The sequence below is a fragment of the Hydractinia symbiolongicarpus genome, chromosome 2 (assembly GCF_029227915.1).
Source record: "Hydractinia symbiolongicarpus strain clone_291-10 chromosome 2, HSymV2.1, whole genome shotgun sequence".
In the NCBI taxonomy this organism is placed as follows: domain Eukaryota; kingdom Metazoa; phylum Cnidaria; class Hydrozoa; order Anthoathecata; family Hydractiniidae; genus Hydractinia; species Hydractinia symbiolongicarpus.
The window spans coordinates 19992167-20136345 of record NC_079876.1 but is presented as its reverse complement, the minus strand read 5'-3'; the positions used below and the strand labels follow the sequence as shown (position 1 = coordinate 20136345).

The 144179-nt window shown below is 34.9% G+C and overlaps 7 protein-coding genes across 8 annotated transcripts; 4 read left to right on the top strand and 3 right to left on the bottom strand.

The window, feature by feature from the left end:
- The first annotated feature begins 9855 nt into the window (after positions 1–9855).
- On the top strand, positions 9856–12848 carry LOC130630031 (uncharacterized). Its single transcript, XM_057443429.1, has 3 exons — positions 9856–10738; positions 10813–10929; positions 11010–12848. Exons 1-3 carry the CDS (start codon positions 10723–10725, stop codon positions 11204–11206), a joined length of 330 nt encoding a protein of 109 aa, XP_057299412.1. The 5' UTR covers positions 9856–10722; the 3' UTR covers positions 11207–12848.
- A 759-nt stretch (positions 12849–13607) lies between these two features.
- Positions 13608–20315, top strand: LOC130630028 (feline leukemia virus subgroup C receptor-related protein 2-like). Its single transcript, XM_057443427.1, has 3 exons — positions 13608–13779; positions 14261–17861; positions 18182–20315. Exon 2 carries the CDS (start codon positions 14458–14460, stop codon positions 15901–15903), a length of 1446 nt encoding a protein of 481 aa, XP_057299410.1. The 5' UTR covers positions 13608–13779; positions 14261–14457; the 3' UTR covers positions 15904–17861; positions 18182–20315.
- A 40297-nt stretch (positions 20316–60612) lies between these two features.
- Positions 60613–66464, top strand: LOC130630030 (uncharacterized). The gene is made up of 3 exons (XM_057443428.1): positions 60613–60737; positions 63170–64261; positions 64630–66464. Exons 1-3 carry the CDS (start codon positions 60710–60712, stop codon positions 64923–64925), a joined length of 1416 nt encoding a protein of 471 aa, XP_057299411.1. The 5' UTR covers positions 60613–60709; the 3' UTR covers positions 64926–66464.
- A 954-nt stretch (positions 66465–67418) lies between these two features.
- Positions 67419–96182, top strand: LOC130630026 (hippocampus abundant transcript 1 protein-like). 2 transcript variants are annotated; one of them, XM_057443425.1, is made up of 13 exons: positions 67419–67494; positions 85026–85143; positions 85217–85312; positions 85994–86056; positions 86129–86256; positions 91573–91687; positions 92269–92487; positions 92634–92747; positions 93059–93130; positions 93209–93321; positions 94239–94336; positions 94791–94972; positions 95085–96182. In XM_057443425.1, the coding sequence occupies exons 2-13, from the start codon at positions 85036–85038 to the stop codon at positions 95310–95312; spliced, it is 1536 nt and encodes a 511-aa protein (XP_057299408.1). In that variant the 5' UTR covers positions 67419–67494; positions 85026–85035; the 3' UTR covers positions 95313–96182. The 2 variants fall into 2 exon arrangements, with proteins under 2 accessions (XP_057299408.1, XP_057299407.1); XM_057443424.1 differs by lacking the exon at positions 67419–67494 and adding an exon at positions 82869–84663.
- Positions 96183–97115: 933 nt separating this feature from the next.
- LOC130630027 (uncharacterized) lies at positions 97116–106097 on the bottom strand. Its single transcript, XM_057443426.1, has 2 exons — positions 105731–106097; positions 97116–99713 (listed from the first exon to the last, which is right to left on the bottom strand). The coding sequence occupies exon 2, from the start codon at positions 99654–99656 to the stop codon at positions 98112–98114; it is 1545 nt and encodes a 514-aa protein (XP_057299409.1). The 5' UTR covers positions 99657–99713; positions 105731–106097; the 3' UTR covers positions 97116–98111.
- An 11734-nt stretch (positions 106098–117831) lies between these two features.
- Positions 117832–118629, bottom strand: LOC130629917 (tigger transposable element-derived protein 6-like). The gene has a single exon (XM_057443293.1). The coding sequence runs from the start codon at positions 118627–118629 to the stop codon at positions 117832–117834; it is 798 nt and encodes a 265-aa protein (XP_057299276.1).
- A 664-nt stretch (positions 118630–119293) lies between these two features.
- On the bottom strand, positions 119294–119667 carry LOC130629916 (major centromere autoantigen B-like). Its single transcript, XM_057443292.1, has 2 exons — positions 119353–119667; positions 119294–119302 (listed from the first exon to the last, which is right to left on the bottom strand). The coding sequence occupies exons 1-2, from the start codon at positions 119665–119667 to the stop codon at positions 119294–119296; spliced, it is 324 nt and encodes a 107-aa protein (XP_057299275.1).
- Positions 119668–144179: the final 24512 nt, after the last annotated feature.

Sequence of the window (144179 nt, the reverse complement as noted above, 5' to 3'; positions counted from 1 at the left end):
TCCCATGGCACATTAGATGGCATGTTTCAAAAGTACTTGACAGGTATCAGTATCCGCGGATCCGTGATTTCTAGAGGCATTGCTGTAAATACTGCAAAGGAATTATTGGCTCGCTACCCCAGATTACTTGAAGACATCAGCATAGAAATTTCCTACTAGGTTTAAAGCCTTTGTTAGAAGGAGAGCAACGACATCCAATAGAATTAGCAGATGGCGCATTCAAAGAAATAAAGTATCAGTATTTATACGGCATTGTTACAAAAGTTGCGAAGTGCAAGATCCCAGAGTCTTTGTTGATTAACATACAGATCAGACCCCAACGAATTATATCCCTGCAAGCCTATCAACACTCGCGAAAAGGAAGACAAAACAGGTAACTATTAAGGCAGTTCGGACAAAAGATCAATAACAACTACCTTTGCTATAATTTTCAGTGGTACCTTCTTGCCCATGTAACTTATTTACGGCGGTAAAACAAGTAAATCACTTCCAAATTACACGTTTCCCAGTAGGTTTTTTTTATATAAGTGCAAACACAACATATTACAGCAATAAAACGAGACCTAAATTCTCATCTAGAAAGTCTTGGTCTTTTATATCCAAAAGGTCCGTGAAAAAGAAAACCTTTCAGCCGATCAGAAAGCACTTGTAGTAATGGATGTGTTTTTAGGACAGAAAACAACAGCCGTATTAGGCAGCTTTAAAGAGCACAATATTGAGACTGTTTGCTTTCCTGCTACAACCTCTGGATTCTACAGGCAAAGAACTTTACACGCCGTGCCTTTAATTAATGGTATTACATGCAAACAATGAAACAACTTGATGGTGCAAAGCATTAAAAGATATCCACGTTCCATTGAAGTTAACCCTACGTCTCTTTATGCCCAATGGTTAGTATTCCTGTACAACCAGAGATATATATACGTAGGTTCTGGTGCAATTCTATAAACATCATCGCACACTTGTATACACTGATGAATACTCCACCTCCGCAGGCTCTCCGCAGCACCTTTTTAATCTATTGTCAAATATCCCCGCTTCCGACCCCCTCCGTAGCTCCCCCTTCTAAAAATATGGGAATTCCCGAAGATCCAACGACATTCAACTACATCATGCAGGACTTGAGTAGAGAGAGGGGACGTCCCGACTCAAAGCTGATGCTAGTTGGGATTGGTGTAATAAACAAATGTCCCAGATCATCTCAAGACCAAAGACATGGGCAATAAAGCTGTTGCGGAGGATCCGTATTTGCTCACTGGCATTCCAGATCATCTCAAGACCCAAGACATGTGCAACAAGGACATCGAGGCAAAAGCCTGTTTGCTGTGTGACATACCACATTGCTTCAGGACTCAAGACACGTACGTGCTATTAAGTCGAACTAGTAGCGAGCTTGATATTTCTGGTTTGGAGTCTCTGTGCATATTATGACAACTGCCCTGATAAGAAAAAACTAAAGAGGGGCAGACTGAGAGGGATATTGACGACCTGTTATATGCGGTTGATAAACTATTGGATAGGGTTCGTGATATAGGAAAATCTTGAACATTACCTGGGTTTTGACCCGCAGAATAAAGCGATGAAACAACATTGCGATGATTGTAAACGCATACTTGACGAGTAGATAGATAGTAGATAAAGGTGTGGTCGGAGATTGTATTGGATGGGTGAAATGCTTTAATGGTGCATTTAATGGCAGTTGCGTATGCCATTATTTAGGTCTGTCAATTACCCGATGCTAGTTGAACCTTGAAAATCACCAAATAAAAGAGGGATGCTAAAATTTGTAGACAAGACCGTCAAATCAAAAATTTTTACAGTGGCGTAACGCCATACAATATTAAAGGTGTAGGTGGTCCCTAGTTACCCACGCGGTGAAAAATCATTGACGTCACCCCATCGTTTCCAAGTTATTTGACCTTAAAATTTTAAGTGCACTGTAATGGCTTCATTAATTTAATATAAGATGTTGGCGTTAAAGTATTATTATTAACGTCGCGCCGTAACGTCAGAAAATTTAACATATTAGACATGCATTTTCTGGCAACATCAAAGGAAAATGAACACATCCACTTTGCCTGTTACAGACACACAGACACACACACACACACAGACACACTCTCCGTATTATTATAGAGATTGAGTATTTTTACACATTTGCCAAACTGGTGGCTAAATTGAAAAACAATGAAATATATTTCTCCTTTTTGTTATGGTCACAGGTCAATATGCACAAAATAATGAATCAAGAAAAAATTAAAGATCAAAATAGTAAAAAATATTGAACAACATGTGACGAATATATTTTATTATTTTATACTACTGAACAACAAATTGATATATACTTTGTGAGTAAAGGTAAAAGAAGAAAAGATTCGTAGTAAAGATGAAGCCACCATATTGCGCCGATTTGTTGTTAAATGTTTCCGGTCTGTAAATTTATTCAAATTTGACGCCTACGTTGTGGCAAAGAGACTCAAAACAAGAGAAGTTATTGTTGTTGGTCATTACAAATATTTCTTAAGTTCAAAGAAGTATAAACGAAGGTTATAAAATGCTGTTACTACTATAGTACGTATAATATTCTAAGTTATCTTAAGTCAAATATCTTATTTTTGATGTTTACTGATAAGTACATCTAAAACCTACTTTTTTTACCCCTAGAGCCATAAAAGAATGTAAAAATTTTGTTAGAAAGATATATAGATACTTGTTGTAAAATATAGTTATTTATTTGTTATCAAAGTAGTTATTATCTTTGTAGATTTTAGGATTCAGATATCAATATTTTTTTTTTCTCGCTTAAAATTTATTTTCTGACTGCCACAAAATAATTTTTAGTTCGCCTCTCCTTTAAGTTTCGCCGAGTTTGCGGATTTTTGCTTCAACCGCGAAAGTTTGTCCCCAATAAAAATTTGAATTTGGCGAACCACGAAAATTATATCCTCGCGAAATATAAAAAAACTAACAATGCGCGAATTTTTTTCGTTCGTATCCCCTTATGAATAAAACAGTAACTACAGATTCAAAATACAAATAACGTGTTAATCCTTTAATGGTAATAATGTCCTTTCTCTCCACATTACGTACTTCACACTTTTTTGTTAGTTCTGTGAACATTTAACAAATATCTCTTGTCTTTTGTACCGGATCTTGTGGCGATTGCATCTTGCGAGGAGCTAATTCGTTTGGCCTTTTAATAAAGACCCCATTATTATTTCGTTTTTTGACTCTGCACAACGATTTCTAAATATTGGTCAATGAGTAAAGGATTTCTTACAGTTCCAGGTAAGATGACCAAATCTTTACTTGCAATTTATAGACCTCTTGAACTAGAAGAGATCTTAGTGTGTTGTGATGAGTTTTGAAGTAATTTTAGCTCCTCGGTCTAGAAGAAACTTCTCGAGATTTCATGTGGAAAGTGAACAACAATGGTTCCATCAGTCGCATGTCTTTATGGCAAAAACATCGCATACATTGCCAAACTTGTATATACATTGTAACACTCCGGGGTCCATATTTTACAATAAGGGTAGTAGCCCCTAACAGCCACAAAAAATTCACCCACCTTTTCACTGTTTGCTTTTGCCATGTTTACTTTGTTTGAAAACCTCTATTTTTAAAATAGCTACTCACTAAGAAGGAACTATAAGTAAAACGTTCGATTTTCTTGTTATAAAGGACATCACGTACAACAATCAGTTGCGTGTAAATTTACTTTTGTATTTTGTGTAGCATTCTTTCCAAAAACATTTTATTTTATTTTAGATTTCGACTGCCCAACTCCTGATGAAACTGTTCTCGGAAATGTTAGCCATCAAGCTATCGAGAAGAGTATCCAGTTGTCTTCCAAAAAATGAGAGACGTATGCAAAGTATGCACCAAAAGATCGTTTCAAAATTGGAAAATACTCCGGCGAAAATGGTGCTGCTGCAGCAATTCGTAAGTTCAATGCACAATATTTAAAAATGAACGAACGCACAGTTAGAGGCTTTTAAAAGAAGCACGAATCTGAAATTGCAGAGGCCAAAAGAAAAGGGAATCTATATCACCCCGGATCGAAAAGGTACCACAACAAGGTAGACCACTTCCCATGGCACATTAGATGGCATGTTTCAAAAGTACTTGACAGGTATCAGTATCCGCGGATCCGTGATTTCTAGAGGCATTGCTGTAAATACTGCAAAGGAATTATTGGCTCGCTACCCCAGATTACTTGAAGACATCAGCATAGAAATTTCCTACTAGGTTTAAAGCCTTTGTTAGAAGGAGAGCAACGACATCCAATAGAATTAGCAGATGGCGCATTCAAAGAAATAAAGTATCAGTATTTATACGGCATTGTTACAAAAGTTGCGAAGTGCAAGATCCCAGAGTCTTTGTTGATTAACATACAGATCAGACCCCAACGAATTATATCCCTGCAAGCCTATCAACACTCGCGAAAAGGAAGACAAAACAGGTAACTATTAAGGCAGTTCGGACAAAAGATCAATAACAACTACCTTTGCTATAATTTTCAGTGGTACCTTCTTGCCCATGTAACTTATTTACGGCGGTAAAACAAGTAAATCACTTCCAAATTACACGTTTCCCAGTAGGTTTTTTTTATATAAGTGCAAACACAACATATTACAGCAATAAAACGAGACCTAAATTCTCATCTAGAAAGTCTTGGTCTTTTATATCCAAAAGGTCCGTGAAAAAGAAAACCTTTCAGCCGATCAGAAAGCACTTGTAGTAATGGATGTGTTTTTAGGACAGAAAACAACAGCCGTATTAGGCAGCTTTAAAGAGCACAATATTGAGACTGTTTGCTTTCCTGCTACAACCTCTGGATTCTACAGGCAAAGAACTTTACACGCCGTGCCTTTAATTAATGGTATTACATGCAAACAATGAAACAACTTGATGGTGCAAAGCATTAAAAGATATCCACGTTCCATTGAAGTTAACCCTACGTCTCTTTATGCCCAATGGTTAGTATTCCTGTACAACCAGAGATATATATACGTAGGTTCTGGTGCAATTCTATAAACATCATCGCACACTTGTATACACTGATGAATACTCCACCTCCGCAGGCTCTCCGCAGCACCTTTTTAATCTATTGTCAAATATCCCCGCTTCCGACCCCCTCCGTAGCTCCCCCTTCTAAAAATATGGGAATTCCCGAAGATCCAACGACATTCAACTACATCATGCAGGACTTGAGTAGAGAGAGGGGACGTCCCGACTCAAAGCTGATGCTAGTTGGGATTGGTGTAATAAACAAATGTCCCAGATCATCTCAAGACCAAAGACATGGGCAATAAAGCTGTTGCGGAGGATCCGTATTTGCTCACTGGCATTCCAGATCATCTCAAGACCCAAGACATGTGCAACAAGGACATCGAGGCAAAAGCCTGTTTGCTGTGTGACATACCACATTGCTTCAGGACTCAAGACACGTACGTGCTATTAAGTCGAACTAGTAGCGAGCTTGATATTTCTGGTTTGGAGTCTCTGTGCATATTATGACAACTGCCCTGATAAGAAAAAACTAAAGAGGGGCAGACTGAGAGGGATATTGACGACCTGTTATATGCGGTTGATAAACTATTGGATAGGGTTCGTGATATAGGAAAATCTTGAACATTACCTGGGTTTTGACCCGCAGAATAAAGCGATGAAACAACATTGCGATGATTGTAAACGCATACTTGACGAGTAGATAGATAGTAGATAAAGGTGTGGTCGGAGATTGTATTGGATGGGTGAAATGCTTTAATGGTGCATTTAATGGCAGTTGCGTATGCCATTATTTAGGTCTGTCAATTACCCGATGCTAGTTGAACCTTGAAAATCACCAAATAAAAGAGGGATGCTAAAATTTGTAGACAAGACCGTCAAATCAAAAATTTTTACAGTGGCGTAACGCCATACAATATTAAAGGTGTTGAAAACCTGGTCCTTAGCGACTCTATCCGTGCAAGGAAAGAACGAGAGATATTTTTTGTGTACTATATTCTATGGGCGGACAAGATATCTCCGCTGTTGATAAAGACTCCCAAACATACCTACTTCCATGATGTTTCCCAATATAGCGAGAGTATTGTGTTAGCCATATCGTTGTATCTTTGCGACTACCCCGAGTTTTTGGATAAGTACTCCCAGATTTAGACCAAGGTAGAGGCGCTGGAAGGACATCGTTTCACCAACATAAGTTTGAAGAAAGATCGGTACATTAACACTAAACTGAAAGAGTTGGAAAGGTAAATCATAACCAACTTTCGCAAGAAAAAGGTACCCAAGGGACCTTGTGGATGTACGCCAATCATCAAAGTGGGGAGCGTCTATAGACAAGGGCGTAACTACTATGTACAGGCATACTTGGAAAAGTGTAAGTGCAAGAAGATCCCAATGCATGGCGTTAGCTACCTTAGCTACTACGACAATGAAGATAGAGCTTCACCGAGTTGTAGTAGGGTTTTGTAGGTTGTATATTCCTACAAAAACAAAACATGAACATTCTGAGAAGAGAAGCGGCGATGTTAGGAATCAAAGGAAGATCGAAAATGTCAGAAGAGGAAATGGAGAGAGACATCTGAAAAGTTACGCAATGCAAACCACTGATCCGTACTACAAGCCTTGTGTAAGAGCAGCATGGCAGCAAAATCTCGAGATCCTGACTGAAGGGTTAAATCGTATAATTCATGACGGCGACTTACTAATCGATTGTGCTACTGGGGAATTGATTGTGCGGTATGGATTAGTATTTTAAGTATTTCCAATAGATTTTACCCTAAATGCAACTATCCGGGGCATATCCATGATATCAATTTGAGTAGGATACGCAATACGAGACAGGCGAGACACAGACATAGCCTCCAAAGAACATCTAGGTTATGACATTTTTACATTCACGAAGCATATACAAGCACAGTCTACTGATGGGATGCATTGAGAGAATAGAGCTCAGTGGGAATTCGACCACAAAGTTCCGCTCAAGTATTGGGAGAACAGCGAAACGAAGAGAAACAGGTAGCGAAACTGCGCTATACCAGTATGCAGCTTTTCATGGGCAAGTGATGCTAACGCTCAGTAATCCATGATCACAATACTGAACCTATGTACCATGTATGTTGAACTATTTCGCGAGTGCATCACGCTCTTTGATCTCATTGCGGAGGTACTATTCGATCTCTTTGATTTTTCTGTATACCTGACTTTCATCCTACAAAGTGTCATCCTCAGGCGCACTGGCTAGTATTGCCAGATATAATTTCATACTATCCATCTTTATTGTATAAGCACCTGTATAGTAAGTACCGTAAAAGCTACATTTTCATCATGATGGTACTCGTTGGTCAGCATAAACTCGAGCCTGTCTGTTTACCCCTTCAGCTGGAGATAGAGAGGTGTGTCAAAATTTCATATGAGAATGCACACAAACATCAAGACGTTCCGTGAAACCACCAACCCCACAGAAATAAATGGTTCTAGATATTGTAAAGGAGCCGCACACAGTGCATTTTCTGGGCCGATATCGTGTTGAAAAACCATGCGTCTTCCAGACCTTCTTGAAAACGAGTACAAGCAATACTTTCACAACACTTCAGAGCCTTGCTTTGGAATGACACCTTTATTTTCTTGATTAACCCTACGGATCAAACTTTTGATTGGATTGATAAACTGTAGGTGCTCCTAGGCCGTAAAAAGACACTCTTTATCGTCGGAAACTGCATAGCTGATGAGAACCCCATCCAAAGGAGGTCAGGTTCTCCAGTGACCGAAATAGTAGAGGTTCTTCCCACAGGCCCCCTTTAAAAGGGGAAAAACCGATTTACGACTTTGAAGCAGACAAAAAATGCCAGCCTTCACGTGAGACTCGAACATCAGAGTGGGTACAAAATTATAGAGTGACGTATAATAAATGTAATGCTTGCACTTATATTGGGTTTCGCCTTGCTCAGTGGCGGCATAAGCAGTGTAAGCACCGGAGCATGGTGGGAATAATTGGCTATTTGGACCAATTTTCTGGTCAGATAGCAACGAATTTAAATGGTGTGAGAAGTAAGTTCGTAGACTACCTACTTGGGATCAATTGCATATCTGCGGAAGCTCCGTTTTTATACCCAAGCTAGTTAAAAAAAAAATCGAGAGAAAGCTTTTGTTGGAAATCATCAATACAAAACTATAATATTTTGCATAGATCGTCTATACAAACCCCTAGTTGGGCCTTAAAAAACATCAAAAAAGATGTCTTTTTCACAACTTACCCTGTTCAACGCCGTACCTGCCGGAGCTATCGATAACAGCAAAAGCGAGGAAAAAAATATTTCTTCGTACCACGCTTTATCTCTACACCTTTGCCTTTCAGTAGCTTTGTAACATCAGACTTGAACTCGGTCTGTTATCACACTGAAAAGTCCTGGGATAGCGTAGAGGTCCTGCTTTGTAGACATCCTTGATCATCTCTGCAACATCTACAACTTTCTTCGTCCTTATAGGTCTTGCAATCTTTTATCTTAAAGTCACAACGATACCAGCCAAGATATCTTTGTACATGTTGCGTATAGTTTGTCGTGCGGCATGTATAGCAAGTCAAAATAATGCATTTCATTCGGCTTTGTTACGTTGAAATGAAGATAGTCGACCTTTTTCGGGCCGCGAACGTATCGAAACGAGAGTGACGCAAAATCCAGTGTGCGAGTTTCTTTTGCGATAGCTTACTTTCTTCAACGAGAAACTTGATGGTCTTTCGTCCAGTCCAGAGATGCTCTGGCTGGTAGTAGATCTTGCTAAGCTTCGCTGCTTCTTGCTCAGACACGGCATGTGCATTTGTCATGTCTTTATTACATGACAAAACGATGTAATTTTGTAATGAGCTATGCTCAGCTGTATTTGTAGGCTACGTATCCTAACAAGGTTAAGTACGGCCTAATGAAGGTGAGTTCATTGTTCTTTTGCTCCTCGGAAGGAACGTAGAAGAAGGAGAGTCTTGGAGCCTTCTTAATCGTAGCGAAGTAGTACTGTCTCATACTCTCCCTTGTCTGAGTAGGATCTATGCGGCCTTGAGTTTCCGTTCACGTTCTTCAGAACACCGTTCAAGTTTCGCCTGTCTATCTTTGATCCACTGTGCTTCATCAGCAGTCCATGCATTTTGCGTTCCTTACCATGGCCTGAGAGTTTACTGAACAGATAGTTGGTTCTTGAAAATGCAAGTGCATTGATTGCAGCTCCTGCGATGATGCCTCCGATCGTCGGCATTTATTGCTAGCGTAGACTTTTGCATTTCGTAAACCATGAAGACTGACAAAAAACATGCATGTGACACACTACCACTTTTTGGCACAATGGAAGCCGGAATCCACCCTTTATTGGCGTTCATCTCGCGAGTTGCTCTATCTGCCATCTTCGAAACAACGATCATCTTGTGATCGCTAGAATCTCTCTACCTGCTAGGGCATATCCGAAAGTAAGCCTTAGGTTGATAAGGGTCTCCTACAGCATATCAATTATTTAATCAACATTTAGCCATTGAAAACATGGTTAAATCGTCAGGCTTGCTGCACCAAGAAGCCGGCGTGTTTACGACAGGCTTCGATTAGTCTCTCTAATAGCCGTATTTTGTCTGTCTGTCCGCAAGAAAAGTGTTATGCAACGGGCACACACAATAGCGTGCAATGTAAAGATGGTCGACCCCATGTATTTTATAATGTTAACGACTGTCTGTTTTCCTGTCTGTTACGGAAACACGAAATGCGATATATAAAGGACGGACGACCCCGTGGATTGACTAGTCTCTATGGTAGGCACTATAACCAGGGATCAAGTCGGAGGTCTTATACAAAATAATTTTGGCGAGTTAACCTGATGGTCTCGATAGTCCAATAAGCGAGTAAAAATGTTTTGAACGCCCCGGGAAAATATCAAAACACTAAAGTCACATAAATAAAACACGTGGTTTTATTTTGAAAATTTCGTACGTTTTTAATTTCTGCTGATTTTAAAAACATTCTCTCGAAATTGGTGGTTAATTTAAAAAGGAAAGTACTGTGAATTAAAATGACATTTAACATGGGTAAGAAAACTTTTATATTTTGTTTTTATATTAAAGAAGCAAGAATTATTATAACATGAAAATATTGTCGCAAACTCAAAACATTTTTGGCGTGCACAAACGTGTTTAAATTTAGCTTATTCAAGAAAAGGAATTATTTCATCCAGCGAAGATGAGGACTTCGAAGATTCACCGCTTTTTAATTGAGCAGTTATGTAAGTAAGATTTCAATACCTTTTTGTAACTAAAAAATAGTAAGGTTGTAATAAATGTGCGGCAAATGAGTGCTTTAATATTAATGACCTGTAAAATAATGGAAACATTTTGTAAGGTGAAGGGAAAAAGATATAAATAAGTGTTTTTAGTTATGTTGTAACTTTATTTCATCATAGTGATAAAATTAAACAAACCTCTGAAAACCGAGAAAATAAAAGAGAAAAAAGAAAGAGAAAATATATTGAAAAAGCGAGTAAGTTTAAGAAATGCCTGATTATAATTTAAACTTATTTTCGTAAGTTTTATTGGTGTACTATTTTTTTATTTTAAACCTAGATGGGACTTTTATCTCAAGCAGCGAAGAGAGCGATGTCGGAGATGGCACCGAAGACGACATTCAAGACGACAAAAAAAGAGAGAAAGGTAGCAATGACGAGGAAAATAACGACACAGAAAATCAAATGTCAAGCTTGTCAGGTAAGACCATTCATGACTTCTGTTGAAGAATCAGTTAAAGCACGAAGTGATATATGTAATTTATTTAATTTTAGACAAGTGTGTTCGTGCGGATTCCTTGGAAGAAGCAAAAAGAATTATAGAAAAATACGAGATTGAAACTGGAACGAACTATTCGATTTACCATAAAAAAAGCGGTTTTTGTTCTCCAGGTTGGTTTACAAGTAATACTTATCTGTAATACTCTGAAGTGACAAATTTTGCGATTAATGTTGGACTTTAATGTGTTTAGATGTTGATATAAAAGGTCATAGGATCATGTTTGAGGACAAAAAGTCTGACAACCAACAATTTTTTTTTACTGGTACACCATTTCTCGTTATGGGTATGGAGGCGTTAGATTGCGTGCACGGAGCAGACAAAAGTAAAGTTCAAAACAATAAGAGGAAAGACGCAAGAAAGGCAAGCATGATTTATCCGCTTTCCTAAAAAAAAAGAAAAAGAAAGGAAAGATGATAATTCGCGCCTCTACTAATTTTTTAGAATGATGGTGATCACTCTTTCAGGAAGTCAAGATTTCTGACACAAAATACAAAAAAGATGGATTGTCCTGCCAAGATTATCATGCGTGATATTATCACATTTCTTGATTATAAGGTAGAAACTAATTTTCTGACAATCGCAGTCTAAACCGTTGATCAAATTTTGACTTTTGTCATACATATGGTTTAAAAAGTACCGCCTAGATTGATGCTAACACGGAGTGGAAGAGAAAAGTTTGCGTTAAAAGCTTAAAAAATAAATGGCAACAGAATAAGGTATACCCGAAGAAAACAAAGGCATCAGCATGCAGGGGTTTATTAAATGAAATTAAAAGCCTCACCTTTAACGTGTACGACGTTGATGTTCTTGATGTGTTGCACTACCAGCTAGTAATTGCGTTGAAAGGCCTACAGAAAGCATGTCCAAATGATAATGGTATCTTTTTGGAAATCAAACCACCAAAAACAGTTGTTAAAGTCGGTACTCTTGATTTGGATAACTTGCCTGTGTCGAAAAGCAAGAAATCTCGGTTCACAGGTAGAGTCGGGAGAGCAACTGAGAGTAGAAGGTTTTTCTCTCACTTAGTCGTCACACCAAAAATTGAGACGAAGACTAATGTTATAGAAGAGCAAGCACCTCTACTCGATGATGCAACCTATGACATTCCCTTTTCTTCAAACGAAGATACATCGATTTCACTGTCTCTTGTGCGTGGAAACGATGATGACGTGGTAGACAATAAAGAGAAAGATTCGTCAGATGAAGAAGTTATGATAACAAGAGTCATTGAAAATAATGGACAACCTCCGAAGAAAAAGAGGAAGTTGGTCAGTCGAAGAACATGGCATTATAAATAACCAGATGTTAACTGACGAATCTATTAACTTGGCACAGCAATATCTTGCAGCACAATTTCCCCAATACGATGGCTTCTTCGACACGTGTCTCGGTATCCCTAGACGTGAAGAATTAGTTGTGTCAAATAAGCCTTTTATACAAATCCTTCACACTGGTGCACTGCATTGGATTTGTGTAGGGAACACTAAAAATCATAACAATTCGTGTAATGTTTATGATAGCTTAAGTAGTGGTAACATCACACCCAGCGTTGCGTGCCAAATAGCATTATTCTGCCACACAGCAGATCCGGAGATAAGGGTAGAGATATGTTCCGTCCAGCAACAAAAAAATTCTGTGGATTGTGGACTATACGCCATTGCGTTTGCAACAACTCTTGCTTTGGGGGGTGATCCAACTAAAGTAGTTTACGATCGTAAAAGATTGCGTCCGCATCTACTTATGTGTTTGCATCAAGAAAAAATGCTTCCTTTTCCTGAAGAAAAAACATTAAGATCTTTAAGATGCGAAATCAAAATTTTAGCTATTGAGTTGTACTGCAGTTGTCGCATGCCCTACGACGAAGAAAACGCAGATGACATGGCCGAATGTTCGAAATGTTTACAGTGGTTTCATCAAAAATGCGAAAATATCCCACCAATAATTTTTAAATCAAGAAACAAAAAATATTTTTGTAAAGCTTGCGTTGAGGAAAAAAAAAGTCGAAAATAAAAATTAAGACGTAAAATCATTATCTCCTTTTTTATTTGTTACCCCTCTGAATTGGTAACGAGTGGTGGAGAGCTCTTTGAAGGTAAAGAACACAACGATGAAGTTCTTTGACGGATTTTGACGAGTAACTCGAAGAATTTAATTTATAAAAGATTCGCCTCCGACTTGATCCCTGGTTATAGTGCCTACCAGTCTCTATTTTAATAGCCTTATTTTGTCTGTCGGCTAAAAAGCAAGTCGTGGTAACCCCAAACGAAATTTTTAAGCTAAAAATGGAAAATATGAGTAATTTCATTCACCATAATGACATCGACATAAATATGTTAATAGAATAAAAATGTTATCGTTTACTCCTCTTCCCTTTTTCATAAGGAAAAAATTGTTTGGGCTGTGAGACAACTTAAATTGTCCTCAGCTTGTCAAGCGAGCTTGCGCCGAAATACGGTACGCCCATCTTCTTTTTATCTCATCCATCGTTGCCTCGTCTACCGTCCAGTGAGTAAGCTATTGGCGAAACGTGATTTGTGGTCCGCGCTCTTTTCACTGAACTCCCATACATCTTTGGGAATAAATTAATCATAAAATTATCATCAAACTGTTTCGTTTGTTGGGGGATTTTTTGTAGTTAAAAAGTTCACGAGTGTCCCCTGGAGACAGACATGAAGATTCCTGGTCCCCTAAACCTGAAAAAAATTAGCATATGTGGACTCACATACCCTATATAGCATAGTATTTGAAAGTACTCAACAAAATTCTAGGCATATGAAGCCATGACTGTGGCAGTTTAGATTTCGGTTTGAGGAAACTACAATCTGCCTGCTGATCTGCTGTGTGGTAATTGAAGTTTCGCAATAGGCGAAACATCTCTTGGTTTGTTATTGGTTCGATTTTGCCTAAATTCGTGAAAACTTATATAAAACTGAAATTTGCAATACCTGGCATGTCTTTAAGTAAGTGCATTAATTTGTGTGACAAAAGTTGTGTTGTGTGATTAATCCTACTGTAGCTATAGCTACTTTGCTCAAATGTAGGTTAGTGCATGGCCAATTGCATAAATTAATTCCAGGGTAATGTTATTTATTTATTTTGTGGCACTTTTGTAGCACTCAAAAATAAGGTAGGCTTTGTTGAAGAGAGGTCTTGTGGATTTCCTTTCATGGAAACATTTGAGGTTTCAAACTATTATATATCAACAAGTGTAGATTGATGCCTTCTGATTTATTTGAATTCATTTAAAGCTCTATAATAACAAAGCCTTTGTGTGACGAAATGGACTGAAAGCCTCCATCTTTTTTCCAGAGCCGAAAGAGCTTACCACTGAAAATGTAAACAAAGAAATATATGTACCTAGCTAATATAGATATATAGTGCCAGAGTGTATATGTTATCATATTGTTTTATTTTGATGAATGTTGCGTTTTCTGTTTTTAGAATGACGAAAGCTGATTTGGTGGTTTTATTAGAAGGTTCACTTAACTTCAGAGGTCTCCCATCATATGGTTATAAGTATATAATATATATAGTCTAAATACCAACAAAATGAATGTCAATTTCAAGTTCCACTAAAATATAATTTTAAAAATATTAGGCACTTCCTAGAGTTTTAGATTAAAACTTAATTGAACGTAATGCAAACATCCACAGCCTATGATGACAAGCGAATTTATACAGATATTTGCCCAAAGAAAAAAATCACTGATGTAAATCCCAGAGAAAATACACCTTGCACCATTTCTTCTTTTCGTCCTCAATCACATGTGGAAGAAAATGCTTTCCATTTATCAAACAGAAGATGGCTGATTTTAATGGCATACTGTTTACTAACATTATCTGCTGGCTCAAGTTGGCTATGTTTTCCTGCTGTGTCAAACATAATGAAAGTATATTATAATATTGGAATTCTTGCAGTGAATATGTTATCGATAATTTTCGGTATTGCAATAGTTATTTTTTCCTTACCATTTGCAACTTTCTTGGGTAAGTTTGGACTTGGAGCCACCCTAAAACTTGCAGCTTTTGCAAATGTAGCTGGAGCTTCTGTGAAATACTTTAGCACAAACAGTGATTATGGATATTGGTTTTTACTGATTGGTAATGCACTTGTTGCTATATCTGTTGCTGGATTTTTATTCTTACCTGGACAAATAGTTTCGACTTGGTTTTCCGAGAAAGAAATTGGCAAAACTACATCAGTATGTATTGCTTTTGATGCATTAGGACCTGGGTTGGGATTTTTACATGCTACCTACATGATTCGAAATAGTAACAACACCAATGTTATTGGGTCAAGCATTCAATCATTTCTATTGTCCCAGTTGGTTCCAGCTGTTTTTGTTTTCGGCTTTGTGTTAGTAACTGTGAAAAGCAAACCCAAACACCCTCCAAATTTATCAGCAAAAATTTTCAAAAATGAACATAACAAAATTCAAGATAATAATATTTATCGTTATCATCATTCCTTAAAGAGCGCCATTTTTATGTTGTTAAAGAATGTGGACTTCCATTTTGTCATACACTTACAAGGAATCACTGCATCAATAGAAGGCATTTTTGAAATTTTATTAAATGAAATGCTTATTGAGTTGTACCCAGGACAAGAACAAGGCATTGGGATGATTGGATTTTTGGCTGTAATATTTGGATTCAGTAGCAACATTTTAGTTGGCAGCATTATCGACAAGACAGGGTCGTATCGGAAAGTAACGTTTGGAGTGTTTTTTCTCACAACATTTTTTTGCATTGTTTGGAGTGTGCTGCTTAAGTATGTGCTTGATATAATATTTACTGGATTGATTTACTGTTTGCTCATGGCAACAAGTACCTCATACTATACTATTGCTTTTGTACATGGTTTGCACGTGGCAGAACCAATTTCACCCTCTGTCACTGGGATCGTGTTGGTTTTAACATCACAAATTTATGACACGGTTGCATCTTTTATTGCTACACAAATTTTAGCTGAAATTGGTGTGAATGGGGTAAATGGGACAGCAATTGTTGTCTGTGTATTTGCAATTATACTTTCCTTGTTTTTGAAAAGTGACCTGCGCAAACCTGATCCTCAGCAGGTATAACTTAGACATTGTTGCTCTCTGTTTTGCTAGTAACTTTTATTTTTTCTGGAGAATGACAGGTATTAATAATATATATATAATGTGTTTTAATTATTAAGAATTAAACAAAACCGAATAATATCATTTAATTATATTCTAAAGAAAATGTATATAAATTATTTATGAATCATTTTACATAGTTAGAGTTCTTTGAGTTTTTGAGTATTAACACATTGTTAAATATTAATGACATGAGTTAAACACGTGATTTGCTGTTTGAAAAATATTTACACTATTTTAAAGCATTTATTTCCTAAAACCCTCGTTCAACCAATTTGGATACAATTCTTAGTATCTATTTTTAATGTGGATGCGTATTTGAAAGTATATATATGGTCAATCTTAAGAAAAGTGTTCGAAAGCATAAAAAAACATTGCTTTATTTTGATTGAATTTTTTATGGTGTTCCCCACCCGCAAATGGTGGCTACCTAAAGACATTTTTAGGAAATTTATTTTTGCGATTGAGAGGCCTGAATAGTATTGAAATCAAATATAAATTAACTTACATTTTTTAAACATCGTTTTACTCATGGTGTTCAAGAATTTTTAAATATTTTTGCGATGTAAAAAAATTGCTGAACATTATTTCGCGATTAATCGACTTTGTTGGGAGATAATATTATCTCAACATTACATGGAATCTACAATCCGTTAATTCGGCTTGCTACCTTGAAAATTCAGACATACGTTATTATATATAATTTTGTTTTGGTATTTTTCTATAGCGAGAGACTGCCGCTCAAAATATATAATATACCTTAACACCATTAATTTTCGCGCACCTTTTATTTTCGCGCACACTATTTTCGCGCCTTTAATTTTCGCGCAACCTTCAAAAACGCCGATTCGCGCACCCTTTAATTTTCGCGCACCTCCAAATTTACAATTTTTTTTGAAGTGAAAAAATTTTAAAAGTAATTGATAGACGGTTTTTCAGCTTTCCAATGACTCTTTTCTTCTGATTTTAAGTAAGCCCGTTGATACAAAATAACATAGTTAATAGAAAAAACACTGGTTCGGAAGATCGGCAAACTTCAAAGGATTCTCAAACGGTGTTTATAAGTACGTCACGTGACCTTGATAATGCACGATCATTTCAAAATGGCTTTAGTATAGGAGGAAATGATAGTGTTTTGGTATCCTTAGATATTTTTGAGGATGACTTTAAAGATATTATTGAAGTTTTAAACGAAGATGAATATATAAATGAATTCTCAAACAATCTATGTGAAGACGTAAGTAATGGGAAAGCTTTTTGTATGTCACAGAAAATGTTAATATGACCACATTATCATTTAAGATCGAACTTGGCAACTTTCCCTGTGAAGTATGTGACAAAGTGTGCAAAAGAAAAGGTGGATTAAAACTTCATTACATTAAGAAGCACAATAATAATGAGCTTGAGGCTAAGAAGGAAGAGGAACAAAAGGAAGAACTAGTTGATGAAGAATTTATAACCAAACTTTTAAGAAAGGCATTGGAAAATGTAGTAACTAGTGACAATGTTTTTTCAGAAATTATTTCAAAAGAATTTAAAGCATATGAAGAGTATGGTTTTGACAGAGCTATCTCACAGAAAATAGTACATCAATTTTGCCAACATAAAAGTAGCCATAACAAATCATCAGAAAAATTCTTCATACTATACAAATATTGTTACACATGCTATAAATTTTATACCTCCATCGATAAACAGTAAATACTTCAAAATAGTTCTCATGAAACTTGGTGACTTATTATGGACTACGAATAATGAAACTACAAGTGCTACTTCTGACAAAAATATTAATATATCAGAAAAGAAAATAGGAGGACTATATTGGGGGATATATTTTACACAAACTTCAAGAAATTTGAAAAGTTCAAAAAATTGGAACAGTCTGGAATACCAATAAGCAATAGCACTTATGGAAGCAAGTAAGGGGAAGAAATCAATAATTTGATTTCTTATTTAAATCGAGGTGGACTATGGCAAATTTCTCTTCCAATTCAAAAAATATTAATAATCTGTGAAAAATACTTCCGACTAAAGACTGAAGATGTTAGTTTAAGAAAAATTAATATCAAATAGCAGGACAATATATCTTTGAATGCCAATGAAATTGCTAGTAATGTGCTTTAAATCCTCGACCACTTGTGTTCTTAATCCTGTTTCTGGCTTTATAAAATTTTTATAGTCTCGCAAAGTTCTAGTGCTTGGTAATGTCAATGTATTGCTATTCCTTATTTCTTCATAGACTTATGCCGAATTAGACCAAAGCGATAGACAAAAGCGAATCATCATTGGATGGTAACGTACCCCTGATGCACTAACTGCTGCCATCTTCTTTTGTTCTTGCCAAAATAGATGGCGTGATTTTGCGAGTAGTGTTGGACATAATACTGACAAAGTCATTATGGAGCTCTGTATGTTGTTTATTGTTTTTAACTCTAGCCTCATTTTCTCTAATTTTGACTCTAGTTGTGCACATTTTAAGCATTTGTTTTTTAGGCTAATAATAACTCGTTGTGGTGCAGTTTTTGATAAGGGTGCTTTGAGTTTAGCTGGGGTGTGCAGCGTTTTTTCTAAAACTTTGGCAGAATTTTTTTTTTCTGAAAACTTCACTGCAAGAAGTGCAAATTGTTTCGTCCTGACTTTCCATAAGCAACAGACAGTTTTTAGTCCTGTAATACACAAAATTTTCATATGGTTGTAGTCATTGATCTTCTCTGTTAAGTAGCTCCAAGGGTGATTTCCGAATTGCGTGTGCTATGACCTGGCTAGAAAGATCTGGTTGAGTGCCACTGCAAAATGTGAAGTTTTCAATGCTTACCAAAATATTGGAAACAGTAATGTTTTTAAGTGATCTTCTGCAATTTTTATATAAAGTATGATCTTCTGTATGATGCCCAAAACATCATCAATACACACTTCTTAGTATGGCTCACTCCAGGGTTGCATAAACCTTTTAAATGTAGTAGTATTGTCAGTTAAAAATGTCCCACAACCATTTAAGGATTTTAAGTTTTTAATGCGTGTGTTTAAATATTTAAGGTTTTTGTAATAGGGGTTATTAGTTGTGTTCCAATGAGATACTTCATCAGAAACTGTACATAACGTGAGTTAAAGCTGTCAAATAGCACAGTAATATAACAACAGGACGCTAATCGCTTGAACGAACTCGTTAGCATCATTCGGTATGTTGTAAATAGTATATGATAGATGAGATTTAGTTAGATATAGAACGAGCTATACCGCGAACTGCTAGATCGAGCCTTCCGGCTCGGCCGATGTCAGCAGTGAGTGGTACGCTCTGGAGGCACTGCGTAGTTATTTTTGGAAAGAACAGGGATTTGTCGCAATAAATATGGTGTTTTTCCTGTAAATATAATCATATGTAACAACAACAAAAAAGCACCTTTAACATTGGAGTTCACTGCCCGGATACGTTAACTGGTTTAGGTCTGTATAGACTAATGATAACCAGCCGGAATCTCCTGTTATGAATTGCTGAAGCTGAAAGACGAAATTTTGATGGTGGCAGCTAATGCTAAAAAAAGAAATAATGATGCGATAATATATGACTTTGTCGACCTTCACTGATCGTTAAGAAACGCGTTTTGGGTAATATTGAATAGTTAATACTTTTCGCCGTTCCGAGGCATATATCGGAGAATTAGCCGTCCCGAGGCAGATATCGGAGATTTAGCCGTCCCGAGGCAGATATCGGAGAATTAGCCGTCCCGAGGCAGATATCGGAGAATTAGCCGTCCCGAGGCAGATATCGGAGAACCAATTAACTATCCTATAGTGCTCAGAAATTATTTACTTGATGTTCAGTGATAACAATGACAAGATACAAATATTATTGAAACGTTTCTTTGATATGAGGCTGGACTTAAAAATCGTGATGACAGAAAAGCTGATGATAAACGACATTAAAACATTTTCGTTAAAGAGAAAAAAATAAAGCCGTGATACATGGGGATATGAACCCGTAATGTGGTTAATGAGAAAAAGAATGTTGTACATAGACTTCAGATTTTGCGTGACGTAAATGTTTTTTATTGGAGTCTGGGGACAGACTCTTGTGACAGAGAGGGTAATGTTACAATGAGATACTTCATCAGAAACTGTACATAACGTGAGTTAAAGCTGTCAAATAGCACAGTAATATAACAACAGGACGCTAATCGCTTGAACGAACTCGTTAGCATCATTCGGTATGTTGTAAATAGTATATGATAGATGAGATTTAGTTAGATATAGAACGAGCTATACCGCGAACTGCTAGATCGAGCCTTCCGGCTCGGCCGATGTCAGCAGTGAGTGGTACGCTCTGGAGGCACTGCGTAGTTATTTTGGAAAGAACAGGGATTTGTCGCAATAAATATGGTGTTTTTCCTGTAAATATAATCATATGTAACAACAACAAAAAAGCACCTTTAACAGTTGTAAGAGTACTCAAAGTCTTTCTTGGTGGTCTTGGGGTAACTTGTTTACTGAAACTTCTTACTGGCATGTTTAATGTTGGGATAGCACCATGTTTTAATTTCTTCTTCGTCATCTTTGCCCCAACAACTATATGAGACATTTTTTAAAAGATTTATTTAGAATTGTTAAGAACAAATTAAGAACATTTTTCAATGTCTTCTTTATGAAATATTAGCTATTTGTTTTTTAAAGTTCTCATATACTACACTAGTTTTGGTTATTTCAGACAGCCACCGTTGACGCCACTCTTTCTGAACATGTTCTGCAGGAATTCTAAAAATAACAATGCCTTTTGTTCTTCTACACATACTGCACCTGAATACTACAATTTACACCTGGCATCTTGTGTGTTAACTTTTGCAGAATTGTTTTGATCAATTTATTACTTTACCTTTTTATAACTGGTTACCTGTATCGAAACTTTCGTTCTTATGGTGGCTTCCTATTCTAACTAAACACTAACTTTCTACCTGTAAAACATTTATTTGAAGACCAAAGACTTCATTTGGCTTTTCGTTTTGCTGATCTCGTTCGCATCTTTATTTTGTCTGAGAAGAATATTGACGAGGTCCGTTGTCATTTTCCGAGAATTCTCGTATTCTGTATCGGAAACATTCTCAGGAATTTTTATTCCTAGGCCACCCAATATCTTGCTTTTTTATTACCTTAGGTAGTCGGCTTTGAATCGTCTGTGTCTCACCCATTAAGCTCATAAAACCTCCTTTAAACCATTGTGTTAGACGTCTGTTTAGTACTTCTACGTGCTCCTTAGATTTATTCAGACCATTGATACAGCAGTATCATTCATGTGTCGTTAAATGACTTCTTATGATCAGCGCAATTTTTTTTAAATGCCACTTCGCTAATACCATATGTACCGTCATTTCTCTAATTCAACGCGGATAGAACAATAATCACGCAACAAAAATATTTTTATATATTCATGTTTTATTTTCTCCATTATACAAAAACACATTTACATTTTCACAAAACAAATTTGGAAATTCCACTCATTTTGGAGAGAGAGTTTCCAGTAGCTTGTTGTATTAGAGGTTATCATGTCTACAGAGGGACGCAATGGACTGTTGAAATTGGTTCAATTTTAACAGCTGAGCCAGAAAATAGTCCCGGTGCTCTTGTTAAAAGCAAACATGCTAATGCCATTATAACAAACAATCAAACTATCAGAAATAATTTTTGTCAAAACTAACCTTCTTTTTTTTGAAACACGGAGTTACTTTGACAGTCAAAAAGGGAAAAGAAGATATTTTTACGATCTGCCTAAAGGAAGCATGGAAATCCGGGCAAAATTTATTTATAGAACATAGAAAAAGTAGCCCAGTGACCAAATGAGAAAGGGAACATCGAAGGGGATAAAGAAGTTTGAAGAAAAAAGAAAAAAAGGAATAAAAAATAGTTTGAAAACAAAAGTGAAGGAAAATAAAAAAAATAAAAAACTTTTTGTATTTTTCTCTCTCTAATTTAGTGCGGGTTGGCTGAAATTTTACTCTAATTATTACCGCGGTCTCGAATTGATAAATACATCATAATTTTTTTCCTCTTATTATTAACGCGGTAGTTTGGTTCATACCGCGGATTTTCTTCAGAAATCAGATTGGCTTGGTATACAATGCATGGTGTTAGGCATTGGCGGTTGAGGGGATTTTGCTGCAGTTACAGGTGTACCGTGAAATCGGTGTCTAAAATTTTTCGTGTCTAAATCTTAATTACATCCAGTGAAATTTATCTTGCCAGTGGGCCATGTATTTTCCAAAGATGAACAATAATCAAATCAACAGGCCGCAGAGATATATCTCCAGAAACCAGCTCACAATAATCAGATCTGTGTAATGCAGGTTATTCCAGCTAGAAGTTTCGTAGAAGTGAAATGCTAGAATTATATAGCTTTGAAAAAAATCGAGTTTACCCAGAGTTAAGCTAACTAGCTACAGCTACATTATGATTAGATCCCCCCCCCCCCCCTAAAAAAAAAACACAACAACAACAACAAACAAATAACACACACACACATAAACAGACACCATGACATGACTGCTAAAATGTAGCTATTATAGCTAAACATGAATTAAATGTCTTCTCTCTTTCTTAATATAGGTACACCACGTGCAATATTCTTTCTGTCATGGAATTTTATGTGAAACCCTGCTGGATACACATTTATAAAGTGTAAGTGGGATGCTAAAACAAGGAAAAGGAGCCTTGTTAAGATGACTCAAAACTTTAATGTGAACTAGAAGATGTATGGTACCAAAAATTACACATGGAAAAATTTAGCTAGCTATATAAAGCTATGGTAAGTTATTTATGATATAGCTATTTTTTGAACACATGTACACACGTGACGACAACCCCCTCAAAGTTTAGTATTTTACAGAATTTATTAGTTAATTTAGTTTAGTAAAGTTTAACCAGAATAGTAATTATTATGCTAAGTGCTAAGTTTCAATGAAGGTATTGTTTATTCCATATTATACATTCTTGTTGATATCTGCAAATTTCTATAGTCAACAAGATACAAACTTTCAAGTCACCTGTTTCAATGAATTATTTGTTTTCAGTATTTCTGAGTCACTAGATTTTTTTTAAGGTTTCATTTGTTTAAGGTATCTATAACCTGTAATTCTTGTGAAGCAACCAATAGCAAATAAAATAAGATTATTTCACAATGACTAACCAACCAAATTTTATCTATCATGGATATGGCCTAATAAGGAGTTCAATTCTTCTTTATTACTTATAAGTTTCTCACATGGTTTTATTAATATTCCACAGTTATACAGGTATATCATTGGTTCAGTTCTTGTGAGAAATCCGTAAAATAAGTAGTTTATACGAGTAATTTTCAAAATAATTTTATTATTTAATCTGTTCAATTCATTCCTGTCACCACATTTAAAATGGAAGTAAATAACGTACAGGAAACACGTTTAGCTGCTTCTGAAGATGTTGGTAAATCCAAATCTGAAGGTAAAATACTTGGTTTTTGTAATTTTAATTTGAGTGTACACACATTTTTTTATAAGAAACATAGCCTTTTTGGGTTTAGCCTAGATATTTTTTTTAAAATTTAAAGGGTATTTTCTGAAATTTTAAAAATTAGGAAATATGAAAAAATCGAGTCATGGATCTATTTTTTTTAAGCTTTTGGCCACAACCATTGACCACCAACCCTTTTCAAAAAACAAGTTTATATATTACTTAACAGTAAAGACAAATAAATTAACCTAGTTTTAATAAAAAAATAAATAAATTAAAAACAACTTGATTTTTTTAAAGGCATTAGTGGGAATGTACGACGGGGAAAATCGGCCTTTCTTCTTCGCCAGACGATTAATAGTAATTATACTTTGACATTTGCTTTTTCTTTTGGTAGATAACCGTCGTGGCAGATCTGTGCGACGTGTGATTCCAGCCTGTGTTATCAAGCGAATAAGAGAAGAAATTTCCTTCTCTAGACGGTAGTTACACCGGATACAAAGACAGATTACGTGAATAAAATGAATTTCACATGGGTGCACGAAGTTAATACCGACGGCGAATAGGAATATTTACAAATGAACTACAACATACAACTTACATGCTTTTTTTACAAGAATACTAAATTCTAGGTCATCATTCTTATTTCCCTATTGTTCTAAATAATAGACACAATAGATCTACTGTTTTTAACCTGAAATCCAACACTGATATTTTTATAAAACATATTACTATAACAAATGTTTACATGCATAACTATATTTACATTCGCGAATACTTGCGTTCTATAATTTCACTTCTCTCAGGTCGTTTCGTTGGTGCTAAGAACTCCTTTTACTTTCCCTGCCCATTTTGTCCTCTACTACACATCTTTGCCAACAGCTCGATAATACGACGCAATAGCGATGTTCCGTAAAAATTCATAACATTTGTACTTTTCACTTTTACTGCGACAAATCTTTTCGAGTAGCCCGACAAAGAAATTTTATAACGAAGGACGTATTGACCTTCCTTAGTTTTCTTCTTGGCCTAAAAGTAAAAGGAGGTATTAATAACTTTTTAAAGAACTGAGCAGAAAGACAAAAATAGAAATGAAAGTACACACTTGATCGCGATTTTTGTTGTTGTTGTGATCAAGCGTTTTTTTCTGTTCGGCAAGTACCGGATTTTCAGAGCGTTAAAAACTTCGAGATATGTGGTAAATAAATACTCGTTCATCTTCTTCATCAGACACCAGTTGGGTATTTGTAATAACGGATTTCGACGTCTGCACACTTTTATCTGTCGCATCAGTTTGTGTCGATATATTATTCTCAATAACTCCAGATATATTTCCACATTTTCTAATTCACAAACCGCTGACAGTATGTGAGCTACTCGATAAAAGTTCGCGAACAACCTGAAACAATATAGTGGTTTCGCGACTTATAACAAAAAAGCTATATGGTTAGTATAAAACTACTACGTACCTTCTCTCTTTCCAGTTTAACACGCGTAGTCGGCGTTTCTTCATATCTTTTTATCTTTGTATTTCATGGGAATTGAGCCTTCAACTAATTTTATGGGGAATCTTTTTTTTTTGCACCTAAAATCTGATATAATATGCAAATACAAGGATTACTCTTCGCAGTCGTACAATCCACGCGTTTGCTATTGTGTTGTCTTTTGTGGGATATTAAAAAAGATTAAGTGGGGTGTCTTCTTCTTGGATGGAGTTGTCACTCGTGAACTACGCATAGCGTAGATCCCGCAGGTTCTCAATGATAAGACTTTTTTGTCTTCCATGAATCTCCTGACTTAAAGGTGTAATGGCATTGCTATATTTTTTGTTTTTTCTCTCTTCTATATTTTATTTGTCTATTTTAAATTTTAACATATTAGAACTTTTTGTAACGTTTTACCATTGTATACCTTGAAGTTAAAAATATATTATAATATATTATCGACTCACAACCTCAAACCGAACAATTCATTTTAAGTTTTCGACTTTTTCTTAAAACAAGTTGATGTGATAAAAGGAAGAGCGGTGCTTTTTTCCTAGATTAACCGACGTTTCTGCTCGTTTGAAAATTATGCTGAGGGGAGAAATAATTTTTTTACTTAGTTTAGGTTGGCAGTCTTTAAATTAAATTTTCTTCACTTTCCGTGTGACACTCTGGTCTGTGTTGAATCTCGTGATGACGACACAAGATATATCGCACTTGCTTTTTCGTTTCAAAACACTCGGCAATGGCGGATGCGAAGTCCATGGTTATGTGGAAGCGTGGTATTTTTTATTACATGGAATCACAGTCCCGATATATACTTGCGCACGCATCTAAGTGATTACGTAATGCCCGATGCGCGCGCAGAAATGGAGGTAAAAATGTAAACAAACTAAGCGGAAAAGTTACCTCCATTTCTGCGCGCGCAGGAAAAACACGGCACTATGATTGAGTGTATTCCTATATCTTTCAAAAACAACATTTTTAGTAAAAAGGAATGTTTTTCTCTATATTAACTATATTTTACTTACCTATGAAGAACAACTTGTTTTTGCTCGGGAGGTAACCTTTATATAATATTATGAAACTGTTTCTTAACTTTTTGGAAATGGCTTGGGGCTATTATGTCAGGATCGTGTATCTAAGCTGTAGTGACGTGTGTAGCTGGCTATGGTCTGCTGTCATGGTATTGAGAAAGTAAAAAGCTGTTATTTTTTTAAAAAAATGACTTCTCTTTTGTGTCAGTGTTGTAATGACCATAAAAAAGAGTTTTTTTTTTTTTGAAATTTCAATGACTTGGCTTTCGTGTCAGTGTTGTAATCACATGCATGTTTAGCCTGTCGTTAAAAAGAGTTTCTTTTTTTCTTGAAATTTTGATGACTTGGCTTTCGTGTCAGTGTTGTAATGACCTGCATTTCAAGCCTGTCGTACAAAGTGAATTTTGTTTCTTAAAATTTTGATGACTTGGCTTTCGTGTCAGTGTTGTAATGAGCTGCATGTTTAGCCTGTCGTCAAGAGAGTTTTTTTTTCTTGAAATTTTGATGACTTGGCTTTCGTGTCAGTGTTGTTTTATTGGAATTCTGCAAAAAAATAGTTTGCTTATTTATTCTATATAGTTCTCATTTTTCTTTTACAGAATGTGTGTTACACCGATTTAACAGTGGAACGGAGGCTGAGATTAAGCAAGCATAGCTAATTTGCTAGAGTCCTCGCCAGACCGATGTGGAGGAGATGGGCGAAAGAGCAACACTTAAAAAAACCTCAAAGGAGAAAATTTTTTATATTTTTGCAGTTCTGTATATTTTTCTTTTCTTTTCTGTTATTGTATTGTTTTATATACACGTTTTTTTATAAGCAACCGAGATGCTGAGGTTTTTTGTCTAGTAAATAATAACATTAAAGCGAAAAAAGCAAGTGTAAGCTTAATATGGTAAAATTAGCAACTTCTTAGTTCTTATAAAAAATACTTTTAAAAGAAAGGGTTTTATTAATTACCCTATGAATTTACTGTAGGCCTCAAATAACCCTTTTTGTAATCAAAGATTCCGATGTGGAATACAGCATATTTAAGATTTTTTAAAATATTTTATTTATCTAGATTTGTATTTTACAGATTTTTTTTTTATAACAACATAACATGTATATTCAGGGTAACTACTCTGTAAGATGTTCTTACATTGTTAAAAAAAATTCAATAAGTTATTATTATTATTATTATTATTATTAAACATATATTTGGCATCCATAATTTACAAATGGTTCTTCTGCCTACAAAAAAATAAAAACTATAAAAATCTATAAAATCTATAAGATCAGTAAAAAAATATATTGAATCTAAGTGCATAATGAAATAAATGGGCTCACAGAGTACGAAATGGTGCCGGTAGAGTAAGTAGACACATTGAACAAGAAAAAAAAAAAAAAAAAAAGAAGAGACTAATTAAAAATAAATAAATTGATGGCACCATGTAAGGACACACAAAAAAGGTAGAACTATAATGAAAAGATGGGGGGAAATAGGTAGCCTACATGCATAGAGTTATTCACATTATTTGGATAAAAGTTTGCACAAAGCACTATCGTGTAAAAATAATTTGACTTTTTTGATAAATTCTTTATGGTTGACAACGGAACGAATATTGCCAGGAAGATCATTAAACAACGCTGATGAGCAATCCATAAACGTTTTTCGGAATGTGTCGCTTTGTAGTTTATTTTTGTTTTCTGCATCAGATCGCAGGCTTCGACCATTTTTGTACCATTTCAGTGTAAGGTATTCAGGTGAGCATTCGTCATACAACACCTTGTGTGCCAGTTTTAGTATCGATAAATTTACACGCTCTTGCACTGGCAGCCATTTCAGTATTACTAACACATCGTTAGTGGAAGCATATCTCTGAAGAACAAAGCTGGCAGCGACATTTAGAACTCTTTGTAACCTTTTCATTTGATATTGTGGAATATTATTATAGACAAGATTTCCGTAGTCTATCTTTGATAATATCAGTGCTTCAGCGAGATTTTTTCTCACGTGAAAAGGTGCCAAACGTTTCAATCGCTTTAATGTCGAAATCGTAGCGTATGATGATCTAATGATGTTATTCACATGTGTAGACCACGTCATATGTTCATCGAATGTTATGCCCAGTATTTTGAGAGAGGATACCCGCTCAATCTCAGCACCATTACTATGGAATTTGAATAAGTTACTGAAGTTTAAATTGTTTATACAGCTTAACTGGCTTGTCGAGTACATAATTGATTTTGTCTTTATGGAATTAAACATCAGATTGTTTATCTTTGACCATGTTGTTATTTGGTTAATGTCACTTTGAAGCTTTGCTGTTGCGATATCCATTTCTTTTAGTTTGAAGTGTATGTAAAGATTTGTGTCATCTGCGTACTGGATAGAATTACACGACGAATTCAACGATAGGTCAGAGACATAGATGTTGAACAAGATCGGACCAAGAATAGATCCCTGGGGAACACCGTATTTGATCAGCAAGGTGTCCGATTTTTTGTCATCAATTTGCACAAACTGCTGGCGATTTGACAAATAGTTAGAGATCAAATTGATGAATGCAGGAGACATTTGGAGTTTCTTCAACTTATTAATCAGAACGTCATATTTCACAGTATCAAATGCTTTGGAGTAATCTGCTGACACTGATAAAGTTACTTCACCTCTTTGCATAGCCTTCAAAATGTCGTCCTTTAATTTTAAGAGTATCGTGATGCACGAGTGACCTTTGCGAAAACCAGATTGAGTTGAAGCGTAAATGTTATATCTATCAATGAAGTCACAAAGCTGTGATAAAATGACTTTCTCATATACTTTCGACAGTACAGGAAGTATTGATATTGGACGAAAATCTTCTAGTTGTGAAGCACCTGGAACTTTAGGTACCGGACAGATACGTGATTTCTTCCAGCATGTTGGAAATACGTTTGCATCGATGCAGTTATTCAAAATCTTTGTTAGGACTGGCGACAATTGGGCTGCGACTGGTTTTATGAATTTCGCTGGTATGTTATCACCACCAGTAGAGCAATCACTTCTCAATGAATTCAAATGTTTGAGAACATCCTCTTGGGTAGCGTGACGAAGGTCAAATAAATCCATTGCCGGTACAGCCTCATCATTCATAGTGGGAGAAATGTTTAACTCATTTGTATTGCTTAACTTTATTGCAATGGAGTTGAAATAATCATTGATGGTATCGGGATTCTGCCTGATTTGTTTGAACTGTGGTTTAATAATAGTTCTTATGGTTTTCCATACTTCCTTTGAACGGTTACTTGATAGAGCCTTTTGATAGAAGGTTCTTCTAGAGTGTTTGATAGCCTTCTTCAATTTATTTCTCGTTTCAACATACTCATGTTTAGCCTCTCTGTCATCACAAGATTTTAATTCACTACGAAGTTCTTCAAGTTTCAGTTTCGACGATACAATGGATGGGTCCTTCATCCAGGGAGCTGGTGGTCGTGTAAATTTACACCTTTTCAAAGGAGCATGGCTATTAATGCAGGACAGTATGAGTTCATTCATAACATACAGTTGATCTTCCGGATCATCAAAAGTATCTATCAAGGAAAAAGGAATCTTCTCGATATCACTAATATATTCATCGATGTTCAACTGCTTCTCGTCACGTATAAATTTGTATCGTTTTTCGAATTTATCCTTTTTGATATTCATAACGATATGCGGGGCATCATGGTCAGAAATTTCATCGCACAATAAAACGTTCTCACTAACTACCTTTTCCGGTATATTACTAATAACATGATCAATAAGGGATGTCGATTTTCGGGTTGGTTTTGTAATATGTTGTTTTAGGTCATAAGTCATAAGTGTATCTTGATATAATTCGATTGTGGATTTATCACCTTGTAATAAGTCGATATTGAAGTCACCTGTAATTATGATAATACCGTCCCATTTTGCGGTGATGTGACGCAAAAGAATATCAAATCGTTCTAGCCAATCTTTTTTTTCTCTTTCTATAGAAGATGGCTGATAAAATGTTCCAACTAGATATGAGTAATTTTTATTTCTACCTTTCACTTCGATCCAGACATGTTCGATAGAATTGTCGAGTTTGGTTATGTCGTCTCTAGTTTTGTAAATAAGTTCGTCCTTGATGTACATTCCAACACCACCTCCTCGTTTATCAGTTCTGTTTTTATATTCAAATTGGTATCCTGGAATGTTTACATAATCAATCAATACCTGATTATTTTTTAACCATGTCTCGGACAACGTGATTATGTCAAATTTATGACATTCGAGCATGTATGAGAACTCGTCAAATGTGCTCGGTAAGGATTGCGTATTTAGATGGCAAATTTTCGTATGTTTTGGATTGCTTGGTATGGTTATTAATTCCTCGTATTCACCACCATCACTCAGAATAGATGAGTACAATGCGCAAACATCACGTACATTCGAAAAGGGAAGCACAGTAAAATGGCAATCTGAACAGGTCCAATATTTCGGAATTCTACCATTGAGTACTAAATTTGATTGGTTCAAACAAGCAGCGTGAGTGGTTTCCCAGCATGTATCACAAATGAATCGTCTTTGATTGCATTTAACACATTTCTCACAGATTGAACAAGATGGAGCTTTCAATCCGCGTTGGAGTGCGGGACCAGGATTGCTTTCAACATCGCCACTCATTACAAGTTGTTGCGTGGCACAATGGTTAGCATAATACAATACACGAGATTTACATCTTTTCACTTTTCCGCCATTAGGGGTTTGCGATATAGTATGCTGTTGATCAGTGATAGCAAAATCTGACCCATCGCGATAATTAAATATCAATAGAACTAAAATAATCTGAAAACACTTGAACTCCATCGTAGATGATTTGTTGCGTGAAGAAAATTATGACAAACTTTTTCGTTTACGTTATTTTACTTTCCATGAGTCAAAAACTGTAATTCTGTAGACAACCAACGATCATAAACCCACTGAATAATAATATCAAATACCAACTAAATCAATATTAATAGCTGCAAGTTCGTGAGTGATTAAATAAGTAATATCGTATCAAAGAACACAAGTAAATCCAGCTCTTGTAAAAAACACGTCCGACCTCAAACACGTCCGACCTCAAAAAGTTTTAAACTAGAAAGAAAAACTTAGAAAAATAAGCACGTGATCAAGTAGTAGTCACCCTGATACTAATTTATTAATATTTAAGTTTTTTATTTATATTTTTTATAATGTGTTTTAAAATAATTAACATCGTTTGTATTTCACCGATTTTAATTTTAATAAACTTATATTCTGTTTGTTTTTTAACTTGCTTTCCTGCGAAATTCACTTAATGACGTTGTTTAAACGTTTCTTGAATCCACATAGTGATGTTACTCGAACGTTACATGCTGAACGTTATTTGAACGTCCTGAAAAAAGTGGTTATTGAATGTGCAAACGGTACGTTATTTGAACGTTATTTGAACCGTTAATTGAACGATCAAAATGACGTTTTTGGACGTTAATTAAACGTTTTCGTGCCACCATGGAGGTAGAAGTAAAGAAGGAGATTGAACTCTTTTTTTCTATTGAAATCATCCCTGATGTGATCAGTTGCAAATCTATTCATTTATTAGCCGATCAACCAATAGTTCATTTCAAATTGGCTGATATGTGTTTTGTGTATCAGCAGAATCAAAGAAATGAAAATAGCTGTGGTATTTTAATATCTTTCGAATCTATTAATGAAATTACATCATTTAAAAAGCAAAATAACTATTAACTTTTCTACTTTTTCCATTTTTGACTTACTTGACTCATAGCTTTATTATGGTAAATTTTAGTAAATCTTTAGACATGTTCTACTTCATACAGAAGGTTCGTCAATTTTTTAACTCCTTTCAATATATTTAGCAATCTCGCTGATGCTGATAATGATGGAAAGACATTCAAAGCATTTTCAACTTAATCTGTCTCCTTATTGTCCATGAATCTCTCTAACAGCAGCAAATGAGACTTAATATTCACACCCAACTGATTTCTCTCTGACTTCTGACGGTCTAACTCATACAACCTTCCCCCCCCCAGTCATTTTTCTATCCCTGTGTAGATGACAATTGCAATATAATAGCACAAACACAACTGTTATAGATAGTAAAAGTTAATTGACTGAGAGTTATAACAAGAAACATCTATTACAATTGTTGCAAAGCTAAAAACAAAATACAAAAGTTCACTAAAAAGATCTAATAAACTAGACAAGAATTATAACAACAAGAACTTAGTACAAGAAAAAAAGAACATAAAGTAAAATGACATATAACTATAAACTAAAACTTTTAATTTGCTACACATCACACTGCAATAGCTGAACAACTACACACCATAAACATACACAGAAGTCCCTAATGAACAATTAAACAAAAAACTGTGACATCACAACATAGAAACTAATGCCCACATTGACACTTCCTGAACACACTTATACTAACACAATTAACAACATAAAATTAGACTATTAAAGGTGGAAACACACATTGAAACAAGGTAAAGTGCTGTACACATAATCGTGTAAAAAACAGGTCGTACAAATAATCGTGTAAAAACAGGTCGTACAAATAATCGTGTAAGAAATAGTGTCGTACAAATAATCGTGTAAGAAACAGTGTCGCACAAATAATCTTGTAAGAAACAGTGTCGTACAAATAATCGTGTAAGAAACAGTGTCGTACAAATAATCTTGTAAGAAACAGGTCGTACAAATAATCTTGTAAGAAACAGTGCCGTACAAATAATCGTGTAAGAAATAGTGTCGCACAAATAATCTTGTAAGAAACAGTGTCGTACAAATAATCTTGTAAGAAACAGGTCGTACAAATAATCATGTAAGAAATAGTGTCGTACAAATAATCATGTAAGAAACAGTGTCGCACAAATAATCGTGTAAGAAACAGTGTCGCACAAATAATCATGTAAGAAATAGTGTCGTACAAATAATCATGTAAGAAACAGTGTCGCACAAATAATCATGTAAGAAATAGTGTCGTACAAATAATCATGTAAGAAACAGTGTCGCACAAATAATCGTGTAAGAAACAGTGTCGCACAAATAATCATGTAAGAAATAGTGTCGTACAAATAATCATGTAAGAAATAGTGTCGTACAAATAATCATGTAAGAAACAGTGTCGCACAAATAATCGTGTAAGAAACAGTGTCGCACAAATAATCATGTAAGAAATAGTGTCGTACAAATAATCTTGTAAGAAACAGTGTCGCACAAATAATCATGTAAGAAATAGTGTCGTACAAATAATCATGTAAGAAACAGTGTCGCACAAATAATCATGTAAGAAACAGTGTCGCACAAATAATCATGTAAGAAATAGTGTCGTACAAATAATCATGTAAGAAACAGTGTCGCACAAATAATCGTGTAAGAAACAGTGTCGCACAAATAATCGTGTAAGAAATAGTGTCGCACAAATAATCTTGTAAGAAACAGTGTCGCACAAATAATCGTGTAAGAAACAGTGTCGCATAAATAATCATGTAAGAAACAGTGTCGCACAAATAATCTTGCAAGAAACAGTGTCGCACAAATAATCTTGTAAGAAATAGTGTCGCACAAATAATCATGTAAGAAACAGTGTCGCACAAATAATCTTGCAAGAAACAGTGTCGCACAAATAATCTTGTAAGAAACAGTGTCGTACAAATAATCGTGTAAGAAACAGTGTCGCATAAATAATCATGTAAGAAACAGTGTCGTACAAATAATCGTGTAAGAAACAGTGTCGCATAAATAATCATGTAAGAAACAGTGTCGTACAAATAATCGTGTAAGAAACAGTGTCGCATAAATAATCATGTAAGAAACAGTGTCGCACAAATAATCTTGCAAGAAACAGTGTCGCACAAATAATCTTGTAAGAAACAGTGTCGTACAAATAATCGTGTAAGAAACAGTGTCGCATAAATAATCATGTAAGAAACAGTGTCGTACAAATAATCGTGTAAGAAACAGTGTCGCATAAATAATCATGTAAGAAACAGTGTCGTACAAATAATCGTGTAAGAAACAGTGTCGCATAAATAATCATGTAAGAAACAGTGTCGCACAAATAATCTTGCAAGAAACAGTGTCGCACAAATAATCTTGTAAGAAACAGTGTCGTACAAATAATCGTGTAAGAAACAGTGTCGCATAAATAATCATGTAAGAAACAGTGTCGTACAAATAATCGTGTAAGAAACAGTGTCGCATAAATAATCATGTAAGAAACAGTGTCGTACAAATAATCGTGTAAGAAACAGTGTCGCATAAATAATCATGTAAGAAACAGTGTCGTACAAATAATCGTGTAAGAAACAGTGTCGCATAAATAATCATGTAAGAAACAGTGTCGCACAAATAATCTTGCAAGAAACAGTGTCGCACAAATAATCTTGTAAGAAACAGTGTCGTAGAAATAATCGTGTAAGAAACAGTGTCGCATAAATAATCATGTAAGAAACAGTGTCGTACAAATAATCGTGTAAGAAACAGTGTCGCATAAATAATCATGTAAGAAACAGTGTCGCACAAATAATCTTGCAAGAAACAGTGTCGCACAAATAATCTTGTAAGAAACAGTGTCGTACAAATAATTGTGTAAGAAACAGTGTCGCATAAATAATCATGTAAGAAACAGTGTCGTACAAATAATCGTGTAAGAAACAGTGTCGCATAAATAATCATGTAAAAAACAGTGTCGTACAAATAATCGTGTAAGAAACAGTGTCGCATAAATAATCATGTAAGAAACAGTGTCGCACAAATAATCGTGTAAGAAACAGTGTCGTACAAATAATCATGTAAGAAACAGTGTCGCACAAATAATCATGTAAGAAACAGTGTCGCACAAATAATCATGTAAGAAATAGTGTCGTACAAATAATCATGTAAGAAACAGTGTCGCACAAATAATCTTGTAAGACACAGTGTCGCACAAATAATCGTGTAAGAAATAGTGTCGCACAAATAATCTTGTAAGAAACAGTGTCGCACAAATAATCTTGTAAGAAATAGTGTCGTACAAATAATCGTGTAAGAAATAGTGCCGTACAAATAATCTTGTAAGAAACAGGTCGTACAAATAATCTTGTAAGAAATAGTGCCGTACAAATAATCTTGTAAGAAACAGTGTCGTACAAATAATCGTGTAAGAAACAGTGTCGTACAAATAATCTTGTAAGAAACAGTGTCGCACAAATAATCGTGTAAGAAAGAGTGTCGCACAAGTAATCGTGTAAGAAACAGTGTCGCATAAATAATCATGTAAGAAACAGTGTCGCACAAATAATCTTGCAAGAAACAGTGTCGCACAAATAATCTTGTAAGAAATAGTGTCGCACAAATAATCATGTAAGAAACAGTGTCGCACAAATAATCTTGCAAGAAACAGTGTCGCACAAATAATCTTGTAAGAAACAGTGTCGTACAAATAATCGTGTAAGAAACAGTGTCGCATAAATAATCATGTAAGAAACAGTGTCGTACAAATAATCGTGTAAGAAACAGTGTCGCATAAATAATCATGTAAGAAACAGTGTCGTACAAATAATCGTGTAAGAAACAGTGTCGCATAAATAATCATGTAAGAAACAGTGTCGCACAAATAATCTTGCAAGAAACAGTGTCGCACAAATAATCTTGTAAGAAACAGTGTCGTACAAATAATCGTGTAAGAAACAGTGTCGCATAAATAATCATGTAAGAAACAGTGTCGTACAAATAATCGTGTAAGAAACAGTGTCGCACAAATAATCTTGCAAGAAACAGTGTCGCACAAATAATCTTGTAAGAAATAGTGTCGCACAAATAATCTTGTAAGAAACAGTGTCGCATAAATAATCATGTAAGAAACAGTGTCGCACAAATAATCGTGTAAGAAACAGTGTCGTACAAATAATCGTGTAAGAAACAGTGCCGTACAAATAATCTTGTAAGAAATAGTGTCGTACAAATAATCATGTAAGAAACAGTGTCGCACAAATAATCTTGCAAGAAACAGTGTCGCACAAATAATCTTGTAAGAAACAGTGTCGTACAAATAATCGTGTAAGAAACAGTGTCGCACAAATAATCTTGTAAGAAACAGTGTCGTACAAATAATCTTGTAAGAAACAGTGTCGTACAAATAATCTTGTAAGAAACAGTGTCGCACAAATAATCGTGTAAGAAACAGTGTCGCACAAATAATCTTGTAAGAAACAGTGTCGTACAAATAATCTTGTAAGAAACAGTGTCGTACAAATAATCGTGTAAGAAACAGTGTCGCACAAATAATCTTGTAAGAAACAGTGTCGTACAAATAATCTTGTAAGAAACAGTGTCGCACAAATAATCTTGTAAGAAACAGTGTCGTACAAATAATCTTGTAAGAAACAGTGTCGTACAAATAATCTTGTAAGAAACAGTGTCGCACAAATAATCTTGTAAGAAATAGTGTCGTACAAATAATCTTGTAAGAAACAGTGTCGCACAAATAATCGTGTAAGAAACAGTGTCGCACAAATAATCTTGCAAGAAACAGTGTCGCACAAATAATCTTGTAAGAAACAGTGTCGTACAAATAATCGTGTAAGAAACAGTGTCGCACAAATAATCTTGTAAGAAACAGTGTCGCACAAATAATCATGTAAGAAACAGTGTCGCACAAATAATCTTGCAAGAAACAGTGTCGCACAAATAATCTTGTAAGAAACAGTGTCGTACAAATAATCGTGTAAGAAACAGTGTCGCACAAATAATCTTGTAAGAAACAGTGTCGTACAAATAATCTTGTAAGAAATAGTGTCGTACAAGTAATCGTGTAAGAAACAGTGTCGTACAAATAATCGTGTAAGAAACAGTGTCGTACAAATAATCGTAAAAGAAATAGTGCCGTACAAATAATCGTGTAAGAAACAGTGTCGTACAAATAATCGTAAAAGAAATAGTGCCGTACAAATAATCGTGTAAGAAACAGTGTCGTACAAATAATCGTAAAAGAAATAGTGTCGTACAAATAATCTTGTAAGAAATAGTGTCGCACAAATAATCTTGTAAGAAACAGTGTCGTACAAATAATCGTAAAAGAAATAGTGTCGTACAAATAATCGTGTAAGAAACAGTGTCGTACAAATAATCATGTAAGAAATAGTGTCGTACAAATAATCGTGTAAGAAACAGTGTCGTACAAATAATCTTGTAAGAAATAGTGTCGTACAAGTAATCGTGTAAGAAACAGTGTCGTACAAATAATCTTGTAAGAAACAGTGTCGTACAAATAATCTTGTAAGAAACAGTGTCGTACAAATAATCGTAAAAGAAATAGTGCCGTACAAATAATCGTGTAAGAAACAGTGTCGTACAAATAATCGTAAAAGAAATAGTGTCGTACAAATAATCATGTAAGAAACAGTGTCGTACAAATAATCGTAAAAGAAATAGTGTCGTACAAATAATCATGTAAGAAACAGTGTCGTACAAATAATCGTAAAAGAAATAGTGTCGTACAAATAATCATGTAAGAAACAGTGTCGTACAAATAATCTTGTAAGAAATAGTGTCGTACAAGTAATCGTGTAAGAAACAGTGTCGTACAAATAATCTTGTAAGAAACAGTGTCGTACAAATAATCTTGTAAGAAACAGTGTCGTACAAATAATCGTGTAAGAAACAGTGTCGTTCAAATAATCGTAAAAGAAATAGTGTCGTACAAATAATCATGTAAGAAACAGTGTCGTACAAATAATCGTGTAAGAAACAGTGTCGTACAAATAATCGTGTAAGAAATAGTGTCGTACAAATAATCGTGTAAGAAACAGTGTCGCACAAATAATCGTGTAAGAAACAGTGTCGCACAAATAATCTTGAAAGAAACAGTGTCGTACAAATAATCGTGTAAGAAATAGTGTCGTACAAATAATCGTGTAAGAAACAGTGTCGCACAAATAATCTTGTAAGAAACAGTGTCGCACAAATAATCTTGTAAGAAACAGTGTCGCACAAATAATCGTGTAAGAAACAGTGTCGCACAAATAATCGTGTAAGAAATAGTGTCGCACAAATAATCTTGTAAGAAACAGTGTCGCACAAATAATCGTGTCAGAAATAGTGTCGTACAAGTAATCGTGTAAGAAACAGTGTCGTACAAATAATCGTGTAAGAAACAGTGTCGTACAAATAATCGTAAAAGAAATAGTGCCGTACAAATAATCGTGTAAGAAACAGTGTCGTACAAATAATCGTAAAAGAAATAGTGCCGTACAAATAATCGTGTAAGAAACAGTGTCGTACAAATAATCGTAAAAGAAATAGTGTCGTACAAATAATCTTGTAAGAAATAGTGTCGCACAAATAATCTTGTAAGAAACAGTGTCGTACAAATAATCGTAAAAGAAATAGTGTCGTACAAATAATCGTGTAAGAAACAGTGTCGTACAAATAATCATGTAAGAAATAGTGTCGTACAAATAATCGTGTAAGAAACAGTGTCGTACAAATAATCTTGTAAGAAATAGTGTCGTACAAGTAATCGTGTAAGAAACAGTGTCGTACAAATAATCTTGTAAGAAACAGTGTCGTACAAATAATCTTGTAAGAAACAGTGTCGTACAAATAATCGTAAAAGAAATAGTGCCGTACAAATAATCGTGTAAGAAACAGTGTCGTACAAATAATCGTAAAAGAAATAGTGTCGTACAAATAATCATGTAAGAAACAGTGTCGTACAAATAATCGTAAAAGAAATAGTGTCGTACAAATAATCATGTAAGAAACAGTGTCGTACAAATAATCGTAAAAGAAATAGTGTCGTACAAATAATCATGTAAGAAACAGTGTCGTACAAATAATCTTGTAAGAAATAGTGTCGTACAAGTAATCGTGTAAGAAACAGTGTCGTACAAATAATCTTGTAAGAAACAGTGTCGTACAAATAATCTTGTAAGAAACAGTGTCGTACAAATAATCGTGTAAGAAACAGTGTCGTACAAATAATCGTAAAAGAAATAGTGCCGTACAAATAATCGTGTAAGAAACAGTGTCGTTCAAATAATCGTAAAAGAAATAGTGTCGTACAAATAATCATGTAAGAAACAGTGTCGTACAAATAATCGTGTAAGAAACAGTGTCGTACAAATAATCGTGTAAGAAATAGTGTCGTACAAATAATCGTGTAAGAAACAGTGTCGCACAAATAATCGTGTAAGAAACAGTGTCGCACAAATAATCTTGTAAGAAACAGTGTCGTACAAATAATCGTGTAAGAAATAGTGTCGTACAAATAATCGTGTAAGAAACAGTGTCGCACAAATAATCTTGTAAGAAACAGTGTCGCACAAATAATCTTGTAAGAAACAGTGTCGCACAAATAATCGTGTAAGAAACAGTGTCGCACAAATAATCGTGTAAGAAATAGTGTCGCACAAATAATCTTGTAAGAAACAGTGTCGCACAAATAATCGTGTCAGAAATAGTGTCGCACAAATAATCTTGTAAGAAACAGTGTCGCACAAATAATCGTGTAAGAAACAGTGTCGCACAAATAATCGTGTAAGAAATAGTGTCGCACAAATAATCGTGTAAGAAACAGTGTCGCACAAATAATCTTGTAAGAAACAGTGTCGCACAAATAATCGTGTAAGAAACAGTGTCGCACAAATAATCGTGTAAGAAATAGTGTCGCACAAATAATCTTGTAAGAAATAGTGTCGTTCAAATAATCTTGTAAGAAACAGTGTCGCACAAATAATCTTGTAAGAAACAGTGTCGCACAAATAATCGTGTAAGAAACAGTGTCGCACAAATAATCGTGTAAGAAATAGTGTCGCACAAATAATCTTGTAAGAAATAGTGTCGTTCAAATAATCGTGTAAGAAACAGTGTTGTACAAATAATCGTGTAAGAAATAGTGTCGCACAAATAATCTTGTAAGAAACAGTGTCGTACAAATAATCGTAAAAGAAATAGTGCCGTACAAATAATCTTGTAAGAAATAGTGTCGTACAAATAATCTTGTAAGAAACAGTGTCGTACAAATAATCTTGTAAGAAACAGTGTCGCACAAATAATCTCGTAAGAAACAGTGTCGTACAAATAATCGTGTAAGAAACAGTGTCGTACAAATAATCTTGTAAGAAACAGGTCGTACAAATAATCGTGTAAGAAATAGTGTCGTACAAATAATCGTGTAAGAAATAGTGTCGTACAAATAATCGTGTAAGAAATAGTAAAGTAAAAATCCTTATTCTCAAAGATATGCAATACATTGAGTTGTACAACCCGTACTGTGCGAAAATGTCACGAATTAAGGGGATGTCACTCTTTTAACCGGAAAATAATACTCGGAACGAAGATAATAATAGAGACTTTCGCGTTAACGATTTCGGAGATAAGAAGACGAACGAAGCTGCTTATGCTATTTTTTTCAGGTCAAAATACCGGCACTAGTTATGAAAATCTTGAAGCCCGGAAATCTGCAGCAATGAATTTCGAAATCTCACGGGAAACAATGAATAAAAGCAAACAATCTACAGAAACGAAAACAATTTATTAACTTTATTAAGATTTATAAAACAGCTTAATAACACCGTGGTAGGTTTCGCTTTCTTTTTTTTATCACACGTATTAAAAGATAACATCTGCAACTCTGTTCACTTTGAGGGTTGTCTTCTTTTGGGGAATAGTAGTTCAGTCGGTAGAGCGTTCACTTCATATTCATATGGGTTCAATCCCACATAAAAGTTGCTCCTTCTTGAACAGAAATATAAAAGGTTTCTATAGCTCAAATGGAAGCTTTTTAACACTCTAGAACCGCCTTTGTTGTCCCTCCTGGAAAAAAAATGACAGGGTAAAATTATTGGGAATATTGAGGCTAACTACATAAAATATAGATCACAACAAGAGGGCATAAGCACGACTCATTTGTAAAGCGAAATGTATCTTGGCAGTTTGGTAACAAAACTGGATATATTTTTAATTACTGTAACATGTTTTTACTCAAGAAATAAAAAAAATGCTTTGAAAGAGGGTCGGCCTATGTAGAACAAAATTTGAAAACCATATATTGAATCGTGCAGCTTACAAAATACGGCGTGGCTAAAGAACCAATACCGTCGCTTTAGTTAAAGAACCGGTACCATCTCTTTACCTAAGAACCGTTAAATTTTTTGGTCACGTGATTTAAATTTGACTACACTATGCTGCACACGCCGCGGCGCTTTCTTTTCAAAATGGCTCTCATTGTGGAAGGTCGTCGTGCTCTTTTTAACTACTCAATTTAGCTCATCAGAAATGCATTTATTGTATTGTGGAGGTATTTTAGGATTCAAAAGACGCATAAAGGTAGCGCAAGAAGGCTTAAAAAGAGATCCTGAGAACTTCATCATCGTGAGTGTTTTCTTTGTTTCCAGTTCTTCTCTCGAAAAACTCAATCAATATGGATAGTTTAAATGAAAAGAACAAGAGGCATATTTCCCTGTTTTAGTTAGTCTGGTAGCGAGCTAAGGGGTTCCTTTCATACTGATGCTGCCATACATAACGTTGGATGTTTTCAGCTGGGTTTATGACCGTGACAAATAACACACCCCGGAATTAAATAATCAGGGCTGTTATTGCTCTAAATGTTTTTGCCATACTTAAAGTTACAGATATAAAATTGACTGCCTGCAACACATGGTTCCTGTGCTTTATGCTCTATAGATGAATTTCAATTTTTATGTTTTTACGGGATTCTTGCGCATGCGCGGAAAAAATCAGAAAAATCGAAAGGCAAAAAAATGCAGACCTTAGGTGAAGAAAGTCAAATTATGGTTAAAAACTTTTGTACTGTGGCTACTAGCATCTTTTCACTGATATATCATCTAAGCTATATTCTAATTTCAAGATCAAAAGATGCCTCAGAAATAGGAAAATGTTCGTTCTAACGCAGTCGACGACGACGACGACGACAAGAGTAAATCTCCAAATTCCCGAAATCCAAAATCCCAATTCCGACAAATCCGAAAATCAAATCCGATTCCGATAAAATCCCAGGCATGCGCAATAGTGACTAACGGGAATAATGCTGACATCAACAAAAATAGAGATTGCGCAAGTGAGTAAGGGGAAAGTCCTTTACTCAAAATATGACCGCGCTAGAAATTTTGTTGATTGAAATCAAAAATCTATATAATAAAGATGAATACATATACTGTAAAACAGTTACACGCTATGGCGAAAACCCGTGGACTTACGGGCTATTCCAAGTTACGCAAAGCCGACCTTGTTGTTTTATTAGGCATTTATTAGGCATCTCCACGAACTGTTCCTGCGCCAGAATCAAAGCCACAAGCATTTACACCAGATGGCTTGGATATATTCGAGCGTCAAGAGATGGCAAAAACCAGTCCAATTAAGAGCAAGATTGAACCTCGACTCCCCACCCCCGAAGCCATGAATGTCTTCGAACGCCAAGAGATGACAAAGACACGTCCAGTAGTAAAGAGTAAACTGCGAGAGTGGCCTGACTGGCTTGTGAACTATGTACCAGAGGGTACTAGAAAGTCGGGGCAAGGTATATATGCATCAGACCCTGATGGGTGAAGTTGAAGAAGAGGCAAGGGAGGATCATGTCGAAGATGAGCAGCTGCCGACCCAAGATTTAACGCTTTAAGAACATAAGCATGCTCACCATAGAACCTTCCGAAGTTTCCGCATCTCCGGCATGGACGGTACGGATGTCGATGGGTACTTGGGGATGGTGCGATTACAGGTGAAAACCCTGGTTGAGAAGCAAGTTAAAGACATGGGGTCTGCTAAGGTGCAGTGCTCCCTCTGGACTTTATGGAAGAAACCAGTGGATGGTACCAGCGAGTTCATCCAAGTCGATAAAGTATTCCACAGCAACATGACACCGGTCTTTCAGGGTACCGTCGTGGACGAGGTGCTAGATACGATGTTTGGCCAAGTCAAAACGCATGTGGAGAACCCAGCGCTGCCCAAAAGTGGCTTCACGATCGGTCGAATCATGCATCTCGACGTGGAATTCCATAAGCTACGACTAACAAGGGGTTCCTCATATATCAAAGCACCCAAGTGGATAGCCACCAAAAAGGCCATCATTAACCCCGCGAACAAGGAGGAGTGTTTCAAGTGGAGCATGATAGCTGCTCTGCATCATGAGGATATAACCAGGGTACCGTCGTGGACGAGGTGCTATATACGATGTTTGCCCAAGTCAAAATGCATGTGAAGAACCCAGCGCTGCCCAAAAGTGGCTTCACGATCGGTCGAGTCATGCATCTCGACGTGGATTTCCATAAGCTACGACTAACAAGGGGTTCCTCATATATCAAACCCAAGTGGATAGCCACCAAAAAAGCCATCATTAACCCCGCGAACAAGGAGGAGGAGTGTTTCAAGTGGAGTATGATAGCGCTCTGCATCATGAGGATATAACCAGGGATCCACAGAGAATCAGCAAACTGAGACCATATGTGGAGCGCTATAACTGGCAGGGCATCGAGTTTCCCACGAGTATCAAGGATATCACCAGATTCGAGAAGAACAACCCAGACATCGCGGTGAACGTCTTGTACGTGACGGGGAAGACTTTTAATATCCTGCGTCGATCTACACACAACGGACGTGAGAAACAGGTTAATCTGCTACTCGTTACGGACGATAAAAAGAGTCATTATATAGCCATCAAAAATCTCTCACGGCTCCTGGGTAGTGAGACATCAAAGAATCATTCAAAGATGCACTTCTGTATGAACTGTCTGCAAGCCTTTCCAAAGGTTGAGTCGAGAGACAAGCACTATACCTACTGCAGGGACAACGAAGCGGTCAAGATCACGATGCCAAGCGAAAAGAAAAAGTGGCTATACTACAAGGATGGTCAGCAGCAGTTCAATGCACTATTCGCTATCTATGCGAATTTTGAGAGCCTGTTGATCCCAATGAAAGAGAATGCGAAGGAGAACAAGACGAAAAAGCTGAATAAGCATGTACCATGTGGCTGGTGTACATATAGTACCTTCGTCTATGGTGATATATCATATCCCTTGCAGAGATACCGTGGTAAGGACTGTGTGAAGATGTTCGTTCAACACCTGGAGGATGAGGTAAAGCGGCTCTACGCTACCTTCCCGCAGCATGACATGCTGCCCCTAACGGAGGTGTTACAAAGAGAGCACGAAGCGGCAGAGACATGTCACATCTGCATGAAACCATTTAACGATGACCCAAAGAACCGCAAAGTCAGAGACCACTGTCTCTACACAGGTCTATACAGAGGTGCCGCGCACAACACCTGCAATCTCAAGTACAAGATACCCAGCCATGTACCCGTGATCTTCCACAATCTTTCGGGGTACGACGCCCACTTGTTCATTCGAGAACTGGGGGAGAAGTATGATACCCAGAACATTGGTTGCATCGCTGAAAACACTGAAAAGTATATCTCCTTCAACGTAAAAATCACCGTACCCATTGCAGGCATACGGTGATGGTGAAACGCACAAGAAGATCGAGATTAGATTCATAGACAGCTGTCGATTCATGGCATCAAGCTTGGAGAAATTGGCAAGCAACCTCGATGATGAACAGCGCAAAAATCTCCGTTGGTATTTCGCTGAGGATGACACCTTTAAACTCATGCGCAGAAATGGTTACATTCATACGAGTACATGGATGGCTGGCGACGATGCAAAGAGACTGAGCTACTTCCCAAGGAGGCCTTCTATAGCAAGTTGAACATGAAAGGAATAAGCGAGGAAGACTATGAACACGCTCAAAAAGTCTGGAATGTCACCAATCCAAAGGGTGCTTAGGTCAACATGGGTGACTACCATGATATGTACTCGTCGCGGACGTCCTGCTATTGACTGACATCTTCCACAGATTTCGAAGTGTATGCCAGGATAACTACAAGCTCGATCCTGCCCACTTCTACAGCGCACCAGGCTTGGCATGGAAAGCAGCGTTAAAGTACACAGAAATCAAGCTGGAGCTCCTTGCGGATCCCGACATGCTCCTGATGTTTGACAAAAGGTATTTGAGGTGGTATAACTCAAGCTGTGCACAGGTATGCCAAAGCGAATAACAAGTATATGGGGGACCAATATGATCCGGGGGTTGAGTCGTCATACTTACAGTATCTCGATGCCAACAGTTTGTATGACTGGGCCATGCGTCAAGATCTACCCACGCACGGATTCAAATGGCTGTCGAGCGTTGAGACCTTTACAGAGAAGAGGATCGAGAAACTTGTCGCTGACAAGAAGCACAGCTACATCTTGGAGGTTGACATCGATTATCCAAAGAGCCTACATGACAAGCACAACGAGCCACCCTTTCTATCGGAGCGCAAGCTGGTTGACAGGGTCGAGAAACTGATACCAAATCTCGAGCACAAGCGGAAGTACGTGGTGCATATCAGAGCCCTTCATCAAGCTTTAAAGCATGGGCTCGAGCTTAAGAAGGTGTATAGAGTCATTCAGTTTAACCAGAAGCCATGGATGCGGGGTTATATCGACCACAACACGGGGCTTAGAACGGCCGCCAAAAACGAAATCGAGAAGGACTTTTACAAGCTTATGAATCTCTCAGTGTTCGGAAAGACAATGGAGAATTTGAGGAATCACCATAACATCCAGTTGGTTACCAACGAGGACAAGTATACGAAACTCGTCATGAAGCCCAACTTCAAGGGCGGGAACTACTTCAGCAGCCACCTCATGAGCATGGAGATGTGTAAAACAGAGGTAAATATGAACAAGCCGGTGTATATTGGCCAAGCCATTTTGGACAATTCGAAAATCGTGATGTACAACTTTCACTATGATTACATGCAGCCAAAGTATGGTAGCAAGCTGTGGATCTGCTATATGGACACGGATTCCTTCGTATACCACATCAGAACAGAGGACTTTTATCGTGATATTGCCGATGATGTCGAGACACGTATCGATACGAGTGCCTACAGCAAAGATGACAACAGACCTCTCCCCATCGGCAAGAACAAAAATGTGGTAGGTCTAATGAAGGATGAATTAAGCGGAAAGGTGATCGCAAGGCCAAGGTTGTTAAGAAATGTGTCACGTCCAAGTGCATTACATTAGACGACTATCGGCGCTGCCTAGAGGATGGTGTTGACATATACAAAACCTGGGTCTGTATCCAGAATAAGGGGCATCAAATCTACACACAGGAAGTGAACAAGCTGGCACTCAAAAGGTCAGATGGCAAACGGCAGGTGCAAGCGGACCAGATCACAACGCTCGCTAGGAGTCATTATCGTTTAGCGGCAAATAAATGATGGAAGCTCTGCTACTGATAGCTATACTTCTCCCATACGTCTTGATCATCTTCGGTTATTTGAGATACAGACGACTAAAAATAAAAATGTGTGAATTAGCTGAAATTTTCGATGTTGTTGATACTCTGGCAGAAGCGCCTGAGCAACGTGAAAAACCTATAGACCAGCGTCAGGCTTTGAAGGATGCAATGCGTCAAGGTAAACAGCACCTTCTACTCAAGAAATGCACAGAAGGTTTTGTTGATAAAGGGTCACCTGAGGTGATTGACAAGATACACACTGAGTTCGTTTAGCGCGGGATTCAGGAAAAGGGCTCAAAGACTGTCAAGGCATTATCAACCTACGCGATAAGCATGTACACGAAGGCTATAGGTAACGTAGTGCCCCTCGATAGCCCCGAAGGCTTTAGGCAAGATATCGAGGAGGATCCTATTATCAAGGATAGTATGGCTGATTTGGGGGTTCTAGTGTACTCAGCTTTTGGTAAGCTATTGACACCTCTGCTTATTGCTGCGCATACGATTAATCACACCCAACTCTCCATGTCCAAGGTAGTTGAAGAGAAGGTTGATGAAGAGCAGGAAAAAATTCCTTGAAGATCAAGGTCATGGGCTTGAAGGTGATTGTGTAAGTCTCACGACTTACAAAGAAATGAGCGTTGAACAACCACAAGAGGTTACAAGTTGGCGGCACTGAAGAAGGATAAGAATAAACTGAAGCAACAAGAGGGCACACTAGAATCTACGGTCAAAACCTCTTCTGGAGGCACGTCTATACAGTCAGGCAACGTATACATTGGTGGAGGCATCGTATTTGTTTGCATAGCAGTTGCCGGAGTCTACTACCTTAAGCGTAAGCAGCCCGCAGCGGCCCAACAGCCTGCCAAAACACGTGCACCAAAGCAGCCTCAGCGAGAGCCTACAGGCCTGCCCAATACCGACTTTTTCAAGATGAAATAATCATAATATAAATCAGTTCTAACGTTACACCCCTGCAAGAAGAGATAATCGACGTTCTGTATAAGACAGTCGTGGACCTTGGGTTCACATTTGCATATGCCATGGTTGGCAAGAGGTTCCTCGAGATCTCGAGCCCCAGCACCAAGCTGGGTACCAGCGACGTGATGAAGATGATCGCTTATTTTTCAGTTGGACGAGGAAGCCGTGAGATGGCCGTCTCCAAAGGGTGGATTCCCGCCTCCATAGTATCAAAGGCTAAGTAAGTACATCCAAGGTTTCTGTCTGCCCAAGGAAGATAGAATAAATATGACTCTCGATGTGGTCCTTCAACTCCATACGGCGATCTTCACGGGACCTACAAGCTGTGGTAAAACTCAGAGAGTCTTGGACTTGCTCGAGAATGAGTACAAGCACCACAACGTTTTCATCCTCTGCCCAACAATTCGCTGGAACAAGACTTATCTCGATAGAGCATCGCTTTAGAAGGATGACTATGTGTTCCTAATCGAGCCACGAGACCAGTTGTTTGTCTTGATCGAGAAACTATCAAAGCTCCTAGCAGGGGAGGAGACTCTGTTTATCGTTGATGATATGATCGCCGACATGAGCCTCGACAAGAAGCTTCAACCTCTGCTCGAGCTAGCCATCAGTGGGAGCCATAGGAGGCACAGCTTGTGGTTATTAACGCAGTGTTATACTGCCTTGCCAAAGAACCTAAGACGACAAAAGAAGCAATTGTTTATGTGGTACCACCACGAGCGCAGCGACATGAAGCTTATTGACGAGGAGACTAACATGATCTCGGATTGGGAGTCGATCAAGACCCTGAAAAACTCCAAGCATGCGTGCTTGTACGTGAGACTTGAGCATCAAAGGACTTGGGAGATTCTCGAGTGATCTGAGTCTACCCATCCAAGGACGGAAAGGTGACGCTGTTGTTAAGCTCCAAGGGGTGGACACTGTCCACCCACAGCCTTGGGTCTTTTTGATTTGACAACTATCTCCAAGGCACCTTCCAATGTTACGAAAGCATAATGGGGATTTTTTGTTTTGTCAAGGGGGTCGACCCCTATTTCATGACGTGAAATGGTCGGGATACCCGCGATGTTGTTAGAGCTGTTGAAAAGATAAGTTTAGTGTGAGCAACTATAGGCCAGTTAGTGTGTTGAATATATTTTCTAAATTCTATGAAAGAGTAATTAAGTCTCAAATTGTTACATATATTGAATTTAAACTTTCAGAATTTTTATCGGCTTACAGAACGTCATATGGTACACATGGTACACAACATGTTCTTATTAGGTTACTCGAAGAGTGGAAAGACAAATTAGATAAAAACTATGTAGTAGGTGCAGTTTTAATGGATCTGTCAAAGGCTTTTGATTGTGTTCCACATGATTCACTTCTGGCTAAACTGAGTGCTTATGGTTTTAGTAATGAATCTCTACTTTTTATATTGTCTTACCTTTCGGATAGAAAACAAGCTACTCGAATAAATAACAGTTTGAGCTTGTTTCAATTAATTTAATCTGGTGTACCGCAAGGGTCGATTCTAGGACCTATTCTTTTCAATATTTTTATTGACGACTTTATTTATTTTATTAAAAAAGCTAGTATTCTCAATTATGCTGATGACAATTCCCTTTCCGCTTACTCTAACTCGATTACAAACTTAATAAAACTGTTTGAAAGTGAATGAAACACAGCTTTAGAGTGGCTGAAATATGACAAAATGATAGCTAATCCTGGAAAATTTCAATCCATTATAATCACACGGAACAAAAATAATAATTGTGACATAGATTTAACAATTGGCGATAAAACTATCAAAACAGAAAATAGCGTAAAGTTATTGGGTGTGACTATTGACAACAGATTAAACTTTGATCTTCACATTTCTGAACTTATCAAAAAGTCATCGGCACAATTGAATGCATTAGTTAGGCTCGATACGTTTCTGACTTACAAAGCAAAGGTTGCTCTTGTTCAAAGTTTTGTACTTTCCAACTTTAACTATTGTCCATTAGTGTGACATTTTTCATCTACTAAATCTTTGTTAAAAGTTGAAAGAATACAAAAAAGGGCTTTGCGTTTTTTATTTGACGACTCTGATAGTACATACGAGGAACTGCTTTTAAAATCAGGAAGGAATTTCATGAGTGTTTGCAGGCTTAAAACGCTATGTACAGAAATTTACAAATCTTTGCACAGCCTTAACCCTTTATACATTCATGACATTTTTGATTTCCAACAAAGTGTCAGATCACAAAATGTCAATAATCCCAAGGTTCCAAGAAAAAATACCAGAAGTTTCGGAACTAAAAGTTTAACTTCCTTAGGTCCAAATATATGGAATAAATTACCCAATCATATGAAAACAGCAGAATCTTTAAATATTTTTAAGAAAATGATAAAATTTTGGAATGGCCAGCATTGTTCTTGTGATGTCTGTTTACAATAACATAAATATGTTATTTGTTTTTCTTTTGATTTCACTTACTTTATTTTTATAGTATTTATATTTCTGTCTATATGTCGGTTTGGATTAGCACTTTAATTAGAGCTATTGTATTGTTTGTAAATATTTCAACCGACAATAAATAAATTAACAACAACAACATGTTGGGTATACGGATAATGAAAATGGGAGGAGGGCGGTTCGGACCCATGTTTTACTGACAGAGCCAGGCCTTTATTGCCAATGGCGCGCATTAGCCCTGTTTGGACTCCCGCCTCCTAAATGAAATATGACCGAGGATACAATTAAGCAGCTTATGGAACGGATCGAGAAAATTGAGGCCGAGCTCGCGTATGATAACATTTCGGACAAGGAACCATCCGAAACGGCTGTAGATTGGTGGCTGTTGGGCGACATAGCGTGGGATTTGCGCCAAATTCGAGACCAGGCAAACTGGATCAGGAGGCTTGCCATTATAGGTTCCACCATCATGGTGGTTCGCTTAATATATAGAGGGTTATGATACAATTTTACCGACAGAGACCAGGGCTGCAATATTAAGGTGAACCAGTGGTTCACCTTAATAAACCTACAAATTACCATTCTTTTACATGCTCCGGAGGTACGTCAACACCCTCTGGTACTAGCATCAGCTCGTCTGACACAAAGCTTCGATCAGACCCATCAGCCAAATAGTACAGGAGACGTGTACCTGTCACAATACGGTCGAGTCTATACGCCTTTTTGCTCCACCAAGCGTCTTTTGCACGTTTTTTAGCATCACTATGTTTTTCTCCGGTTGCAGGAGGTACAATTATAGACCATCATCGGGTAGGGGCTTTTCTTCAGGATGGCCTTCGCTTTTCGTAAGCGGGACTTCGTCGAGTTTGATCGCTTTCGAAGGTTTTATACCAATCATAGCTGTTTTGGTGTTGTTCAAACTTTTCACGATAGTGTACAAGTGTTTAACCCAAGTGGTACTCTGTTCATCACTGACCAACTCTTGCGCATCTTGAGTTTCGACGAACGCCGTGATAGTGTGGTGGTATTTGGTCGTTGCACGCTTTGTCTCAACCCCTTTGCTTTCCAGCAGCTCTGAGCCATTATCCCACTGGAAGGTCTTCGGGTATCGTTCGGGTATCGTAAAGGTCCCGCTTTGTAAATATCCTTGAGCATATCAGCGACTTCGCTGATATTCTTGGTTCTCAATGGTCTAGCTACTTTGTACCTCGAAGCCACGTCGATGCCTGTGAGGATGTATTTATACGTACTTCCATAGACTTTATCATGGGGCATGTAGAGCAAGTCAAATTGGTGCATTTCATTCGGCTTTGTAATTGTGAAATGTGGGTAATCGATACGCTTGGGACCTCGAATATGTCTGAGCCAGAGCAGCTGACGAGTCAACCAGTGAATAACCCTCTTTCTAGAAAGGCCAGAGTGTTCAGCGAGTAATTTGATCGCTTTTCGACCAGTCCAAAAATGTTCGGGTTGGTAATAGATACTGCTTAGTTTTTCCTCTTCTTCGTGGGCAACGATATGTGCTGTTGCTTTCGAGATGTTTATTACATATCGAAAACGTTCCGCGTTGCATCTAGGCCCACCTATACGCCGCAAACCCAAGAAGTGCCAAGCTCGCCGTCCTGTTGTTGCTTCGAAGGTATATAATAGTCCGAGAGATTTGGAGCTTTCTCGATCGTCGCGATGTAATAGTCTCTCATGCCCTCATTAAACTTCTTTAGCCTTTCACCAGCTTGACGCTTGAGCTCCCGTTGCTGATTGTACCAGTCGATCTTTGCCTGTCTGTCACGTACCCAATGGGCTTGAGCAGCTTGAAGTTGTTCGATAGCTTTATTATGTCTTTTTCTTTCCTCTTCCCCGTGCCCACCGAGTTTGCTGAACAGAAAATTCGAGCCGCTAAATGCCATTGCATTTATAGCAGCACCTGCTACGAGTACGCCGATTGTAGCCATCTTTATTCTAATGTTCTACAGAGTGAAAGCGCCCATCCAAGATGTTCAACTGCGCATCTTGGAGCAAGTACACATAACAGTTAATTTCACCGCTTGTACCATCCGCTTTCTTAGTCATATGCAGTGTAATGCCATCATTAACACGTTGGAGGGGTCTGCCAGAACCGTACAGGTTATTATCGGGGCTACTTCGGAAATCGATGAACAATGCATACCGGGTGGTGAAAAACTGGCCAGCAGTCACTTGGTGCTTATCGTGACTACCAAACAGGTTCACAACCGTTTAAATGTGATCGTTTGGTAACATTGCATGTGAATATAGCTGATAGGGCTTACCTTCGACAGTGATCGAGACCTTCTCGATCTTGGGGTTGTAGAAGGTCTCGTTAGCACCAGCATATGCTTTTACTTCGCTAGCTTTCACAAAGAGTAGGAGTCAGGCTCTTGGCAGGAGTTCCGATATGGAGATTATGTGTGGTGGCACTTTTATTCATCGTTACTGTCTTGCTGCGGAGTACGCGCTTATATGGCAAAGCAAACCGGATGTACCTGGACAACATGGCACTCGTGAGCTCTTCATTGGTTATCTGATCGAACAATAGCTCCATGTTTGAGATCTTATATGTAGCTTCCGCTGGTTTAGCCGCTGTAGACCCCACGGCTGGCGTACCAGAATCTATGATGATTTGGTCAAAACGCGCGAACCGTATAGCAAATTGGAGCCTATCGTGTATACCTGCTGGATGAGAGGGTAATGGACTTGTTAATTCGAACTTCTTGCCAAGTGGTATAGCAAAAGTGTTGCCGTAAGCTGCCGCAATCGCCTTTTCTTCTTTGTTACCGGTTACATAACTCGCTTTAACTTGTAGAGCGCGAATTTTCCCATCGTTGCCATCGATCCCTTCGAGGACCAGGTTATTTTCCCGATCATTCTTTGGAAGCCATAGGTCTTTGTATGTCGCGAAGATATTGTAGTCGGCGATGTTCTGGATCTCATTGCTGCCCAGTGTTATACGAAGGTTCTGTAACAGGGCCTTCCCGATATTCGAAACGATCGTGCGTTTCGCATTAGTCCCCGTTAGCTCCAGATCGAAAAGGAGTTTGATACTGCCAGGAAATAAGACATCATTTGGTCCCAGTTGAGACATGTCAATACATAGCTCTGTATTCTCGTTAATCATTGTCCGCATGTGCGACACTTTTACTCGCTGCTTCAAGCCCTTCATCGCAAGCATTGTCTTTAATTCCTTATGTGGATCTAATAGAGTACCGAACATTGCTTCATTATTAGGGACTTTTTTTGTTGAATAAATGGCTGATAATCCGGGATATGAAGGAGACTTTGAAGGTATTCAGATGGATGATCTCGGGTCCGAGAATGTCCCTAGTGAGCTCCTTGTGCCGCAGGAATTCCGTGGGCTCGAAGACGCGCAGGGATCCAGCACAGCGGGAGATACCACGACGGAGCAGCAAGGGGATACACTTGATAGAATAACGAAATCTGTATTAGAGGAAAAGGTAAGTGCCTTCTACGCACATCTAAACAATCAAGACCTGGGACCTCTGGATGAAACCCGGATAGATATCAATATCACCAGTGGTAGCTTTAGACGTGAAGGGGGACAGCTTTTTTTCAAAGGTATAAGGGTTACGAAGGAAAATGGGACCGGGTTCCTAGCAATAAGTACACTAACACAAAAGGGCCTTACGGCTCAAGATATTCAAGATATGGGCTTCACCAAGTATGTCTCTACCCCTAATAATGGTGGTCGGGCACAGGCTCAGAATCTTGCGCTGGAGGTTGATGTTCTTGTTAAGAAGGGTGAGGAGACTTCAGGACAATTGATAGCATTCAAAATTTTGCTCGTGACATAGAGGGTTATGCAGATACTTTGTTCGCGGGCATCGACGATGAGATCTAGACCCCTGATATGAGAAAATTAAAGCTCGACATTGAAAACCTGCAGAAGACTATTAAGGGGGTGAAGGATAAACTTGGACAATATAATAGTGAGATAAATACGAAAGAGGGTAAGTTGAAAGAACTTAAAAAGCAGAAGCCCGGGGTGCGAAGGCTTCAGGATATTAATGATCTTGAGAAGGAATTGAAGAAATTGAAGAAATTGAAGGAAGATAAGAAGGATAAACTGGGTAGGCACGGTCTTTCATTCAAGGTTTTTAGGCAACTGAGGTCCATTAAGTCCGAGCTGATGAAGATTGCCGTAGACGATAAAACCCTGCTTGAAAGACTTAAAACCCTTTTCCGGGAGTAGGGCCTGACTATAGCGAGCATCGTTTCTGCTGTTGGCTTGTTTGTCTCTACTATCGTCCTGGCAGTTACTGGAGGTGGAGGCACTGCCGGTGGAAGTACAGGTAAGAAAGGTTTTGTACGAAAACAACTTGAAAGACTCGGGAGATTTTTGAAGTACTTAGCAGGCAAAGCAAGTGCATCCCTTCCTGGGAAGCGTGGTGTCGTTCTTTTTCAGAGTTGCAGCAAGAGTTCTTGAAATTGAATTCGAGGCAAAGCATTTATACATAGCCATGGCTGCTGCTGTGGGTATAGTGGTTGCGTATGTGGGTAACAGAAGCAAGAGGAGTGGTAAGGATCGATGAGAGTCTAGTATGTTGATAAACACATTAGACCTATTTTTTCATCCAGATGAAAGCGAGGATTAGCCCTACTCCAATCGTGATAACGGTAGACTTGGTATCCTCGTGTCTGTCGGGGGCATGCGTCTGATGCATGGTACCCTCCCCTTTAATTTCTTGCCTTCATGGATAATGTTTTGAACTCTATGGTCTGCCAGCGTTGATCTGGGGGTTAACACCAATCGAGAAGTACTCCGTACTGATGGGTAACTTGTTCGTGAAATTCATGACACTCCCGATATGAACGCCCATATCGCTAGGAATCATGTAGACTCCATGAGCAACCGAGAAATCGACCTTGCTGCGCGCATACTTGAGCACATTTTGGAATCGCCTTATTTTCTCACCTGTGTCACTAGGCCTTGTGATCAAGTCCTCAAATTTTGTCAAGTATAGACGCTGCGCATCGATCGAACTACCTTGATTGCCGATGATGTTGGATCTTGCGTTGGTTTACGCTTTGGGATAACCATTTAATGCCTATACGAGTGAGGCTTCGAGAGGTTTCGAGAATCCATCGACTCCATGAATCTTCATCGAAATAGCTAGACCCGCTGCCGGGATAGTCTTTACGAATAGCTTGCCAGCTACTGAAGAGTGTCTCGTTCCTCCACTCTTGTTCGCTACTACTTACCCCGAAATCACGTGATAATTGCTTGAATTTTTGGTTGTTGAAATGGTTGTTGAGACGTCGAAATCTATCGGAACCCGGTAGAGAAATGTCGAGATCTTGAAGGATTTTACGAATCTGGAAGTACACATGGAAGCGGTAAACGGAGCGAACCAGAGGCAAAGAGGTGGTTAGATGCTGCATGGAAATACCACAAGCTGAAGTTGTGCAGTAGGTAGCAAAATTGAGCTGAGTGGACCAGAGGCTGAAAGGGTGGCTTTGCCATGTATTCAACACCGCACCGGAATGGAATTCGTAGTCGACGAAAATGTTGGGGAATTTTACCTTGAATGAGGACCCCTTCGCGTCAATCATGATGTCTTGTGTTGAGAGATCATCACCCTTGAGTCTCTCGAGATAGTGCCCATGTGTAGGGGCATACTTTGCTTTGGGGTTATACGAGTAAATGCTCATCTTTTCTTTTAAGAAACACGAAGCAACTGTATATTACAGATGTCGGGAAACCTACGATATTCGACCCTCATCTGGGGGAAGGCACGAGGATCGCTCTAAAATCCATCAGTTTCCGCCCCAGGTGGTAGCGAGTTCAACATTTATAAAGCGATGACCGATATAAATATCGGACCGTTGGAAGTCCTCATCTCAATCGAGCCAGGGTTGTATAGAATCGAGGATCTGGCGGCCACAGCCAACATTCAATCGGAGGGCAAGATCAAGCTCTCTGTGCTTAGGAATGGAGTAAGAAGGGATACGGTGCGTTAATTGATCAACCGCTGCAGGACATGTGGGTTATAGGGCTGATGCCAAGGTACTATTCACAGAGGGAGACCATGACAGCCGCTACAAGACTGATGTTCACCAGTGGCTGAGACTAACGTGCAACCAGTTGGATACGGATTACTGTCTTTTAAATGGTGAGAAATCCAATATACTGGCAATGCTCCCCATCAAAGAGTTGACTTATTGGGGGAACATGCTTACCTGGAGTTTCGATAATCCCGTATACCTCCCACTTAAGAGTTCAACAGACAGGCTGGAGTTTGTGCTCATCAACAAGCATAATAACAATAAGAACCCTTTCGTGGGAATTACTATGCATTTGCTGATAGAATAAGTATGAGCGAAATTAAAAAGCTTTATCCGAGCCTACCGAGTGCTCCTCATGAGGGGGAGGGTGATAAAGGTCAAATGTACAGACTTAAGAAAATCGAGGAAGTGGAGCAATACCTGCGTAATGAGATTAAAGAGCGGGACAGGCTCGCTAAAATGTTCAAGATGCATGGTACGTGGGTTAGATACACTGATCATGGATTACTCGCTGTAAGTGTCACTACTTCGGGCGTTGGAATTGGTAGTATGGTATCCGGAATTGGCCTGCCTCTGGCCGTAGCTATGGGTGGGATCACGATAACCGTAGGATTAGGGCAAGCGGGTTTGAGGAATGCAAGAGGCTGGATGTCAAAATCAAAAAGCACGAAAGCATACGGCTGCTGGCAGAGACCAAACTTAACTCTGTTGTCGACCTTATCAGTAGAGCTGTGGAAAATAGGGTGATTAACGATTATGAATTCAGCTTTATTATGCAGGAAAAGCAACGCTATATGTTACTCAAGGAGCAAATACGTCAAAAACTAGAAAAATCGTGGATTCCCTTAATGAACGGGAGAGACAGCAGCTTGTAGCGAAAGGACGTGAAGAGGGTAAACGGGAGCTGATAAAGAACTTGCAGTCTGTACAGTATGTCAGCGGTACTTGGAGGAGCCACCGGCTTATTCATAGGTCTTATGTGTTGTTCAACATACTAGACGATTTTAAAGTACTTCTCCACTATCTCGATCGAGGATGTGGTCACCATCATGTACTACACATCGCTGCTTTTCGGAGAGCTGTCTCGAGTATTCTTCGAGGTTTTTCTGCCAAGCGATCGTGACGCAAGGTTCGCAATAAGGACCGTCTGTTTGAGTCGAAGTGTCCTTGTACTTGACCTTGCGGATTGCTTCGAGAAAAGGACCCCTATTCATAGTTGAATAGTTACGAATCTTTAGTGCTTTTTCTTCCCTTTTCAGAGCCTTAACGTCGTTCATGTTTTTGTTTTCTATGGCTGAATACCAACCATACAAACCTTTGCATCCACTACAACTCAGTGACGTTCTGGACGCTTATCAGGTAAACCCGAAGGTTCACCTGATTGACCGTCGTTTTCTTACTCGAGATCTACGGTGTCGTCGGATGGTGGAGAGTCAAAGTTTTCGGCTTCTTCTTTTGAATAATCTCCTTCATCCACATCGATCATCAGCGACTGTTTTGGTATGTGGTGAGCGCCAGTGATGATCTATTACCGAATCTCGAGGCTCCTTTCTGGGATGGTGTTAGACGAAAGGTACACATCTCTGCATGCTATGGCTTCCACCATGGAAAGCCTCTTCCCATCATAAATAGCCGGATCTACTTGCTGCCGGTGCCTGTTGAAGAATGGCGTGGTTATCTTCCTAACTGGCTTGCCGTCTTTGTACTTTGTGCTCTGCTGGCAAAAGGTGGAAATTGATCTCTTCTTGATCGGGGAATTATCCGAGATGTGCTTGATCATGGGGTGCTTGTAGTTCTTGGCGAGCTCACAGATCCGGGCGTCGATCTTTTGCAGGCACTTGATATAATCGGTCTGCTTTAGGTTTTTAGGATCGATGATAAAGTACACTTTCCACTTGGCGGTCTCGTTATATTTTTAGATACCATAGCTATTCTGCTTGGGGGCCTGGATGCAGAGGGATGTGATCTTGTCATTCGACTCCTTGTACTCCACATAGATGCGCTTGAACTTGATCGTGTTGCTATGGACTGAAAAATCGACCATCGATGAGATCACGACCTTGTTCACATCGACTTCGGAAGGTTTCATGATTTTCGAGTCTACATTGAATAAGATTTTGTGGTTGGTACTTCGATTCCAGAAAAGTTTAGTGTTTTGTTCATTTTGTCAGACATGTCTCTTTATTTGTAGAAAAACAAAACCTCAGCTAGTATCTCATGGACAGCTACCACCATTATATGTGATGTACTCCTGCCAGCAGTGCCAGCAGAGCAGCTTAGCTTTTATGAAGAACCTTCGTCCACAGGTGCATCTGTCATAGGCGTCGAGTTACATTCATCGCATTGTTCCTTCATCGTTTATTTACTCCACAAGAGCTCAAGGTCTGCCTTTCATCCTCTGAAAAACACCAGTCTATTGCTCTATCGGGATGCCAAACCACTGGTAGCAATTCCTTGTTAATCCTATACTTCTTCGCTTTCCACTGACGATAGCCTTCGAGCAGATCATTGTTACCCATGCACATTTTCCGGGTCACAAACCAGTCCGGAACATACCAGAGCATCTCTGGCACTTCTTGAACCGCTCTGGTACACATTTCGCGGATTTTGAAATGATCCGGAACATTTCCGAGTATCAACGTATCCTCTTAAACCGCCATAGCGCACATTTCCTCGATTTTGAAATATTCCGGAACATACCGGAGCATCTCCGGCACCTCTTGAACCGCTCTGGTACACATTTCGCGGGTTTTGAAATGATCCGGAACATCCTCGAGCGTCCATGGGTTCTGCTGAACCGCCATGGCACACATTTCCTGGGTCTTGAACCTGTCGGGAATATACTTGAATAGCCGGGGGTTCTTTTGAACATCCTTGTTGCACATTTCCTGGATCTTGAATTGGTCCGGTACATACCTTACTACCAGAGGATTCTCTTTAACCAATTTTTTCCATCTTTCTTGTCTCCAACTCATCTTTATTATTCCGACCTCGGCACGGGATCCTTGAGTAAGGGACTTTCCCCTTACTCACTTGCGCAATCTCTATTTTTGTTGATGTCAGCATTATTCCCGTTAGTCGCTATTGCGCATGCGTGTGATTTCATCGGAATCGGATTTGGTTTTCGGATTTGTCGGAATTGGGATTTTGGATTTCGGGAATTTGGGGAATTTCCCTTGTTGTCGTCGCCGTCGTCGACTGCGTTAGAACGACCTTTTTCCTATCTCTGCCTCTAACTGAAAATAAAGTTTGAAATGGACTGGTCCACGACTTACCGCCTGCATTATCTTGGCTGTCGATTTGCGTAAGAGGTCTGGGGATTGTAAACAACACGCATCACGATAAAATTCGTCTATAACAAGTAAGTTCTAAGGTTGTGGCTCTTGTTTTGGTATTTGTGAGAAGGCAGGAGTTTTTAAAAATGACGTCCAAATGATATATGTGACAAGTTATGAAGTATGGAAGGAACCCCTAAGAGCTGAAATTGCACCTGGCAAAATGTACAAAGAGAGGTGCCAGTAACAGCATAGCCTGCATATCCGTGGTAAATCACCCATCCAAAAAAAGCAGGAATTCGCTAATGCTAGTACTGTTTTTGATGGCCTTTACTCGTGTATTTTTAGGTTTTTTTTGTTTCTCGAAATTTCAGTTGGATTGTAAAGCTCCAGTACCCTTTTTTGAAAGAAAATTGAAGTAATTTAAACAATTAGAACACGCCAACAGTGTGTTATTTTATCGTTTTCTACCTTTTTCCAGATAATGTGCAGATCAACAAGGTAAGGTTTACATATATGGTATCTTTAAGCTCAAAATCGCTAAAAGGAGCAGTAATTTTAAAAGCTTTCTAAAGCTTAAAGTACCGGGGTTTTTCCGTAAGAGACGATAGACTTAGAGTGTCGGTTTTTTTGCAGAGATACTTAAGGCACTGTATTTTTTCGTAAAAGACAGTGGACTTAGAGTGACGGTTTCTTTCTTAAGAGATTCATTAGTCTTAAAGCACCGGTTTTTTCAGAGATACTTAGAGCGCCGGTTAAAGTGCCAGAAATATTGGAGCACCGAATTTTTCGTAGGAGACTTAGTTTTTTGGAAAGATATTAGAGTACCATTTTTTTGAAGGAGATACTTAGAAGAAAACAAGACAAGTAATCAGTAACTTATGAAGTAAAAGTGGATATTGGAGTATGTTCAAAATATGCAATGGGAAGAGAACATTTTTAAAGTAGAATTATAAAAACTTAAAATATATGTATTTGTCATGCCATATTTACAAAAACAGTTTTTAAACTACTATTTTTTATTAAAATACATTTAAAATATTATTAAGGCACAATTTTAAAATAAGTGAGAAACTATTTGTATTATAATTAATGTAAGAAATAAGCATATTTTAAGTTTAAGTTTAAGTTTAAATATACCACCCTTTTTTTACGGTCACCGTTTTCCTTTCCCTCTATTTTTTTTCGTGACGCACATTTTTTCGTGACACACATTTTTTATTAGCCATTTCATAAAAAAATAGAAAACCTCTTTTTTTCGTTTTCTCGTCAATTTGCAGCTGCTATGCGTTTAATGTTGAAACTTGAAGATTCGTATAATGAAATTGAGTAAAGAAGGTAACGGGGAGCCATATCCCTGATCGGGCGGATCAAAGCTGAGCAACAAGTGGGGTTATTACATAGTTGTGTCCCATTCCACGTCATCATCGACATTGAGCATTGTTGCTTCGAGTTTACAAGACAGTTACTTAACTGCAAGAATTGCATAATTAATCGGCCTAAACGATACTGATAGTTAACTAGACTTGTTGCAAAATTTTAAATAACTAGTATACGGTTATTATAATATAGAATATTTTTTTAATCGCTCTTTTAACTATGATAATTATACAATTGATGCCTCAAAGGTTATTTCTTATCTTTTGTGTTTAATTAAGAAATGTAATTAAGCCACACAATCCTCCAGTATTGTTCAATCAATATGATAGTCAAATAGAGCGAAGACAAGCTTTTTAAAATGGCAGACGAACATGAACTGCGGCAAGGTAGTGTGATATTTTTTTATTTATAGACCTTTCTTTATTATTTTTATTGCGCTGACATTGCTTGTTTTAAGTTTTACATTACGTTTTTCAAGTAAAAGTTGATAAATACTGAACAAAACAAAATAATACATCCAGCCTGCTACTTATGCGAGAAAGGTTTATAGGGGTTTGTTTGTTTGCAAAGAGATGCGGTTTCGAAATTATGAAAATAATAATAAAAAATGACTGGAAGTTTATTATGAAACGTTAAATATAAAGTAAAAGAGTATTAAAAAAATAGAGCAAGTATATCGTGTACAGAAAAAGGTTTTATTGACACACTGGGAAACTTTCTTACTCAAAAACGAGATTTGATTGATTAATAATTTTTTTTGTCTTAAAATTATGCTCAAATGCAAAGCGTGTTAACCCTATCCGGTCCGGGGGGAGGGGGGGCGGATACCCCCCCCCCCTACCTGACGGTTTTTTTAATAACTCTTTAATGCTATGTTGCATGGCTACAACACTTACGTAGATTCAATATTTAACTATTAGACACTTGCATGTAAAGTTTTTAGGTCCCATACCTTTCAGAGGCTTTAATATTGGCTATTACTCGAAACTACCCCTAAAAATCTCTATGAAACTCTTACAGTAGGGAAAATATAATAACTCTTGTTAGGATTATGTATTGAAATTGAAACTTTCAACACATCTTTGTTTCGTCAAGAAGAATCGTTTTGCATGTTTTGGTGACGTGACTAATCAAACCCGAAAAAAATGGATTTTCGGGCAATATTTGGCAATTTTTCATTCGATTTATGTAAAAACCGGGAAATATGTTAAATAACTTTTATGTAGCTTTCAGAAACTTCAAACAGAGTGTAAAAATTCGCTCTGGAACTAAAGTAATTAAATTTTAAGCAGATAGTGGCATGTTGAACAGATTTCAGGCTTTTAATGACGTCACAGAAAATGTGCTGACGCAAGCAAAAATTTATTGCTATTATTTTGTTCCTTTTGTGACTTACTATAAGTGTGTCAAGTTTGATTCAATTTGGACAAGCCTATGAAAAGTTATTGAGGAGGGGCGGATTTCGCCCCCCTCCCGGTCATAATATGTTCGAAAAACCCCGGACCGAAAGGGTTAAAAGGGGGAAAGTAATATTTTGCTAGAAACACTAATAAGTACTAATATAAAATGGGCCACCCTTGACATAAAAAGGTTTCAGTAAGGGAACACGGCGATAGACAGTGATGTATCCACATCAAAATATATCACTTTTGAAGGGGGCGCGAAAAGAACTTGAATTTCGTCTGGGAGGTGGTGTTTTCCAAATCTATTATCTGTTTGTTTTTACATCAGCGAAAACTAATAGTGAGACTTTTATAGGATGAGTGTAATAAAGTATTAAATCAGACGTTTTTTCCTTCGCGGAACAAAAAATGCGTTTTTTCGTCTGCCGTCATATTTAAGAATCCAAATGACGAAATCATAGCACTGCGTTAAATCTATTAAAGAATCTTTTATGTACGAAAGCCGACCACTATGTACGTCATGACTCATAGTTATTGCGCCCATCTCAGCAATAGTTAAAGAATTGATAGATCCTGCGTCTGTTATGATCTACTAACAAATGTTGCAATGTTTGAAATTTCTTTTTATGAGAGTTAAAGAAGTCTCATTTGGTTTCGCAATTCGAAAAACTGCCAAACATTTACTTTGCACTTATCTTTTCAAAACTTTCAAAGTCTATTCGGACGAGAGTTAGAATGTCGAGGGTTTTTGAATCTCAAAGTAATAACTTTAATTGCGAATTTCTCGATTTTAATGTTTTTTAAAAACAAACATATTAAGCATCGTTCGAAATTCTTCAAACTTGGTCAAGTGATTGGCATATGATTTCAATGATGATATTATTATTTGTAAAGTACCTTGAATTTCACCCATTCGCGGCGCGCATAAAACGTAAATCAAAAGTTGATAATTTTTTACGAAGTCCAAATTTTATTAGAGATAGATAGATAGAAATAGTATTTTAACATTTTAAATACATGTTTTGGGGGGTATTTTTGTGGGGAAAATGCATTACACCTTGCATTTCGCCCATATTAGGAAAATCAGTATATCTTTTGAATGGATTATCCAAAACTTAAAAGAGATACCTCTGTTTTGCATAAATTTTTGAGAAAGACTGTTTCCATTCTTATATCTGTCCAAACGAAATAGAACACAACTAACGCCAAGAAACATTTTACACACATGCAAGGGAAGATGATAGAATCGAAAGTGGCGGCTATGTTGTTTTTGGTTGCCGTGAAAAAGAAATATAAAGCTTTTACATTTAGGGCAAGATCTCTGAGCACGTGGTAAATCAGTTATGAATAAAAATGGAGAAGGCGAGAGAGGACGACATTTCTTTTTTGTAAAGTGAAAATTTTTATTCGTTTAGTAACGGGGAACGACAGCTCTGTAAAAAACCAAGAAGAAGAGATGACAGAAGTATTAACCACGAAATCAAACTTATTATCAGACGAGAGTACTTTCACATTTGCTAAATTGATAGAATTTGTCAACCGCACAAATACAGGGATTAGTTTGGTTGAAGCAGCAATGTTAATGTTGAGCTTATCTTTCGGTTCTGCTGTTGTTATCATGCCTTATAATTTCTTACTGCTGGGACCTATAACATGCATGCTGTTTACACTTGCATTGGTATCCGTACTGGCATACTGCACTAAACTTACTTACTACTCATGTCAAGCAGTTCTTGAAAAAAGATCATCACTTGAACATGTAAGAGAAATGTACCCATTGCTTGCAGAGGTAGCAGTAGGTCCAGCGTTTAGTAAATTACTTTCTTGCATGCTATACACGTACTCAGCGGCGGCTACTACAGCTTTCTTTCTGCTTGCTGCAACCATATGTGCCGATTTATGGCCGATTGATCATTTGAGCACATATGGAAACCTACGAAGCTGGACAGCTATCTGTTTTTTTTTCATGCTACCTGTCATGTGCATGGGCAACTACAACGACTTGGCAAACACAGCCTTGATTGGTGTTATCATGTCGGCTATTTCATTGTTAGCTATTATTATCGATTCGTTCATCGCCAAAGGATATAAAGTAAAAAGTCATGATTCATTTCTTGAGGAACACCGTGTCCAATTTCAAAATATTTTTAAGAGTTTTGGGATGATATGTTTTGCTATAGGGGGACCAGCATTTGCATTGCCCAATATGTATGTATTCGTAAAGGAACAAAACAAATTACCAAGTGTTATATCGAGAAGTCATATTTCAATATTTATACTTTATATTATGGCTGGATTTATTCCATTTGCAATATTTAACAAGAAAGTGAAACCGTCAATTACAACAACATTAGAACTTTATTATCGCACAGAGTATAATCACGTTTTCTTTAAAGTTTTATTGATTATATCACAAATCTGCATGGTGCTGCATTTACTGATAGCAGGTGTGATATGTGTGAATCCGTTCTTTCTTGCAGTTGAAAAAAGACTGAAGATACCTCTTGGTAAGTAATACCTGTTTTCTCTTCGAAATTTGAGTTAAAACTGTAAGAAATACAATAAGTAAAAAGGTTGATAATATATTTAAAGATCTCAGTAAAAAAAGTTCACCTCACTGGTGTGAGCAAGCAAGATGAGAATAACGACGTTAATCGCTGTATGCAGTCACAGCTTGTGCTAAAAGCAGTCTTGTATTCTGTTATTCATTACCGTTAACAGTTAAATCTCAAAATTTGACAGTATAAGTGACACAAACATTTCTCGATAATCAAAAATTTGAAAAATGGAAGCTTGCAACCATTAATATTAAAAAAATATTTTTGTCGGCTGACTGCCGCTTTTGAGATTTATATTTGTTATTTTGATTTTTTAGAAGTAAATTGGAAACGTATATGTGTGCGAATCATTGGCAACCTCATGCTTTTGGGTGTATGTTTAGCATTTCCAAATTTTCAGAATGTGTTATCTATCGTTGGTGGAGTTCCCATCGCATCTGTTGTTGTGATCTTTCCTATCTTGATTTATGCACGACTGTACGATTTGAGTAAAAAGGAAATCGTACTTCAAGCCATTATTCTTTTTTGTTGCGTTTTCTTATTGATTGGCAATTTTATTGTGGAAGTGAAACAGCTTATGCTTGTCATTCAGCAGAAACAAAACGTTAGCTAGACGGCTTACCAATTATAATTTTTTGGTTAAATGGTTTGATTAACTTCTTTATCGTACTAATTGAAATAAAAATTATTGACTTCTTAATTGCAAAAGGGATAAAGAACTATTTCTCCAGAGCTAACCAAGCTTAATGTCAAGAACAACGTAGAGTAGATTAGAGAATAAGAAAAAAAAAGATTTATAACAAATATGACAAGGTGGATATATAACTGTTGATTAAATTTCCGTTTTTCATCTGACTGTAATTTATTTTAAATCAACTTTTTTAAGATTTCAAAGCAGTTTTGATTTTTCACTATTAAATTACCTTGGTAAGCCTTCAGAAGCATAACACAACTACATTATTTAACTACAGTTATACAACAATGTTAAACGAACTTAATAACATATCCTGTCTTAGAGAACAACAGTTTGTTCTTCCTTAAGGTGGTTCCCCTAGAAAAAAATTCTAAATTTCAAGAATTGTCATTTAGCTGTTTTCTGACAGCAAATTTATCTTAGAATACCGTGGCAAGTAGTGCTTATGACAAATTTAGGTTTTTATTGCGCATTCTGCCACTTTTTCCAACCAACCACAAATATAAGTGCACAGCAACGCCCATAGCAACTATTTTCGCATTTTTAGACAGCTTTCTTGCCCTCCGTTGATGTTATATTCCTTGCAATAGCTAGATGATACTTTAGGGCCTCCTAAGACAATATATGACAGTTCTGAATATTAATAATGTGGTGTTTCACAAGCATTCAGAAAGCTGTCTTCACGACGCATCCTCCGAAGTGAACTCGTCATTAATTAGACTTCAGACAGGTCGAAACAGTGTTGGCGTACACCTTTTGTCGATCCACAAGTCAAAAATGTCCATAAAATAATTCTTTACAAGTTTTTTGCCGTTTAAGTTCGGAATCCACCCGAAACAAGAATTCTCAAGATCGAAGCACCCACGCTTTACAATTTCTTCTGTGGATGCAAGCATTAGTACCACCTAGTGTTTAAATGAAACCGATTTTCAAATCAAAATTTTGTCTTTCAGTTATTTTGTCGAGATATTGCCTGTTTCGTCCTGTTTTAGCTTTTCTGTCGTCCAAAAAATACCGCATCAGTTCTCTGGAAGACAGATCAGCCTTACGAAAATGCGCTTCACTTAATTCATACACGTGACCCTTGAGGAACAAAAGCGGTCAAAAAAGCACTTGAAATAACGCATGTTATTAAGTTAATTGGTTGGGCGTCGTGCAGCAAAATGTCATATTTTGCCTATACTTCTCCTAGCAACGGGTAACCATGGCAACCAATCAATCAAATTTTTGACTTAATATTATCCTACCGTCACATACTATGATATCCTCATCAAGTATCTTTAGAAAAGACAAACCTCTGCGATATAATTTTTTTCTAGGGGAACCGCCTTAAAGACGTTTGGAGTTATAAAAATCCACTTAACAAATATTCATTGCATCTATAATTATATTTTCCCATTTACAGTATGATACTTGAACAAGTTTTAACACCAGCTCGAGATTTCATTGTTTTTTTGGAAATATATCATTACATAAAACAATTAACAAGCCTTTGTCCTGTGCACTAACTAAAGAATTTTCCCGCATAGTGGCAGGCCTGCAGCTTAGAATTTCTCGTTGTGTGGTAATGAGCACCAATTAAAGAAGTGCTAACAGTTTCCAGGCCTAGTTGCAGGTCTGCAGCATAGAATTTATCGTTGTGGTTATGTCCACCAATTGAAGTAGTGCTAACAGTTTAAAAGTAGAAAAAACCGGTGTCACTTCGAATCAGTCGCAAAACCTTTGCCCTGAACTGGAAATTTTGGCGGAAATATTTGAAGTTCTCTTCTCTAGAGATTGGCACTGTGTGCTATTACACCACCCTTTCGAAAGATAGGCATCCGATTTTATCTTTCGCCTTTCCTAGGAAAATTAGAGGTAAAAATACTTGTGGTACAAATATATATTTTTAACATAATCGAGGTACAAATATACATTTTTAATATATCGTTATTCTCCTCCTCCTTTTTGATACCGGAACTCTAATTCCCGGCCCCTTAATCGCAAAATTGAGACGACGAATCGGGTTTTCTGCGTAAAATCTTTCCAGGCCTCTCTAAATTTTTTTAGATTTTAAAAGCAGCAGAACACCCGGAATAGCAAGAAAGACAAGTCTTTATTGCTTTGCTGAGATCCATTTGCTTCGCAACTCTATGTCGAGAAGAATGCCATATGTCTGGAGAATATAAGAAAATGCTTGGTGTGTGTCGTGTGGAGCGTAGGAGAAAAGAGAGAGAGAGAAGACATCCTCCTCCCCAGAGTTTGTTGCCCGATGATAAAGCCGCTAGCGCTTACTTGATGCGATGTCAAAAAGGCAAGAACCCTCGTGAGGACGCTGAGAGAAGAAAGAGGAAAAAATTAAATTAAAAAACTGTCGTTTGCCGTAACTTTCTAAGCCTTAGTAGCCAAGCGTAATTTTTGTGTAATTGCTAATCTTTTGAACTAATAATCGAGACAACGGAAGGCATCGTTCACAAGAGAAGTTGTTTTTGTACTACTGTAAGCTTCAGTAAGTCTGTTTGAGATCTTAGTAAGTTAATATTTCTTGGGCTGGCTACTAATTAGACAACTTTTCGAGCTCTTTTATATCAATATATAAAGGGTTGCGGAGCGGGAACAGGTCCCTATGTTTGCAAACGAAATATTTGCATCATACTCTAGACAAATATGGAGAGAACTTTTATCTGCTCCAATAGACAGTTTAAATAAGATCTTAAAAAGTTCCTCGAGGGGGGTATGACAAGAAAAAAATACATTTATTTGTGGACAAATAAGCTGGATCCACCATGTACTATCATCCGATAATGCTGTGATGGATCCTTCAACTCCGTGAAAATTTGAAAAACACGTTTGCTTTCTGATGACTACTAAAAATATTTTAAAAATTAAAATATTCCTTAGAAAACATTCTCGAATCATTGGACCCTCAGAAAAGGTATATATAGCATGACCATAATCAATTAACTGAGATAACAATATATATCAAAAATGACCACCGTCGCGCTTCACTTGAAAATCACAAAAAGGTGTAGCCGGTTGAACTTACCACCAAATTTTTGTCATGCGCGAGTTCCGACACCCCTAAAATGATTAAGTGGTAGTATCAAACCCCTGAATAGAATTCATTCATTAAAAATGGTAGACAGAGCTGTAGTAAGTTAATGTAGGCTTCGAAAGCAGTTTCACAGAGTTATCGGATTCACGGAGTTGGCGGATCATACGCTACATATTTACATATGCATTTGTTTTGAGAGCGTATAAACAGCAAACACTTTGCAGCATAGATTATTTTATAAGTTTCTATCATTAAACACACTTTTCCGCTTCCGGAGTTTTTCTGTTTGTTTAACAAAAAATCTAGAAAAATCGGAGAACGAGAATCAAAAAATCTGAATATGCGCTTAGTAAAAAACCTTGAAAACATGTTAATACAAAGCAGAAATAAAGGTAAACTGATTAATGTTATGTGTACTCTCAAAGAGCATTGTGGCTATTGGCCTGCATTGCAGTGTCTTCAAATCTGATGAATCGAACAAAACATCGATGAATTGAACCAAAGCATAACGTAACGGCTAACATTGTTTTTCAGGAGCTTTTTTCTTGTTGTACAAACAGTGAAAACAACATCATTATATTGCACAGTTTGAATATTTTATTCTCCAAGTTAAATTATGAAGAAACTGAATAAACATACAAAAAGGATGCATCATCATCATCATCATTCTCGGCTTAACGTCCGTTTTCCATGCTAGCATGGGTTGGACGGGGTATATTAATGACCCTCTTCCAATCTGATCTAGATTGTGTTAGATCTAAACTCAACTTCCTCTCTATCAAGTCTGTCCTTATAACCTCCTGCCAAGTCTTTCTAGGTCTGCCTCTGGGCTTTGCCCCAGGAACTATCAAGTCTCTACACTTTCTTACCCAGTTATCCTCCTCCATTCTTTCCAAGTGCCCCAGCCAATTCAATCTTCTTATCTGGATAACATCTTTAATTCTACAGAGACTTAGCCTACTTCCTAGCTCATCTGAACTCTTTCTGTCTCTCAGACTGGCATTACACATCCACCTAACCATTTTCATATCATTCCTTTCTAAACGGTCAAGATCTTCCTGCTTCACTGCCCATGTCTCACTACCGTCCAACATAACACTTCTTACACAGGCCTCATACAACCTACCTTTTACCTCAATTGACAGGACTCTGCTAGTCAATAAAGGAAGTAACTCTCTAAACTTTTTCCAAGCAGAACCTATCCTGCAAGTAACACTTCTTCCAACACCCCCTTCACTGCCCAACATATCACCTAAGTAACAGAAGTTCTTAACTATCTCTAACAAGCCACTGTTGTACATCATTAAAGCTGGAAATACTTCATTCTCTATAATCTCACCTTTGCAACGCATGCATGCGTTTAACTTTTACAATAACAAATTTAAATTTTTCTCGTAACAACTGATGTTGCAGTTTAAAAATTTTTCGAGGACTATTCTTTCCCAAAGCAACGGCCAATGTTTTGTTCAGGTTGTGCAATCTGTAAAATAGATACAATGAAACAAAAAGTAAGCTTGGACGATTGTTTACAGAAAAAGTTCAAGTCAATAATGGTGTATGTGTAAAAATGATTTTTTTATCTTCACTGTTTTATTCGTATCACAAAAGTCAAAAGAAAATCTTATTTATCTAGTTAATCCATATACTTATCAGCAACCAAATTATAAAGCTGTCACTAAGCTATCTTTCCATACTTGTGTCTTAAGTAGAAAATTTTAGATAACGTTGCCTCTGTGCAAAGACTAATCAAACTTTATTGGAACTACTAACCTTATTTTCCCTGATCGGGTGAGTGTCCCCCGATTTGAGTAAACCACCCGATCGAGTGAGTCATAACTGGCGGTAAATTTTCAGCTAGCTAAATACATAAACAAACCAAAACGGCAGAATTTAACTGGTGAACAAAAAGTGATGAATAATTAAAGTAATGAAATATATTTAATATAAAAATAGTTAAAATATTTACAGAATAAAAATACTATCCAGAAATATATATATTAAAAATGCTAAAATATCTACAGAATATTTAAAAATAATATATTTATAGTATTAAATACTGTCACTAAACATTAACAACTAGAATAAATAACGCAATATACAGTCTTTTTCAGGAATATTTGAGTAGGTGTGCGATGATTCACACATGTAAATCAACTAACATGTGCGATGTAAAACGCACATGCAAATAATGTTACGCATTCGATACGGGCTGGGAGGTTATTTTTGTTGCGCATTCATTTTGCGGTAGAAAAGGCAGGGACGTGAACCCCAAACACTCACAATGGATTAAGAAGACCAGGACTATTCAATAATTTATGAGATCTAAAAGTGTCCAACCAAGACGGAAATCTATTGGACGTTTTGTCTGACGAGTCCCTAAAAATTATTTCGAGGGCTGCCATCCCACGCTACAAAATAGACTTTATAGGTTGATTTTGAAAGCTTTATTTTTCAGGTGTGCGGTTAATCACATGCCTGAAACGATTTAGGCGTGTGCCAAGGCATGCATGTGCGATCGCAGGCCTCTTCTGAAAAAGATTGAATGTAGGGGTTTTCGTGAGACACCAGTCTAAATGTGAGCGTAAAAACTAAGATGTTAACTCGAACAAAAAATATTTCGCATTTTTGTTGTACTTAATTTTCCATTACATTGACAGGACAGATTCACAAAAATTCAATGACGCCCTTTTTCTTCTTTTGAACGCCCCTAAAATTTCAAAAAACTAATAAACATCTTGGGGTTCATGCGAAGCATGACCGTATACTAAACATAGCCTTGAAAGTTGTTGTGCAAAAGGAACTCTTTAAAATTAGCAACAACTAAACATTTAAAACTTTTGCTTGAATGTCTACTACCAAGATAAGAATGAGTTAAAAATTTGATTTAATTCCGAAGTTCGCAGATCTCGGATTTTTGACCTCCTCTGTTCGCTCGGTCAGCACCATGCTTTATATGGACCATAACAAATATCTGTCCTTGGCCTTCAAAATTTCGCAACATTGCATCTACAAAATGAAATAACACTAAGTGATTTTCTTTTTATAAAGGAGTTGACTACTAAACTTCAGTCGAAATTATTGTTATTCTCACCTGTAATAACTTAAAAGAGTTGCAAATTCTTGAAGGGCAATTTTCCTTTGTACCCAACCATACTATACTTACCTTGCACACTGTTACTCATCACCCTAAAAATGAAGGGATATTTCCATTAGCTAACAGCAAATATGACTCTTATCTTTCATTCTGTCCTTCAAATAACAACTTAAAAAGTTCCTCCTTCAGGTATTCTTACATTTCCTTAATACCTTTCGTAGCTCCTTTCAGTGATTTCCCTCCAATCTTACATAACTGTTGTACCTGAATATATATATACATATACGTATTATATACATTTCAAGTTATAGGTCATTAAATTCAAAGATTCAAAGTAAAATTGGCATTGTAGAGGTAGAAGTGCACAGATTTCCTGCATAATTTTATTGACACATTTTACAAAACCACTGTAAAAAGAAGCATTTTTTAATTTTAACTCCAGTGCATTCACTTCCTCGACACTTTCCATGACATCAATTTCCACAGTTGACTCCTCTACTTCAGCTGTTTGAGATTTACTGTATTTTCTGGTATATAACCCGCAGGTTATATTGTGGTGTGGGTTATGTGATAAGTTTTATATTTTCTGTCATTTATTGTGAAATTTAAAGTTTATACATTCAATGAAGAAAATAGTACCAATGGGATAAAATGCGTACATTAATATAACTACATGCGCGATCCTATATCTACGTAATCTTACTTCAACTACATGATTTAATTTTTTTACACAGTGAAAATGCTTTCTTCAACTTTCTATTGCTTGCCATTGCTAATATTACGAGCTCTCTCTGAAACACAATTCTGGAGATCATTTTTTCTTTTGTGTTTGAATGTAATTATAATCTATTTATATCTTTGCAATCACATTGAGTCCATTGAAATGATTTGATTCTGGTAATAGAGCAGTATAGCAGGTATCATTTTTAAGCCTAATTGACATGTGTTTGTGGTTCACCAGTTCAAACGTCTCCCACTTGTCTCCAGCATGAAAAAACAGAACACATGCACATGTTCATAAAATGATTAGGGTAAGTAAACTTAACATGATGAGGGTTATGCAAAGGTGCGGGTAAGTAAAACACATTGATTAAAATTTTATGCGGGTTATACAAAGGTGCAGGCTATCTGATAGCATCTAGTTTATAACTCCCTAAAAAAGCTGTGCTGCGGGTTATACCATGTGCGGGTTATATACCGGAAAATACGGTAGGGTAAGTAAAAATACGCTGAATTTTTTTCTTAACATGATGCGGGTTATGCAAAGGTGCAGGTTAGTAAAACACATTGATTAAAATTTTTTGCGGGTTATGCGAAGGTGCGGGCTTTCTGATAGCATCTTCTTTATAACTCCCTAAAAAAAGCTGAGCTGCGGGTTATACGATGTGCGGGTTATATACTGGAAAATACAGTATTTAAATTTTGAGATACAATTTTTTTAATTCTTCCCTAACTTGCAAGAACCCTCATTTGAAATTCTAAGTAAGAGGTATTTTTTTTTTCTAAAAATAATGTAAACATTGTGCAAGAGCAGAGAATAAGGAATAAGTAACAGCATCAATTTTATCACTGTCTGACATAATCAAACTACATCACTTGATAAAAGCACAGGTGGTAACAATGCTTCATTTTCTGTGGATTCTTCAACATCAACATCAGCATTATTTAAATTTCCAGCGCATTGTTCCAACACAGCAACATCGTTATCAAGCAGCTGAGTATCATTATCTAAAAGTAATATATTAAGCAGCTTTTTTGCTTTTCTCCATTTTGACAATCTTGACATTGTAATGTTATTAACTACACTGCTTTACAAGAATACTTTTATATATAAAACATGCAAAAGCTTTTGTACAACTAGAATGGTCTAAGAAACTTTCTAGCTACCTGAATGGAAGAAATAAATGTGGACAAGACTGTGGAATAAAGTAATGCAGAACTAACGTTTGCCAATTTGCCTTGTAAAGTATTCGCTCAATTAATATAGCTATATATAGTTAAAGTTACATGAATATTATTTATTATATAATAATTATTTATTGAAAGTAACCCGAGGTAAGTTGCAGCGTGACGTAATGCTTCGAGAACAATGGCGCACGCATATATGCACAGGCAAGAAATATAAACAACACATATTATAGCCGTTGTCGGCAAGTCAACACCCTCTATGCATTATAGAATTTAGTATAAAATTAACTCCTCCATATTATTTTGTTCACGCAAAACAATTACAGATTTGCTAGTAACTACGACTGCATGAAAATTGGCTACAACTGTTTACAAATTAGAGAAAGGTAAGAAATAACAACAAATCAACTATTTTTGTTCAAGATTAAAGGGATCCCGAGGTACTTTTACAAGTTGGAATTATCTGAAAGATTTTCATAAGAAATTCCCAATGACATATTCACTTTTTATTAAAAGTTCATGTAACCCCAGATATCGTTTTTTAAATATTTGTTTTCTCTTGTTCGTCAGAGTGAGAGTACAATGCGAGTGCGAGTAAAATAAACGAGAGTAATCTTTTTAATAACGCGAGTACGCAATAATTAAACTACCCGCGAGTAAATCTTTAAAAAAATATATCATGTTACTCGCGAGTTATATTAAAGAAAAACATAAGACATTAATTTTAATTCACCATTTAATTTTTTTTTAATTTAGTTTATAATTAAAAAATAAATTTTTAAGTTCAACTTTTGTGTCTCTTCTTTAAATGCTTTCGCTACTTTCGTTATGTGAAATCACTTCCAGCATGTTCTTTCGCAAACACAGAGTCAGAATGATATCTAATTATAGTTATGGTGATCAATTGCCACATGCAGACTTTGCTTTCTGAATATTTTTCAACAAACATTGCTTTATAACTCAGACAACAATCTGTATAATTTTAAAATATCGCCGTAGAAACAGGACGTCACTAAGCTTGTTATCTTTTTGTTTTTGTTGGGATGTTTAAAGATCGAAGCAACAAAATAACGTGAGGGATTTTTTTTATAAAAAAAAACAGTTTAATGTTTAATGATATATTTTTTTAAAAAAATCTAAAAATAAAAAATATTTACATCTAAAAAAATATTTACAAAAAAGTTATTAACTGAAAGAGTTTTATGACTGCAACATGCATGATTTATAAACCGCACACGAAAGAAGAATTGGTAAATGCAATTTCGGAAATATGGTCGGCTGTGACGCCAGAAAAATGCCGAAAGTATATTTCACACTTACGCAAGGTAATTCCGAAAGTCATTGAAAGAAACGGAAAGGCATCTGGTTTTTAAAAAACTACTTTATGTAATAAAACTGAACATTCAAACTGAACGGTAAAAGTTATTTGTATATATACTTTCATTTTAACAACTAATACATTTTTTACTATACTTTTGTTGTTGTTTGTTTTTTCTCTTTTTATCCTCAATGTTTTTGATGATATTGAAACGTAGTTCTGGGCACAGACTTTTTATTAATAGGCAAAAAAAAAATTAAAAAAAAACATGTAATCTCTTACTCTCAGTTTTTTTATGCCACAATAAATTTGTTTTACTTTCTAAACAACACAGTCTTTTTCACTATTTAAAATTAAAGTTTAATTTTTTTAACTTAATTTTTTTAAAGTTTACAATATAATATCTCTCGCAAGAAAAGTTTAATTTTTTTAACTTAATTTTTTTTAAAGTTTACAATTTAATATCTCTCGCAAAAAAAGTTTAATTTTTTTAACCTAATTTTTTTAAAGTTTACAATTTATTATCTCTCGCAAAAAAAGTTTAATTTTTTTAACTTGATTTTTTTAACGTTTACAATTTAATATCTCTCGCAAAAAAATTAAATGTGTTCACGCGCGTATTACTTTGACTTTAAAAACTGTACTTATGTGAGTACACTTGCGAGTAAAAATATAATTAATCATTGAGAGTATGATTAACAAAAATGCGAGTAATATCATTTTAGTTGTACTCGCGTTGTACTCGGGAGTGAATTACTCGCACTCTCACTGTTTTATTTTTGTACTCTTACTCTCGAAAATGTGTAGCTTTACTCGCGATCGGCACTGTAGCTCCAGTCCTTTCTAGTGGCACGTGACCCTATTACGTAGTGTTTCAGTAGCGCTCACAAATTAATGACTTTTACTCGCTATTATTAATGACTTTCATAGCCAAAAACAATTTATAACTGTCGCAACAAGGTTAAAAAAATTCAACGTACTTTCCACACATCGATCTATGTGTATATATACTAGTGATTGTTTTTTTTTTAAAAAAAATAATTCAACATAAATATACTAGCCGTCTAAGCAACAAAACAAAAAATAATATATTAGCAGCAGGTGTGTGCATGAATTCTTTTATTTCAAATTTAAAAGAATTTATTTTAACAAACAGGTTGTAAATATTACTGATCTATAACCTGTTGACCTAGGCGGGGTATGATACTCAAGTGAGTATTGCCAACCTTGTTCTCAACAATCCTTGGGCACGAGGGTTCCCTAAGTTACTCAGTAGATGGATATATTTTTCATTAAAAAAAAATCAATAGAAAAGAATACTGCTTTAATTCATCCCACAATACAGAAAGAGCCAGAAATTACTGTCTAATTAAAGTTTGTTTTAATGATATTCTTCCAATATGTAGTGCAAACATCAATGTAGTCTAGTAAACTAAACTCATCATTTTTCCCTTTTGCAATAGCCGCTGAAATAAGCAGGGTTACAAAAGCAGGACAGACATGGAAGCACCAGAGCAGAAAACAGGTATCCTGTCTTCGTCAACGATGCTCTGCACCTCCATGATTAGACAAACCTTCATAATTCGCTATTTTTAGTGTCGATTAGCTATATTCGCACTTATTAGAATACTTGTGGCAGCTTCTAAATTTTCAAACTTATGTTTTAACCACCTCCTAAATAAAGAATATTATTTTTGCCGGAGAAAAGCAAAGAAAAATAAGAAATAAAATAATGGTTAATTGCGGAAATAATAATGTTCAACGCAGAAAAAACGGCATTTTATTAAATATATTTTAGCGTTTTCTGCAATAATTTAATCAAACTACATTGGTGACAAACTGTTTTTAATGATGCAGTTGAAGCGCAAAACTAACCGTTTTTTGCTAAGCTCGTACATTACCGTAGGATGCAACTGAACTATGCTCTGGAAAAACAAATACTTTTCCAACCCATGCTAGCATGGAAAACGGACGTTAAGCCGAGAATGATGATGATGATGATGACTGTTATGTCTTCTGCTATTTTTTACACGTATAATCGCACAATGCCTAGGGACTTTTTATGTGCGATTTTACCACGTCAAATAATTCCCAACGGGAAGGTACTTGTTTTGAAAATATGTCGTAATCTTCGGCAAATGCCGAGTGCTGTATTAAATTACAAAGGTTGTTACTGCCCTTAAACCTATTCGTGCTGGAGGGGAAGGGGTGATGCAGCCCCCTCTCCCTTCCCTCTTCAACTTTTTCCATAACTTTTTATGGGCTTATAGTCACACCTTGATATTTTATTTGCCTTCCAAAATATATCCTTTTGAAATAAAAACCATACACAAATGTGTGACATGTTGAATAATCAGTAACTTTCACAACCTGCATCTCAAATAAAAGTCCTTTGAAATAAAAATCATGCACAACTTGCGTCTGAAATAAGAAGTCCTTTGAAATAAAAACTATGCATATTTTATTTTTCGTTTGATGTGAGAACATATGCAGAATTATTTCTATTTTTTTAAAATTGTTCGTAAAGAACTTTATGCAGAATTGTTTAATTTTTTTTAAAAAAAATAAATGCTCGTAGAGAGCTTTCGTTTCACTTTGCGGCGCGAAGGTATATGTTCTGGCTATGCATTCAGTAATAATTAAAGCACTACCGAAATAATACATAACAGGGTCACGTGCCACTAAAAAAGACTGAAGAAGAAGGTCGAAGGTAACCAAAATGGTGGTCGAGCGACAAGAAAAATAAATATTTAAAAAGCTATATCTGGAGTTACATCAAGTTTTAACAAAAAGTTAAATATATCATTTAGCATTTCTCATGCAAATCTTTCAGATGAGTCCAACTTGTAAAAGTACCGTAGGATCCCTTTAAGCGAAAATCTAGCTAGCTACTTAACAAATCGGATTTAATACGTGCAAACTTTGTTCCCAGACATTTTACCTTTCCAACAATTTGGCCAAAGAGTACACGCTGGGTCAAATGCCGTCCAATAAATAAATAAAAATGAAAGCTTTTGGCGACGATTGTTTTCAAAATTCAGCAAATTACCATTTTTAGATATGCACTTCCCTCTCAAACCTTCTGTGTAGGAGGAGTGGGGGAGGTCGGTGGAAAACCGAAATAAAAATAGATTTATTGTGTTTTATGTAGAACTCTTTTTCTGGCTGTGAATTCCTTGAACATTAAAAATTCACTTTAAACAACGTTATTACAAGGATTATTTATCGTTGAGTTGATCTGTTCTGAAACAATAACGCACCCTCGTTTTCCTTTTTTTTGATTTCATATTTTTTTATAGTAATGTTATTGTAACATTAAGCAACGTCACTAAAATTATGGTCAGATCGAAGTTGCCGTCTTTCAACGCCAGCCGCTGTCAGTCATTTAATGTGAATGTTACTTTTAAAGTTGTATAACACACCAGACCTAAACTTTTATTTGAACGTTGAAATAACGTTGTCGGTTCGAACGTTTAAACAATGTTCGAACGTTTAAACAATGTTGAAGAATTAACGTTCACATGACGTTATTACAGTAACATTGCATACGACAACGTTAAAATAACATTAAAGTTTGGTTAAATAACGTTATAACCAAAATACAAAACTATTTTAACATTGAAGTAACGTTGTGTGCCAGCTGGGTAGCCAGCTTAAGCTCTAGAGATAGCTAGCTAATGCTAAAGATATCAATATTTCTCTGCTATACTTTGTGTCAGATATGATAAAGAATATGCACATTTTTCTCTATATAGCTTGTTATTTACTGGCTTCTTACTAAACTAACTCCATGCACATGTCTATAAGACAACTAAAATAAGCTTCAGAGCCACAAAATGTGCGACCTAGACGGAAAATATGCACCATGTAGTCAATCCAACTCAAGAAGTCATCAATAGCATCAGAACGGCACGATGATCGACGCAAAGTAAGTGTTAATGTAAACAAAAATTATATTGCACTTCTGGCCCGTGGCTTGCCCTTTTTTAAAGCAATTTTAAGCAAGAAAAATAAGTCTCTTCCGATCCCAGAGACAGGCAAGGAAACATAAAGAGGAATCAGCAAGGTAGGGGTAGGCAAGACATGGGAGGCCCAGGCAAGGGCATAGTAGGCAGACACCAGAAAATGCGTAAGAAGGGTGGACAAAGGTAGGGTAAGTGCTGGCAAGGTAAACAGCAAGGTAGGCCAGGCACCTTAATGGAAACCCCCCCTTTACAACTCGAAGGTTACGTATAATCAATATATCTAAGCTATCTATCATATTAGTCCAGGAGTATAAAAAATATTGAGGTCCAAATTTTTTAAATTTAATACCCAATAAAAGGTATTAAATTTATATATGTTCAATATACAGTGAATCATCTCAGCAGAATTACGTGTCAATACAAGAGCTTAAACAATTGGTCATACTGCCCAAAAAATCATTTTCTGATAAATGTGAGATTAAAAGTCAACTTGGTTCCAATAAATTTGACATTATTGCAATAATAACCGATTACCCCGGGCTGTACCGCAAAATATCGCCCAAGGTCTAAATGCTGACTGAGCCTGCGAGGGCAGGGCAACGACTGAGGGCAATATTTTCGGTACAGCATGGGGTAATCGGTTATTATTGTATTATTAATCGTCTAAGTTAAATAAGAATAAAAAATAAAAAATTTGGTTTAGTGTTTTTATAATATATATAGTACAGTCCGAATGTAACCTTCTGCGCAACATGCATAAATAATTACTTCCATAATGGAATGTTGTCTTTTAGAGAAAATAAGTACACCGCGAGAAATTAGGTACACTTATTGTATAAATAACAATAACCTGCGTGTGACGATGTTGAGAATACTTTCGACGCCTAGTTTGTGAAGTCTAATTTTTTAACGAAAGCAATTAAAAATATAAAAATAAACTTTACTGTACTATTTTCATCTAGAAGGAAGATTTAAAATATCTTAAATTTTCAGAACACAATTTAAGTACATCGTTTATTACATACATTGTTTTAAAATAAGGAAAAAAAACAAGTTACACGTTATTGTCGTAACTCTCCTTCGTTATGATTATTATAACTATATCATATAATTATAAGTGAAGTTTGTTGCTATAGCTAAAAATGTAATACTGTTGACTATCGGTTAAATAGTCTGCTTTTTATGGAAAATAATATAAAAAATACTTCCCAGAATATGTTTGTCATAACACCCTCCTCCGTGATATTGCCTATTATATTCTTTATAAACATTTTGCACATGTGGGACATAGATTTTTTTATAAAACTGCACGAGAAACATTAAAACAACACTATAATTTTTTAAAAAATAACTTTTCAGTTTTTTTTATAAGTAAAAGGAGAATAACTTGCTGTATAAATTTCCAAACAAAACAATCTTAACCTGCTGTAAAACTTTTGAAACAACACCATATTCTGTATAACTTTTGAAACAGCAAAGAATAATTCTTGCTGCAGAATTTTTAAGACATCACAAGAAAACTTGCTGCGTAACTACTTATTTTGCTAATTCAAAATAAGAGAACAAATTTCTTCATTTTTTTTAATAAGAGGCAAATTATTAATTTTTTATTTGCATGCGTAATGTGAAATTACACAGAAAATATGCTTGTCGTAACACCCTTCTCCGTTGTAGGGACAATATTGAAGAATTAAGAATCGCTCGCATTGACACCATAGAAACATTTTTTGGCAAGCGAAGTGTTGCACGCCTAGCCTCTTCATTAACCAGACTGCCAAAACAGGACTTTATATAACATTTTTAAATTGTGGTAGAACGAGGTGAAAAAGCATCGGAGTAAATGGAAAATTACTTTCATTCAGAAAGACTTGTATTATAAAGTTATGCTTCTAAAGTTCTTCCTTTTGTATAGAAAAAAAATTGCAATAAAATGTTCAAAAGGATAATATTTTTTTTTGTAAAGTCCTTTATACAAAAACAAGTGCATAAAACTTTTTTCAACAACAGTTTTGTGCACGATATTTAATAATCTTTTGCGTAATGTTTTGGTGAAAAAAAATAGCGTAGAATAAAATGTTAAGAAATATATTTTTTAAAAAGGAACATGCACAAAAACATTCTTACAAACAATAGTTTTTGCGCAATTTATTTATTTTTTCGTGTAGTTAACAAATCATGAAATTTCATTGCTTGCGCTAATACCTAAGGGGATTTTATTTTCAATAAGTTTTAACAATAAAACTCGCAGTTATGAGAAAATAATTACAGTATTGTTTTATCGTGAAGCTTTTGTTAAATCACTGGCAACTAGCTCTCCCAAAGATCATTTAAGTAATTATGATAAACAAAACATTAAAGGACATCCGAATTGCAGGAAAAGGTGTTGTATAGTGCATACGTGGAAGCTTACATTCACACTATACTGTATGTAACAGTGTGATGCCTGATGGTCGAACACAGATGCCTCAGATTTTGGCTTTGGAGCCCTCTATAAACAAAACTGGTTTTACTCACCTTGGCCTATTGTATCATTTTCACATAAATGTTTAGGAACTCTGCTGTTGTAGCAGCCGTCATGACACGGGTTCTGAGTGGTGCAATCAACAAGTTATACTCTATATTGACAATGCATTTATAGTCCCAAGTTTGGAAAACTGTACCTAACTGTTAACTGTTCAATACTTCAAACAACTGTTTCCATTGACATACCCTTCACCTATATGACGATCAATATTGACATTTGGACAATCTTTCCTTAGTGGCCACGTATACTTCTAATCTCAGGCACTGCCTCCAGTTACTATATCATCATATGCTGCCAGCTTTCACTCTTATAAACGTGTTTGTTACCGCTGGTAGCAAGAGCGTCAGAAGAAGTTCTCATCCTCTATGTTTCATAGTAAGCCCAGACAGTTTCTCATACCACCATACCAGTGTGTTTAGCCGGCTTAAAGTTCCATTTACTCATGCATGGTTTTAGTGGACACATTAGAGTTATGACGCGTTTGTTTTACATGTTATACATTTTAAGTGAGTTCAAGGTGCTCCCTTTTCTTGGTCACGTCATTTGTCTCTTGATTACCACACCTGTGTTTCATTCAGTACCATTCAGATCTTTGGAAGGTGGTCTATTGCTGCTATTTTTATTTAAATAAGTTGTTACCCAACTTTCTCAAAGTCTATGTACCACTCGGCCTTTTAGCTGCCAAACACAACCTTATTTAACACATTTCTGTACATAGTAACAGGCTTTAACCACCTGTCCACCTTTTTAGGCAGATGGCTGTTTCATACAGGATCCTTATCTAAGAGCCACAGTGTTAATCTTAATCTTGAATCATTGGCTGCCTTAAGCAGTGTGTTCACATTCCAATTGATCTCCATATGATGTGTATTGCCATCCAACTTTAGTTAGATTGCTGTTTAAAATTGTTAACATAACTAATTAAGATTTAGGATTACATCTGGTATCTTTAATAAAACATTCTTTTTGTTCTCTTTCTTCTTCCACAGATTTTTTCAAGCAATTGCCACAAGGTCCAACTTTTGAAGTCCAACCTGGCCCTAGCTGTGTGCGTATTTTGATATTCTTGAAATTTGGAAAGAAAGAAGACAGTTACAAATTTGATCTCAAATATTGTTATAAATAGACTGTTATTTTAAGATTTTTTGATAAGCTATGCTAGATACTCCTTAAAATTTCAAAAGCGGATTTTGTTTAACTAAACTGAGCTCCAGGGGTTAAGATATGAGTCGTTCCTTTAGAGGGAACACGTTCAAGCATGTCATATTGATTATACTCCAGCTGGTTTACCAAGCTGCAAAGAGAAGTTTTGTGAAGCGAAGAAAAATATTTCGTTAGGTTAGTAAAATTATTTAACTGCTTAAATTTCAGTTCTATTAACGTTTAAGATATTCTCTCCATGGTGTCTAGTTTTACTAAGCAGCTCTCCTATACCCCTTACTTTTGCCAAAGGTCTTCTGAATTTCGTCGTGTTGCAGGTGGGGCACAAGCTCTTTTCCCTTCTGTCAGTTTGCCCTAAACTGACCAAAGAAAATTGCTGAATAATGAAACAACATATTGTAATAATGAAAATACATATTTAAACTATATAACCGAAACTTGATAAATAAAGAATTGTTTTTAAACTATTTCCAGCATAGGCTGCAGCATATAGTTAGCTAGCTCTCGGTTATATTGTCATGATTTTATAACGTTTTAGTCATGTATAAATCTTTAACCAATGTCACAGGTATAAAAAACATTTACCGATATTGCTTCACCACAAATGTTAAGTGTAGCACAGTATTGTTGTAAGTATTATTTTCCACAGATTACTTTTTGTACATTTATGGAAACCTTAATTCTGATATAATTTTCAACTTTATACATTCACAATGAGTTTCTTTCGTTATACTCATACTCTAACAGTTTCAAGTTTTCCGAATGAAATGACCTAAGAGAAGCGCTGGGGATTAGTGTGGCATTATCTTGTATATATTGTTTATTAGTAAAGAAAGAATTTGTTCTAGTCATTAGATAGTTCATCAAATCAAAATATCTTTATTTCAGAATCCAACTATACTTTTGTTATAGGGTGTCACTTATAAATTACAACATTTTCAGACCGTGGTAGACCTAAAACTAAATAAAGAAGTCACAACAAGAGGTTGAATAAATCCTCCTCTACATGAACATATAATCTGAATGAGCCACCTAAAAAATTGGGTGACTCATTTTAATTGTAAATACAGACATACACAAATAATTGTATGTCTGTAAATACTGTAAATACTGCCAATACTATGAATATTTCCGAACCTCCTGATAGTAGCTGACTTCACTGAAATGGATTGCAATGAATCTGAAAGTGATCAAAGCAGCGACGTTGGCAGTTATAGTGACAACTAAAAAACAAAAACAGGAGGCAAAAACATTGTGATGGTAGAACTAAACAGGAACTCAATTTAACAGAAAAGTGAGAAAGGATGTATACCTTTTATTCTATTACCAGTAATGTGAAGAGTGGTTGGTTTTTTACTATTTGCCAAGAGTACTTTGATTCCCATGATGACTATTGAAAAACCTTTAAAAACTCTGAAAAACATAAGCTGTTAAAAATAGACGTGAGACTAAAATATTATTAACCAAGGGTAACTAAAACTGCCAAGGAAATATGGACTTGATAAAGAAATTCATTAAAACTATTTACCTCACAAAAAAGAAATGGGCAGTAAAATATAACTTTGAAGATATGCTAAAAGTTATTGCAGGCATAGGAGACAAAGATTAGCCATGCACTTGGAACATGGTCTTGGTAATTCAACTTATGCTTCAGCATTGAGTGCTAAGAAATCTTTAGTTTATTAATGATAGCCTCCGGTGCTTTCACTATCTTGGAAGATGAAAGTACTGACGAAAGAGATCATTCCCAGATGTCTGTATTTTCTTGCTTTGTCAATGCTTTTGATAATTAGCCAATTTAATGATTTGTTGGTATGGTGAAGTTGACCACATTAAAAAGGAAATTGACTTGATACAATTCTAGCACTTATTCAGTCTAAACACCTCCATCACAGTACTTACGTTTCTCAGGTTTAGATGGTACTGACACTAAGAGTAGTGAAAGGATGTTTCAACGTTTGTTTGTTTGTTTATTTATTTATTTGTAGATTCATTATTTCTGGATATCTTCCCTAAATGGAAATTACGGGAAAATCCCTAAGGCTTAGACTAACTTAGGTGTGTTTTTAACGTATGAATTGGAGTTTTGGGAATTGTAGAGACTTGTTTTAAAACATAAAAGCATATTTATTGCCCTTCTATTGCATAACACCCTCTTAGTATTTGGTTTCAATTCGGGAACAAGGATGTGCTCATAGAAAAGGCATCAGAAATTGGTTTTAATTGTGCAAAAACATATTAATAAAAATTGACTATTGTCCACCTGGTTCGACCCACATTTCGACTAATCTATCTAAAAATTAATTTTGATTTCTCAAGTATTACTGTACATCATATGTCGTTCTAAGATTGCAAAACTTTTTGCATTTAAGCTGTCCTTTCTTCCGTTTTCGACAAAAATATTGATATCTAGATGGGTTATTAGTTACTAAACGTTAAAATGACTGGAGGGGTTTTTACGTAAAAAATCAATTTTTTTTTCTGCTTTTTATTATGCCCCTGAAATATAAAAATTTTTTAATTTAGAGAACAATGTCATGTAACTATTTGCAAAAACTGTGCCTTATTTACTATCTCTTGAACTTTGATGATGGTTTCGTGAACGCTGATGTTTAGGAAGAACTTAGTGGTGTTACAAATCTTTTATGAAGATGTAGGAAAGTTATTTATTTCAATTTCCTGAACATTCATCTGTTACACTTTCTATATGTACCTTTGTCACTGAAGTGAGTAGTACATATACTTTTGACTAAGCTCTACAACTACAAGCCTGGGCATCGATTTGTTAATCCTGATTAAACAAGTCCTAAGTCAATATCAGCAAATTCTACACAGGACACAACTTTCTGACATTTTCATAGTGAAATATGATTTCTATAAATATTTATTCACATGACACTCCTGCTGGAACATCACCAGTGCATTCTTTAATTTATTTTTATTTTATTGAGATGGAAGGGTGGGGCTGCTTTTATAAAACGTCTAAATTAAGATGTGCATCATATTTTGGTTTAGTATAAATAACATGAATGGAAAAAAGACTATAAAAAAGAAGCTCAGACAGATGTTATCTTATTCAGCTGATGCAACTACTGGTAGAAACTGGAGACCACCAAAAGAAAATGAAGATGCTGTAACATTTTTTTTAATCTACTGTGTTTTGAGGGTTTTTTCAATATGCTTGGATAATAATATATTTTTTATAGGTTGAAGGGATGGACAAGCCCAGTGTTTATCATGCTACTGTTGTTATATTTTTGGAATTCTTCGCATGGGGTCTTCTAACATCTCCAACTATAACAGTAAGTCCGTTGTTTTTGGCCTTTTCACCAAAAAGGTAATATGGGTAATTGTTGGCTTGTGTTAGAATTTCATTATTAGCAATATTAATAACTGTATGGGTTGAGTTTCTCATTGTGTTAAATTGAGTGTTTAAATCTTTCAGCCTTCATTTTATCTGCCTTCCTAAATTGCTCACACTTTCATAATTACTGCGCTGTTGTTGATAAAGTTTGTCAAATTTGTCAAAAGTCAAATTTGTTTACATATTTCCCTCACTTTCTTAACAATCTGAAACTAAATACCTTTATCTCTCACTACTGATCTTTTATAAGGACTAAGTTAATGCTCTCAAACTTGAATTAAACAGTATTCCTAATGAATTTTATCAGTCATTTTAACATAAAGTGCTGCTATTTATTAGAGTTATTTGCCTTATTGGTACTAATTCGCTGTGAGAAGATAATTAAAAAAAAAAATTTATATGTGAATGTCCGATGCACTTCCGGTTTTATACTCACCCTGAGTAGAATCTAGAGAAATGTTTGGCAGTTTTTCTTAAGTTTTCAAATTTGCATTTAACTATAAAATCTTCTAAATATTAGCTGCAATGGCGTTAAAACTATGTCTATAATTCATTACGTTGTGGTATTAACAGTGCCATTTAATTATATTACTTTTTAATGTGACAAATCTGGTTTTAGGTTTTGGGGGAAACATTTCCACAAAATACATTCTTAATGAATGGTCTAATTCAAGGAATAAAAGTAAGATTTTTGTTTTGTAGCATTATTTTTGTGTATCCTGGGACTGTCTTTCACGTCATGTTTTTACCTTAGGGAATTTTGTCCTTTCTATCAGCTCCATTAATTGGTGCATTATCTGATGTTTGGGGCAGGAAATCTTTTTTGCTATTGACAGTGTTTTTTACTTGTGCACCAATACCATTACTTCGATTCAATCCTTGGTAAGTTTGAAGCTGTTTTATAGTTTTTCTCAGAAAATTTGCGAAACATCTGCCGAATATTTATAGTCTGGAAAATATTATTATATTATCTAGTCTGTATAGCCCGTGGAAAACTCCACTGAGGCAGGTAAAAATGAAAAAGAATTGTTATTTGAATTTTGATGACGTCAGCAACCCATCCACAAAAAAAATAATTCGGAAGCTTGTTTTCACGTTGCCTTTATTGTGTACAGCTTAAAGCGGTGAACAAGAAAATGTATATAATCATGTGCTTTTGATGAACGGTTAAGGAAATGAAGGATTTAAAAATTTTGCTGACGTCAGCAATACCCGTTAAACCTTAAAAAATTTTTTAGGAATTACTATACCTGTGGCCTTCATCGTATAGATCTTAAAACAGTGATCAATAAAATGTGTAGGATCATGTCCTTTTGACAAACGGTTGCAGAGATATTAGGGTTTGAAGGTTTTTTGATGACGTCATTAACCCATCGAATCCGAAACGGATTCATGGACCCAGGTTTGAAAAAAATACCCAAATTAGTCCTAGGTGGTCCCTAGTTACCCACGCGGTGAAAAATCATTGACGTCACCCCATCGTTAGTTTTAGGTGCACTGTAATGGCTTCATTAATTTAATACTAGCCGAAGTCCCGAGGAAGAATCCACTGAATCTCTCATCGAGTCGATATGATGGGTGCCAAATAAAAACATAGAACATAGTAATTTAAATTTTTAAAAGTCACAATTTGCATTATTCTATATCTATAACCGCTGAAACAAAACGTCCAAAAAAATTAGCATGTACAGCAATAAAAAAAAAATAAAAATAAAAGAGAAAAAAAAACCCTGGGATTGAGGTTGGCTCACAATCTGCATTATACAGAACGTTTAAAAATATAAGCAGGTCCAACAACAAACTAAAAATAAAATAAAATAAAAATGCAAAAGGTCTAACATAATCGAAGGTGTCTAACAACGGTTATGTAAAAAGCTAAATCTGTTAAACTATATACTTGCTTTGCCATGCCAGAAGTACACCAAGGAAAATAGTATACCAGACATTAGAAAAAATCGTTAAGTCACACCAAAAAGAATTTTGCAAAATTTCCAGTTTCTAATGCATCATACCAAATTAGCTAATTAGTCTATTGCATACACTAACCCTCCCAATGCGTAAACGTGCCGTGCATGATAACAATGCAGTGTTTTCGAATTTAAGAATCGAATATATTTCAAACGATAACGTAACAGATGTAAACATTGATTTAACTTTGTTTACATTAAGGTTTATTATAACGACATCAACCACTTCGTAGCGTTAAAAACAGTAACAACAAAAAAATTACTTTTTACATTTTATGTAAGTTCTTCTCTACGATATACACGCTGTATTTTATAAGAATAGTGTTTTTTTAGTTTCAGCCTTCATGTTCTTAACTTTCCCTGGTGTACTTGCCCATTGCTTTGGAGAGAAAAAGATTCAGTTTGTGAGATTTATACGCAATAAAAAAGTAAACTTCTAATTAAATTTGTGCATCATACAAATTTTTATATTAAAACAAACAATCAAGCTTAGGATATTCTGACCCATTGTTTAGAGTATATTCTTACAAAAAAAAGTTCTTAACTTTCTTGACAAATACTATCCTCGCGGCCTAAAAATATATAATGCCTCAATAAAATAAAGCTTGCTATAAGTTGCTATAGCTAATGGCAAATTTTTTTTATATTTATTTAGAACAAACAATCGAGGTTGGACATATTCTTAAGATATCTTTAAATTGAAAATGTATAGCTAAATTGTCTTAACATTTCCAATCAGTTCTCTTTTTCACGTTATATCATCGTGCGTTTTTCTTCTTTGTAACAAATATTTCTGACAACAACATAAACCTTTTTTTATTCTCGCTCGACAACAACAGTTTTGTTTTTTACATTTTAGATTCGAATTATCATTCGAATTCGATAGTTTTTTTAAAAAAGAAAGCAACCTAGGTCCCAGAACACAAAAATGATAAAAGAAACAAATATTTAATCTAACCTCATGATGAGTAAACATTGTTTGAAATAACTTTTTTCAGGATTACTTTGAAAAAGAGACAACCTTCTTCGCTTCGGTTTTCATTTTTCAGTTGATAAACTTTGTTTCCGTGTGATACGGCGCGCACATGGTAAACCGGGGGTAAAATTAAAATATTCTATCTATAACGATCAACGGGGCATTTAAAACAAAAAAACAAATAAAGACATTTAAAAATAAAATAAAAATTAGCTTTAATAAAATAAAGAAAAAGAGTTTTATTTTTTAAAGTAAAAAAAAGGGAATTAAATATTTAAATAGTAACCCCCTGATTTGCGTTTTTTTAACTTGGTAAATTTTAGCGTAACGCCACGTCGTAAGAAAGTGACCCGTGGTTTGTGTGCCATGGCCTCACCGTGCGCACACACACAAGGCGTATTAATATATAGATAGGATATTGACGTTAAAGTAGTGTTATTGATGTCGTGCCGTAACGTCAGAAAATTTAACATATTAGACATGCATTTTTCGGCAACATTAAAGGAAAATGAAAATAGATTGCTTTAGATGTTTTGCTGACGTCAGCAGTGCATATGCTAAAAAGAATTTGGCGAAATTCATTTTATGCGTTGCCTGTAATGTGTAGAGGTTGAAACGCTGATTAAAATAATGTACAGGGTCATATGTATTTGACGAACGCCTATGGAGATATAAGGGTTTAGAAATTGTGCTGAGGTCAGCAAAGACGACCCGCTAAAAAAGAAATTTTTGTTGGAAATTTGTATATCCGTTGCCTTTATCGCATAGATCTTGAAACGTTGATCAAGAAAGTGTATATGACCATGTGCTTTTGATGAACGGTTGATGAGATGTAAGTGTTTAAAAATTTTGCTGACGTCACCAATGGCCCATCAAAACTCCCAAATTTTTTTCAGAATTTTGTATACCTGTTGCATTCATCGTATAAATCTTGAAACGCTGATCAAGATGTATTGGATCGTGTACTTTTGACAAACGGTTGCAGAGATATCAGGGTTTGAAGGTATTTTGATGACGTCATCAACCCGTCCATTTTACCGAAACGGATTTGTGGACCCAGGTTTGGGAAAATTACCCAAATTGATCTAAGGTGGTCCCTAATTACCAACGCGGTGAAAAATCATTGACGTCACCACCTCGTTTTCAATTTATTTGGCCTCAAAGTTTTCGGTGCACTGTAATGGCTTCATTAATTTCATATAGGATATTGACGTTAAAGTAGTGTTATTGACGTCGCGCCGTAACTAATATGTTAAATCTTCTGATTAGCATATTAGATATAAGTTTTTCTGCTACATCATGAACACATCCACTTTGCCTGTTACAGACAGACAGACACACACACACAGTTAGCGTATTATTATAAAGACTAGTCGTTAGCCCGTGGAAAAGTCCACGGGTTCGCCCGTCCTTTATATTTACCCGTCGCAACAAAGTGGATAAAAATATATCGCATTTGATATTCGTGCGCATTTTAAAAATTTCGTGTTTCTGTTACGGGACGCCGCTTTCGCGGACACACAGACAGACGACGGCTATTATTAAAGACTGTGGCTTACCCCGGCGTCAAAACGCCAGGGTAAGCCACAGTTCAAGGTGTGATTCGGCGTTGAACACTCTGTGGAGCGCTTAAGGTAAGGTTACTGTAAAGGGAAAAAACTCACTTGATGAGTAGTCTCAGAAAAACCCTTATAATTCTATATTTACTTTTATATATACTTTTATATTTTTTTTTCTTTTTTGTTTCTGAATGCTTGATGAAACACTTATTTGGTGGTGTTATTTTCGTGAGTCAGTAAAACTATCAGTAAAATGTCCCATTTGTTTTCTGTAGCTCCTGAGGAAAAACAGCGATTGAGGTCACGGGGGTAATTATTAAAAATGGCGTATTAAAATAATGCATTCATTTTTATCACTAAATTTATTTTTCTTACTTATGGTAATAAATTAAAGCAATTAAATTAATTACAGAAATAAATTAATTTTAGAATTTATTTCGATAATAATATAGGATTTGCGATTAAACAGCCCCCTGGTTTCTAAAAATCGCGGAAATCAAAGGAATATCGGTAATCCTTTTGAACAGACAAAATACGGCTAGTCGATACTTATCTGCTACAACTAAGAAAATTTTTAATGATTAAGTACAATGTCTTTTCTCTAAAATTCTTTGTTTTGGGATTTTTTGCTGGGAAATATTATTTTTCTTTTTTGATGTCTTTAAATTCCTCACTTTTTGTGTGAATGCAAAGTGCTTAAAAATGCAATCATGCATTTTTAATTGTAGGTAATTGTGATTGTAGTTAAAAGGGATGTTTTTGAAGATAAACTTTTCAAAATCTTGTGTATGAAGTTGATATTTTTCTATATTGTCCACAGTGGGTGTGTTGAAATTATCAAATAGTGCTTGTGCTTATTTAAAAACTATAAAAGAAGTGTGCAGAATTAAAGTAAAATCGACTAAATACAAGGAAAAAATATCGCATGCACGCGGCTGTTTGCTCAACGAAAATGTAAATGCTAAAGCTCTATTTGGAAAAGGTTTAACTGTGCTACATGTTTTTCATGGCTTTGTATGTTTTTTAAATGAAAACAGAGGTCCAAATTCTGCTGTTATTTATCCCGGTTGAACTGAAAGGGTATGATAAGACGATACCAGAAATGTGTTTCTTATTATTTATTTTCACTTTAATGTTGAATAAGGGCAATTTAGAATTTCAATGGTTATGACGTCATAGTTGCGTCAGGCTTCCCTCATTACACCCATAGTAAGTATATACCTCAAAAAAAAAGAAAAAAAAAAGACAAAGCTAGCAGGTGATCGCAAACTTTTATATGTTGACCCTAAGGCATATTTATACACAATAAAATAAAATAATAATATACATATAACAGTAGGATGACAAAGATGCAGATGTGATTTCATTAAAACGACTCTACCGATACGCATCTATTACGTCGAAAAAATTAACTTTGTAATCAAAAATGGAAAATTGTAAATGCTTGTATTTTGCTTAATATACATTATTTTTGAAAATTCAATTTTATATAAATACTAATCTTGTCCTCTGTCTTGAACGAAAAACTAAATAAAAATATTTCCAAATCTCTGTTTCCCTAACCCCTGTTCCTCTTTTGTTTGTTAAAACATTTGTTTCAGGGTTGGTAGATAAAGCTACAGCAACATTAGCAGTAAGTTTCGAAGAGGCATCCAAAATGTAAATTAAACACACATTTTATCTTGCTTCTTTACAGGTGGTTTTTTGCATGTTTGTCAGTATCAGGGGCGTTTGCTGTCACCTTTTCAATTGTGTTTGCCTATGTGGCTGATTGTACTGAAAAATCTGAAAGGAGTCATGCGTATGGATTGGTAAGCCTTTTTTATACTGAACACCTTGGCTTATGTGTTTCTCAAAATCCTAATACAATTATACAAGGATACGTGGAGGTTCATAAAAGCTTAGAGCGAATAATTTTTCAAGATCTTCGGGGTGGAATGTCAATCTTTGTCAGAAATGGAGTGCTATAAAAGTGTCAAATGTGACGTATTTCATCCTAAAACTATAAAAACACAATAGCGGGAGGCATAGTAATCTCAGTGTATGATTATAAAACTGCCTATACGCAATCGGGCAAATCTAAAAAAATTTTAATTTCTAATCTTAGAAAGCATTATGGTCGCTCTTTTCTCTGTAAAAAGCTATTCTGTTAATGCCAATGACACTCTAAAAGTTGTTCTTTATGAACAACTATTCAAGAATATCGGTGAAGCAGGCTGGTAATCACGTGTCGACTTAAAGACTTAACTTGCCGGTCTTCCATATCAGTAACGGTATATAATAACCTAAGTTTTCTAGTGAACCAAATTACTGAATATATCTGTTAGTACACTACGTCAGTTTGGTCTCTCGTTTTCTACGTGTTTATGTTAATATCTTTCTACGTGTTTAGGTTTCTGCTACATTTGCAGCTAGTTTAATCACTAGTCCGGCTTTGGGTGCATACTTAAGCAGTGTGTACAGTGATTCAGTCGTCATTGCTCTTGCAACCGCCATCGCATTACTTGATATCCTTTTTATTTTGGTTTGGGTTCCTGAATCTCTACCTGAACGAATGAGGCCTGCATCTTGGGGAGCGCCGATTCCTTGGGAAAAGGCTGATCCATTTAATGTGAGTTTAATTTGTTTTGTTATGGTAAGGGGTTTTTCGTATTTAAAAAAAGAAGACATTTACCTACCTTATTAGCTTTGCGCTATTCTAATTAACTAATCTTCATGGAAATGTGATATATGAAAGAAAGTTTTGCTTTAACTTAGTCACTCCGCAAAGTTGGTCATGATCCATTAGTTCTGTTGCTGTGTATTACAATATTTTTGTCGTACCTGCCGGAAGCCGGACAATATTCGTGTATTTTCTTATATCTACAACATGTAAGTGTTCATTTTTTGTTTTTAAAATCACAAGGCATTCTGTAACAATCCTTAAAAATCTTTTGAAATACAGTCATTTGTTTTTATTAGCCCCCTTAATTATAAGGAGATCATAAGTAACATTGCTGCCGATGTATTATTTAACATCCGTTATTTGTTAGGAATTCTTGAAGTGTTTATTCAAAATGTGAACGTTCTGTGTATACCGTAAGAATCTTGTGCGAAGAAGTTACACATTTTTTACACATGATAACGTGGTGTGTGTGTGTGTGTGTACGAACGTGTGGATCTGTTTCGTTTTGTTTTTGTAGAGGATAAATTTTAGCAGGGAAGATGTAGCTATATATATCGCAGTCGTTGGTTTTCTCTCAGTAGTCGTGCAGGTGTGTAGTCGCATTTTAACTTTCTTATTCACTTGTAGACATTGTATTAGGAAGAATTTATTTTAAATTTTTTTTTAGACTTTGGTCCTCACGTTACTTATCAAGTCGTTGGGTTTAAAGAATTGCATTAGTTTAGCATTGTTTTTTCAAATGATCCAGTTACTTTGGTATGCCCTGGGAACGCAAGTGTGGTAAGTACTTAGTTTACATGTGTGACTATGACTATTTTATTTATAGTTATGTGTGACTTAACTTGGTAAATCCTAAAGAGTGGGGTTGTAAGTTCTGCACCTCATGCACTCAACTTCATAATTCAAACTTTTTGTGTTTACAATTCAATAACCTTTAAATCTTGAAGAGTTGGCTTTTAACGTCTGCATTTTTTGCACTTAGTACCACAGACTTTTTGACAAGAACAGATGTTTGACCAGTATGTTTTGCATGTATAAATAAATTATTAGTGGAACCTTTTAACCTATGTAGCTCCGCAAAAGGTGAGCGTACTTACAATTACTACATTTGCCCTGACAACCAAATGTCGAGCAAGATTCAGAAAAGCTTCGCACTTGTGTTCATTGGACCGTTTAGCTTGACTTTGGCCAGGTGTGTTTTGTGTTTTGCCTAAGTGAGTAAAATCGATGCACCTTAAGGGAAGAAATTTTAGGGAAGAAGATTTGGTGAAAAGTAAACTTGTCAGAACGGGTGGAATTTATTTTTGCGGATGAAAACAAAGCTTTGGGTAGGAATTTAATTTGGCGGAGAGCAAAAAAAATATTTTGGCGATGATAAAGGCTTGTTTTAAAAAAAAAACTGGACAAAAGTATAAGTTTTTCGTAATAACAACTACTATCTTAGGTAAAAAGTCGATCGTCGCCAAATTCGACAACCAAGAACTCAAAAATACCATTTTTTTACCAATCAGATATTTTTATGATTAAAGGATTTTAATTTTCTGAAATTTGGCGGGCAGTGACAAAATTTTAATTTTAGCGGAAATTTAATTCGATGTCTAGTCAAAACCGCTAAGTTCGCTAAATTTTGTTTTCGTGGAAGTTTCTTTCATTGATGTAGTTGTATTTACAAGTCCTTAAATGTTTTTCGTTTTTAGGATGATGTGGGCAGCGGGAGCGCTAGCTGCTATGTCCAGCCTCACTTATCCAGCTATCAGTGCACTTATATCATGTAATGCAGACTCAGATCAGCAAGGTAAGCCTTTACAGAAGAATCTGATAACATGGTTAGTCGAATATTCATTAGGGTTTGTTTTATCAAACCCTTTGAGGATGATTACGCACATCGTAATTTGTGTCACAGTATTACCAACTGTTGTGTTTATTTTTGAGCATCTAAACAATATACATATGTATGAATGTAGCATCAAGCTGACGCTAGTTGTCGATTTTCTCAAGATAGTGCTTCTTTTACGCAATTGGGAAGGAGTTGTGTTATTGTGAAGCCCCCTTAACTTGATCATTTAGGATATCATTAAAAATAGTGCGACTAAAAATCAAACCTATTTTTTGTAATCAAACGAAAAATTAATGAATCAGTACTTTTTGTTCATGGGAATTGAGATAACAAGAATTTTGGCTGTTATGATTAAAACGTTGATGAGCCAAAAGAAATATCCAAGAAATAAAACGTTGAATTAAATATTTAGGCGTTGTCCAGGGTCTGGTGACTGGAATACGTGGTTTATGCAACGGCCTGGGACCTGCTTTGTATGGTGTCATATTTTATATCTTTCACGTGAATTTACAAGAAGAGTTGGATGTATCGCCTACACCACCTCTGCTAAACAACATTACTTCGCCGAGTATAAAACGCATGGCTGTCAAATTTGTATGTGCTTATTTATTTATTTCCTTTTTTAAAAAAAAAACAGTTCTTTGTGAATATTTTCCATACAGTTGATCTACAAAGAGAAAAATTTGTCTGCACCTCTTCTGTTTAGTACGCATTTATACCTGGACCGCCGTTTTTATTCGGCGCATGCTTAGTATTTCTATCGTTACTGACGGCGTTGTTTTTGCCCGACATGAAGCCGACAACGTCATATCGAAATTTAAAAAGACAATCATCACACTCCACCGCAGGTAGGACATTATCTACCAGTTCGTTTGATAGTGAATATGAAACAAATGAACAGAGTATTTTAATTCGAGAAGATGCAACAACTTGAAAATTCTACTCAGTTGAATGGATAGTGAAAATATCACGTGTCAAGGAAATATTAAAGAACTATCAGTATGGATTGTAAGTGTTACGTACAGGTGCAGTGTAGCTGCTATGTGATCAGAGTTGTGTCGTTCTTTATTGGCGTAGCATCTGTCAGCAATATATTTGCATTTATTGTACACGATAGACCGATGGCGGATATTCCTCATATCGTATAGTTATCACTAAAAATTGAACATAATTTTTTTTAGAAAAAAACGATTATTTTCTTATAACGGTGTATTTACAGACGAAGATCTGAATTCGATTTAATAATTATTTATCCAAACCTAGCCTTCCTATTCTACACGTCTTGAAATTTCTCCTCTTCTTCGTACGTGAAGCTACTGTATTATCATATTTGTTTTCATCATATCTTTCTCAGAATCTTTTTCTATATTTAAACCTGCTTTTTTACGTGAAGTATAAAGTTATTAGAACTATTTTGAAAAGGAATTTTTATTTTAACTGTTTTATTTTTAAAATATTAAAAAAATCGTGTTGGATTTCGTAAATTATTAGCATCAAGTATTTGTAAATAAAAAGTATGTAATCGGTAAATATAGCTTTTCAGCCTTATCTTTTTGGTCACCTTTTTACGGTTAAGGAGTGTGTAGCAAAAGTCGATAAGGTAATGCGACGATGCTAATTGCACAACCTCAAAGATACATGCGTTATTGTGCGCACTGTCAAGCATGAGAACTAATGGACACTTCTTTTGAATTAACAATATGTTTTTCTAAAAGATGTTTATTTTGCTTAAAAATTGTCATGATTTGGCAAATTGAAATATTTTGTGAATATGTTTTAAATTAAATGTCATTATGATACACAATGTTTTTTTTTTATTTTTCTTAACCAAGACAGCTGTCAACAGCAATCTCTTTATTAGATTGACGCAAATTGGATTTGTGAGAATTCAGAGCGGACATTAGCACGTAGTAGCATTCTGGGTTACTTATGCGCTAAATTTTTGGTACGTCAGCATCTTTATTTTTACGGAATTTTGAGAACTAAAAAACAAAAAGAATATGGCGATATTTTTCGAGAGCAATTGCCATAACTAGCTATCATATAAACTGAGCATAAATCACCGTAATTTGATATACTCGCCACTTGTTTCTCGGTATGAAACAAAAATATAGCATATAGTTCGTGTAGATAAGCCAAGTGCGGAAAAACTCAACCATATGATAAATGTTAATGCAATTTGTTGTAACCGAAATAAAAATAAAAAAATTAAAATTTGGGAAATTTTGTGTTGGCGAGATACAACTAAAGGCCGATTTCCATTTAAACTATTTTCACGCTCGAACGTATTTGTAAGACAGTAAATCGATATGGGCATGCGCAGTTGTTATTCAAACCGATCACTGCATCATTCTACAGCGTGCGATCGGTCCCCCAAAAAAGTAGAAACAGATCCTACTTTGCGATAGCTTGTTAAAAATTAGCCAAACATAATCCTAAAAAGTGCAAACAAGACTATCAATGCTAAAGCAGGGCACGAAGGATATCTTTTTAAAGACACGAGACATAAATTAGCCAAAGTAATTTTACGACTGAATGTTAAGTTTGAAAACACGCGTGAGCAAGGAAATAATTGAATGGTAATCCGCTTTAACGCATCTTATAAGTTGTCCACCTGGCGTACACGTAGACAACAGTAGCAATTCTGTCCATAAAATTACGAAAATGCTGTTGTTGATTATAAGAAAAAACATCCGGTTTTTGTTTTACACATAGCGAGCTAAGAAAAAACAAACAGTAAAATTTACAATTTATTTTTTCGCTTTAAATGTAAACAATATCAGATACGTACAACTTTGTCAGCAATGCTATTTTTGCTGCAACAAGCAAGGATTAAATATTTATCATATTAAAAATATGCCTTTGCAAAACCTATATTATAATACCCGTATACGTCTGTGTGTCTGTCTGAAACGCAAAATGGTACCGCAAGTAGCGACATGTACGCAATGCGGTCTAAAAAAGGACGTGCGAATCCGTAGATTTTTCTACTGACACCGATTAGTATTTTGTATTTAGTGCCGTAAATCTAGTAATATTGGTATCAAAAAAGTTGCGAGAAAAGGTTGCTAGAGAGTTACGAGATCCTCCTAGTTTGCGACACAGCAGGACATTACGTCAAGGTTGTCCTAAACATTAGTAGCGGTACCGCGGAAATTTACGGTAAAACTTTGTAGCCGGTGTATTTTGAGTTTATAACATAAAATACATGAAAGAAATCTTTACAAATTTTCCTTTTTATATCACAATCTCAATTGGAAATGAAAACTGAGAATATTAAACCTGTATCCGCTTATTTTTGACCCATATTTGGGTCAAAAATAAACATAATGTTGATGACTAAAATATGGTAACAAAATCGGTAAAAAAACTAAGTAAAATTTAAAGCAGGTAAAATAGCTGGTCAGTGAAAATTAGTGGTCATTAAATCCAAATTTAGTCAAATTTCATCAACCTTTTTTATTGATAAGGTATATGATTTTGCCTTACCCTAAAAATAAGACGAAATTTCAAAAATAGGAACGCAGCATGGGCGAAGTTTTTTTTATAATAAAACGTAGTTTTTGTGGCTTAACCTTAGATTATAAGAGAAATTTTCACGCAAATTCAAATATTTCATGAGTATTGGATGTCTAGTCAGAGGGAGGTTTTTAAACCTTTGTAATAAATAAAATATTAAACAGCTGTAAAACTCATAACTCTGGCACACCCGAATGAGTAGCTGCTATAAAAGTCATAATTCGGTAACACATAAATCAGTCGCAATCACTCGAACAAGATCTGGTGTGAGGTTATGTCGAGTTTGCTTGTTTTTGGTTTTCCACTGGCTATAACTCCACGAATTAGACAAGCCTTCATCAAGATTTGTCGTATGCAAAACAGTTGGCCTGACCGGACGTTTCTCTTTAGTGTTATGGTCCGCATTATCCGTTGGAGAAGCGTAACCGCTTTCACTACCCGGGGAGGAGAGATAATTACGATTTTCGTCATCACGTCTCCAGTATGCTGAACCATCTTCGTAAGATTTCGCTCTCTCTCTGTATATACTGTCATGCACTATTTCGCACGAGCGATGTTTGCGTTCTAATTCCGCCATGTTCATTTTCTTTTTATATCGCCTCCAAAATACTGTACCATGCTCGTAACCGCTGGACATTTGTTTCACTCGTCCACTGTTGGTCGGCAAATTTAATGCAGTGGTTTTCTTTTTCTCAGCAAATTTCCTGTGTCTATACGTTAAAGCGGACTGCCGATCAACAATGGCGATGTATTCAGGGTCACCGTTTGCGAACGTGTCCTCATCATCATAATCATCCTCTTCAGTACTGAGCGTGATAGAAGGGGGGAGACTATCGGAACGTTTAAATCTCGTATCATCTGTTTTTAATGCTTCTAAAACTTTTAATTTGTCCTTAGAACCTCTCCTAGTTAGGTTTGGAGTGCTTTGTTGTCTAGTGTTATTAAAGTCTGTTGAATGAATTTTTTCCCGTGATCCTCTACGTTGAAATAACGGCGTACTTTGTCTCCTGGGTGTTAACGGTGTGCTTTGCTTTGTTTTAAAGTCATATCCTGGAACAAACATTGTTGTAGCTTTGATCAATGGCCCGTCGTATTGACTTAACTCGTCATCAGTTGTAAAACTTGAAGATTTTCGGTCTCGAACATTATCTTTCTTTTTATCTCGACTGTACCGTTGCGATTGAGACCTACGTAGTCTTGGTCCGTGTGTTACCACCATGTTCTTTAAATCCATCAGTGCATTTAAGGATTTTTTTCGGATAGTTGGACTTTTGGATTTATCCTCTTTGTGTTCGGTGAAAGAACCTTTTCTGCTGCCATGTTTTCTGGCATGGTTTTTTGCACATGAGTTCTCAGTTATTTCTTTTCTTTCTCCATTATCTGATTGTTCATCAGAATGGTCTGAAAACGATAGAGTTTGCTCCCGTTCTTCATCGTTAGAACAATCGCTGTTAATATCTGGCGAACTAAGAGACCTGTTTCGGTTTCCTAACTTCCGCTTTTGTATAATATCATCTAAACGGCTTGTAACTTTTTTGCTTTTTGTTCTATAAGAACCTGCTCTTTTAAGTGTCAATTTCGGAGATGCCATTGGTGAAAGTGCGAAAGACTTTTGCGAAATCGGTGATACCTTTCTTTTGGGGTTTGGAGAATTTCCAGGTGATGTGCCAGGCGAATGAAATGGCGAGGGAAAAGGGGAATTATCGTTCGAAGACAACAGTCTTGGTGAGGGTAGCGGCGAATGGTCCATTGATAACATTTCTCTCTCACCTCACACTTTTTTCTCTTTTGTATAACACTGTACAGTTTATTTTATCTATTAAAATAAACAAGAAAAATATTAAACTATGATTTATATATGTTTTTCTTTATACGAAAATGTTAATTTAAAGTTTAATGTTTTTTAAATGTAAAGGAAATTTTCTGAAATTTATCGATCAAGACGCCTGTCTTTTCCCTCTACCTTTTTCAGCAAAATCCCTATATATTAAGTTACGTTTTCAATTTTCTCAATATTAAGTAAGCTGGCAGTTAAAAGCACCTATAACCGCAACCTCTTTTTGTTTCTTATAAAAGAAGACGTGTCACAACAGTAAACTTGATGAACGTAAAAACAATCAACTCGCCCCAATCTCCCATATGAAACATCTACCTAAGCACCATATGTAGTACAAAAGAAAAACCAATTAGTGTATTTAAATAGTATATATATATATATATATATATATATATATATATATATATATATATATATATATATATATATATATATATATATATATATATATATATATATATATATATATATATATATATATATATATATATATATATATATATATATATATATATATATATATATATATATATATATATATATATATATATATATATATATATATATATATATATATATATATATATATATATATATATATATATATATATATATATATATATATATATATATATATATATATATATATATATATATATATATATATATATATATATATATATATATATATATATATATATATATATATATATATATATATATATATATATATATATATATATATATATATATATATATATATATATATATATATATATATATATATATATATATATATATATATATATATATATATATATATATATATATATATATATATATATATATATATATATATATATATATATATATATATATATATATATATATATATATATATATATATATATATATATATATATAAAGTTTCAACCTTGTGTTACGGCAGCAAAACCGGTCCTTGATCTTCCCTGATTATATAGCGTTATTTCAACTTTATTTTTAAATATAACGATAAACAATGCTTTTATGACGGAGAGGGAGGAGAGAGATGATTTTTTTACTGAGATATAGCGCTCAAACAAAAAAAAAATAAGTTGTATACAAAATTCAATTTATTTCAATGTATTTGGATTAGAAACTTTAAAAGATCAAAAAGAAGCGAAGATGTTATGTGTTGACACTTTACAAGCACACTCGTCCAAATATATATCTAACTCGTCCCACGCAAATCAACTGTTAAAGAAATGTTTCTACAAACAAGCCCCACTTACATGAAGCCGAACAAATGCCAAGTATATTTGGAAGGAGACCGTTGATCATAAAATGTTATTTGAAAATTGGATGGCGACAGAATTTGTGTGCTATCATAGTTAAAAGATCACCTGAAAGAGGAAATGATAAATTGAAACGAAGTGTTTGATAACTAAAATCATTCCAAGGAAAAAAGAAGGCGATAATGCACTCTTTTTTATTCGCTGTTCGTTCGTTCAATTAATTTCCAATCTCCTCCGACACTCCTGTTGATACGTATTATTTTTTTAAATACAGCCTTGTATTTCCTTCTGGCATATCTTTAGAGCTTGAAATACAACTTTATTTTATGAAGGAGAATCATTTGGTGAATTTTTTTAAATATATCATTTTAATTGGTACTTTTAGTTTTATTAAAATTAAAAATAAGAACGTGTTGTTTCTTGTGTATATTTAGGATGTAAGCAAAATATTAAGATAAGCATATTCTCAGAATATTCTCCACTTTTTGTTTCATTTTATAGTGAGTATTGTTATAAGATACACAAAGAATGAAATTTTACTTCAATGACAGCTCAACCGATTATACTTGCATCGTACAATTTAAGTTACTCTATCAGACTTGGTCGATTAGGATGTACTTCTCAAAGCAAACAAGTCTCTTGAAAAAAAAAATTCATCAATTCATCCTTAGTACACAATGGTCCAGCACGCATGAGACATATTTAGAAATAGAAAAAGATGCAACGAGATTTTAAAAGTGAAAAGTTGGCTAAAAAATGTAGCTAGGTAACAAAAAAATGTAGATGCTTAGAAAAAGTTTCGCGACAAAAAATTGTAACTTTAGTGAAACGTAACATAGCATTAAACTGTAAAAATGTGTCTCCACAAGACCTTTATTCAAATGTGTTTTTTTTTTCTTTTTGAATGTCAACTGATTTTTTATAAAAAACAAATTCGATATTTTTTAAAAAGTTAATAAATCTGGAATTTTTAAAATATAACACCGGATAAAAGTAGGAGTTTTAAATGACTTTCATCACTATCCAGCTTATCATCGATCTGGGGACGGCGTGTTTCAAAGATTGCGAGTTATATAAACTTTACCCGTAGTAGAGAAGTTCCCATACATCTTCTAAAGAAGCTGTTATCGCTATAATATTTGTTTTTCCAGACAAATGTCATTTAAAAGTGAAATAATTTAATATATTTTATATTAAATTATTTCATTTTATATTACATATTTAATATCGATACACTATTTTCTTCACCATATAAAAAATATAAATATCCTCTAAATTCTTTCAACGTTCTTTTTTAATAATCTTTAATACTTTGTTTTTACATCCATCATCCAAACGACGGCACGACAACCCATAACAACATCTCTCGAACAATATAAAAATCGTTTTTTGTCATGGAAGGCTATGGTATGACAAATATGTTAAGAGCTCTTCATTCAGAAAAAGTTAACTTTACTTTCCTTTGATCTTTTTTATTTATTTATTTATTTATTTATTTATTAACTTCTTAATTTCTTTTGCGGTATCATTTTACTTAAGACTTCCTGGATGGTAGATCCTAAGCTCCATTGCAGAGGCTTTTGTTGCTCTTTGTTGCTAAATAACGTCAAGTGACGTTCTACCAAAAACACATGCGATGGTAAAATGTTTACGTCATATATTATGATATTGATAACTCCAATGAAAAAAATACTTAGAGTTGTTGTAAAGGTCACAACAGAAAATTATGCGAACCAAGGTGGGGAATTTTAGGCTGCAAGTTAACACACATTTTTTTCTTTTTCATTGCTGCTGACGCAGTGTCAGAGACCTCGACTTAAATAAGTAAAAATTACATGATAAAATGTAATTTTTCCAGCCAGTGAATCACCAACAAAATGGTTGATGCTATATCAAGGCAACGCAAGCCCTGGCCTCCCTTAACCCTAAAATTATTGAAAATTTAAAGACCTACTTTACATTACCGATTATCATTTTGAAAACTATTACAACGGGCTGTTAGAAGGGTACGCATAATATGAAATCCGCTCAGCTCTCCTTCTGACGTCATTTGTTTATCTATAGTTCTACCCAACGTTTTGAAGCTATTTCTGACAGTATGTGACTTAGTAACCAATCAGAACACCCTTGTGGTTAAAACGTCATCTAGAAAAAAATGGCAAGTAGAAAAGAAGGTTCTATTTGTAGCAAAATTGTGACATAATTTCTGCCTCTTTTGAGAGTCGTTGTAGATAGGCGTTGTAAATAACTATATTTTACAACTAAGTATCTATATATCTTTCTAACAACATGTTTTACAGAATTTTCGTAGCTGAATAGAGTGTATGTATTTATGTACGAATATTTTTGTGTATGATGGCTGTAACCTGTAAATTGATTTATAATAAAGCAGACCAAGCCAGTCGGTCTGGTCTTTAAAATCAACACTATCATCATGAACTTTTATTCTGCAGCCGTGCCGTGGGCAGTTCGCCTCTCCTTTAACAGAGAACAAATTTTTCTCATTATGTAAACAACAAGAGGTTCAAATTTAAAGATAATAAATCCAATTAAAAATTGAAATAATTAATTTGAAAAGTTTTGCATGAGTGAATAAATGGGACATAATGATCTCGCAAAATTTCTCTTTGTTTTGATGTTTTGAAAGACACTTTTTGATTCAGAATATTACAATAAGCAACAAAGTAACAAACACAATTTAGTTAGGCTTTAAAAATTAGACCATACTTGTACCATATAACCAGATAAATAGATTTTAAGTCTGTCAAAATCAGAATGATAAGAAATAATTGAAGATTGAAGCTCAATATCCTTGGTCAACTGGAACTATTAATTTTTCGAGAATGCAAAAAGTTTGTAAATCAAGAAATGTCATAAATCGCAGAAAAATAGATTTGATTCAAGAACAAAGAAAATTTCAAGTTTTTCTCACTTTGTAACTATTGATATGATAATTTAGCCAACAAAAGTATAGAAAACTAAATTCAATATATTTCTAATCAGTCATTCAAAACTTTCACCGCATTTCAGTTTTTACGCGAGTAGCTACACCGTTTTTATAAAAATTAAGATTTTCAATTTGACATCTTCAATTGGCTTCTTTCAATTAAAGTTATTCTCAGAACAATTATGTCGAAATTTAATAGATTCGAAACAGGGTACTTAGGTGTTTTTGGCTTTTACAATGCTTCTTTTGAAGATAGTCTTAATTTCTACATATTGTATTTGACACCCATCAATATTGTTCATCAATATTAGAATGCTTAAAAAAACGCCAATGTTTATTTGAAAAGGACAAACATGAGAATCTACCTATTGATGGCTCTTAAAAGAAATTTCTAACCCAATCTGATAAAATGTGAGATGGTTGATAAATGTTATTTCAAATAAACGTCCACGCTTCTATAATAATTGATTTTAAAATAAACGACGAGGGCGTTAGTCACATGCGGTAGTCACAAGTAATATTCACCTAGAAATTGTATAATACCGCGGTTTTAACGAATTCAGTGCGAACGATGCTTTGTTGTTGAAAAAAAAAGTTTTTCTTACTACAAATATTCAGCACAAAGAGTAGAACCAACAGAGCTTAAACAATTTCTTTATTGCAAAACATTTTTAACTTTCTATAAATTTGCTGATTGTTAGCGGCTGTTTTAAAATGGTACTGCTGATAGAGTACGAATTGAATAAACTTCATCTGTTAGGTAAATAAAACAAAGAAAAAAAATGTTCATGTACATGTCAAAATATTTACAAAATGTTTTTAATCCTTCTCTCGCATCTGAAAAAAATATATTTTACATTTTCAAACGGTAACAAGATATCAAATGTACTACAAAGATCAAACAAACAAACATATGCCTATTTTTAACTCGGCATTTAAAGAGGATAATTTTTTGGCTATTTTGTTTAACCAAGATAATTGTCACATGATGGTGGGATATTTTTTCACGTTGCCTTTACAAAAATCAGTGAACACACAACTTCATTACATTTACTCTATGTACAGTAAGTTAGGTGCAAAAAAAATGTTTAACTGTAGGAACAAAACAAGCTGATCACGTGGAAAAATATAAAAAACTCGAACTAAACGGCTGAAGTCAAATTTTTTGTGACAAGCTTATTTTCATAAGAACTGAACCTGAGGCTGTTTGCTCTTAATTTTTTGTTCTTACTTAGTAGGAATTATGGACATTTCTTGGGGTGTTATCATTGCTAATAAACCTTTATGAGAGTGTTGATATCCAATATGAATACTACTACTTTGCTACATACTAATATATGCGAGGAAAGAAACGATGAGAAGAAACAGCTTGTGAAAGATTCGTAAAAGAATTTCTTTTTTATTCAGATTTAGGTTGTTTTTAGTTTTAGAACCAATCAATGTTTATATTCTTCGCGAAAATCTGATGCGTTTTATAAAACAACAAGTTTGTATTATAAAAAATGTGATATAAACACATGATACTGAATTAAGGAAAATAAGAACATAAACCAAAACTAAAGAGAAAACATATCATGTTGATAATATTCTTCTTGATTGTCGAACAAAATAAGAAAAATGAAGCTTCAAAGTGATTTAAAATATAAAGAGTCAGATTTATCGATTTATCAATTAACCGGAATCTGTTTGTAGTTGCAATTTATAACTACTGCACAAAAACACAACAACTACCCTAAACAACTGTAATTACAGACGAAAATTTGGTAACGTACCGCCATATATGCGACATAAATCGTCAATGTGTTTCGTTTCTTGAAAACAACAACATACAATCAATTCTAACTTTAAAGCCACAGACTACAAGTTTTTGTGTTTTAAAATATTACGCACTGATGAATAATACCACCATTGTATAAAAAGTATAATAACACATATTAATTCTATCTTTTAACACGACTGGATTTAATAAAAACGCACAACATTTGTAACAAAAAATGTTTCTGTTTATATCCCTTGCTTACCATTATATCCTCCGAAAAGTTTTTCTTTTGTTCATAAAGCGAGACGACGACACAATATTTACATTAAAAGCACGAATTTTCTTTTCTTCGCTGACAAGAAAATAAATAAATAATATAAAAAACAAAACAAGTAAACATACGGCAACCCATCGCTGTAATTAAAACAGATAAAAGTTGATTCGCTACAATAACAAAAATCACATTATCCATAACTTTAGGCGGATTAGGGCGATGACACTTTTAAACAAAAATTATGATTTTTGGGACACGAAGACATAAATATTCTTCTTCGTAGAGACTCTAACAACTCTCTCTTTAAGTATGACAAAATGTCTTTACCTCGTTCATGTTCACATATAATTGGTTTAATCTCACTCAGTCCTAAAGGTTAAGTTTTGACTTCTGTTTTGTGTATTACTGCTAACGAAGTAAACAAATTGCTTTAATGTAAACAGTTCTCATTCACTAAAGACAAAGCGGTTAGAATAAATAAATAAATAAATAAATAAATAAATAAATAAATAAATAAATAAATAAATAAATAAATAAATAAATAAATAAATAAATAAATAAATAAATAAATAAATAAATAAATAAATAAATAAATAAATAAATAAATAAATAAATAAATAAATAAATAAATAAATAAATAAATAAATAAATAAATAAATAAATAAATAAATAAATAAATAAATAAATAAATAAATAAATAAATAAATAAATAAATAAATAAATAAATAAATAAATAAATAAATAAATAAATAAATAAATAAATAAATAAAAAATATCAAAAAATCCATGTTTACACTCACCAAGGTAAAAAAACAACAACAAAAAATAGCGTGGACATGTTTATAACGTTCGTCATCTGTGACGTCATTAGTGAATCACAATGTTGAAAAGAAGCTCATATTTCATAGACCGTCGTAAAGTCATGGTGAGTCCACGTAGTGCTTACAAAATGTCGCAATTTTGTAGAGTCGGTAGGAAGGGTGTTAATTACATGACGTTGTTTACAAAGCAATGCCATGACAGTTGACATCACACAAGGAAATCTTTAAATCATGCTGCAGAACTGAAAGTGATGCGTCGATAAAACATCCGGCAGACGTATTAAATAAGCAACAGGCACTACTTCCATGCTGGCGTCATAAATGCTACAGTCATTATAAGGCAACAATAAAAACAATGTTGTACAAAAATAGTACTTTTGGACACTTAAATTTTCAGCTAGGCTGATCAAGATGAATAGGCAGAGTGTTTAGTCAATTAATAATTTGCACCCGTTCTTTAATAAGACTCGTGGCTAAGGGACTAGTTGGTTCGTGTTTGGCACCGTTGGGTATCCAAATGCATACAATTTCTGAAACATGAACTTGAACGCTTTACATAGCAACGATTTTCGACCGCAGATCTGCGTGATCCACCGAGGAATAAAAAGAATGGAGGTAAAAGAAATTAGCTTAAAATAAGTTTTTAACCTTCCTAAATAAATACAATAATTCCTCAAAACACAAACCGCGTACATAAGAGAGGTTAGGACAAGTTTAACAAGCAAGAGGGAGGAAGAAATGAAAGTTTTAATTAAAATTTCTATATAGTTGTTGTTGTTAGGTTGTCATGGAGATTAAAATAATAGGGAGAATAATGGTACTTGTTTTTGTTTGTACTGCAAATATAACGTTTCTGTAATATTTGTTGCTAAGACCTAAATATTCTCCCGAAAAGTAAACAGATCAGCATTCATTTAAAAAAGTGATACATGGTTATCACCATGATACAAAAAGGTCAATACCGGCTATTTAAATATCCCTGCTGTTTGAACTACCATATTTGGTATGAAATTAGTTTATTATTGGTCAATTTCAAATCTAATAAAATTATGGAAGGGGCATAATGCCTTCCTACCGTCTTAAAATAACTTTCCGGGGGTAGCTATTTCGTTGACAGGGGGTGTTATCTAAAAAATAAAAAAGATTTTTTTTATTTATATTATATCTTAACTTTATACTTGCTGTAATCCCTGTTTTTTTAATATCTAGACTTAGTGAGAGTGCATTCTTTATAAGTCTATTTTGCAGACCAGAATATGGGTAATTTACTGATATGTTTGTTAAAGAGTATTAGAGTATTAAGATAAAATTTTCAATATGGCTTTGGTGTGCCTAAAAATTACGAACAAAAACAATACTCATTTGAACGCCGGTAAGAAAAACGCTAAATTTTAAGTGACATAATGCCCTACCCTTCATAGCTATAATGGTCAAAATGTCATAGCTGTGTTAAATTGGAATCAATTTGTCAGGGCAAAGTTTAGTTTTAGTTTATCAACATTATTAGATGCTTTTTAGCTCAAATAAACTGACTCCTATGCATAAAAATGTAAATTTAACTTAGCTAGAAAAAACCAAGACTGCTCTCGTCAATGTTGCAGACCTGAGACTTGAAACTCATATGCGGAGGTCACAGAAGTTTAGATTCTCTGGCCGCTTAACAACGCAGTAATTTCAAAATAAATAATTTTTAATCTGTTTAGGTAAGGTCTCGGATAACGGCAAACCGGACTTGCTTAATACTATGTGATGTGACTTTGTGAGTAGCCCAAACACTAGCCTGACGAAAACTTTACTTTTTTTAGAAGTATGGGTTGGTTGAATCGTGTAAAATGAACCATGTTCTAATGTTCTAATAAACCTGCTTATTTTTTCAATAATTTTTTATCACACCACAAAGTTGACAATTCAATTTGGTTAGCGTAACCCTATCCATGCCGTTCTCTGGTGTTGGGTTGTAAAGGCTGATTTCCAATACATAAATTTAAGCGAAATGTGAAAAAAGTTCGCAAAAAGCAATTGGCTCTCACTTAGTTGGATTTTGTTATTCTAGGTGCTACCCACTTTACTCTTCATATTACTCGTAGCATACGAAATTGTTTAAGAAATATTTTAAGCCTTAAATTAAAGTGTGATATTTCCCTTTTAAAGTTTCTTTCAGCAAATATTTTACGAACTAAAAATCATGCTCTTCTTACCCTCATCTTTATTATAACAGAAGCAGCCATGTTTCTTTGCTTTTAAAAGTGAACTTACATATTCGTAAGTAGAAATCACGCCTTCGAAATTATTTCCCGCGAAAAAAGTTTAGGCGAATTAATTCCACTAACAATTATTAAGTGAAAATTCGCCGTAAGTAAAACTTGGTACGAATGATAATTGGCACCAATTATGTCTATAACATGACAACTGAAAATATTCTTTTTTTTTTGCTGTGAATCAAAATAAATAATTTTACAGGTCACCAAATTAACAGAACTACAGGAAAACGGAATAATAATAAAAAATCATCGGAAGAGTATATAAGGAGAACATTAAAGCCCTAGGACTAAAGAACCTCATCCCCAGGGTTTTTTGCCTTTTTGACCTCGAGGCGGGCAGCGAAATTACCCCTGGTACAGGCTGGTGAATTCTGTAATGCGATTGACGTACATCCGACATAGATAATTTATTCACGCATCATAACATATGCTACAATTTACTATAAAGATGGCGGATTTCCTTACAAAAAACATTATGAGGAAGTTAAAAAAGATTGACTAAAAAAGGGTGAGAGATGATGTTAAGATGTTATTTTGGCAGATTTCCATTGTTGACATTTTGAATAATAATAAGGTTCTTCTTTAAGCTCATTAAAAAACATGACTTTGGCAATTTAGCTGGATGAGAAAATACATGCAGCTAGCTAATCTTGCTACTATGTACTTAGGCAGGCGTAATCAGCCATTACTAAATAAAAAAAAATCTTATTTTTTTTTCATTTTTCTACTTAAAAAAACAAGTGCTCTTCCTAAAGTATAGTTTAGTCACACCAGCTAAATGCGTCTCTAATTATTATAGCTAAACAACTGATATGACTGCTTAACAAGTTTTCTTAACTAGTTATACATGACCGGCCGACAAATTTTGTTGGTCTGTCATGTATAGCTAGCAAGCAGAAACGTCACACTTGTGCAAAATTTCGCCACACCAGTTATAGGTAGAAAAATGTCACGTTTCGAAACAAAATGTGTTTCTGAAAACACCACAAAAAGGATTTACGGCTGAAAACAAAAACCAAAGAAAAAAGTTATACAGCTAGAGAGACCATTCAATAATTACATAATGCCTGAGGGGTGGGGGTTTGATCATATTTGTTACGCACTGTTATGAAAATTTAATTTTTATTTATGTCAGATATTTTTAGTTATTTTAGTATACGATCATATACATCTTGAATTTGTTTTTTGCCTCTTGGTTTACACAAAAGTACCGACAATGTTCTTGTTAATCACATAAAGTCAGTATTGTTTGCGATGTTCACGTGTCGCAACAATTGGCTTCTAAGTGTACGCCCTAGTGTCTGTAGTACTTAGGCTGCGCTAAAACTGCAATAGAATTCACACCACTCCACTAAAAAACTGCTGAGATAACGTGACTGTGTCTTTTTAATTTTTTTAAAAAACAAAAAGTGCTTTTTATCTTATTTACTTCAAAGTATGAAGTTTGTACTGTAATTTAGTTTACTGCATTATAAGAAATATCAAATAAATTTATTTATTACGTGCCTTCCAACCAATTTGAACATTCTGTAAAAAAAATACCCACTTTGCTACCCATATAATTCCAATCACTCCTATAATTTACCACAGGGTAGAGCATACCCCGAAGTGTCCATTCTATTAAATTCTTAAGACTAGTTCTTTATTTTTTGTTTCAGTTTTTTCATCAGAATGCTTAAATTTTGTTTGATGCTGGATGTGTATTTTTTACCATATTTTTCGCCACAAGTGTTCTTATTTGCGTTTTTCTAAAAGTTACAGAAATACATCAGATATACGATTTACGGATGATAATAAATGCGAAGTAGATGATGTTGAAGTTATTTTATTTGTAGAAATATGCATCCACGTGTTTTTTATAAGAAACTTGACGCTAGGTAATCAACTGCTAATTCACAGATAATGATAAAATTGATAATATAAAATAGACAAGGATCTTATTGAACAGAAGTTTCCTTTAAGGTTAAAAAACACATCCAGACTCATCCCAAAAAACGTTTCAAATAAACAAAATAAAAAAACAAAAGTATAACAGATAATTGTGTCTTAGTACGTGCTTTATTTTTCAAAAGCTAGGAAGGAATTCAGTTCTTATTATGTTCTTTAGCAAAATCTCAGCCTTAACTGTTTTATTTCTGATTTTTCTTTTAATAATACCATACAGTTATAACCCATGTTGAGAATACTGTCCATATTTCCTAAACTGTAAAATAAAAGTATATAAAAGTATAGATTTTCAGGGTGCCAGATAAACTTCCTATCGAATAGTGCTATTTTTGTCATAAAATAATAAACTGGAAACACGTAAAAAAATTATCGCGTAGAAATCACAAATCATTCAAATGTACTCCACTTCAGTACTAAAACACGGCTCCGTTTTGCTTTTTACCTAATTCCATATTTGTATCAATATTTTGCTTTTTGTGCTTTTTCGTTGAACTTTTACCTTTATACTTTAATAAAATCTTTACAACTCATTTTAAACCTACTTTAGGGCCTTCAAAGTATGGAGACATAAATTCTGTGAGTTATAGTTACGACAAGAAAATCCGCACAACTGTAGCATTGGACAAATTAAATAAATTCTCATTATTTTTTAATTGACGTCACATGTTTTGTGTGGCGTCATCAGCAATTTCAAAAACAGACATATATAGACGTATCTCTATAATAATACGCTAATTCCGTGTGTCTGTCTGTCACTTTTGCAAAGTGGATTACATTCTTCAAAATTTTCCTTAACAAATTCTTTAAAACATCGCCTATAAAATTGTTCTGTAATTTACCAAACTTTACCGATAAAATAGTATTGACGTCAAAGGAAAGTTAATTAAGATTAGTGAAGCCATTACAATGCACTTAAAACTTTGAGGCCAAATAACTTGGAAACGAGGTGGTGACGTCAATGTTTTTTCACCGCGTGGGTAACTAGGGACCACCTGGGACCAATTTGGGTAATTTCAAAACCTGGGTCCCCAAATCCATTTCGGAATGAACGGGTTTATGACGTCATCAAAAAACCTTTAAACCACAATATTTCCGTAACCGTTGGTCAAAAGTACATGATCCTATACATTTTCTTGATCAGCGTTTCAAGATCTATACGAGAGAGGCAACAGGTACATGAATTTCTGAAAAAAAAATTTTTGTGTTTTCACGGGCCTTTGCTGACGTCAGCACAATTTTTAAACACTTATATCTCTTTTTGCGTTCCTCGAAAACATATTATCCTACACATTATTTTGATCAGCGTGATTCAACCTCTACACATTACTATAAAATAATAAAATAAATTTCTCTAACTTTTTTGGGATCTTCACTGCTGACGTCAGCAAAACATCTAAAACAACCTATTTTTCTATTGCCCATCTGCCTAAGTGGATTTCTCCACGGGCCTTATCGACTAGTCTATATAATAATACGCCAGTTCCGTGTGTCTGTCTGTCACTTTTGCAAAGTGGATAAAATTTCTTTGATAAAGTCTATAAAATATCGCCTAAAAATTTGTTCTGTAAATTAGAAAACTTTGACGTTAAAGCAATATTGACGTCAAAGGAAAGTATATTAAGATTAGTGAAGCCATTGCATTGCACTTTTAAATTTAAGGCTAAATAACTTGGAAACGGGTGGAAATAACTGACGTCATCTCCTGCGTAGGTAACTAGGGACCACCTGGGACCAATTTGGGTAAGTTTCCCAAACCTGGGTCCCCGAATCCGTTTTGGAATGGACGGGTTGATGACGTCATCAAAAAACCTTCAAACCCTAGTATCTCTGCAACCGTTTGTCAAAAATACGCGATCCTATACATTTCCTTGATCAGCGTTTCAAGATCTATACGATGAAGGCAACAGGCATACCCATTTCTAAGAAAAAATAATTGTGTTCTGACATGTTTCTGCTGACGTCATCAAATTTAAATGACGGTTGTTTTTCTCTGTTATCCTGCCTAAGTGGATTTTTCCACGGGCCTTATCGACTAGTCTCTTATAATAATACGGAGCTTCTGTCTGTGACTTTTGCAAAGTGGATAAAATTTTTTTGATAAAGTCTATAAAATATCGCCTAAAAATTTGTTCTGTAAATTAGCAAACTATGACGTTAAAGCAATATTGACGTCAAAGGAAAGTATATTAAGATTAGTGAAGCCATTGCATTGCACTTTTAAATTTAAGGCTTAATAACTTGGAAACGGGTGGAAATAACTGACGTCATCTCCTGTGTGAGTAACTAGGGACTACCTGGGACCAATTTGGGTAGGTTTTACAAACCTGGGTCACCGAATCCGTTTCGGAAGAGACGGGTTAATGACGTCATCAAAAACTTTTAAACCCTAATATCTCCTCATCTGTTTGTCAAAAGTACACGACCCTATACATTTTCTTGATCAGCGTTTCAAGATCTATACGATGAAGGCAGCAGGTGTACAAATTTCTAAATAAAAATTTTTTTTGGGGGGGGGTTTGACTGATGTCATCAAAATTTTAAAACCCTTATATCTCATTAACTGCTTATCAAAAAGACATGATCATATACATTTTCTTGGTCAGCGTTTAAACCTCTGCACAGTACAGGCAACGAATAAACTAAATTTCGCCAAAAAATTTTTTAATTGCACTGCTGACGTCAGCAAAAAATCTAAAACAACCTATTTTTCCATTGTCCTTCTGCCTAAGTGGATTTTTCCACGGGCCTTATCGACTAGTCTATATAATAATACGCCAGTTCTGTCTGTCTGTGACTTTTGCAAAGTGGATAAAATTTCTTTGATAAAGTCTATAAAACATCGTCTATAAATTTGTTCTGTAAATTACCAAACTTTGACGTTAAAGCAATATTGACGTCAAAGGAAAGTATATTAAGATTAGTGAAGCCATTGCATTGCACTTTTAAATTTAAGGCTAAATAACTTGGAAACGGGTGGAAATAACTGACGTCATCTCCTGCGTAGGTAACTAGGGACCACCTTTGACCAATTTGGGTAAGTTTCCCAAACCTGGGTCCCTGAATCCGTTTCGGGAATGGACGGGTTGATGACGTCATCAAAAAACCTTCAAACCCTAATATCTCTGCAACCGTTTGTCAAAAATACACGATCCTATACATTTTCTTGATCAGCGTTTCAAGATCTATACGATGAAGGCAACAGGCATACACATTTCTGAAAAAAAAAGTTTTGTGTTCTGACATGTCTCTGCTGACGTCATCAAAATTTAAATGACGGTTATTTTTCTCTGTTATCCTGCCTAAGTGGATTTTTCCACGGGCCTTATCGACTAGTATAAAATAGAAACATATATAGAAACATATATAGAATTATAATTGTGAAAATAGGGAAAAGGATACATAATGTGGCAAAATTTAGCCAAAATGTTTGATTTAATACCATAGGCACTAAATTTTTATACTCATATGATCATTAGATCAAAATTTATAATTTATAACGTTCTTCGTTTTAGATATTTTAGTATGGTGGTTTTGTTTAAGTAATATCTAACAACTTGTTACGTTATCAAAAGGTGATGTCAAAATATTTAGAAGAGATGTCAGTCCTAAAAATATTAATTAATAGTCACAAAATTTCATAACAATAGAGCAACTAATTACCGACTTTCATACAGCGCAGTCTGGGCACTAGTAAAGCGCTTGTAGGGACAATTTTTTCATAATGGTAGCGCAACAAGAAAAAAACAACAACATTAACAGAAAGTTTAGATTGTGGCTGACCCATGGAGGTATAAAAGAACTTTTACACCTCCTTGTTTTACTATTATAACACTAAAATTAAAGAAGGGTAATCTTTAATGGTTTATGGACTGTATTCTATTCAAAAGACACAAAATCCAAGGTTATTAATGACTAAAGACTGTGTTGATTCCGTCTTAAGATTAGCCTAGCTAAAAGTCAAGTGTCCAACCTGTTAAACCAGAAAGAAATGTTATTGTTGGCACCAAAGTTTTAATTGTTATCTTTAAAAAGTATTGTCTCCAATAGTTACTACCACTATATTTCAAAACAAAACAAGTGCAGTTAGTGAACTAGCTAGCTAAATTGCCGACGAAAGATAGGTGTACTTTAAGCCAGTTAGCTTTAGTTGGCCTGGCCAGTGCACAGGTACAAGGGAAACATCACTGTAAATACTTTTTTTTATTATCATTATGTTAGCTGTAGTTGCATCTACCTTGACCCTAAATAAATCACAATTTTTTTAAAGTTATTTTTAGAGATGCTAAACCATAAAATTATGGAGTTGGCGGGGTTAAATATTCGCTTTTAGATAATCACATAATAAGGACAGTATAAGCTACATATGCAGTTGTGGCATTTTTAATAACCTTTCGTCCAAATTTGAAAATATTTTTTGATAATTATCCATATGTATCTTGATTCTTTCAGCTTGATATTCGATTATCCATTTCTTCTCCTTTTGCAACAATTAGCTAGCTAGCTCTATTTTTTTTGGTTGTCCTTGTTGTAGTCATAGCGAAACATACATTACATTGTATATACATATGGTAGTTTCCAGCCATCTATATATAATTCATACCATGAAGGTTGATTATAAGGAAAAGATGTGTAATATCTAGTAGTATGTCACGTATTTTCTTATAGATAGTCCATGCTCATTGCCTCTGCAATCACAGATCAATCACATAGCTTCTTTTAATAAAGTTAATATACCACAGAAAGGTCTAGCAGCACCATTTCAACACGTTATTTAAAAGTAAAGCGTTAGTATAAAAAGCAAAGAAGGAAAAAAACAACTAAAGATTACACATTTCTTGGCCTTTCACCGTATGACACAAATAATTCTTTGTGAGAAAGTAACCGAGAAACTTGACTGGGCTATCGAGTCAAAAAACAAGCTAAAAATTTGTCCCTACAAGCGCTTTATTCGTGCCCAGACCGCGCTGTATGAAAGTTAATTCGAAAGATATGTTATGGTTATGACTCCATATTCATTAATGCTTGTACCTTAAAGCGTAGAGGTGTGTGGAGCAAAAATTTTTTCGAGATATTAAGATTTAAATTTTGTACTTAAAGTAAAGTTTATTAGAAGGAACTTAGAAAATCCTTGTCCTGACCAAAATTAATATTTGTATTTGGTTAAAATAAATAACGATTTGGGTGTTCAATGTCATGAAAATGGGTTTTTATTCGACCCAATGCAAAATATTATTTTTTCTAGATTGGCCGTTAAACAAAGCACAATGGGGAATGTGTTTTCTTAAAATACTTGTTTTTACTTAACTTTGTTGGAAGTAATAAATTTTCTGCTGTAAGTTTTGCACCTAATAAAAATGAAGAAATATTCGACCTTGTGCGCAAACACATGAATTGAATGAACAATTCACATTCATGAAAATTACCTCAACAAACATTCAAATAATCGTAAACGAGTCGTCGTAGGTATCTTATCTAAATATCATCTTTCTTTCATTTCTTTCTACTGATAAAAATAGGCGCTAACAAGAACGTAATTGTGCATTCTTAGTGTAGAAACCACGTTCCCTTGGTTACATTAAAATTTTCCGCGATGGTTTGAAAAAATGATCTATCTTGTCAAAAAATATTGTATTTTCCATCTTGATTATATAAATCACGTGGTCTTAAGACCATTGCGTAAAAGCTCACTGTCATTTCTTAATTCTTTCAGGTAATCTCATCTAGAACAAAAGCGTTTATGTTCTCATGGCTTATTTTATAAATTGGAGTTAACTTTTGTAACCAACGTCATGGCTTTTTTTCTCTTTCTGGCAATCAAGGACGATGAGATTGTCAGAAAAAACGACCTAAGACAAGGTTGCTTTTGTAATATATTTTAGCCTGTTGCATTTGTAATTTCAAATTGTATCATAGCATCTGTTAAGATTTGAGGATGTGTTTTATAATTGAATTCCTTATATGTATTAAAATTTAACTGTGATCTCTGTTTCGCATTTCTTGTCCTCAATACATTCATTGCTCACTTTGACGTTCCAAACTTTTTTCCTCCGTCCAGCAATGCCTTATGAACATTTTCAGCCCTTTTTTCTGTTAGTTTATCTTCACGAAAGTGTGTCGAATAAATCACCCTGACAAATTTTCCATGTGTGTAAAAGAGACTTAATTGTTTTGTATTTGTAAAAAACGAAAAACCTTATGTAACGCTTTTATATTTTTCTTTGAAAGACATACAGTAGAGTCTCCATAACTCGAACGGCCAGGGGGGGAAGGAAACCGTTCAAGTTAAGGAGACGTTCGATAGTAGAGGTTTTCAAGTTTTTTCAAAATTTTTCCCTTATTTACCTACCAGATGAACAAAAACAGTGTATTAAGTACGGAGTCTTACTTATTGGGGGTTCTGGGTTGGTGAAATACAAAAACAGAGCGTTTTAGTTGCTTTTTGCTTAAATTCTTTAAAAAAGATCAGTTATAATTGATTGTTTACAAATATCATCACAATCTCGTTTGATGTTTTTATTCAAGTCCTTTAGGGAAGCCAACATTTCTTCCCCAAATTTCGAGAAAACGCTTAGGTCCTCAAGGACGGTGATTGCTGAACGCACTTGTTCGGCCGTTGGTCTTGAAAGATTATCCTCATCCTTGTCATCGTCATCTTCTTCATCCTCTTCATCTTCCTCATCTTGAGTTCCAGTGATATCAGCAATGATGTCAGCAGTTTTTAGACTTGTATGGGATGTGCTCATTTCGATATCGAAATCAATGAAATCCTCAACTGATATGGTAGAATCGATATGGTCAGGAAACCTTCGTTTTATGTACGAGCTTGGAACGAGAGATCAGCATCGAGGGTCGGGATTGGGTCCTCTTCTACCTCGCTACTGACAAGGTCTTTGAATGGATCGTCATCTTCGTTGATGGCATTTTCAGCATCCTTCTGGGAAATTTCTGATTTCTGAAAACAGTTGGTAAAGGTTTGGTTGTCAATATCGTTCCACGCTTTTCTAAGCATGAACATAGCAGCAAGAATCGAGAACTTCGGGATAGAGACTTTTTCATCCAATGCTTTTATTAACTTGCGGACTGCTAACGATCGATAATTCGCTTTCAGTGCACGAATGATTCCTTGGTCCATAGGTTGAGTATGCGACGTTGTATTCGGAGGAAGGAAGATTAATTGTACCCATTCCAGCTTTTCAACATGAGGATGAGCGGTGCAATTGTCAACAATCAGAGCAATTTTTCGTTTAGAGACAGAAAATTTTCGATCAAACTCGCGTACCCAATCTTCGAACAGCTCTCCAGACATCCAGCTCTTTTTTTGCGAACGGTATCGACAGGGTAGTGTTTTGACACCTTTAAAGCAACGAGGTTTGACAGACTTTCCGATTACAAACATTGGTAAGCGCTCTCCTAAGGCATTGCCAGCAGCTAACCCAGTAAGTCTGACTTTACTATGCTTTCCTCCAAAGCACTTTTCACCTTTCATGTGCAGAGATTTATTTGGAAGGCATTGGAAGAAGAGCCCGAATTCGTCGGCATTGAAAATGTTTTCCAAAGGATAGCGGGACAAAATGGTTGGTAAGGTTGTCTCTGACCATGGTGCTGTCATCTCCTCAGTGACAGATCTTGATTCGCCGGCGATGGCTTTGAAGGATACGCCCTACCTGAAAATATAAGATAAGAAAAATGTGTATCTCCGTTGATGTGTCAAGTGTGATTAGAGCTTTAAGCTTTGCTTGATTCGAATAAAAAAGATTCGACTTTTCTAAATTTGTTTACTTTGTTTTCGGTTTGTTTGTTTTGGATGCCATGGAAGTCAAACAAGTCAAAAAATTAAAAGACATTATTTGCTGCAAGGAACTTCCCATCATTAGGCTTCTTACTTACGATATAAACGCTTTTGTAATGGGTTATCATGTTTATAAAAGTAACTGGACACCCTCTACCGGAGACGAATTTTATGGTTTTATGGAACCGACAAATAAATTGGATAAATATGCAGTCGCAGTCAAGAAAAATGATGGAGAAGTCATAGGTCATCTACCCCTCGGGAAGTCCGGCCGTTTTGCAAAAGTCATTTTTTATTTTCTCGGGAATGACAGCTTCAATGTTTGCAAAATAACAATTACTGGAAAGTCATTAAATGCTGGTGATGGTTTGGGGATGAAAGTTCCATGCAAGTTATCCTTCATCTCAGAAAAAAAGTCTATTGATACTACCAAAGCTATTGTAATATTCATAAGATTTGTATAAATTTAAATATAAAAGTATGTTTAACCAACCTGGTTTTCAATTTAGCTAGCCACCCTTGTGAAGCTTGAAACGACTCAACACCCAGTTCTTCTGCGAACTCAAGAGCTTTCTCCTTCAGAATCACTCCACTTATCGGAATATTTTCGCTTCTCATCACAAGTAGCCACTTATGAACAGCCTTGTTCGCATCTTCAGATTTTTCAGGTTTTGATCTCTTCGAGATTAACCCTTTTCTTATTTTTTTCCACGTCGACAATGTGCTTGAAGGAATAGTGAAAGCTTTTGCAACATCCTTTGGAGCAGTTCCTTTTTCAAGCTCTTTGAGGGCACTGTATTTTATTTTACAGGACTTGTTATCGGCTCTACTTCTTTTTGACACTGCCACAGACGCCATTGTCAGATTGCTCTGTAATTCTGTTTTTGAAAATTGGTTGAGAAAGCGTTGTCGTTCGAAACAAACAAAACATTCGAATCATGCATTCGAACAATATAAGGTCCACAACACACGTAAACATTAAAATATGAAAATGATAAAGAGTTAAATGATCAGGAAAACTTATCAATTTTTTTCAAAATGCCACAAAATTCGAGTGATGGAGTCAAAAACCTTCAAGGGACAAAATAATCTGTTCGGCTTAAGGGAACATTCCAGTTATGGAGGTTCGAGTAGTAGAGGTTTTTTTATAAGAGTTTATTAGGAAATTTTCACGGTGTCAACGAATTCGTTCGAGTTAAGAAGACGTTCGAGTAATAGAGGTTCGAGTTATGGAGACTCTACTGTACCTTGTTTTATTCTCCGTCTGAATTGTATACTCACGACTTCTGACTTTTCATCCATCTCTTTGCTGTATTTGTGCGATATCTACCTAAAAGCTATTTTCTTCCCAGTAAACACGAGACGTCTTAAACACGTCTTTAGAACGTCTTTTAAAGACCAGACGAGACGTCTCTAAGACGTCTCTGACCCGTCTAAAAGCGTAACGCCTAAAGACGTCTTCAAGAAACGTAAAAAAGACGTCTTTTTGCGACGTGTTAAAGACGTTTTAAAGACGTTTAAGAGACGTTCCCGTAGGTACCAAAACGTCTTAAAGACGTCCTTATTTAGTCTTTTCAAACGTTATACTGCCAAAGCAGGCCTGCTTCAAATATTTTTCGCCTATGCGCATTAGGATTTTAGTAATTTTAAATCTGATTGAGGTGTGACAAACCGAAACAAGAAAAGGGTTAAGAAAACGATGATGAAGTATTTAATAGAAACTTGATATTTATATCATTTATATAAATAAACAGTTTAATATGAATAAAATAATATCACATACAAGCTTTTTTATAAGCAACAACAACGAAAACAAATTCATTAAATACTTTTGGAAACTTTTCTTGTTCTAAAAGATGAATGTTCAATGAGCAACAGATAGCAACAATCGAGTCTTTAAAACAGAAAAACTAAGCTGCATTAGGCCAAAATAAAAAAGTGTGCATAACACAAATTATATAGTGTAATACTACAAAAATAAAATTGTTGACCAGAAACAATAACAGTTAGTATCTTTGAAGGTTGTCTTGAACAACAGCGTCATTTTATTTCGCCAATCAGTAACACTTTGGTCTGAGCCCTGCTTGTAAAATATGTCTGTCATATTGTGCACGTTGGATGATGTGTTTATTCTTTGAAGTTATATCCAAACAACCCTTTAATAAAATGCATTTCAGTCATTACACCAATATATAAAGTAGCTACTGCTATTTTTTTCAAGAACAAACTTTATAGGTCTAAAGCTTTAGAACATGTGTGACGTGCACTTGAAGCGAAATGGATAGCTAAAACTAAGCATTAAAAGTATTATTTTCCCAAGTATTAATGAAAGCTCCCCTTGAAAGACCAAAAATCACAAATGTTCTTGGCCGAAAAAGTACAAAAAAAATCTAAGATACTTACTTTTAATCACCAAAATATTTTCTTCATTGTCTATTCATATCTCGGGTAAAAACAGCCTTTTGCTTTGCTATTTACTTGTTTTATGGAGCACATTATTCTTTTCTCTTTAAAAGTAAACGTGAAATAGAACGATGTTCTTTACAAGTTTATTCTATGCGGTCTTTCGAACGCTGTTTTCATTGTAAAATGTATGCTTTTTTAGACAAATTTAATTCGAATTTTTGGCTACCTCTGTATAAGAAGTTCTGAAATATCAAAAACGTTTATTTCTACGCCAATTATTGCGAATGGGCAAAGAATTAACGTAGTTATTTGTTTCTTGTGAAATTATCTTTAAAACGAAAAGAAATGATGACATTCATTTCGGACGAGATTATAATTGTCTTACAGAGACCAAATGAAGACGTCTTTGAGACTTTTCTTTCGAACGAGATTTTACTGGTCTTCAGAGACCAAATAAAGACGTCTTTGAGACGTTCCTTTAGAACGAGATATAACTGGTCTAACGGAGACCAGATAAAGACGTCTTTAAGACGTTTCTTTGGAACGAGATATAACTGGTCTAACGGAGACCAAATAAAAATGTCTTTAAGACGTTTCTTTTGAACGAGATTTGACTCGTCTTATAAGACGTCTTTAAGACGTCTTTTTCTGGTCGTGAGACGTCCGAACGAGCTAGAGACGAGAAAAAGACGTCTTTAATTAAGACGTCTTTGTGTTTACTGGGTAGGCGGCTAATATATATATAACAAATTTCTATCCGACATTTCTCTGTCTAAAAATGCATTTTTTTATGTTGCATTCGTTTGACAGTTTTTCTTATCAAACATTTGTATTTTTTCAAATTAGATTGAAAAGATTAATGAGTTGTTGTTGAGTTAGTTGAAAAACTACCAAATCCAAATACCAAATTTCAATATTACTTAAAAAACCCAAATGAACACAGTATATTCCTAAATGAAGCAGAACCAAGTGAAATAGCAATACTGCTTTCAAAATTGGACGTTTCTAAATCTGCAGATATCTATGATATATCCCCTAAGTTACTAAAAATAGGAGCTTATACATTATGCGACCCACTGACACAGCTTTTTATTAAATCATTTGAACTTGGTATGTTTCCCAGTTTGCTTAAAACTGCAAAAGTAATCCCGATCTATAAGGCCAATCCTAGGCTAGAAGTAGGCAACTATAGACCAATTTCACTATTACCCCGTATAGCAAGATACTAGAAAAGGTCATGTATTCCAGACTGATAGCATTCTTTAAACATAAAAAAATACTTTATAATAGACAATATGGATTTCAAAATGGTAAATCAACAGAAATGGCAATTCTAGATCTACAATCTAAGATCATTGATTCACTAGAGAAAGGAGAAGCACCGTGTGGTATATTCTTAGACTTTGCTAAAGCCTTCGATACTGTCAACCACAACATTCTTATTCAAAAACTGGAACACTACGGAATTAGGGGAGGAGCTGGTAATTGGATATTTTATATTTTATATATTCTATATAATAGACAACAATGCGTTTCAATCCAAAATAACACCTCTGAATTAATTACAATAGAAATTGGAGTACCACAAGGCAGTGTGCTAGGGCCACTGCTCTTCTTAATTTATCTAAATGACATTGTGAAAGTCCCTGACATCGTCACTATGTTCTTGTTTGCAGATGACACTAGTATTTTTTACTCAAATAAGAATAGAATAGAATTAGAACGAATTTTGAATAAAGAATTGAACAAGCTATCTGATTGTCTTACAGCTAATAAACTTAGCCTAAATGTAGGAAAATCTAATGTCATAATATTTAGACCAAGGTATGCAAAAAATAACCTGGACTCTAACCTGAAAATAAACGATATGCAAATAAAAGAAACTGAATGCGTTAAATATCTTGGTATCTTAATAGACAACAAAATTATATTCACCCAACAGACATGCATAATAAATCAGAAGCAATTCTCTGCTTGCAAATCTCAGACACTTTGTTCCACACCAGTTACTTAAAAGCTTATACTATGCTCATTTCCATTCATTCTTAGATTATGGTATCCTAGTATGGAGCACTACTGCACAAGGTCACCTTCAGGATTTAAGCAATACACAAGATAAGGCTGTCAGAATAATGAACTTCTGCAATAAAACTACTATAACAGCTCCTTTATACAAGGAAATAAATATATTACCCATTACTACTAATCTAAAATTAGCATCAGGGAAATTGATCTGGAGAATTTCTAACAATTTCATAGCTGATGTCACGAAAAATGTTTTTCAAACATGGTGTCCTAATTAACGAAAGAGATAAGGAAAAATTTACCAATCCTCATAGAAACACAGAGGTAGCCAAAAGCTTTATAACATATAAAGGAGTAATCAATTGGAATCGTGGCATTCCAAGTACAATAAAAAAAGCAAATTCTCTTGAAACGTTTAAGAAATCTTACAAACAACATCTTACAACGATTTAAAATCAATTAAAACCTGAAACCAAGTATCACTGTAATCACTCATTTTAACTACTCTGTATTCCTAACATATTTCTACATTCTAAAACACTACTACAGACTTTTACTAGAATCAGTCTTTGACCCGTGTCATCTCACAACCGCTTTTGCCGCCATGCATGAAAAAAACAAAAAACAAATTGGTACTGAGCTTGTTTAATCTTTCAAGATTTTTCTCAGTATTAACAGCCTAAATATGTTGTCTTCTTTGAACTATATATTTCTAGTGTATATTTATTCTATAGAATTGGTCATACGTTTTTATAGTGATAGTTATATTTCTATAGTTGTTAAATATACAAAATATAGTTTATTATATAAATTTAATATATATATTATATAGTATTTGTAACATGGTTAACGGCTGAAATATATACATTCTTCTTCTTCTTCTTTTTCTTCTTCTTCTTTTTCTTCTTCTTCTTCTTCTTCTTCTTCTTCTTCTTCTTCTTCTTCTTCTTCTTCTTCTTCTTCTTCTTCTTCTTCTTCTTCTTCTTCTTCTTCTTCTTCTTCTTCTTCTTCTTCTTCTTCTTCTTCTTCTTCTTCTTCTTCTTCTTCTTCTTCACAGCTTTGGAGTACGATTTCTTGATAGTTAGCCATCTTGTATTTTTGAGAGCGGTCACGAGATTATTCATACGGATAATTTACAGGCGAGAAAATGCTTATTCAGCAAATATTTGTAATGTGCGATGCTACGATTGCTACGATGCTACAATTGTTATGCGTTATTAGAACGAAACCAGGTGAAATTGTAAGGTTTAGCAAATGAGAAACCTTATCAAAAAGTAACTTCTGCACAAATTTCGTTCACTTTGCCATAATAAAACAGTCACCAGCCTTGTGTTTCAAGAAAAATAATAGTTAGTAAAAAACGATTACAGTATCCCCATAGATAGCTGCATTCAAACATTCTCTGAAAAAACTATGTTTATTATCACTAAGTTTTAACGCAATAACTTATTACTACCCTTACTTATTCTTATTCTGCTTATTCTTTTCGAAAACGATGGACAAGTCAGACAGGATAAAGGTTGCCACTTTTGGCTGAACTACGTTAAAGTTATTGTGTCTTAATATTGCTTTGCGAAAGTTTTTACATATATTATCAGTATAAAAAAGTCAAAAAAAACTAAAAAACCACAAAAAAATTTAGTCACTTTGATATAGTTTAGTCACTTTTGCCCAACGAATTAGTAGTTGAATGTGACTACACAATCGGAAAAAAGATGGTGGTTCGTAACAAAATATCTAAAAAATCTTTAGTCGGATAAACTCTGGTAACCCCCCCCCCCCAAAAATGCTTAGGCATAGTGGGAGATTTTGAGATTATACTGGCAATCAACGAGTGACGCAAGTTGCCGAAACAGCTGAGGTGCAGGGGGCGCTGTAAGCCCCTGGTGGGGACTAGGGGCTTCGCGCCTGGAAGCCAACGCATTTTTAGAGTCCCAAAACACGTAAAACGGCTATACCTTAGCCTTCGGAGTGATATAGCCTGCAGGTTCTCTGGTTGGATAACATCAATTTCCATTCAGTGATAGAGACACTTATTGGGAGAAAATAGAAAATTATTACTTCGCAAAAAAGTGGGAGGGGGCTGAATCCCCCCCAGCCCCCTAGTGGCGCCGCCCCTGTTGATGCATCCATTTCTCTCTTATTATAACCACCCTCCCATCTATTTCCGACAATCAGCTTTTGAAAACGATTATTATAAAGTCACCTTTTGTATTAAGGACCTGAGAGTACATTAATAAACAACTCATAAGTTATCAATGTCTCCCCTTCAGTTTTGCTTAGCTTACATTCCTCCACTTTCATTTGCTTTGTTTAGACTTGCTCAACAAAGTATTAAAAAACAATAAGTATAAAAAAACAATGTAATTATATCGAAATATCTAAAAACACTGTGATGATGGAAGAAGCAATATCGCATTCTTAAAAAATATTAATGTCTTCATTAATTATGTTGTTGCTATACTAATTAGCTGTATTTCATGACAGAGGTCATGCTGTTAACCTTGTTGCTTCAGAAGAAGGAAGTGCTATACAACAGTATAACAATTTCAAGGATGTCAACATGATGCTAAAGAGTTTACGTCAATATACCCCCTTTAACACATCTCTCAATGAATATTTAGTTCTTGCACTGTCTCTCGATAATATAACGTTATAAAATGGCATACAGGAAGAGTTGTACTTGTGTTAAAAAATTAGAGTCTTACACAATTCAAGCTGCTCAACGAACAAGCCAAGTCTTTAATTCCTTTGAAAGGTCATAAAAGAAACCTAGTTATGAAAGGGAGCCTTACATAATTTATATTCTCTAAAAATTAAGCGCAGGTATGAAATGATAATTCGAATGAAGAAAGAACAATGTAATTTTTGTCAAAAATTAATACAATTACAACTGGGCCTGACATAATTCTCAATTATAGAAGAATTATCAGATTTTTTTAAACAATTAGTAATATTCATTTGCAATCATTTTTTCTGATACGAATCTCTGCTATGCACAATGCGAGATGAAGTACTGTGTTTCTAATAATAGCACTATTAATCGTATGTCTGTAACGAACTACGTGCGATAGATAAAACGCCACAGCACTTGTCTTCTTTCAACGATAGATTTTCCGGCAAGATTGGTAACAATGTTTAATAGTGGTGCAAATCTGTCAACAAGAAAGACAAAATCATATGCTTTTTTATATATTAAGGGAATCCAACTCATTACAAGGAAACTGTTTGGAAGCATTCGCCTTTTGCTAATATTTAAAGCATAACTACTTTATCATTTTCCAAGGATTCTTTGGGTGTCTATGTTCATGCTTTATGCTAACTTTTTGTTTTAATTGGTTATTTTGAATTTCTTTTAAAACTGTTTCCATTTTTCTGTTCAGCCAGAATTCAAGAATTGCTGTGGATGTGTCGTCCAATATATGTTGGAATTGTACTCTGCCTTCGAAATTCGGAAATGTTTTGGTAGTTTCTTTAGACACATCAGGGCTTATTCTAGCTAAGTGTCGAGCTAAAAATATATAAATAAGACATTTAATCGATGAAATTTATGTACAACGCCGCTATTTTGTGTCTCACCATACACTTGAATAATTAGGCGACAAGTTACATTAAAGCCTGCATTTAATAAAAAGGCAACTAAGAAATTGATTTAATAATATGGCACTATTGCGTATTAACTTTTACCTTGTATAGAGATGATAACCAGAGAAATGCAAAACGCTGTTCTAAATAATTCCATTGCAAAATATATAAGTCTTTAATGTATTTGGTATTTAATACATGTATACTGGAACAGTTCTTGTTTTCATGCACACTAACGGGGTAATCTTTTATTTAAACGTTCATATAAAAGGAAGTTGTATAACATGACTTTTAATGACGTTAATGATGCAAGTGTCAATATAGGAAAGTTTGTAAAAACTCTACCACGCATTACTTCCCTGAAACTTTTTATTCGAAAGTATGAATAGGCAATGTTGTTAGTATAACCTATAACGTGTCAGATTGTAACATGTGAATTCCTGTAAATTTTAACCGAACTGAAAATCTAAAAATAAAAACGAAATTAATTAAAATTACAAATTTATTCATTGAAAACTTTTTATGACAACCCGAGCGTATTATCACTTCTTTATATATTGAACCATTCAGTGAATATAAAAAAAATATATCAGACACGGCAACCTTCATAAAATTGACAATCCCAAAATAAATTATCTCTTACAAAAACATATATTTTTATTTCACCAACAATATTTTCGTTTTTTATGTGAAAATGGTTATGCGTAGCAATCGCAGCTTAATCATATATTTTTCTTTGACGATTGGAGAAACGCAGTTCAAGTCCAAGTAAATTTTTTTACACGTTACAAGCACACTTTTGAATTTAAGTTTTATAGTCGACGAGTAAAAAACTTTAATAGCAATCAGGTAGCAAAGGAGTTGGTTTTAAAGATGATACTTGTTTAATGACAAACATATATATGTAGAAGACCAAGATTCTGCGCTACCAAAAGACGTAACTATTAGGCGAATGTTAATCATTTCATTGCAATAATGGGAAAACTATGGTTAGGTATTGCATCTACAATTGAACTTTTTTATAAGAGGTTGCTTTATATGTAGGCATTTCAAATTTGTAATTATTGATTGTCTGACCAACGTGGTAGGCGATACAAAAAAAGTTATTAAATTGTGGTTTCAGAAAATTTTGTGTACATAAAAAGTCTTCCTGCAGTAGGCTGTGTACCGGATATACAGATTTGATCGACTCGTAAACTTTAAATGGAAGATATACTTTGATATGGATAATTTTAATACAAGTTATCTTTCAAATTTTATGTCATCAAGTCACAACACCTGAATATCCTCTGTAAAAGTAAGTTCTCATAGCGTGTTAACTAATCTTCGTTACAAACAATAAAACGTACAATGACTAAAAGAAAAACTTTTTGTGGAAGCAGAATGATTGACGTTACTAAAAATTAGTGAATTGGGCAAATGTCTAATTCTACTGTCAGTTCTTCTTTGATCAAAACATAAAACTTTCTTTATCTGCTCTAGTTCTATGCCAGCTGTGTGTATAAAGGGAGACAGAATGTACCAAAGGTGATGAGAATTCTTTTCAAACTTGTTTTAAATTATAGAAACCAACGCATTAATTTAACTAACACATAAACCCTGAACTCCAAAAAACACGTCCCCACACACGCGGATGGCTTAATCACGAAAACCAACAATTAAATCAGGATCAGATCCAGGATTTCGATGTACGTTTTTTCCTCATCTGTGCCACTTGCAATTTACCAACTAGAATTTGTTTGAATTGCGTGCTCTCGACCCGATATAGTGACAATTTGAAAAATATAGAAGATTTTTATAATTCCTTTGAATTTAGTTAGTGTAACATAAGAAACAGAACAAGTACTAAGATATCCCCTTACTAAGAAAAAAGAATATGCAAAAATGCTTCTATTAGCGGTATATCGTGTCCCTCTTTGTTATCAGCTTTTTATATGCCCAATAATTTACGAAGGAAGGATATATTCTATCAATATCTATGTCACTCGTTTTGATTAATTTCTCTTTTCTCTTTTTTACTACAATTCATTTAAAGAAAATTGTGACTATTAGTGCTAGTGCTGTAGTTTTAAACTGACAAATTTCATGTCATATCATTAGTAGATGCGAATACTGATACGGTTGAATATGTTGATCGAATCTGAACTTGAGCTACAGGCAAAATCCAATTCACAACTTTGGAAACAGTTAAAGGATGCCTCAAATTTATTGTAAAAAAAGAAATGTATATTGCGAGTGAACTCTTCCTGCGCGTTTTTCGCATAATTAATATTAGCCACCAAATAATGCTAGTATGTGCGTGTTTTGTAGTAAGTAATATCATATCGTAACAAATATTTTTTTAGCTCTTTAAATTATTAACAAACGCCTACAAAAAAGAACTTTTTCATATTTAATAAATTACAACATGCACATGATAAATTATATTCCTATGTTGCTATGATACCTATATTGCTTAAGTTTTCATTATACCAATGGTTTAAAGAAAACGTTATTACATCCTTCTTACTCTTTGAGTACTCTTTGTGCGAGAAAAACACTATCGTGCAACATTCTTCTACTGCAACACTACATATTCTTTGCGCATCGGTATTTTTAGAAACGACACTTTAACCAACGTATACTTTTTGTCTGTTTTGAGTTAATGTTACATTTGAGGTCAAGTTTTCAAATTTCTATCCATAAAGGCATTCTTATTTGCAAAATAGTGCTGCAGTTTGCAATATATATAAAATGGCATTTTTTGGTTGCACTGGTTCAATAGCACTTTATTCCATTTCGCTCTTGTTTAAAGTAAGTGTTCACAGTTCGTTAATTTTTCTAACTTTTATGTATCTCTATTTTTCCAGAAAAAAACATCAAGGAAAATGGTTGGTCATGACATCTGCTGTTACAAGGAATGCGAAGGAGTTATTACCAATTATAGACAAAAAAACTTCACAGTTGGCATGTGCTTACAGAAAAGGAGAAAAGCGTGGTAAACTTTACAGAAGAGTTCTAACTTTCCTGTGTTTGCAATTACATCAATAACCTCATTAAAAGTCGCGTTACATGACTTCCTTTTTTCTCTAAACAAATAAATACAGCTTCACGACAGCATCAGGCATTCAACCCAACGTTAGCAGATGCATGCAACATCATTATACTAACTGAAAATAAAAGCAAATAAAATATATATTTAAAGAAATACAATCATTACAATGGAATTTAGAACTTTTTTCTACATTTCTTTCCTTGTGGTATTAGTAAAAGGTATGTTTTCGAGATCGATTTGTATATATTTAATGTGAAGAGTTATAACTTCTTTTAAATGGTTTTTAGAGGACTTATTACAAAAAATTAGTTACATAATTGCATATTTTCATGCCACATATTATGACACAATAAATGTATCTTTCCATATACGTTTTCTAGGTCTGTATTTAAAAGATCAAGCGGAAAATCCAATAGTAAATAGAGGTAACAAAGATATGATGCACACAAAGAATCGATATAGGAGAAATACGTCAGTTCTTCGTAAGTTGGATGCTATCTCAACAGCCTATCTTGAAAAATGGTTAAACATGAAAATGGAGTTAATATGGCGAGAAATGGCGCTAAATCAATCTAAAAGAAAGCTTACGCGAATTCATCAACATAAGAACTCCAGAAATCCATGGAGGCTAGCGAGTTAGTTAATAACAATCCGAAAATATCATACTGCATAATGTAGTTAGCATACACTTTGCAGTTGTTTGAAAACGTAATAAAAGAGATATGATGTTAAAAGTACTTTATCCTTTACACGCTATAGAAATACGAGAGTAACACTACATTGAAATAAAAGTGAAAAGATTTCTACCAAAGAATATCAATTGTATTAGCTCATAATCAGATTATAAAATTAGATTTAGCTAAGCAAAGATTCAATTATAGGTATATATATATATATAAAATATTTATACATGACGATTTATACATGACGATGTAATTGTTTTTATTTACGAAACGCATTTTATTTTGTAAATTTTAAATATTCCAATAAAAGTGTAACTAATAAAAATATATAATAAAATAAATTCTTTACTTAACTTGTCATGACGTCTACAGCTAAACATTCTGCACATCGTGCGAATCCATGAGCGATAAGCAATACTTCGTAAACTCTTTTTATAACTATGAAGTCAATTTTTATGACAATTACAAGTCAAACTTATCAACCATTAATAAAAGCACAGCTTGCTCATTTGACACTATTTCCTGCTTTACCATTAAATTGAAAATAATTATAGTTGCGTTGTTTGTTTTTTGAATCGACAAATACAATTTAGCTATACGAAATTCTGATTAATTGATTTTCTTATATCATTGGAAAAACACATTTAGTGATCGCGGTTCTTAATATTCTTCTATCTGACACTTGTTGTTCTACGGTAACATTAGTTTTTAAAACATACAATATTGCAAGTTACGAAATAATAAAACATGTTTACGTCACAAAAGATGCTTATCTAAAATGTTTAAAATATAAAAACTTGTCACCTTTGCTTTACGAACTGATCTATTGATAATTAATTGATTTTTATAAAGTTATGATAGCATGTGCGCAAATCTATGATGGTACATGAATAAGCAATTTACTGACAGCATGTTAAAGCCACATAGATTTTTATTAAAACTCACTCTTTGCAACGCAGTAAATTCAGGTCGACGGCAGAGAGAAAAAATAATTTTTACTTTTCAAAGAAATGCAGAGAGAAATGTAAAGAAAAGAACATGAGAGAAACACAACGGTTATTTAACAAGCAATAATAATATTTTAAATAAGAATAACGAATAATGTTTCATAAAGCAACTGTAGGAAGAAACCTATTCAAATGCTACGTGTCTTGCACAAACCCAAGTTGTCTTACCATGACCCCATCTTGAAAGGAAATCATTTCGCACGGTGGTATGCTGTAATAATGATTTCTCGGCATTGTCATTTACAAATTTACCTTACTTAAAATAATTGTCCGTATTGGTCGTTAACAGAAACAAATGTGCCTTAGTTTCATGTTAAGCTAATAAGGTTCATCAAATTTATAAAGAAGGAAAAGAGAAAGGTGAATTTCACTTGCTTATACAGGAAATCAAGCTCTTTTTTTCAATATTTCCGTATGAAAGCTACTCAATACGAACATCTTCTTGAGCAAGTGTTATCGGTAAAGAGGAAGTCAATTGGCCCGAGCGAATGTTTAAGCGTTACACTTCGTTAAATTGTTACCACTGATGCGCAAGTCACGATATCAGATAGCTTTCGTAAAAGTCCCACTGCTATTGGACGAACCATATTCGAGACGATCGCAGTTATATGGGATGTTTGCATCAACGGAAAATTGGAAACAAATCGCTAGCGATTCTAAAGCAAAGCGTCAATTTAATCATTCCCTTGGTGCGATTGATTGCATGTTAGATCAGGCTCAATGTACTTTAATTACAAAAAAACACACTCTAATGGCTGTGTGCAACGCCAACTATAAATTCACCATGTTGGATATTGTAGATTCTGGTAAAAATAGTGAGGAGGGGGGTTTCAAGTAGCAACCTTGATGTTCTCATCGTTGAGAATCCACTAAATTTTTAGCAACCAGAGAAATGTGTGAGAACATTTCGTTGGTGATGAGGCATTTTCCTTAAAAATAAATTTGATGAAACCATATTCAAGGCTTCATTGCGCATAAAATAACGCATATTTAACTATAGATTGTCGCGATGCAGACGAATATTCGAGAACAGTTTTGGAATTTTGCCAACTAGATTCCGAATATTTCGAACGCCAATTATTGCGAGAAAGGAGGTTGTTACAAGAGTTACAAAAGCATGCGTTATTCTCCACAATTAGTTAATGAGCAATAAAGAACTTGAATCTTCCTATCAATACTAATTTGATAGGAGGGGATAATTGCATACATGCTGTTTTTTTATAAGAATAAAATTTATAAAAACATTGAGAATAAGTGGGTTAAAAATTAAGAATATATTGGGGGCTCTCGTTACAGTGCTAGTTGGGGTAGTTGCCACAGTAAAACTAAAGCAATGAACTAATGATATAAATTCATTTGTGAACTTTCAGATGTAGTCACTTGGCTACATAAACTAAGAGATAGAGGTTGTGTAAATAAGTGTGTTACGTTGTCGGTTGTAGCTCGAATTGTTACTATATCACTTATTCCAACTCTCAAAAATATTGCCATGCTGGAAGATTATTCTCTTCATCTCCAGAACAAGTTGTCTTTTCTCTTCTCTTAATGCTCTCCAACAATTTACTCTAGTTTTGCCCATTGAGCTTCTTTGGTCGTAAAATTGATTTAACTAAAATAAGTTCATACCATCAACTGGAACTTTGGAGCCACATGAGTCCACGCATGTTGTTTATTTGCTAGCTACTGGAATGTTCTACAGTGTTTTGAACTTTTACTAGAGCGTCATAACTAGAGCTAAATAGAATTGCAAATAAACATGTCGTTTGCGGAGCGGAGCGAAAGCGAGCGAAGCTATTTTCTCCGTTCCCAGGAAAACAATAGAGCGTAACGAATTTCTACGTTTTCTCCTAAGATGTAAAATTTTGAAAAGTCGGCGTTTTTTGACACATAGTGCCCAAATGTTATTATGGTCATTTCTTTAAAATGTTAAGTGACCTGATCGATCGATACAACTTTATCCGTGCTCTTTTTAGTTGAGACCAATTCGGCTTACAGTGTTTAGTCACGTGATCCATTAGTTACTTTTAGTTATATTTCGTGATGCCGTTTCCAGCTGTTACTAAGTCGGCTTATAGTTTAACCCTATTCGGTCTGGGGTTTTTCGAACATATTATGACCATATTATAACTTTTTATAGGCTTATCCAAATTGAATTAAACTTAATTCTTCTAGTACATCACAAAAGGAACAAAATGGCAGCATTAAATCTTTGCTTGCGTAAGCACATATTCTGTGACGTCATCAAAAGCTTGAAATTTGTTCAAAATGCCACTATCTACTTAAAATTCAATTACTTTAGTTCAAGAGCGAATTTTTGCATTGTGTTTAAAGTTTCTGAAACTTAAATAAAAGTTATTTAACATATTTTTAGGTTTTTACACAGAATGCGTAAAAAAATGCCGAAAATTGCCCGGAATTACGGTTTTTCCCGATTTTCGTGTAAAATCCGAAAAAATCGGGAAATCGGATTAAACACGTGGTCAAAATATGCAAAATTATTTTTCTTGATAAAACAAAGTTGTGTTGTAAGTTTCGAATTCTATCAATAATGCTAACAAGAGTTATTATATTTTCCCTATTATAAGGTTTTCATAGAGATTTTGGGGGGTAGTTTTGAGTAATAGCCAATATCAAAGCGCCTGAACGGTATCGGACCTAAAAAATTGGCATGCAGGTGTCTAATAGATAAATATTGAAACTTAGCAAGTATCGTAGTCATGCGATGTAGCATAGAGAAGTTGTTAAAAAAAACCGTTTTGCGGGCGGAATCCGCCCCCCTCCCCCGTTCTAGAATTAATCACACTTCCAATGATATATGTTTGACCTCGTCTATGCAATTGTTTTGAAAATTTTCACTGTTTTGAAATTTTCCGCTGACGTTTTGTAGTTTCCCGCCGCAAATATATTTCGAATGTTTAAGCACTTTTCTTCTATAAGAAAATTACAAATGTTGAATGTTTTTTTCAATTCAGTTCTTGTTTTTCTCGAGGAGTCGCTGTTGCAAGCTAGCAAACATTTATCTGAAAATACAGATAAACCTCGATTTAAATTGCTGTCTGATAAGGATCTAGTGGAACTTAGTTTCAACGCTGAGAACGAAAACACAACGAAAAGCACAAAAAGTAAATAAAATTTATCAAACATGGGCTCAAGAACGTTCCGTTAATCAAAACTTTGAAGACATTTTGTCACAGTACTGTGGAGAAGGTCGAAAACAAAATGGGAAAGAGTATAAACCAGACAGTTTACGAGTGAAGGGAAGTTTTTTACATCGTTACCTTACGGAAAAAGATACAATAAAAACATTCTGAAAGATCAAGTATTAATTCGGAGTCGTAAAGCTTGGAAGGTTAAGAAACTCCAGTAGAGCTCTCGCCCAGGTGAAGAGGAGAACTTTTGGTGAAATGGAAAACTGGGTGATTATTCTTCTCCCTTGCAAAAACAATGTGGTTTCTTTGTACTTAACATTGTAGATAACGAGGATGTCAGGAACACAAAACAATGCGAGTGGGAAATTTTGTAACACTTCACGACAACAACGGAATGGAATATATTAAATTCATGAAAGATCCAACCAAAACTCGACAAGGTGGTCTTTGTCCAAAGTAAAGAATAACGAACTTCAAAATGTTTGCTGTTCGAGGAGAAATGTTCCGTAAGATTGTTGAAATTGTATTTGTCGAAGCGTCCTAATGTAATGAAAAATTCAAGTAGATTTTATTTCACACCTAAACCAAGTTGTTCCCAAACAGATGAAATCTGGCATACTATAAATCCAATGGAAAATTATTAATCATTATAAAGGCTTTAATAGCTGGAACTTCAATAGAGAATTTTGGAAAGAAACTAACAATCCATAGTGTGAGAAATACCGCTATTAAAAATTGAAATCTGCTAGCTAATATACCGGATTCTTCGATTATCAAAGTGACAGGTCACACAAGCACGGCTAGATTAAAAAGTTATGATCGTGGAGATGAGGATGAAATTCGTGGAATGACTAATGCTTTCAATATTAATAAAACTCACCAACCAGTAGCGTTTTTAAATGTTCGAAATGATTTATTGTCGAGTAGTAGCGTGGAAAATATGATATACTTCATGGTGGCACTGTTAATTTGAACAACATTCTCCGAAAAGTCGAAAACGAAAGTATGCAATTTCTGACAGTGAATTGTCACAGTCCTTATAACAATTTTAAGTGAGAACATATGAACGTTGAATAGTTTGTAAATTTCTTTAAACTATAAAAATAGTTGCTTCTAAAATTTCAAAAATCAAACTCAGTAAATTTATCGCAAATTTCCCTCTCAAACATGTGATTACTAGTACTAATATATTAAATAATATTTGATATAGACATTTATGAATAATTCAAAATTAACTAAAACCATATTTTTCAGATATGAGATTACTCATTACAAAATACAATCACATGTTTATGCATTGCTTCGCTTGTTAGTTGTCTGACAGATACCGTGTAAAGCAGTTTATTCTGTAAAAGCTCAAGATATAGTATAAATCAAATGCATGCTATCATCCTAATCTCAAACTTGTATTAATTTCCATTTTCTTGGATGTATTGAAAGAAAGGTGTAAATGAACGCTCTTCATGGATAGGTTGAATCTTTCCTGAGCGTATTCGGATTTATTATACAATTTTAAGTACTATAACTTGGGAATTTAGCACAATAAATTCTACTTTCATTGGTGAAAACAGATGATACATCAAGCTGCATGTTAGTGAGTTGATCGATTCTATAAGGTTGGGTTCCATATTGCTTTCAGTTCCGATCAACCTTAACGTAATGATATAATATATTGTTATACGTGACAGGTGATATTTGTTAGTCCAAAAACTAAAAGCACAAGCACCAAAATTCGCAATCTTTGCCAATAAATTAGAGTAGAAAAGAGAAAATAGAAAATATCCAATACTTAATAATGATAAAATTATCAATATTGAGCATTGAATACTTACCCTTGGTTTCTTTACGCCAAATATCTAGCATACAAAAAGCTTATAGCAGGAAGGACACGATATACCAATAACGGAAGAAACTTCTCACATTTACCTACCATAACACCCTCGTAGAAGAGAAACGCCACATATTCCCCTATCATGACATCTCTGCAACACTCAGCCAGTGTGTAGAGAGTAGAAGATATCTTCTTATATAATAATACGGAGTGCTTGTGACGGTCATAGTGGATGTGTTCATTTTCCTTTGATGTAGCCGAAATTTCCTTTGAAGTCGTCGAAAAAGTATGTCCATTTCGCCAGCGGGTTTGCTTTGTTTACATCACGTGATCAAAATGAAGCAACTTGATTTGCTGAAATAATTTTAACGGCTAAAAATGGTTACCCTCGAGAAAACAACAACAACAAAAGAACGGTCCCTTCGTCTGCAAAAAAGTGCAAAAAGTGATTCAGAGAAAGAAAAGTCCAAGTGAAGAAGTAGAGGTACAAAAGTAAAGTTAGAAGCCACAAGAAGTTACTTGGGAAGTGAATAGTGGAGCTGTAAAGTAAAGTCAAAAGTAGAAATGAAAGGTTGGATTTAAAGTCGATTTGGATTTACAAATATTAAGAAATTTGATATTTTTAGACGTTATGTTTTTATGTCACTAGAGCTACGTGTCAGACAGACTCGCATTTGCCAGGAAAAAGTCACTTAAAAGCTTATATACTTTCTATTGTATATTTTACCGCGTTTTTTATAAAAAAAGCTAGCATATTTTTTTTACACTTTTTTGCATAATTAATGTGTCCCCTGGTGCGTAACTAATGTATTTTTCCTAAAATTCAAAATTCTACATAAAGCTGTTAGCTGACTATCAAACTAATGTGTTAGCGAAACTTTTGGTTTGTTGAACTTACTGCAAATGTCATAATTTTTATATTGCTATTGTTTCTCTTTATATGTGTTTTACTAAGCATAAATAGCTAGCTGGCTATATGCGTCTTCCCAGTTTAACTATATTTAACAGGGTATCTGCCTTAGCTAATGCTACCTTCAAGCTCCATAACTAAACCTAGCTAGCTAACTGATGATTAATGTTGTTATTCCTCTTTTAGCTATTTATATCCACCTTAGTAGTCAAACTTAAGGGTCTTATTTGAGCGCGAATTATGATTTAACAAGCCACAAAATCTTTCAAAGATTTATTGAAATTTTAGGGTTGTGTGAGGAATAATTTTTCTCACGTTTTCTGCAAACTTTACTTTAAGAGGAATGATTTTATAAAATTAAAGTGTGTGCGTTAATTGGAGAAAGTTTTATTGTTTTGTTGTTGACATCCTGTTAAACTTCTGTGAGCCCGCATGTAAATAACAAGGTTATATATTTTTACAAGGGTGGTGGTTGATATTTTTACAAAGGTTGTTGACATTTGGGGGGAATTTACCTGAGTTTTTGACATTTGTGGTTAAAATTTCTCAGCAGAGAATAGTATGGTTGCCGTTTATATTGTCTGTGTTGCAAACTGCTGTTTCCTAAATGCTGTGTAAAGTATTGTGGAAAAAGACCACATGCAAAATACTGAAAGAACAAATTTTTCTACATTTAGACTGTGAGCTGTTGTGTAAGTTGATTTTTTTTATATTTTGTGTTATAAACTTTTTTTAAACTTTAAACTAACTGTGAGTAATGTCAGTTTTGCTGGAAGAAAAGTCCACGGTTTCACGTTTTTGTTTTTGTTAAGAATTTAACAAAATTTTGCGGGAATAAATATTTGGTGATGATAAAAAATTACTGAATGTTCAGACTCAAACTGTTTAACAGTTGTGAGGGAGGAGCATATGCAAGTATATATATACTAAAAATATAATTTCATATTCTACACTTTCCAATTTGTATTTTTGTATGCACTGAAATGACTGCTTTTTCTGAGTTGAATTTGATGGGTTTTATATCCTTCTTGTGGAAGATTTTATGGGTGAAGACAATATAGAACATGTCAATTGAACTGATTTTTTGTTCATATTTTGATTTGCTTCTCAGAAACCTTTGCGTTTTACATTTATTGTAAACTTTTGTGAGGAAGGACCATATATACAATGATTTTTGTTGATTTGAAATTTACTTTTTGCTCATTGCGTTTTCGACATTTCAGTTTAAAATGTTTGGTAAAGTCAGTACGGATCATTAGACAAAAAAATTGTTTTGTTAACCGGTTAATTTTTACATTTTGTTCATACTTTGGCGGGAGAGGATGGTATGCAACCGAATAAATGATTTTTCAAAGTTTAACTTATGTGTTTTGGTTTTTTGTGTTTGTTTTAGTTTGGCTTTTTGATATTGTTCAGGTTGCATTGTTGTATAAGCATTTAGGGAAAAGACAATGTTTAAAATGTGTAAAGAGCTTATTTTCATAGATCTTTGCTTACTGTTGCAAGCCTTTCTTTTCGACACTTCAGATTAAAATATTGAAGGTTTTCAACATAATCACATAATAAGATGTATTATGTGTTATTTCTGACATTATTATTATTGTTGTCGTAACTGTCTGGGTTGTGACTGTCAATGTTGTAACTTTCTACCAACTAGATTTTACACCTTGAACGCCATTGTTTTTCATATTTTGTCTGAAGTTTTGTTGGGAGGATTTCATGCGATTTGAAGTTTGATATTTTGTGTTAAATTTTAAGAACCTTTTTGTTAAATTATGACTGACTTTCTTTTTATGCATTTTCAGATTATTTTTTTTTGGTAAAAGGCAGTACCCATTTTACTGCTGATAAAATTCAAATGACAGAACTTTTCAATTGTTTTTCTGTCTAAGTGGATTTTTGCGGAGCAAAGCGTAGTGAGCGTCAGCGAACGGAGCGTAGCAGAGCCCATTTCCTCATTATTATTGTCAAATATTATAAAAAGTTACTACGGTGGAAAGTATCTCGTATTTCTATCAATTACATCCCAATGCATAAAAAACGGCTAGCATTTCCTTTATGGAGGATCCGATTTCCCAGTATTATAACCTGGTTATATTTCCGTAAATTTTTGATTAAGCGAAACGAGGCTTTTTAATATAAACAACGATGGAGTGCTTTTGTTGATTTTTAAAGATGGCTAAGCGGGAAATCGGATGTTTTTAGTTGAGACCAAATCAGCCTACTCTTTTTAGCCACGTGATACATTGGTCACCTTTATTAATATCAGGTGACCTTTTCTTGGACACATAGCGCCTCAAACTCAAACATTTGTTAATCTAAGCTATCTCGCAACTGACGGAAGGGCTTGTTCAAGAAAAAGAAGAAAGGGTATGTTTCTCTAGCTATATATCATTATTTTTTTACATGTAATGAACCCTTTCTTATTCTAACTCACGCCTAAGGCTATCTAACATAAATCTATTGACTGAGCTGGGATTATATTATAACTTAAATACACTTTTAGCTGGCATAAAATAGAGCAAACATATATAAACATATAGCTAGCTATAGCATAAAAAACTAGCTACAAAGCTGGCATAAAATCAACTAATTGGCTGGGATAAAACTACCAATTGAGCTAGCATAAAATTAGGTACTTTAGCTAACATAAATAAATATTTTGACAGACTTTCTATTAGGCATTAGGTAGCTACATATATCGGTATTAATAAACTATGGAACTACCCAGAACCACCCAGAACCACCTAGAATCAGCCAAAACCACCCAGAATCAGCCACAACCACCCAGAATCAGCCAGAACCACCAAGACTCAGACAGGACCACTCAGACTCAGAGTTAATGCTTCATGCCGTAAAACGTGTACAATGGCTTTTTAATACTGTTTATATTGTTTTACATGTAAATAAAAACATCTAAATAAAAATCCTATTTCTTTCCTAATCTTACGTGATTATAGCATTGTTATTTGCCCAAGGATGTAGGGGCAAGACGGTTTATGAAATGGCGCCCCTGACGGTACCAAATTAATAAATTAGTGCATGATTTTGTTACACTTGTTAAGCCTTAATTCGACCAACCATCATGACAGAGGAGCAGGGTAGGCAAAATTACCGCTGCGGTATATTAGCGTTTCATCCACAGAAATAAAGGAGGATTTACTAGAAAGGCAGGAAAACGCTTCAGCTCAATTTTTATACTGACTATGTACAGGTCTGAAAAAGTACCCTAAAAAGAGTATGATGTGATACGATCCTCACACTTGATGTTTTTGACTAAAGGAAATTCTTTACTATCAAATATATTTTTCTGTAGTAAATGAACGGATAAGTTTTCGCATGGATAAATTAATGTTCGCGAAAAATCTTTATTTGCTTTGCGTGGATTAATTTTCGCAAGGACAAAATTTAAAAGTGTTAATTTTTTCTTCCATGGAAATAATGAATATCGAAAACACAATGTCCAGTGCAACATCGTGGTTGACTAAAAATTTTAAAAAGGGTTAAATTTCCCCGCCACATATATATTTAACTAGGGACCAATTTGGGTAATTTTGGGTAATTTAAAATCTATACGATGAAGGCAACAGGTATACAAATTTCTAAAAAAAAAATTTAGGTTTTGACGGGCCATTGCTGACGTCAGCAAAATTTTTAAACCCTTATATCTCATTAATCGCTCATCAAAAGCACATGATCATATACATTTTCTTGATCAGCATTCTAAGCTCTACACAATAGAGGCAACGCACGGTCATTTAAGTTCGCCTAGAAGCAAGAAATTCAGTCTGCGCATGCGCTAATTTTGAAATTTCAAAACAGCCGCAAATAAGGCGTAAAATGACGTCATCATATTTGCATCCCTGTACAAACAACCTATTTCAGGAGAAACGGCATTACATATAAATAAACCAAACTTTTTGCCATGGTATATGAGGCAAGGGGAAGTTAGAAACATAATCTTTATCGCGCTTGCTTTTGTTGTGGTTACAAAAAGCCCCTGGGAAGTAGCAACTTCTAGTCTATATAATAATACGCCAGTTCTGTGTCTCTGTAACAGGCAAAGTGGATGTGTTCATTTAAACCCGTTCATCAAAAGCAAATGATCATATACACTTTCTTGAACAGCACTTTAAGCTGTACACAACAGAGGCAACGTGAAAACATGGTTTTAAATATTTTTTTGTGGATGGGTTGCTAATATCATGAAATCCAAATGACACTTCTCTTTTTCATTTTTATTCTGCCTCAGTGGATTTTTCCACGGGCTTTATCGACTAGTCTCTTATAATAATACGCTAAGTGCGTCTGTAACAGGCAAAGTTGATATGCTTATTTTCCTTTGATGTTGCCGAAAAATGCATGTCTAATATGTTAAATTTTCTGACGTTACTACTTTATCGTCAATATCCTATATTTAATTATTGAAGCCATTACAGTGCACCTAAAACTTTGTGCCCAAATAACTTGGAAACGAGGTGGTGACGTCAATGATTTTTCACTGCGTAGATAACTAGGGACCACTTGGGACCAATTTGGGTAAGTTATTCAAACCTAGGTTCCCAAATCCGTTTCGGAATGCACGGGTTTATGACGTCATCACAAAACCTTTAAACCACAATATGTCTGTAACCGTTTGTCAAAAGTACATGATCCTATACATTTCCTTGATCAGCGTTTTAAGATCTATACGAGGAAGGCAACAGGTAAATAAATTTCTAAAAAAACTTTTTTGTGTTTTCACGGGCCTTTCCTGACGCCAGCACAATTTTTAAACCCTTATATATCCTTTGGCGTTCCTCGAAAACATATTATCCTATACATTATTTTGATCAACGTTTCAACCTTTACACATTACAATTAAAAAATAAAATAAATTTATCTAATTTTTTCGGGATCTTCACTGCTGACGTCAGCAAAACATCTAAAACAACCTATTTTTCCATTGTTCATCTGCCTAAGTGGATTTCTCCACGAGACTTATCGACTAGTCTCTATAATAATACAGAGAGTATGTGTGTCTATGACAGGCAAAGGGGATGTGTACATTTTCCTTTGATGTAACCGAAAAGATTTTGTTTGAAATGTTAAATTCTCTGACGTTACGGCGCGACGTCAATATTATTACTTTAACGTCAATATCTTATATTAAATTAACGAAGCCATCACAATGCACTTAAAATTTTGAGGCCAAATAATTTGGAAACAAGGTGGTGACGTCAGTCATTTTTCACCGCGTGCGTAACTAGAAATCACCTAGGAGAACTTTGGGTAACTTTTGTAAACCTACGTCTCCGAATCCCTTTCGGAATGAACGGGTTGATGACGTCATCAAAAAACCTTCAAAACCTAATATCTCTGCAACCGTTTGTCAAAAGTACATGATCCTTCACATTTTATTGATCAGCGTTTCAAGATCTATACCATGAAGGCAACAGATATACAAATTTTTAAAAAAATTTTTAGAGGTTTTGACGGGCCATTGCCGATGTCAGCAATTTTTTTAAATCCTTGTATCTCCTTAGGCGTTCATCAAAAGCACATGATTATATACATTTTCTTGATCAGCGTTTCAAGCTCTACACAATAGAGGCAATGTGAAAAAAAGGTTCTTATTTTATTTTATTTTTGTGAATGGGTTGTTGACGTCATTAAAACATCTAAAACAACCTATTTTCCATTGTCCTTCTGACTAAGTGGATTTCTCCACGGGCCTAATCGACTAGTATGTAATAATAATTTTTTTTTTCAGAATTGTTTCTTAAGCAAGTTAGTTATCATCCTTATCATCTATCTGATGTCTTCAACCTTAGCATTAACATTTTATTACCATTTTTTTTAGCGGCTAGCTAAGACGTGAAGTTTCAATTTACTAAAACTTGATCCATAAGAAATCCTTTTCTCCCTGTCATATATTATTTAAATAACGAATAACCTTGAGTATGCAATACTTTAGTTATTTTTGTCAATTCTACCAATTGACTATTCTTTATAGAACTTTAGTCTTATTTATGTGTACAAAATAACATATTTATAAATTGTACACATTACCATTCTTGTTGCAATAATTGGAAAAACGTTTACTTAAAAACCAAAAATTTCCTCCCCACTTAATTGAATAAAGTGCAGTCACATTTGTACAATAGCATCTGCTATTGTGATCCATTTTCATTGCTTTTAAATTAACTTTTTTAGAGATGGCTTTTCAGAAAAGAAACATTTTATGCCCTGTTGTGACTTTTAAACCATTAAAAACACTTCTTAGAAAATTCTTTTTTTGAGACCTTTACATAACCAAATAACATAAGGGAAAATGGTTAATCACGAGATTCGCTATTATATGGAATGCGAAGGAGTTATTACCAATTATAGACAAAAAAGCTTTAAATTTGGCTTTTATTTTCAGAAAAGAATTCTAATGCGGTCATATTTTATTGAGACATCCTTATAGTATTCATTCGGCAGGAACTGGAAGTAGCGTCCTTTTAAAGGTTTGTCAATGTGATCAGAGCCATTGTATTGATGTTTATTTTTAGTATCTGGACCTTCAACACCCCCTTCTGGGTATCCAAAACACAGTCCCCGTAATGCGTTTTCAACTTTACCCCTTTGCACAGTATACTGTTGAACTGAATTTTGACTTCCTTTCTTTTTAATAACCACTATTCCAACTTCTGACGGTAATGATGGCAGTTCGGTAGCTGCGTTTGCAATTACATCAATAACCTCAATAAAAGTCG

Bases quoted from the DNA above. Each gene is read 5' to 3' on its own strand.
- LOC130630031 (XM_057443429.1), top strand. The intron at 10,930-11,009 runs GTTGGTTTACAA...TAATGTGTTTAG, and splicing joins AAGCGGTTTTTGTTCTCCAG to ATGTTGATATAAAAGGTCAT.
- LOC130630028 (XM_057443427.1), top strand. From the start codon at position 14,458: ATGCAAACATCCACAGCCTATGATGACAAGCGAATTTATACAGATATT.
- LOC130630030 (XM_057443428.1), top strand. From the start codon at position 60,710: ATGGCAGACGAACATGAACTGCGGCAAG. The intron at 60,738-63,169 runs GTAGTGTGATAT...TTATTCGTTTAG, and splicing joins CGAACATGAACTGCGGCAAG to TAACGGGGAACGACAGCTCT. The intron at 64,262-64,629 runs GTAAGTAATACC...TTGATTTTTTAG, and splicing joins AAGACTGAAGATACCTCTTG to AAGTAAATTGGAAACGTATA.
- LOC130630026 (XM_057443424.1), top strand. The intron at 93,322-94,238 runs GTAAGTACTTAG...TTTCGTTTTTAG, and splicing joins GCCCTGGGAACGCAAGTGTG to GATGATGTGGGCAGCGGGAG. The intron at 94,973-95,084 runs GTATGTGCTTAT...TCTTCTGTTTAG, and splicing joins AACGCATGGCTGTCAAATTT to TACGCATTTATACCTGGACC.
- LOC130630027 (XM_057443426.1), bottom strand. From the start codon at position 99,656: ATGTTATCAATGGACCATTCGCCGCTACCCTCACCAAGACTGTTGTCT.
- LOC130629917 (XM_057443293.1), bottom strand. From the start codon at position 118,629: ATGACAGCACCATGGTCAGAGACAACCTTACCAACCATTTTGTCCCGC.
- LOC130629916 (XM_057443292.1), bottom strand. From the start codon at position 119,667: ATGGCGTCTGTGGCAGTGTCAAAAAGAAGTAGAGCCGATAACAAGTCC.